General features: G+C 40.9%; 1 protein-coding gene across 3 annotated transcripts; it reads left to right on the top strand.

Annotated features, from left to right (window-relative positions):
* The first annotated feature begins 11,507 nt into the window (after positions 1-11,507).
* On the top strand, positions 11,508-79,385 carry ALDH1A2 (aldehyde dehydrogenase 1 family member A2). 3 transcript variants are annotated; one of them, XM_043493603.1, is made up of 13 exons: positions 11,508-11,526; positions 44,081-44,185; positions 44,407-44,547; positions 46,096-46,225; positions 52,597-52,658; positions 55,863-55,991; positions 56,119-56,232; positions 67,892-67,994; positions 71,003-71,187; positions 72,058-72,222; positions 72,667-72,824; positions 73,690-73,764; positions 78,561-79,385. In XM_043493603.1, the coding sequence occupies exons 3-13, from the start codon at positions 44,473-44,475 to the stop codon at positions 78,631-78,633; spliced, it is 1,269 nt and encodes a 422-aa protein (XP_043349538.1). In that variant the 5' UTR covers positions 11,508-11,526; positions 44,081-44,185; positions 44,407-44,472; the 3' UTR covers positions 78,634-79,385. The 3 variants fall into 3 exon arrangements, with proteins under 3 accessions (XP_043349538.1, XP_043349540.1, XP_038274963.2); XM_043493605.1 differs by lacking the exon at positions 11,508-11,526 and adding an exon at positions 11,537-11,608; XM_038419035.2 differs by lacking the exon at positions 11,508-11,526 and adding an exon at positions 12,684-13,712.
* The last annotated feature ends 64,794 nt before the right edge of the window (positions 79,386-144,179 follow it).

The raw sequence follows: 144,179 nt of genomic DNA on the forward strand, positions 1-144,179 counted from the left end.
CTTGGGTTCATTTTGCATGGGGGAATCTATCAGATGCTAGAATGAGGGCAAAGACCAGAAAATTGTCCAATTCACGCTGTACAGAAACGTTAGATTGCATGTGCACTGTGCTCTTAGCACTCAGGTTTGTTTAATTGAAAAAAATTGCTCTGAGATTCATAGCATGTTCTTTACAGGATATATAGGTAGGAACACTCCGACACAGCAATCTGCTGTTGCCCCAGTGCTGTATCCATATTCATTAAGGTATAATGAATCTATTAATTGAATATGTAAGTTCAGTTAATTAGATATAAGACTTATTCCTTTAGTTTAAAGGGTAATAATAAAAAATTTAAACTGGCAAACCAGATGGAGCATTTAGAGATGATAAATGTGAACTGGAAAGTGCAATATGCCAATATGAATTCGTTAATTGCATCCGTTCATTAGGTGAGATACGTTAGCAGAAAGGTCAGTCCATTTGAGGCTTGATGTGTTTTTCAAATAGTAAATTCAAAAAAGCAAATTGAAGAGACATTCAAAGTAGGAAGGCTCAGCATAGAGTATGTGGAACCAAAAGCACACCTGGCGTAACTCCATAGATGTTAGCACACACTTTATAGAGCACTGACCCAAGCCATTGCACATTGTCCCCATCCCTACATGAGTTTTACTGATGCTCAGTTGACAACAGTGGGACAGACTGTGTATGTGGCTCTTCTCCTGCTAAGCAGACAGAGGACACCCACACGGATGACGATGGTCTCTCAGGCAGATCTCAGGAGACCTTCAGATTCTGAAGCTACTCCTCGTGCACATTCCATAGGGGGCAACGTCAGCCCCCTACAGACCATTATAGTCTGAGAACATTGTTTAAATCATAGACTTAAAAAGATAAAACCAAAGTTTGTAACTGACTCCTGTTTCTAGTATAGGCCAAACCAAAACTACAAAGCCTAACCCCTGTAGACTCTTTCTGCTTGCACCCATGTATGGGTTTATAGGTAACTAAATAACTTGTGGCTTGACTAAAATCCTGACTTTAGGCTTAGGATCAGATGAACTGCAGCAGCGAGGAATAGATCTGTGCAACGTGAAATGGACACTATCACAGGTTTGAAAGCTGATCCATTGGTCTCATTTGCAGTAAACAGTATATCAAATCTAATTTTCGTCACTGGTAGTTTCTGGACTTCCAATAATCAGGAATCATTGCTGATGATTGACGTCACCATCTATTTTCGATTCTATATTGAAACCATTAGTGTAAAAGGTAAATCAAAATATAAGTATGGTTTTGGTAGCATTTGTAGAACTTACGACAGATCCAAAAATCCTCATTAAGCAATTACGACTATGATGTGTAATATTCAGACAGTGGATCCTTTTTGCTATGTAGAATATTTTTACAGTGAATTAATATTTCTCTATAAAATCCCTGTAGTAAGTTTGGATGCTATTTTACAGGAACTACTTCAAACAGGTGCCCCTTAGTAATCTTATTTAGGAGAGTATTAGGATTGTACTTTTATCTGGAGTAAGTATTGAGATCATTTTGCATGCGACTCCAGGTATAATTCTTAAAATATTTCAAACAATAAACCTCTCTCAAATCATCAGGCTTGAAGACATTTAAAGAAGTGATTCAATTAACTTGGGGGGAGGGGGAAGTGCTATAATGTGTGATTTATTTTTGCAGATAAATTACAATACCAGTATCTGTGGAAGAGCATTTGCTGCCATCATGGCCAGTAATGAAAATATCAGGCAATTACTATGAGACACTTGAGGTTGAAGCATTGACTGCATGAAGTTTAAATTTTAAAGTGGAAATTTGATCAGAAAAGTAACTTAGTGGAAGTGGCTTTTTGGTCCTTATTTATTCTCCAATTCTAATTCCGAAGCATATTTGATCAATTTTCCAAGTAAATTGTTTTTAAACTGCCAAAACTGTAAACTGAAACTGATCAGCCTGTATTTTTTCTAACTTTGCAAGTACATCAGCACCAAGCATTACCTACAACTAACAGTCTGAAATTAGAGTTTTGCTGGCAATTTGGTTGATGAGTTTGTTTTGCTCTTATGCAGCTGTACTGAATCAGTGCAAGGGTAAGAAAAAAAGTAAAATTATTTTTTCGGAAAACAAAGTGCAGCACTGTACAACATTGTTTTTTATAGTGTTTTTATACAAACTGAATCCCCAAAAAGCTTTATGGAGTTAAATGATATAATTACAAAGTTAATGGTGGGGGAGCAGGTGAGAAATATGAAGAGATGAGATGTTGCAGATAAGATTTGAAATGAGAGAGATTTAATGAGGCAGGTTATTCAAGATGGCAAAAGCTGCAGAGGAAAAGGCTCTCACACCCACAATGGTGACATTGTATGGAGGGCAAGAGACACCGGAGTGGAGGAAGTCCATAAAAGAGGCTTATATCAATCTATGGAGGGCTTTGAAAACAATGTCTGTTTTCAACTGGGTCCTGAAACGAATGGGGAGCCAGTAGAGTTGTAGGGTTTTTATCGTTCTTTTTACTGATTTTTATAAAGAAACAGACAATGTAAAGTACAAAAAGGTATAGACGCTCTCCGACTTATGCAATCGTTCCATTTCGGAACGCCTTGCGTAACTCAAATTTTGCATAAGTCGGAAATATAAACCCAACCATTACGCCAAAAAACAAACAAACAAAAAACACCTCCTATTTCTAGCTTATGGAACTTTTTCCGTAAGTGTGGATTTGTGTAAGTCGGGTCTTGCGTAACCTGGGGAGTGTCTGTAAATGACTTACACCTTGTATATGTTTACCAATACCAAGCAGAGTTGTTTGAGTAGCAGAGTGATGTGATCAGACTCTTTTGTGTGATAAACAGTCTAGAGCTGCTAGGGGAGTCTAGGAATTGGGAATAGAAATAGTCCAGGATCAAGGAGATGAAGGCATAGAGGAGAATCTCAACAGCCATGGAGGTGAAGCAGTGCCTATAAATGTCAGTGATGGGTAAGCATTTACGTACCCTATGTTATTTTCTAATGATAGTGGAATACTATTACACATTTCTGTATAAAATACTTAGTGGGCTTTAAGTGAACAAAATCTAAGATGATCAGGAGTTCAAGTGGATAATGATATTAATGAAACTCCTGTCAGAATAATGCCCAACTACAAATCCACCTCATTGCCTAAAATTTCGTAGGATCGCTTAGCTATTCTCTGTATGAGCTAGACTCTCAGGACATATGAGTAGGGCCCTACCAAATTCATGGTCTATTTTGGTCAATTTCACGGTCACAGGATTTTAAAAATTATAAATTTCATGATTTCAGCTTTTTAAATCTAAAATTTCACTGTGTTGTAATTGTAGGGGTCCTGACCCAAAAAAGGAATTGTGGAGGGGGGGGTCTTAAAGTTATTGGAGGGGGGTGAAGTTCCGCTACTCTTACTTCAGCGCTACTGCTGGCGGCAGCGCTGCCTTCAGAGCTGGGCAACTGGAGAGTGGCAGCTACTGGCTGGGATTCCAGCTCCGCAGGCAGAGCCCCAGCAGCAGCAGTGCAGAAGTAAGGGTAGCGTGGTATGGTATGGTATTGCCATCCTTACTTCTGCACTGCTGCTGGCAGGGCGCCGCCTTCAGAGCTGGGTGCCTGGCCAACAGCTGCCACTCTACAGCTGCCCAGCTCTGAAGGAAGCACAGAAGTAAGGGTGGCAATATCATGACCTCCCTAAAATAAATTTGCAACCCCATTACAACTCCCTTTGGGATCAGGACACCCAATTTGAGAAATGCTGTTCTCCCTTGTGAAATTTGTATAATATAGGGTAAAAGCACACAAAAGATCAGATTTCACAGTCTGTGATGCATTTTTCATGGCCACGAATTTGGTAGGGTCCTACATATGAGCGATGGTCAGCATGAGATCATAGATGATTCTCTGCTACCCTGGTCCTGAAGACAACCTGGTGCTGATTTGGCCCCTTTGGGGCTGCTTTGCCAGCCCAGGATTTTTGCAGCACAGATTACTCTAGCCACACCTCCTCCCAGCCCTAACATTCCCTGGGAGTGGGGGAGTAGGTGGTGCAGAGCTGCTATGCTGGCATTATGCCTGGGATTTCTTTACATGAGCGATCATCAGAGGCCCAGTTAGGGAAGCATTCCAGTTGCTTTCTGGACCACTGATGGCCACCTACACCTTTTGAGTAGTTTTACTTTCTAATGATTCCCACTTACTGACAGTAATTTGCGCTGTTGTTGCTTCTGGTGCAGCACAGGTCTAAGGCCCTGTCTACACTGGCAAGTTTGTGCGCAGTAAAGCAGCTTTGAGCACTGTAACTCCCGAGGTGTACACACTGCCAAGCCACTTAGTGCGCAGATGCAGCGCTGTAAAAAAACCACCCCAGCGAGAAGCGAAGAGCTTTCTGCGCCGAGGCCACAGTGCTGTTTTGCCAGTGTAGACAGCATGGTGATTACAGCGCTACAACTGGCCTCTGGGAGGTGTTCTACAATGCCTGTTCTCACCCTTCTGGTCATCAGTTTGAACTCTACTGCCCTGCCCTCAGGTGACCAACCGTCAGCCCCACCCCGTACATTCCTTTGCAGATTTGAAAGTCCCCTTCCTATTTGCTCGGTGGTGCTCAGTGCATCTTTCCAGGTCACCATGCCTGCTCTACACACCAGGCGGTCCCCCACTTGGAGCAATGCCAAGCTGCTGGACCTCATCGGCATTTGGGGAGAGGAGGCAGTGCAGTCCGAGCTGTGCTCCAGCCATTGGAATTATACCTATGGACAGATTTCTAGATGCATGATAGAAAGGGGCCATGACCGGGACACATTGCAATGCAGGGTCAAAGTGAAGGAGCTGTGGAACGCCTACCACAAGGCATGGGAGGCAAATCACCATTCCTGTGCTGTGCCCGTGAGCTGCTGGTTCTACAAAGAGCCGGATGTGAAACTCAGTGGCGACCCCACCTCCACTATGAAGGATCCTGTGGATACTTCATTGGCTTGCGTGCCAGTCAAGAGTGGACCGAGCCAGGAGGAGGCAATCTTGGATGAAGAGGGGGAGTGAGACCCAGAGGCAAAGGATGACTCGGAGGCCAGAGATGCATGCAGTCAGGAGCTCTTTTCTACCCCGGAGGAGCCTAGCCAGTCACAGCAGTTGGAGCTTGGCGAAGTGCAAACAGGAGAGGAAGCCTCTGATTTTGGAAATTGCTGAAGTGAGTTGTTGGGGACAGGAGGGATGCAGAAAGCAGGCTTGTCTACCATCTCATGCCTAGCCTGAGTGGTGGAACAGGCTGTTGATACACTCCCTCACTTCATGGGAATCTCCCTCAGAGATCTCCAGGAAACTCGTGGAGATACTGGGCAATCCACTGCCACAGGTTGCTCGGCAGAGCTGCTTTGTTTCTTGACCCATTAACGGTAACTTTCCCACGCCACTTTGCCATGACAGATGAGGGGACCATAGCTGCACATAGGCTAGCTGCATAGGCACCAGGGCAGAAACCACAGGCTTGGAGAAAACTCTCCCTTGATTCCCTGCTCACCCTCAGCAGCGAGATATGTTTGATAATGATCACCTCCTGTGGGGACAGGAATGATTATCAGGCCCACCCTACAGTGCTGGCTCTCCTCAAGTGCCCAAGAGCCACATGCTTAGTGTACAGCAGGGTCTTGGAACAGTGATTTACCTTGGCCCTGCGGCTACTCACCATTTTTGGGATCTTGTGGCTCATGTGTGCTTGCCTGGGTTCAGCCAGTTAGCTAGAGGTGTGTGAGTACTGGCTTGTGTTAAAGCACTGAAACAGTGTTGTCTGTGTTGCAAACAATACTGCTTCTGTAAAATGTTGCGTTTAAACTTCACAGAGATGACCTTGGGAGCACAGCCTTCCTCTTTGTTATCGGTGGCAGAACGGCTGCGCAGAATTAGAAAGCGTCCAAGAAGAAGTAAGGAGGACTTTATGCATGAGGTTCATGATGCACTCCACCGCCAATAAAAAAGAATTGAAGGAGTGGCGAGACAGCGAGAAGAGGGACTGAAAGGAGAACGCGGCACACCAGAAAGAAGCCACAGAGTGGCTCTTAACAGTTATGGAGGGCCGAGCGGACACGCTCCAGACGATACTAGTTCTTCAAACCGAGCAGCTCCGTGCCCACCCTCCCCTGCAGCCACTGTCACAAAACTCTTTCCTGTGGACCCCCCAACACCACCAACACACTCTTATCAACCTTCTGGCTCCACTCTCTACCCGCAGCATTCCACTCCTCCCTCCTCCCAGTCCAGCAGTGTTGACTCTCTCTACTCACTGCACTCAACACCGATCCCTCTGCAGTTTGGCCCTGCTGAAGTCCAGCACCTGCTGCATCGTACTCCAAAGGAGAAGGTTGGGTATGATCCTTGGACATGCATAGATCTCTAGCCATCCTGGGACCCCTCCTCCTCTTGATACCTTCCTTTCCCCCATCATCCTCCCTGCTGATGATATTTTTCATTTGACTCTCTCCTCTGGTTGTTGTCCTTCAATAAAAGAATTGCTTTCAAACAAACAATCTTTATTCTATTAAGTGAAAGCAAAAAGAACACTGCAAAGTTAAGGTTATGTTAGGGTCCCTTCTTGCATCATGTGCACCAGCCACTGTCTAGCATTACAAGCACTGCAATCCTGAGCATAGCAACAACTATTAGTGGCTTTCATCTTCAAATTGCTGCCTCAAAGCATCCCTGATCCTTATGGCCCCACACTGTGCCCCTCTAATAGCCCTGGTTTCTGGCTGTTCAAACTCAGCGTCCAGATGCTGAGCCTCTGCAGTCCAGCCCTGAGTGAAGCTTTCACCCTTCCCTTCACAAATATTATGGAGCGTACAGCATGCGGCTATAAGCATAGGAATATTGTCATCAGCCATGTCCAGCTTCCCATACAAGCATCACCAGCGGGCTTTTAAATGGCCAAATGCACGCTCTACAGTCATTCTGCACTTGCTCAGCCTGTTGTTTAAACCACTCCTTGCTGCTGTCAAGTTGCCCCATGTATGGCTTCATGAATCATGGCATTAAGGGGTAGGGGGTCTCTCCTAGGATGACAGTGGGCATTTCAACTTTCCCTATGGTGATCTTCTGGTCAGGGAAGAAAGTCCCTGCTTGCAGCTTCTTGAACAGGCCAGTGTTCTGAAAGATGCATGCATCATGCACCTTTCCAGATCAGCTTGCGTTAATGTCTTGAAACGCCCATGGTAATCCACAAACACCTGGAGAACCATTGAGAAATACCCCTTGCAATTAATGTACTTTATGGCTAGGTGGTCTGGTGCCAGAATTGGAATTTGCATGCCATCGATCGCCCCTCCACAGTTAGGGAAGCCCATTTGTGCAAAGCCATCTACAATGTCACGAACATTGCCCAGAGTCACGGTCTTTCAGAGCAGGATGTGATTAATGGACCTGCACACTTCCATCAACACAACGCAACCGTTGACTTTCCCACTCCGAACTGGTTAGCGACTAATCAGTAGCAGTCTGGAGTAGCCGGCTTCCACAGTGCAATCGCCACGTGCTTCTCCAGTGGCAGGGCAGCTCTCATTTTCGTGTCCTTGTGCCGCAGGGCTGGGGCAAGCTCATCAAACAGTCCCATGAATGTGGCTTTCCTCTTGTGAAAGTTCTGCAGCCACAGCTCGTTATCCCAGACATGCATCATGATGTGATCCCACCACTCAGTGCTTGTTTTCCAAGCCCCAAAGCGGCGTTCCACTGTGGTCAGCACCTCTGTGAATGCCACAAGCAATCTCGTGTCATAACTACTATGTGTGGCGAGATCAACATTGCACTCCTCTTGACTTTGTAGTTTAAGGAATGACTCCACTGCCAGTTGTGACATGTTGGTTAGTGCGAGCAACATACTGGTCAGCAGCTCACGATCCAATCCTGCAGCCCGAAAGAGGTAGGACAGGGTGCATAATAAACAAACCATTGAAAGATGGTGCCAAATTCGGACAGAAGCACAGGGAATGCTAGGATGCGAAGAAATGCATCATGGGGCATTGGGACAGAACTCAGGATGCCCCGTGACCCTTTCTGCCTTCCCACAAGACTTAGCGACAAAAGAGAAAGAGGTGCTCTGTGGGCTAGCTGCCCAGAGTGCACTGCTCCAAATAGCACTGCAAGTGTGAACATGCTACTGCGCAGGCAGCTGTCAGTGTGAACACATAATAGTGGTTTCTCTTCGGGCGCTCTCTGAGTGGTGCTGTAACTGCTGGCACCGTAACTTTGCAAGTGTAGATTGCCCTAATACCTAATCCTTGGAGGGGTGAGCCCATTATACTGCAATGGCCAAACCTGGAAGGTGCTGAGTGGGAATGCAATAGGTAAGAAGGGTAGGATCCACAAAAGTATTTAAGCACATAAACCCCAGACTTAGGTGCCTAAGTCCCTGTTTTAGGTACCTAGAGCCTAGTTTTGGCTCCACCGTGACCCATCAAACTCCTGCCAGAGCCTGTAAGCACCTAAACTCACTCTGTGCCTTAAGTTTTTCAGGGTAAAAGTTCCCTAAGCACCTAAGTTTCTGCCTCTGGGCATGCATGCTGCTACATCTCTATAGCCGACCAGATACCTGCCTCCAATCCCAGAGCAATCCATGAATCAGGGGTCCACAGGCGTTTAGTCGCATAAATCGTGTGTGAGGCCCATCTGGATCTCGTAGGTGTGCTCAGAGGGCACCTACTGGATTGGGTCCCATTCAAAATCTGGCTGGAGGAGGTGGTGCTGGTGCCCATCTTATAACTTTTTGCTTGGTAGTTAGAGCATTCACCTGGGATGGGGAAGACCCAGTTTCAATTCCCCCCTCTGCCTGATGGGGAGAAAAGAATAGAACAGAGGTCTCCCAACTCTAGGAAAGTGCTCTAACCACTGAGTTATGGGATATTCTGATGTGAGGGACCCTCAGTCTCTCCTGTTCCACTGTGAATAAATGATGATAGTGTGGTTGGAGCAGGGGGACTGGACCCAGGCTCTCCCACCTCCCGGGTGGGAGGGGTACCCTAACCACTGGACTACAGAGTCATTCCAATCCTCTTTCTCTCACCCAATGACTGTATTTATCCACAGTGGAACAGTCCTTGGGCCAGAGAGAGAGGCAGAGTAGGGAACTGAAGCTGGATCTCCCCATCCCAGGTGAGTGCTCTAAGCACTCTGCTAAAAATTACATGGTGGGCACCATCGCCTCCTCCTGTTTCTTATGGAGCAAGGCAGGTGCCTAAGTCATTCCTACAAGAAACACCTCCGGTGCCTAACGTGTCTAACTCCAGGCAGTGGGTTTCTGTTTGTGGATGGCTGGGCATGGATAGGCATCTCCCTGCAGCCTGGCCTTGAAAGAGGGGCAGGCTTAGCATGCAGCCCTCTGGGCAGCATCTCCTATTGGCTAGTTTAGGTAGCTCCCTGCTAGCATGATGGTTTTTGTGGCTCGCATTCTTCCATGCCTCTCGCCTCATACTTTGTATGGGGAGCCTAGGAGCCTTGGCTTTGTGGATCCCGGTGGTGTTGCTGGATTTTCTTTGTGTCATGATGCTCAGTGTTGCAATGCCTAAGTCCCTTCCTCGATGCCACCCTAAGACACTAGGCAGTAAAAGTCCCCACTTGCTAATGTAAAGGATGTTTGTGAAGTTTGATTTACTAGATGTAACAGGAGCCATTGCATTCTGGGAATACTGACCTCTGCCATGTGACCAGGGACCTTTTGTAACTCTAATCCATGTCAGGTGAGTGGGGCTACAAGCTAAAGACTAGCCTTTTATCATGACTCCTGGCTGTCACACCTTTATTACATTTGGGTCAGGAAATATACTGCTTCCCATGCCACAGCACTGGCTCCTGTCCCCTGTGCCCTATCAAACACTTTATTTCTGAGCTTTGGCAGTTGGTGTTTATATAAGTGATGCTACTTATTTGACTATGAACAGCATAATTTGAAAGTGGGGCCATTAAAGTTTGGAAATGGAGTCCAATTTTTTTCTAAATGTTACCTACCTTTTAGATCCACATGAGCAGAACCGATAATAAAGAAGAATTGTGACAATTACAGAATGAATTTGTTATTGGCTAGATACTAACTGAAATCCTTCCCTTGAAAATAATGGAGAAAATTACTCAGGTCTTTCTCCATTTTGCCGATGATTATTTCTTTACAAAGTGTGGAAGAACAGTAATATCTTTGTCATTACAACCTGACACAGAACAAATTTGTTTCCAGATTAAGTGATTTGAAGTTGCTGTCTAAATAGGTGTTTAATTAAAACCCATTCACATGGAAGAAAGTAAAACAGACTGATTTAATTACCAGTTTACTTAACACTCCCACTCAGAAAAAGAATAGAAGTTGCAAGAGTTCAGTAAAATATTGTCATTTGTGGAACTCCTCAGGTTTAAACACAGATGGTGTTTTCTTCCTTTTCCATGCAATGTAGTTTTTATTGGAATTATTTTGTTCTCCCATGAGAAAGCAAATCAAGTTTAGTTTTATATTCATTTCTACTTATTTATTGTGATAGCACCCAAAATATGGTGGGTACAGACACATAGGGAGACTGAGTCCCTGCCCTGAAAGATTACATTCAAGAAGAAATATTTGTATTCCCTTAGTGGGGGCTGAACAACCTATGGTATTATAATCAAGCACTCATAGTATTGAGTTATGCTTGCAACGTTGTTGTTATGTCCAGTGTAGAATTTTGTATTCTAGACCTTGCTATTACTCCCATTTGGCCAAGCTGCCATTGACTTCAATGAGAGAACAATCACATTCTGTTTTAGGCCCGAATAGTTGCCTTTGCAGACCCCTGGCTCGTAGGAAGAGTGAACGCCGGTCTTTCCCACCTCTTGTCTTGGGATCCCTATTCAACAATCTGTTCACAGACAGTGGGCTCAGGCGGACTAGGGTGGTGCCAGTCATCATTTTGAAATCTCATTCATTCAAATTGTCACAGTCCTTCCTATCCTATAAAAACCACAAAATTATGAAGCCATCTTCACTGGGAGGAGAATAAAGAAAAGAAGGAAGTTAGACAAATATATTTGGACCTTACTTTTTTGTTACTCAGCTGGAACCACTACTGTGGGTGAATTCACAGATCAGCGCTGTGGCCTATACACCACTAAACACTAAACATTTAGCCCTAACATGACATATATCTTTTGTTGGCTCTCTGCGGAGGGGTGAAGTTCGCCCTGTGTCCTTACATAACCCGTATTGACACGCTATATTTGTATTTGCAAGTTGTCCATGAACTGTGGCCATGTTTGTACAACAAAGAGCAACAAGGATTTGTGGACTCTGCAAAGGGTCCATCTAACAAAACCAGAGGGTCCCCAGATTCTATTGTTTATTCTTGGCTAGTTCAAGAAAAAGAATAACCTGCTATGTTCCTGGTTGCTTTGATGTGCATTCTTTGTCTTCACTTCCAACAGACGGCGATAGTTCTGCTGCGGGACCGGACTATGGATATGAGCCACGTGGCCCAGCAGAGGGCAGCAGGCTAACAGAAGATGCTGCTGCCTGTAACCAGGTATCTGCTGCCGGCCGCTTTCTTTGGAGGATATTTGGTTTGCATTTATCACTGTCACACCCTGAGATCCAGCCTCTTTGATGTAAGTAGCCGCAAAAAAGCGAGGCGATTTTGAGAAAATCGGTACATGCTGAGAATAAAGCTGGGAGAGATATAGAAGGGGAAAAACACCAGGACCTGTTTAAAAACTCTGGTTCCCAAATTGCAGCATCCTGTGAGACCAGTGCAAGAAAAGGCAGGGTCCCTGTTCTACAAAAGTAGATGAAGGGGGAGTGGAGATCCGTTTGGTTAGATCGCTTGAAGGGGAGGGAGGGAGGAAGGAGGGTAAATAAAATAACTGGCAGATGAGAACAAGAGGCTGGGTTGTGCAAGGAAACCCCTTTCCTGTAGTGGGATGTGATGCAGGTAGGGCAAGGGGAGCAGACCCCCATCTAGAAGCAGACCAGGAGGGAGGCCAGTTCTAAAGAAACTTTGGGAGTGTGCCCTGTTGTTGTGCCTCTAATATCCTGCCACCCAACATGGCTATAAAGTGGGTGAGGTAGTATCTTCTTCTTGGTCCAACTCCTGTTGGCCAGAGACAAAAGCTTTCCAGCTTACACAGAAGGAAGAGCTCTGTGTAAGCTCCAAGCCTCTCTCTCTCTCCCCAACAGCAGTTGGACTAGTAAAAGTTATTACCTCACCCCCACCTTGTGTCTTTGATTGGGAGTGGAAGGGTTGCCCATCTTTGCTCAGGGCAGGGCAGTGTGGGAAGAGGGGGCTGTTTCCTAGCAAAGAGGCAGGACTACCAGCATCTTCACTGGTATCAATTGCCCTATTTTCTCCTAAGGTGGAAACAAAACGTGTGTCGGCATGCGTCTGTGCTGTGCCCCTCGGGGTGTACTTTTGTGTCTGTGTGTGCATACATACATCTGTCAGTGTATGTCTCTGGGTCTGTGTGTGTACCTCCGTGTATGAGTATATCTGTGTGTCTGTCGGGGTGTATTTCTGGGTATGAGTGTGTGTGTGTGTGTCTGTATATCTGTCGGTGTCTATCTGTGCGTACATCCGTGTCTCTCCGTGTGGGTCTGTCTGGCGGAGTGCATCTCTGGCTGTGAGTATCTGTGTGTGTGTGTGTAGCTGTGTCTCTCTGTCTGCCGGGGTGTCTCTCTGCATGCGGTTCTGTCGGGGTGTGTGTATCTCCCGCAGCCTGGCTGGCTGTAGCTCCGTCTCTCCGTGTGTGTCCGTGTGTCCGGCTGGCTCTCCCTGCCCTACCCCGGCGGAGGGCAAGCAGGGAACTGAGCCGCTGCTCGGCGCTCTGCCCGGGGGACCGTGGGCTGGGAGGGAGGGAAGCTGCTGCTGGCACAGGGCTGAGCCTGTCCCGCGGAGCCGGAGCCGGCCCCGGGCTGGGGGCCGCTCCGTGCCCGGGAGCGCGGGGTTCCCTGCACTTGCGGGTCCGCTCCGGGAGGGTCGCCCCTGGCGCGGGGTGTCCGCTGAGCCGGGCCTCCCCGGGAGGGGCTGCCCCGCTGGGGCCGGGCTCGCAGCGCTCTGTCCGCCCCCCCTTGGCAGAGCGGCTCTAATGAGGTTCCCAAGTGCCCCCCCTGCGGCCGAGAGCCTGTGCGCCCCTCGGAAAGCCGCTTTGATTTCCGCCGGGCTGCACCTCGCACCCGGCTGCTGATTCCCCTGCCCTTCTTGCAGGGAAATCCTCGGGAATTGCCCCCCGCAGCCGCGGCACCAGAGCGCGCTTCGCGTGGGGGGCCCAGCTGCTGGCTACCCGGCCGATCGGGCTCCAGCCTGGGCCGAGGGAAGAGACCTGTTGCGGGCTGGTCTCCTGCAGTCTCTGCCAGACTGGGCTGATGGAAAGAGAGAGCATTTTAATTCTCTCAGCCTAGGTAGGATGGACCTGCCCCCCTGCCTCTGCCCTCATGGCCAATAAGAAGAGACCCGGCTTGACACCTGCCTATATACAGAGGAGGAGAGCAAAATCTTCAGCACTGATCTGTGCAAGGGGGGGTGGGGGGAGGAAAAAAAGGGGGGGGGGAAGCCCAGGTCAGATAAGGGGGAACGTTTGTACTATAAAACCCCCAAAGACTATGACTTCCAGTAAAATTGAGATGCCAGGAGAGGTGAAGGCAGACCCTGCAGCTCTGATGGCATCTCTGCATCTGCTGCCTTCTCCCACTCTCAACCTTGAAATCAAATACACCAAGGTAAGTTGTGTTCATTTATTCTGGCAGGGAGCTCACAGCTTTCCCTCCAGAAGAGGGATTTTGCTTAACATCGGTTCTAATCTGCCCTAACCGACTTCAGTGCAGAGATGAAAAAAACTGCCTTGAAACACTAATAAAGGAAACGGATTGTTGTAGCCCTGTAACCATCTGGAAAGCCAAAGGATAATAGAAAAGCAAATGAGATTTGCTGAGGTTGGCTGTACCATTTCTGTGCTTCTTTAAATGTTCTTTTCCACAAAACTGATCAGTTTTATTTTCAGTGTAGCAGTCAGTGCTTCCCTTATACATTTCAGTTGCTCCTGATGGAAATCAGAGGAGGTTATACATACTTCTACTTCTCAATCAGAAAATAAAAATGTTTTCTTTCGTGAAATGGTCCATGTACCCCTGGGACTTTTTTTTACAATTCCTGGAGGGCTCTTAATCCTACCAGGTTGTTACAGAGCCTTGAAACAGGTCTCTTGACTAACTTCCTCAATATCTGAGTATGCCCTTGAAATGACATTGTTTAGAGGTTTCAGAGTACATCCGATGAAGTGAGCTGTAGCTCAGGAAAGCTTATGCTCAAATAAATTTGTTAGTCTCTAAGGTGCCACAAGTACTCCTTTTCTTATTGTTTAGAGGGCAAATTATCTTAACATTTAAGACATATAGTGTCATATTATATTTTCATTAAGGCATGGTTAAGAATTATCCAGTTGAGTCACTGTAGATACATACTCAGGATTTCTAATTACATTATAGAACTGAACAGTTTCCAGAGGCTAAAACAGGCTTTTAGACCAGTTGTTTGTAAATGCAAGTTCAATTTTTAAATTTGTTTTTATGTTTTTAATCTTTACTCCTTTAGTACATTGAACTGAAGTATGTTTTCATTTGTGCTGGAGAAATATCAAATGCATTGTATAAATAGATTCCAATGTTTAAGATTTTATTCCTAATTACTGAGTAACTTAATAGGAAAAGAAAACACATTAACATTAGAAAAAGGTGATAACATTTTAATCTACTGGAAATACACCTTCAGGTGTCTTAGCACTGATAGGAAACCCATGTTGGCCAATCCATTGTAATATTTTCTTTCCAATTATCACTTTAAAAGCTTTTTGTCTTTCTTTTTTTAAGCTAGTGCCAAAACGAATTTGTTCTCTGATTTGTTAGTTATTCCATGTTTTAGAAGTATGTTTGAGGGAAAACTCAATGACTTTAGGCTTCATAACATTTAATGAGAAACGAGATATACAAATTAAGAGTGTGTATATTTGTTTGCTTATAATTTTCCAGAAGGTAATTTAAATGAAAATAAAAAAAGTATATGGGTGTTTGAGGGTGATCGCTGTGTCATTGTAAGGACGATGATATTGAGCAAATATTTTTCATGAATTTTATTTAAAGCTTAAAGTTATTAGTTCTTGTATTATAAAATGTGTGTCAGGTATTATGAGTACTCTTTGAATGATGTTGTGGTTATCCAAGTCAGTTTGTATAGTAATTGTGTATACATTTCTCAACTTTATGCAACTGGGAAGTTGGATTAAACATCTTTCTAAAGTATAATGCAAACTTGTGAGTGGCCATGTGCCTCTTTTTTGTTTGAAAATATTACCAAGGAATATAAACTCTAATCATTTAGAATGCAAATGTCATAATCTCAGAAGTGTGAGAGTTCTGACAGATTTTAGCCTAATGGTTGAAGTAAGAGAGTTCATTTTTCAGTATTAAAGCAACAACAAAAATGTTTCACCAGAATCTGAAATATCAGGTAACTCATGATTGCCCTTGAAGAAAGAAGTTTGGTATAGAAAAGGTATCTTTAGTATTTTATTTGGCATGTTGTCTGTGTCTGTTTTTCTGTCTGTCTCTATCTCTTTCTCCTCCCCCCTCCCTTTTCTTTCTCTCTGCAGGAAAGACAAGTGATTTATAGATAATTGGAGTCTTCAATTTGGAGTCTTGTCTTGGGCAGGACTTTTATCCAGGATCCACTTTCCCACCTATTACAAAGAAAAACAATCAGAAATGAAATAATGGATTGAAACTTGATTCTTTCATTTGGGGGAGGGGTCACTTCATGTCTTAAGTGACAAACAACTTCCATAAACAATAAATAATGCTAGACTAACGCACTTTACAAAAAACTTGTAAAATCAGACATCTGTGAGCATTTCCAGCAGCCTCTCTCCTCCTGCTTGTTAGCTGAGACCTTTAAACACACAAGCAGCGCTCAGAATTCTTGAACTTCTTATTACAGTTCTCTCTGAATGTAAAGTCTTAACCATTTGGGAGTTAATTCTTTACATAAAATAAAGGTACACATGGTAATACAGAAAAATTAAAGTTATTTGAAAATGTTTTTTCTAGTTAAGGGTTGCATTTCTGCTGTGTTTTAAATTCTAAATTTGAAAAATGCTGAGGAAATTTTGTTAAGTCTAAAAGCTATTAGACTTCCAGGGAGCCTTAAGTCAGAATCAATATAGATTTAAAAAATGTGCATTGAAAGAAAGTATTACTTTTTTACCCAGAAATCTTTAAAATAGTAGGACATATATTATTTTCCTAGGAAAATACCACACTGTTAAGGACCATTGAGTGACATACATAAAATAAAAAGAACAGGAGGACTTGTGGCACCTTAGCGACTAACAAATTTATTTGAGCATAAGCTTTTGTGAGCTACAGCTCACTTCATAGGATGCAGACTAACATGGCTGCTACTCTGAAACCTGTCATCATACATAAAATAAACACTGCTTGTGTTTGTGCGTTTGAAGTTGGGTGTATTTCCACTAGTTAGCAATCAAATATCATAAAATTGTTTCTTAAAATTATTAAATGCTAGATATAGTGAAATGAATGAGCAGAGAATGTTTGCGTTCTATCGCATATGCTTTTGCTCCATGTTTTGGAACATGCACACTGTACATTTCTTCACTTATCAGGAAAAAAAAATATTTGCGATGACTGTCAGTTTCCTGATGCACAAATGCAGTTTTCTTTTAATGTATGCTGTAGTTTACTCTGCATTCCATCCTCAGAAGGAAATGTAGTCTTCTTTTTAAAAACTAGTCATAGAAATATATCCCCCTAGATCGGGCACTATAGAAAATGACTAATTTAATATGTAAATAATAGGAAAATGCTGGAAGAGAAACAGCCAGATTCTGTCCAAACTTAAACAAGATTAATGTCCACATTTAGGTAGGCTTACAGATTTAGGGTAAAATATCTCCCCTTCTGATGACACCAACTGGAACTGCTATGTGCAAGACACTTAAGATTTTCAATATAATTATTATTATTTAAACCTGTTCTTCATTTCTGAGCCCCATATAAATATGTGGGGAGGGATCATTCCCCCAGGCTCACCAGAGAGGAGGGTCTTCCCCTCTTGCATAGAAGCAAAGTCATTCTGCAGTTCTGTTTTTCTGCCTTCCTCATCCCCCTGCTCCAAACCTGTGGAGACCTCTGTCAGTCCAGGGATCCATGTGTAGGGAAGGGGCAGGCAGGACGGAATGCCAGGCTGATACACACCCTCTCCCTGGCAACAAGCAATCAATCCAATTGTGCCATCTCCATGCTGGGAACTCCTCTAAAATGAGGTGTTCCAGGAGCATCAGATGTTGAGGGAAGCCACAGCAGTGAAGCTGCAGTGAAGCCATGCCGTCTGGGCGTTCTGAGCATGTAGTGGAACCCTGGAGATCTGTGTGTATCTATGAGGACTCTGTGGGCTCCAGAGTCTGAACCCCCTTATCATTTGATCTGTTCTTCTATCTAGATATTTATATGGCTTCGCCAACACAATAATATCTGAGCAACTCTTCAGTGTTTAAAAATAGATATGGAATTATTCCAATGGAACTATTTCCCCTTGCAGAGTTTTCCTCCCCTAAGGCCACCTCTGATGGGTTTTTTTGCAGGAATTCTTGATCTCTTGCTGTTGTGTAATCAACCTTGTTTTATAGATAGGACTTCTGATAGGTTTTAACCAATAAAACATCCCCAATTTGAAAAAAAATGTAGGTGTTTATCCAATAAACACTGGAAAAATATCAGAAATGATTACCCAATTTATGTTGACTTCACCCCTTTCCCATTGCAGTTTGTTATTATATGGGCACAATTGCTGGTCCCTGGCTTGTATCTACATGGAGTAGTAATGGGGATGTGATTTCTAAAGTGTACTAATGTGTTGCACATTAATTGATCTGTGTAGTCCCTGTTGGTGGGCACTAAAGGTTCCTTACTGCACTTTAACATAAATAGAACCTCAGAATTACGAACACCAGAATTACGAACTGACCCATCAACCATACACCTCATTTGGAACCGAAAGTACGCAATCAGGCAGCAGCAGAGACTGAAAAAAAAAAGGGCAAATATAGTACAGTACCGTATTAAACGTAAACCACTAAAAAGGGGGAGAGTTTAAAAAAGAAAGATTTGACAAGGTAAGGAAACTGTTTCTCTGCTTGTTTTGTTTAAATTAAAATGGTTAAAAGCAGAATTTTTCTTCTGCATAACAAAGCTGTATTAAGAATGTTGAATTGTAAACTTTTAAAACAACCATAATGTTTTGTTCAGTGTTCCAAACATTTCAGAGTTACGAACAACCTCTATTCCCAAAGCGTATGTAACTCTGAGGTTCTACTGTAGTGCCATTTGAAACAGTTCTATGTTAAAGGTCAGTAGGGAACAAATGCACTGAATGCTAAACCAACGGTTCAATAACAAGGATAAAGCTTAAACTAACATGTAAGTCATTTTTATACATATAATAAAAATTAAAGTAGATCCTGTTTAGTCAAGAATTTTGGGAATTATCTCCACAAAAAAATCTTCATTACAGTATTAAAGAGAGAATCCCCAAAACCTGATTTTTGAACATCTACACAGAACTCAAAAATTGCTAAAAATAAACCCTGAAAAATAAAATTAATACATCCTGTTAAATAGAAGCCCTATGTGCAGAGCACTGTCATAGTGATTTTAATAAGTCACATTGACGAGAAAGGACAGGGTGGGGTAGAGTGCTGTGAGCTGGAATAAAGAGCCAAGACTCCTGGGTTCTTTCCCCAGCTCTGCCACTGTCTTGCATAACTTTGAGTGTACAGCTTCTCCCTCTCTGTGTTTCACTTTACCTCTGTATAATGGGGATGATAATACTCAAGTTGATGTTGAGTTCTAATTCTTGTTTGCATGGCATTTTTAGCTTGATCTTGAGCTTGAGTAAGAGTAAGAGTAAGAGTTGCTAAATTAGGTCTCTTGAGATCCTTTGATAAAAAGACTGTAACAGGATAAAGTTGCTTTATTATGAAAGGAGTGAGTATATAGTTCTATTAATGGCTCTTTGTTCAGAAAGAATTATACATTAGGATTAGGTGAATAGACTGATGGCCATATTAAACCTGTAACAGGGATCGTCTTCCACTCCTAAACTATAAACTAAATATAGACCAGGTACAGTTCAGACAATTTAGCCAAACTGTAAGCCCAGCCCTAAAGTAAAGCAGTAAAATTACAGAGTTTGTAATAGGGATGGGCAAGCGACTTCTGGTGAAATAAGAACTGAACAGAAACATTTGAGCTTCCAAAAAAGTAAGTGTTTGGGTTTTTTATTGGTTACTACTAAATTCTCTTGCCCATCTCCACTCTGTGACATTGCCTAGAACCCTTTTCCTGCAGGTTTTCTTCCCTGCTGGAGATTCTCAGAGTAATTTCTTGACCAAAATTCAGATTGGGGTGGCAGGGAAGATGATTTATTTAGAATGTGTTGAAGTGAAGCAGAAGATTTGAAAAAATTCAGGTGAGTAGAGTTCTCCCTAGCTATCTTTATCCTTTGTGGTAGTAGATCCTCTTTGGGTTGAAGAGTCTTGTTTCATATAAAAAAAATCATTCTATCCGTGTAACAGGTCATTATTAGCTGGCTAATTTCTTGTAGATTTATTGGTAGAAGTTGCTCCCAGGGAAGCATTTGAATGGGAAGGGGTTAGTGGCCTTGTGGGTCAGCTCAGCTGGAAGATTCCAGGACTAGGGTGTACCTGGAGGAAAGATAACCAGAGATGAGATCGGCAAAGTGGACAAATAGAACCCCTCAGTTCCTCTGTCCAGAGGGTTCAGGTTGCGGAGATGCTGCACTCTGTGATGCTTTTCTCTGTGCCAGCCTGGGTGGGGGTTTGGCTACATCTCTGCCAGTCTGCCCTCTGTGCCAGCATGGACTGGCAACTGTAGCTATTGGATTTGATGCTATGTGGATCCACAGGCCTAATCTCTCTGCATTAGGAGTATGCTGGAACTGATCAGTGGACCAACTGGTATGTAACAGTCTCCCATTGTGACCGGTCTAGATGTTTCAGAGAAAGGTGCACTGAACTGTGCAAAACTATATTGTGGTCTAAAGGGGAAATTTCTTCCTGACCCCTGATGCTTTGAAGCTTGAGTATAGATAATATCATTGAAAATGCTACTATTTTCATATAAATATCTTTATCTGTTCTTAGACTCATAGAAGTTGGAGACTGAAAAGGCCTGTTAAGTTAGTCAGCTAATCCATATGCCTGGCAATGCAGAATTGCCCTCCCCACTCCTTAATCAGATCCTATACATGTTGTTATCTTCAATAAACTGAATGTAGTATTCCAGGCGAACACATTAATTCCACTGTATGTATCTTCCTCTGTTCACTTCTTTGTGCTGCACATTAAGAGATGTCTTCAATGAACTGTCCAGAGTAATGCCTAAATCTTTCTCCAGAGGTTACAACTAATTCAGATTCCATTAATTTGTACTTGTAATTTAAATTCTTCCTTTCAATGTACACTGCTTTGCATTAACCTATGATGAATTTAATCTGTTGTATTGTTGTCCAATTACCCAGTTAGATTAGATCCTGATGGAATTTCTCACAATCCCTTCAAGTCTCTTGATTACTTTTGAATATTTTTCATCTGCAGCCGATGCACCTCACTGTTAATGATCTAGTGAACAAAGATATTGATTGCCACTAGTCATAGTAATGATCCTGGGGCACCTTTCTATTAACCTCTTTCCACAGTGAGAATTGTCCATTTATTTCCACTCTTAGCTTCTTTTCTCTTAACCAGTTTTTAATCCATGAACAGGACTTTATCTCTCACCATGTGGTTACTAACTTTCCTTAATAGCTTCTTGCGAAGGACTTTATGATGAAAAGCCTTTTTAAAGTCTAAATAAATTATAATCACTGATTCTTCTCTGCCCATCATTTGGATAATTCTTTTCAAATAACTCTTTAACGGGTTACAGAGGCACAGTGGTACAATCTATATCAGTTTGCTCAATGGTTCATAAAATATCACTTGTTTTTTATGATTTTTCTCAACTATTTTTCCTAGTACTGAAACAAGACATTTTGCAATTTAATTTTTCATCATCTCATTTTTTAAAAATGACTGTTTTTCATTAGTTTGTTTTAGTTTTTCCAGTATAAGACTACCACTTCCTCCCTGAAGCAAACAAAACTAAAAGCACAGATGCAGAGACAAAGGTACAAAGCTCAAGAAAATGAAAGATTGCACCGGCCAATGTGACTAATTCATTATTATAAATCAACATGGATGCATCAAAATTCAACCTGGCTGAAAGAGATGCATTGTGACAGCCAAATCGTGTATTTATAGAGAAGTACTACTATAATGGGACTATGTAAAGACAAGGTATTTTTATTTATTATCAAAGAAAGTCAATTTCTTCAGCAAATTAAAGCTCTTGAGCACTTTCATGCTGTTTGCATATAAATCTCCCTCTACCTTCTCCTTTGGAGAGGCATCCTCAGTCAAGTGATGTGGGTACCTAGGAACAAACACAAATAAGTGGCTAAATTGGCTACTTAAAGACTTTTAAACATTATTTGTATTTTATATAATATATTAAAATGATGTAGTCTAAAAAGTGATGGCTTTTTAAGGACCTAATCCTGCATTATTTGCACACTCATTATTAGTGAAGGGCTGGCTGCTGTAATTGTATATGAGCAGCTTGTTTCACCCAAAACACAAGAACTTCCATGCTTTGGAATCTGTCAAAAATCATAACACCCCTGGCCAGTGTTTTCTATTATTTTTAATAATGATCTACACTATGTGTAGATAAGTGTGACATTTATTTAAATTAAAACAATGTGATCAAATTTTTAGTGCACAAACAATTCATTACTTACATATGCAGTACAAATCGCCACATAAAAGATGAAACAAAATCAACAACAAAAACAGAATTCCTCCCCCTTCAGTAGCAATCCGAACGCTGCCCAGAAGGTGCCTGGTGAACTAGATTTTGCAACATGACCTGAAAATCAATGCATTCAGGTGTTGCTGGACTGAAGTAGGAGTAATTTTCAGAGGGGAAGGCCCTCCAGTGAAAATTCCCTGACACCCCACCTGATCTCAACTTTCACAATAAAATACAAGGAGAGAGGTGATCTCTAGAATACACAGGATTTACTCCATAAAGCAATTAGTAGGTCACAGTCAACACTCTAAATTGCACTTAGAACCTAAGTGGAAGCCAGTGTGACCTATTGAGCAAAGGTGTAATGCAGTCCCTGTACACAGTATCACTAAGTTTGTACTGAGCCACATTTTAATCTAGTTGCAGTTTCCATGTGGTCTTCAGGCATAGCCCATAGTAGAGTAACTCAGTTGCAGTAATCCATGCTGGAGGTGGCAGGGGCATGGAGAATTGTAGTGAAGTCCATCTCTGAATGAAAAGGTTGCCACCTTTTTGCCAACCTCAGATGAAAAAAAAAGCACTTTGGGTCAATACCACTCTTTGCTGTTCTCTGGACATCCAGTAGCAGGCAATGACTGAACAATCCCAAAATTGCAAATGTGGGTAATAAAAGGTGCCTTTCAACACAAAGGATCTCCAAACACACTTCTCTCTGTAAAATACTTTACCCATCATTGAAGTGAATCCACTTCTGGGGTGCAACACATTAGCTGCGTAACAATGCAGAGCAACACAAGGCTGAACAGTTTGAGACAGGAAGTGAAGAATACTAATGTCAACTGAACTTGGAGAGGATTTTAGGAAGGTGAAATGTAATGACCCAAACTAAAATGTGACCATAATACAAAGGCTAACAACCCTATCATCCCTGGGTGAAAAATGCCACAGGATTTTAAATGACAGTGTTTGGTCAGGACCTCAATTCTTCATTTCATCTGAAATATGACATCCCTAGCAGCACCATGCTGGGGCATTGTTTCAGTACTGGCTCAGTGGGAAGTATGCCACATACTAAATCACCAACTCCACTTTTAGCAGCACCCTGGGATTTCTGAGGAGATTTCTCATGGAATTACTGGCCAGGCCTCACCTTGATTAGGTTGTGAGATTTGAGATAGGTTAGCATTCGGGGCTGCTTGTAAGATCTCAGAATTAATCTCTTTACAACATATATGAAACGGTGGCACCCTTGACTGATAGGTTGTTGTTTAAATAGAGAAGTAAAGAGCAGTCCCTAGGACAGGTATTTCCCCATTCTCTTCTGTGGTGAAGACTTATGACCCCCCCCTCCTCCACATCCCTGTTCTTTAACTTAGGCCCTGACTGCCTAGAAAGTCTCCTAGCTTTGTGTGCTTCCAGATATGGGTATTATTATTATTATTATAATATGGTCAACTTGAGACACACAAAATCAGGGGCCAGTTCTGAAAATGTCAGTCTTAGCCTGCGGCCTCCTTTATTCTGCCCTTCACAGCCAGGTTGTCTTGTGATCCCGCTGATTCTTGCAAAGCTGCTTTAAAAAAAAAAAAGGCTACACTTTATGAATTTTTAATTTGCCTTTACATCTCTAGTATTTTCTCATCAAATATCTCAAAGCAGTTTTTTAATTTCCATTTTATATCTTGCTGCCTCTACATTTTATGTTCTCTTCTATTAGCATCACTTAGGCAGGATTGCTTTTGCTTTTGCTTTTATAAAAGATATTTTTTGGCCTGCATAAACCCTTGTATCTTTCTGCTTAACCATCCCATTTATTTTCTTGTCTCTTTGCTTCCTTTTTTTGGCCTTGGGAATGCAGATCTTCTGTGACTCATATACATTCATAAGCCTCCATGCTGATTCTATGGATTTTAATTTCCTAACTTCAATTAGGAGGTTTCTAACTTCCTTCCTTTTTTTAAAAAAAAATAAAAAATCCCCTTCTTGAAGTTTTAGTATCCCAGAGAGTAGTGCTGCTTCATGTGATCCTGTCCTGCAATGATGTTGAAATTATTTATGTGATAACTGTTACTCAATGGTCCAACTACAATTACTTCTTAAACCAACTCCTGTGTGACAGGACTAAGTCAAGTGTGGGTTAGAATATAGAGAATTATTTTTCTTACACTCTCTTTCACAGCATAATATTCAATTGGGTAATATGTGGTGATTATTCTAATAGCTTTTATTGCCTCCCTGTTCTTTTTCAAATTTAACTTCACGATTATTGTTCTGATCCAGAGGTCAGGACTATGCCCCTGCTATTGTGTTTGTATTTTATGACCACAGGTTTTTATCCAAAGCTGAGTCTACCACAGGGTCCTCTCTACCCAGACATTTTCGTTCAATAGAATTCATGGAATTCTTTACGTATGGGGCTACTCCCCCCATCTTTGCAGCCTAACCTGTCCTCCCTATGAAGTTTATAGCTAAAAATTATGGTATGCCACTGATTATTCTCACCCCACCATGTTTCAAACATGCCAGGGTTTTTTTCTTGCAGTGAGACAGTCCAGATCACCCATTTTTCTCTTAAGCTTTTTGCATTGGTTTATAGGCACTTGTACTTTTATAACTGTAAGATGACTTGGATGAAAGCTGCAGGCTGACCAGTTGAAAAGCCTACAAAGCCTCTTCAACTAGATCACTATGGCATTTCCCGAGACATAGGACCTACTTCTCATTTCCCACCCTGGCAGTGAAAAGGGTCTTAAAAAGGAAGTAAGTTACATTTACAGCCACTTTAAGCCTCCTTTATGCTAGCACAGTGATGTAGTGGGGCTTGGTGTAAATGAGAATCAGAGCTCATGGACCTGAAAAGAGCCATTTTATTTTGCATTTTGAAATCTAACGAGAGTTTGTCATCACTGCTCTTTCTGACCCATTTTAGAAGTGCCTTCCTTGGATCCCAGCACTTGCCACTGTACATCTCCACCAAGAACCAATTTACCTTATCATACGAAATCTCTATTTCCTCCTAATAGCTTTGAATACTAATCAACATTAAGCCATCTGTATAGGTTAACTTAATGGAGTGGGTAGAAACAAACAGTTCAATGGGCTGTTCACCTGTTCAGGTCAAGGAAAAAGGAGAGCTGCCTTTAATGGTTACTGCTTCTTTCAGGCTGGAAAGTGTGGTTCTAGCAATTCCTGTACTGGGGCACCCTGAAAGCTCTGACAAGAACTTACAGCTCCTGTAGCTAACAAAGGGGCTGATCCAAAGCCGCTGCAAGTGAGCAAGTCTTCCCACTTGAGTACAGAGGGGTAAGCCCAAATAGGAGCCAATAACTGAACCCAGGATCATCCTGATCAGAGACCTACAATAGTCTTCACTTGTTTAACATTGTTTTTATTTAATTGTAATTTTTGCAAACTTAAAATACCTGATTCAGCTGTTTTTCTTCCTAGATGCCCGAGGTGCTGAGGCTACCATTACACTGTGTCTGTGACAGATCTTAATAAGATTTCAGCCCTGACTTCTCCATCACCCATGAGGCTTTCTTGGTCTTTCTTTCCTTCTCTTTACCATAATTCCCCAGCCACTTCTACTAAGGGTCTGATCCAAAGCCCATTGAAGTCAATGGAACTCTCTCCATTGACTTCACTGAACTGGCGCAGGCCCTAACTCTGCACCTGTACTTTTTAGGCAAGCAGTCCAGGTCTCCAGAGCAACATGTCTGTGCTATACTAACCTGGTCCTACTGGTCTGAGCCCTTTGATAATCATTTTAAAACCATTTGTTATTTTGGTAAAGACATTTTTACCTAAAGTCATTCCAGTGCAATAAATAATACTCAGCACTTTCCCTCCAAGGATCTCAAAGCTTCTAACAAACATCAATTACTTCAGCCTCCCACCATCCCTGGGAGACTGGTGAGTGTTAGGTCTTTTTTACAGATAGGGAAGCTTAGGCCTGAAGGTGGTCATGGTGACCAGCACAAGGTTATACAAGTCAGTGTTAGAGTCAGGACTCGAATCCAGATCTCCTGACTTCCCCATCCTTCACTGCATCAATTAGGCCATGTGCTTCCCTTGTCTTTGAACAGAGAAATGGCATATTTTAAATAGTCCAAGCGGTGAGTTCTCTAAATTATTCCCTCTGCAGAGATGCATGAGTATCAAAGACCTCAGGTTTCAGAGTAGCAGCCGTGTTAGTCTGTATTCGCAAAAAGAAAAGGAGTACTTGTGGCACCTTAGAGACTAACAAATTTATTAGAGCATAAGCTTTCGTGAGCTACAGCTCACTTAACTTAGGCTTGAAGACTTCAGGGACGGTCATAACACTGGAGACAAATTAACAGGATGAGAGCCCTGGACAATACAATGCACTTTTGGAATTGGGCTGCTTCCTCAAATGCTCAGAAGGCTGAACTTAGTGTATTATATATTGTGTGTACACACACACACACACACATACACACTCTTACATTTGCTTTCTGCTCTTTGCTGCTTCTTGATGTAGCATGAAGATGGACTCAGTGTTTGTGAGTTTTGCTGCTGCTATTCATTAGAGATATTAGGTTCAGATTTTGATGGGAGATCTGAATAATGAGGTCACATGAGGCTGTACCCTGAAATGCAACCCCCCTTTTTATTTTTCTATGAGTATCAGAATTGTTTGGGATGACAGGGTGTGGAGAAGAAGACCTGCAGCTAAGGTCATTCCCACTTGTGACATCGCTATTCAGGTCTTCCAAAGATCTTAATAAGGTCCTCCTTTTTTTTTTTTTTAAAGGGGTGTGGGGAGGTGAGGCCCTGATATTTAATATGAAAAGTATCCCAACCCCACAGGCAGAGACATCCAGCAACTGGAACAGCTCATTGTCCCCCACTCCCATCTACCCAGCTGGGCCAGGTTGCATAGAGCTTTTGGGGCCAGATTCTCAGCTGGTATAAATGGACATAACTCCATCTAGTCCCTGATATTTTTTTTAGCTCAGAGTCTCTAATAGTCTCTGTATCTCTCGCTGCTTTTTTTAATCGACTCATTTTGAAAGAAAGCTGTTTTTATGGCAGCCTGACTTTCCCTCTGGTTACACATGAAGCAAGAACAAATTGCTTTTCTTTTTTGGGTTGTCTCTCTAAATACAAGTGTGGGTGTGCACACACACACACGCAGAGTACTTGATAAAGGCTTCTGACCAGGAAATCAGTTACCTGTTTTCACAAAGTGGCTCTCTGTGACTGAGAGCCTTTGTAGTCAGCTCTTCCATCTGTTTGCCTAAATGGTCTTTAGGGAGACTAAAAGCAGTGAACCTGGAATAACAACATTTGACTTCAACTAGGCCCCCTGAGAGTTCAGTTATTACTTAATGGATTGAATTGGCGACATATCCTATACCAGATAACAGCCAAGGGTTGTATTAAATTAACCTTCACAAATGGGTATTTATTGGTGTGCTCTTTAGAGAAGGTTAGTTATTGGGCTACATGTGCTAGCTGTAATTAATATGGCTCTTCATGCTTCTACATGCTGATAGGTATTTGCACTGTCTGGGTGAAAAATTTCTCAGAGTAAAGCCTTGATGGTGGTTCTAGCCATTTAGTGATCAAGTGTCACTGTGTTCACCACATTGAGCATAAATCCTGTCTTGTAAACAGCAGGGAGACTAATGAGCTTTGCCCACATTCTGGTATCATTACAAGGGGTTCCAGCAGAGTAAAAGGGGAGTCGTTTGGAAAGAGGAAGAGAAACAGTGATTTGAAAGTAAATGGAAAAATTCTCAGGATTAGATAAATGAACATGTGTGTGTAGGGAAGGCGTTGTACTTACAAGACTTATAACCCATTCTGGTCATTTAGGGAAATCTCTGGTTTGTGGGGTTTTGGTTTTGCCTTAGTCCATATTGTAAAAGCTGTTTGTTTGGCAAAACGTGAGGCTTATGTTTTTAATTTACACACCTAAAATTATTGGTCTGCTTCTATTTAGAGGTAAATAAAAGAGCTCATTTTTCATGCAGACCATAATGAATAGCTCACAATTATAAAAAGACTAGTGTTAAACACCATTAAATATTGGCATTATTTTGTTATACCCCTAAGTGTTTTATTTGCTCAGCACTGTAATCAACTCCTGCAAGAACTCTTCACATCCAATTTTCGTCTTAACACCACAGTGTACCTTGGGGTGTAAATCTGTCAGATATCCAAACACAGTGGGATACTTTTGACAACTTAATCCCAGCCTTCCCCAATCAGCCTATGGATAATAGAAAGTAAGTCGAATGGACTGTTGCAATTTTCTATTTGTGGACTCAATGGCTAATTGACTGAAATAACTGAAGGAGGAATCAAAATTGAACTCTGAGGCAAGGGACTCTAACTAAAGTTTTATTTCCTTCAAGAGAGAAACCATGTTTAAAATAAACAAATCAAAAAACCCCAAACTCCTTTGTTGGAAAGAAAACCCCTGTTCATCTGTGTCTGTGAGCAAAGAGATTCCACTGTCATTTTGGAGAAGAGGAGCGATGATGTGTTCTATATCTTTTTGAAGAGCAATTGACGAAAGAGTTTCCAAATTAGTCTTTTGGGAATTACTTCACGCCTGCATCTACCAAACACAACAACTTGTTTTAAAGGCTTTCACCAAGGATGTCACGGGTTGTATTCCCTACGGTGTAAGTGGTAAATAATGTGACGTAACTTAATGCTGATGATGCCAAGCTATTCTCTTTCTGAAGCCCATTAATAATGTCCCATTTTCAGGAAGGTTAATGTTCCTGTATAGTATCCTAGAGACAAGTGACAGTTTAACCTCTATCAAACCCAGAACTGAGCCCCAGGAATAAGGGCCTCCAGATCTTTGGGAAAGTTCAAATTTAGATCTAGACTTTGTGGCTTGGGGTCTTCAGTTATAACCAGTCTGGGAAGTCAAATAATCACCTGCACATATCTTATTAGATGTATTAGTCAATATCATGATTACTAGATATATCAGTGAATGCACTTTGGATAGAACAGTGTTAGTGTAAACTTTAAAATGTATAGATGTTCCACAGAAATCCAATCAGGCTGATAAATAGTCAGCTTGATTTTATATATCCCTGAAGTACTGACTATTAGAACAGTTAATCCAAGGTTATATTCCTAAATGCTTTTTGGGCTGTCTGGTTTTTCACTTTTAGGTAATTTTTGCATTGCAGGACCTACAATAAAAGGAAGTTTCATCGGTATCATTTAGCAAATACGTTCAAAATGCTCTAACAGAAATATTTGCAAACATTAAGTAGGTTAGTGGAATACCAGTCGGGGCAAATTTTCCAGAAGCCATGACTGTTCACTTGGGTCTAATATAGACTTAGCACTTTGCAGGTCAGTGGCTCTGCTATTTGTCTCTGACCTAACAGATCTGGAGTTCTTCACATCAAAACCAAGTCTTGCTGAGCTGAGATCAAACGTGCTAAGGTAAGGATTCTGCCAGTGATTTATCATGCCAGGGAGAGTGATCAGGCCATATGGGGCCACTGCAAATGAAGTTGACATTCCAGCAATTTCTCATATGTGGTTATAAAGTGATTTTCTCATATGGGACTTTCAAGTTAAACTGAACTCTTCCGTGACATTTTTCTGAGGGCAGAGTTGTCTGTAATGTTCAAGATCTTAGCAGAAGAAATACTTATGTAGAGCAGCTAAAATGTGGCCTAATTTGTAAGCAATACCCTGCACTTTGGTAGTGAACATGTGAAATAGCAAATAATTAACTACAAACAATTTTGAAGACTAACGTTGCCATCTTCATTTAAATATTAGAAACATTCTCCCATGCAAAAATGAGCACATAATTCTGTTTTGTATTCTTATTTAACTACCAAATCCATGCAAAACAACAAGCATGGCACACAAGCACCTATGCATGATTCAGGGAAAACAATGTCCAATTTTAGATTCATTTCTAAAAAAAAATCCTTATCTGAATAGTCCTTATGCCCACTGCCTAAAATAGCAGTCCTTGTGTAAGGATACTGGTGAAAGGAAGGGTTTCCAGGATTGGTTTCTTAATTGCCACAATTCATTAAAGTGCACTAACAGCTCAATAATTCATTTTCAAAACAAATACCTCCTCCCTCCCCCCAATTCCTGACAATGAATTTTTAGAAATCTCGCATTGTTTACTTTTTAGGTCTCAGTAAATGCAATCAACCAGATGGACTGTGTGACCTAAACATAATTTTTCCCCTCACATGTAACCAAATTTGTAGTTACTTGTTCACGAATGGCTTTTCTTTTCTCTAAATGGCAGATCCAGTGCCTAATAAATGTTTCAGGAATCCTAGTTTCCAACAAAACCCTTTCTGATGCAGGGCAGATTAAGACAGCGGAGAGTTTCACCAGAAATTAAAGAGAGCCCCACTACTGAAAGCATGACTGAAAGTTTTGTTAGGATTACATGAAATATTAGCTGGACTAGGGCAAGTGTAATTGTCCCTGTATTGTGCTACTATCAGCAGATAAATTCTTCATTAAATGAAAAGGTGCAAATTACTTTGAGAAAAGCAATTACTTCCAGTTCTGTGTGTAAAATTGTGTTTATAGGCTGCAATAATACAACCAAAACTAATAAGATGTTTCTGATCTGTTACAAGGACAGTGTAACAAACAATTCACTTTGATATATTTTTTCCCTCCTAGAGTAATTTGCTGGAAGAACCAAACGCAAAATTAATCCCTTTAGTGTGACTGAATTAAAATAACGGCAGCTTCAACAGCATGAGCCACAGTGAGAAACTCGAATAGAAAAGGATATAATCGCTGTTTGGCAGACAAGGTTTTATGCAGGAAATACTTGTGAAGGAAACAAGTTAAGTAAGAATGCTACTACTGCATGTTGTTAAGACATACTTAATCTCCTCAACTAATTACCCAAACCTCCTAATTCAAAATCATACAAACAAAAACATTTAGATAAGCTGGATGTTTCTTCAAATAGGTGTCCCCTATGGCTTAGAAAATAAACACGACAGGTCTCCCCTTGTCTGATGTGCTGCCATTTGCAAAAGAGCAGACTCAACTCTCAGAAAGACAGAAGACTAATTAAGCCAGGGAGATAGGCAGATCAAACATTTGGTGCGAGGATTTTGTTTCATAGGGAGAAGAAAAATCATGTTACATTCCACTTGCACAACTGATTTGACAGGAGGTTGTCAAACCCCGTCAGTGTTTTCCGCTACTACTCAGGAGTTGAATTTCCCACAGAACTTCTCCTCAGGCCACAGCCACTTCCGGCTGTACCAATTTAACTCAATGGACATTGCAATGGAGTGACTCCTGATTTACACTGGTATAAGTAAGAGCAGGATCTGGCCCTGAAACTCTGTTCTCAAGATATTGATGTACTTTACTATTTTAAAAACTTAAATCCTGATCCAGACCCCAGTGCAGTGAATGGAAAGACCGTCGTTGACTTCAATGGATTTTGGATCAAGTCCTCGTTGTTTGAGGATTATATCCAGAAAAGCTATAGGCCCCAATCAGAGCTATCCAGACACACAGCACTTGGGATAAGCCTCAAAGGGGTGGTAAAGGTGACTCTACTCCATTTCAATCCATCCCAATCCATGGAACTGCTGCAGGCAGTTCAGCTCTCAGCATAAGTTAGCGGAGCCTCTGTGGCCATTGCGGCACTCAAAGATCATGAGTCTGGCCATATGCTTCCTGCCCCTAATGCGCCCCCTACACTGGAGGGATCCCCAGCTGGTCACCTAGACCAACTTAGACTTATTTGTTTCACCATTATGGTGCAAAGCACCTGATTAGGGCTGAGGATTTGGCTCAGAGATGGAATGACTTGATCCTGAATTTACTAGCCTGCATAGCTTTCTGCAAGACACATCTTGTCTGACTCCGTAAGGCTTTCCCTGGGCCCAGTCCTTGTCCTTGCTCATGGTCTCTTTGGGAGAAATCTTGACCCTACTGAAGTCAAGGAAAGTTTTGCCTTCATTGACTTCAGTGGGGCCAGAACTTCACCCACTGACTTTATCTGGGACTTATTGGCTGAATAAAAGCTGCAGTATGAGGCTTCTTTTGATGGATTGGAACACTATAGAGAGAGAGAAGCTGTTTGTCCCATCAGTTGTGTATAGTTTAATGTCCCACTTGCTTTTAATTAAAATAAAATCTCTGAGACTTGAATGAGATTAAAATGGAATCACTCTTACATGGGGGGGGGGGACTGTCTTTGTCAGTAGGAAACTAGATTCTTCTCTTTGAAGTATGACTTAAAGGACAATGTTAAAAATAGTGGGCCAAATCCTTTCCCAGTCTAACGAAGCTAATGAAGTTACAGTAGGATTAAATTGTCCCAGTATAGTTCATAAAGATCTTATCTGTTGTGCACAACATTTTAGATTATTCAAAAGAGAAATTAAAAAAAATAGTTTACTTTTCACCTCAAGTGTTTTGCATTTCAGCCAGTAGTGACAATGAAACTTGGCTTTCACTGTGTCAGTTTCTAGGCAATTCCCCTTTCTGATTCTTATACTTTAGTCCCTAGTTGTAAATGTTCTAAATTTCCCACTTTGATACATTTTGGATTTTAGATATTTTGTATCTTGTGTTTTTTAATAAAACCTAAATTTGAGTTAACGAATGAAAACCCCATTCTATGGCAGTGTTTCCTTAAGGGCCACGACAACTTGTTCCTGGCTCTACATCCAAATTAGAGCTGGGAAAAATCCCACCTGGTAAAAAAAAAGAATGCTCTTCTTCCTTTAGAAATCTCTTCTTATTTGGGAGGTCAGGCAGAGCTGAATAAAAGTCAACAGACAGGCAGCCAAGAAGGAAAATCAACATGTGTGGGGTTCACAGTCTTTCTGGCTGGTTTCAGTCTCCAGTAAAGCAATGGAACCTCCCAATACAAACATCTCCCTACTGGCTGCTTGCATAGCTACCTTTTCATCACATAGGGGCCTGCTCCTGCTCCCTTTGAAGTCAGTTAGAGTTTTTCTATTTACTTCAGTGCAAATGGGATTGGTCCCCTCATGATGGAACAGCAGTTCATTGGCAGTCCTGGCTTGCTTGCCAGAGTTTAAATCTTGTTCACAGTTCATTGTCACTCTAATTAAAATGATTACAAACAGTCCCCATTTGAAAGACACCTTATTATGAAAACAAATGCTGGACAACTTCAGTGGGAGCCACACTGTTCCCTCAGCATTGCTTTAGTGAACAACAGAATAGCCACTGGCAGTTTATACCATTAATCTGTATATCCTGCCTCTAGCTGTGATTCTTCTATCCATCTATTGATTCAGGTTGAAAAGTGGTCCCATCACTGGCACAGCCCAAACATTGGACCATATCATGCCACTGGCTTTATAAACAGAACTCCACATTGCTTAAAAGTGCATAGCCCATATAATTTGTTTAGTGGCCACTGCAAAGCATTGTGTACTCTGTTCATTCACTGCACTACCCCTTATTTTATTTATATTTAGTTTGTTGACCAATCACCAAGTTCTCCACCGACATGCCAAGATTGTATTTTGCCGTCATGATGCCAGTTTATAAAATATGGATTTTCCCGGATTCTGTAGCCACCTGTCGATTCCCAGGCAATCACAAAAATGCTCTGTGACACACTGTCTAGAATGCTGGAGGCTTGTTGTATCAAGGCACCCATAAAAGTGAAGGAAAACAAAGCCTGAGAAAATAAACAAGCTGCACCTCTGATTGGCAATCCCGTCTAGTTCATTCCCTTCCCAATGACTAACTGTTAGAACTCCTGAAATGTGTCCAAAGGAGAGGAAATGAAGTTGCTGAGATGGGAAAGGATATGAAATTTCCTGACCAGACTAAGGTACAGGTGCCCAGTATCTGTGATGTTATGAAACATTTACCAAGGGAATGATGCTGAATTTTTTGCATGCCTCTAAAATTGTGCCTCCCCCCACCCCCACCCCCAAAAAGTGCTATTATGTATTTCTTAATTCCTCCAGCTATGAGAAGATGCTGGGGGCCAAACAGCTGTGATTTCTTCATAAAGTACTTTGGCATCTGATGCCCCCCTCCCCCTCTCTTGTAGCCCTGGCGTTGAAGGCTCTCCAAGGAAAAAAGCCACATATGAAAAAGGGATCACTTTGATAGAACGAAACTATAACCAGCTACTAAATCAATTGAGTTAGGAAATTCCCATTCATTCCTGCATTCATCCAGAACCATATCTCCTGTGGGAAGCCATTATTATTTGGATGTTAAAATCCTTTTCCTGTACCAAAAAAACATTTTTGGATCAGCAAAAGTACAAAAACATTGTTTATTAAATCCATGGGAAAATAATTCTATCTCAAAGGAGCTGAAAGCTAGGCCACTGTCTGTCCACTGGCAGAGGTTCTTACTTCTGCACCTGGGGATCTTATAGAAAAAGTCTGATGACATCATCACTAAGCAATATTGAATTAGGAATGTAAATCATCATTTCACTAGCACATCATCTGAGAACATTTTAAAAAAAGGAAATGAAAAGTTACATTGTTGCCACCTGTGTTGATTGCTCTGCTGAATTAAAACAACCCCAATGCTATTGTTCCTGCATATTTTTAGAGAAGACAGTAAACATGAGAGGCAATGAACATGCAGGAATCCCTGGTGGATTTAAAAATCAGTTCCGCTTCCCAAAGCCAGAGTTAGCCCCAGGGTAAACATCAGAAGGAATTTGTAATTCAACAAAAACAAATTTCTTTCGATTAAGAGCAGCACAGAAGATATTCGCTCTGTGGCATACTTGTGTGTGTGTGGGGCGGGGGAAGCGGGAGGTGTCACTTAATAGGAGTTTGTAAACATAAATTTGCATACTGATCATGTTCTAGAGATGAATTACAGCAATGTTTTGAGGTGAACATTGTTACTAATAATGATCAAGCCTCAACTGGGACAGACTACTAGTTAACTGGGCTATTATAATGGTTTCTTCATGAAGCTTAGACTGCTTTGTGTTAGGCTAAAACAGCTGATACTACTACTACCCTGATCTTTCAGAAATGATGAACATCCACAAATCCTACTAATGCCAGTGCTCAGTAGCTTTAAAATTCAGGCCATATATACCATAATGCATGATCCAAAATAAAAAACAGGACAGAGATTATATGTCTGCAGTATCTCCGGGTGACACCGAGAAATCCATTGCTTGTTTTCTATAATATTCAGGATGATACCACAGGTTTCATTTTTCTAGGTATCCCATCGTGTTTGGAACAGCCATGTGTCCTAATCAATGGGCCAGTGCTTTCCTTGGTTACAACGCCCAGTGAAGTCAATGGGATTTGTACATGATTAACCAAGGCCCTACTAATGACGTGATTCCACATGCAAAAACTGGGGCAACCATTAGGAAGTCAAAGCTCTGGATTAGAAACTGTCTGTGTGTGTGTGTGCATGAGGGTGAGTGAGAATATTAATCACAAAACCCTGGCCTGGCGAGAGAAATATGGGGACCCACTCTCTCCCATTTCATTTTACTTAGATGTTACAGATGATTTTGGGGGTGGAAGGACCTGAGCTCAGGGCTCCAGTTCAATTCCCCCCCTTTTTCCTCCCCTCTCTTCATCTCTGATGGCAGCAGGAATATCCCTACTCTTTTGGGAAAGTGTCATGAGCCCGTCACAAGAGCTGGGCAAGAGGGCCCTCTTGTCGATGCCCCTTGTGAATAGATGGCACTTTGAACAATGAATAACAACCTCCCCCACCTGTTACATTATGGCATCAGCACCGATGCATTATGATTGGTCAGTTCATTGTACTGGATAGATTTGTGGGCTATTTGACAAGGAACATGAATAAAATGGGAGAGTTTCTATTCTCTCTTACTGGTCTGACATGGCTGAAGTACTCACTTAAATGAGGGTAGATGGCAAACTTAATGCTCACTGCATTGCTTCCAAAATCTCTCCACTGTTTTCCCCCTCATTTGGCACAGTTTCATTGACAACACCCAGTGGGCTAGATTACTTAACTACTCACATTGCCACATAGCTAATACATGACATACTGTATACTTATTCTTTTCCCTATTGCAAACCACAAAAGTGAACACTAGGATTCAAACAAAAACAAATTACTTCAGCAACTCCTGGAAAACTCAAGTGGTTAATCAGTTACCTTTTATTTAAATATATATGCTTAATGCTGAATTAAGTTGTAAAAACCAAGGGCTGATTTATGGCCTCACTCAGCCTTAATTAACATTGATTCCAGGGGAATAGTAAATGTGAATAGCTTTCACAATTGAGGTTGAACAATGAGCTTGCTGGGTGTTGTCCAATTTGTAGCATGATTTACATGGAAGCAAGCCCTTCTTTTCCTAGGGTTATCCCTTTTTTCATCTGGTGTTTAGGATGGGTTATATATAATCCATAGATAGGAACATTTGCTGTCAAATATTTTCCCTGATTTAGAGTGAGCTACTACAATGGTCACTATAAATAAGGAAGAAAAAAAACCCAATTTGAGGCTTTGCAGGGATTCCTTGTTCTTGCAATGTGTCATCACTTGTCCATTCCATGGCATTTTTACGAAGTGGCCATAATGAAAGTCAGATTAAATGTACAGGATATATACATTTAATCAACAGCCATTGGAGTCAGTAGTGCTGGAAGAGTTATAAAAGCTCTAGTGAATGCAAATTTATTGCAAAAGAATCTGGGTCTTGGTGGTATGAATGTCTGCTGAATGGTACTACCTGACACAGAACACCTAAAACTTTCAAAAGTGAGTTATTTAAGTGTAACGTTTTGCTTGTAAAGCCGCCAGCTGCTGGATTTCAAGACTTGAAACTGTTCCAAAACATTGGACGAGGTACTTTATATGTGCACTAGAGTAAATACTCTGATTTTACTGCCAATTTAAATGTGCTCAGTTTACAGTAATGAGCTTGTATAGGCATTACCTTGTTTATAGAAAGTGGAACAGGAAGAAACTAACATTAACCATTAACAGTAGCAATTTCTTTTGCCTTCTACCTCAACATTATGCCAAATAGATCTTTCCCGTGCCCTATCTAAGAATCTTTGCTGGTGCTGCTTTTTAAACACTATGGGGATAAATGGGGCATTGAACAAAAATATTACATCAGATAGGTCAAGTTAGTTTTGTGACTTCTGTGTTGCTATATCCAGTCCCTGCTTTGAAATGCATTTTAACAATATATACAATACATGTCCTACATACTGGTGAACTTGATGATTGTTGTTGGTCCCAGCAGAACATATTGTGGCATTTGTTAAGCTCTTTACAAAACCAGAGCAATTCCATCCGGGAAGAAAACCAAACTGCTGTTCCCGCCCCATGTTCTCCTTCCCTCCCATCTCAACTTCTTTTATTCAGTCCAAATGTTTTATTATTTCAAGACAGAGAAAAATTAAGTAAGAAGCTTCATGTCTCTGTGCACTCTGCAACCTTGGACAAACATCCTTGCCACCTCCCTGGCCATCTGCTTCTGGAGAGCCTCCTCCCTTCCCCCCCTCCCCCCCCGGTATGAGCCTAATGTAAAGTCGATTAAAGTCAGTGGAAAGGCTGCCAGCAAAATCCTTGTTCTACACAGGTCATAGCCAGCTCTTTGTTTGTAATATCAACTCTGGTTTAAAATATATGCTAAGAAGTGACAATAACATGCCAGATGAATCCAGTATATGGTGTTACTACAGATGTTGAGTTTTTATTATTTCTGTTGGGTTAGCAACATAGTGTCCCAGTTGGGAGCAAAGCCCCATTTTTTAGGTGTTGTACAAACCAGTAGGACAACACAGTCCTTCGTCTAAAGAGCTTACAGTCAATACCCCTGCCAGACCAAGGGTGGATGCAACGTCCAAACAAAATTATATCTGGCAAATGCCATGTTAGGACCAAGCTTATTTATACTGTGAAGGTGAAGCTGGTGGAGGGGGTGAATTTTTTAGAACTATGGGAGCAGAAGGAAGAAAGGAAAGATGAGGGGACACTGCAGTAGGATAGAGAGGAGCAGGGCAAAGAGAGTGAGGCTGAAGGCAAAGGGAATATGAAGGAAAGCAGTGTGAGGAGGTTGCAGCTAGCAACCAATTAGCAGTGAGGAAAGGATGTCCAGAGTCCAGGGGTTCTGAAAGTGCCTTGCCCCTCTACCCTGCTGCTGACACTGCCTACAGAGCTCCCATCGGGGATGCGGTCTCCTTTGCTCATAGGGCTGGCCTTGTCTGGGAAAAGGAAAAGGAGGCAGGGTGGGTCTTGGTTAGTGGAGGTGTCCCCAGATGGGTTCAATGGTGGGTGCAGGGAAGGGACCAGTTGGGGCGCAATCCCTCTCTGCTATGGGCCACTGTGAATACAGAACACACATCCATAATCTCTACAATATTTTCACATCAAGTCATTCAGAATTAGTTACCTTCCAGTGGCCCAGTCCATAAAAACCCAGAAAGCTGAGATCCACCAAATCCATGTACATGCAGATCCATCTTGCTCTTGTAATTGCCCATTGGTGTGCACAATTAAATTGTGTGTGTGTTTGTCTCTCTCTCTCTCTCTCTCTCTCTCCAGGTCCAAGTCTCACCCTTGACGTTAAAAAAAAAAATCAAATCCACAACACTGTCCTTCACATTTCTCTCTCGGTTTATAGGCCTTTATTTATTTCTGTATGACGATGCCTCCTCTGTAGGTTCCTGAGTGAGTTTTCTAAAATAGCAATAATTTATAATTCTCCAGTTTATTTTTCGAAGAGTATCCTTTTGTCTTTCCTTTCTCATTAGGAATTTCCTTGTATCTGGTTTCTCCTTTTCTCTTTACTATCTTTCTCACTCCCTCACTTCCCAGGAGACAGACTACAGCCTTATATGATCTTTCTCACTAGTCAATGATTCAATGTTACAAAGATCTCTAAGGCTGGTGCTTTTTTCAAGGTCTGAGTAAGTTATAACATTGGCTAGTTAACCCTTGTTACCCCGGAGAGGCAGGCAAGTGTTACTAGCCCTGCATTACAGACAGGGAAATTAAGATAGAAGGCAAAGTGACTTGCCGAAGGCGACAGTGGAAGACATTGTGAAAGCCATTATTGGAATGGAGGAGTTCCTGGCTCCAAGCCATGTGTACAGACTTTTAGATCTTGGTCTTTCTAGTAGAAGCCAGCTCAGCAACAGTTCTAATCTTATATGTTCTTTGCACAGTGAAAAATAGAATTATGGATCAATTTGTAGTCACATGACTTTCACCAAAATTCAAACCCCCATGGAATTATGTGATACGTAACATAATCATCAAACACACACAATCAACTGAGGAGTATTGTGCCAGCCAGAGTGATTACAATGGATGGTGTCACACTAGGTATTGTGTATGGAAGTGCCCAGATCTGGCTCAATCCTGCAAATTCACAAATCTTTGAGGTGTCTTTGCAGGCAGTGCCAGGCAGGGTAAGGTGTGCAAAACTTTGCACATTGCTGAATAGTTTGAGAGCATAGTGTGCTGGTATTCCTGGTATCGTGGCCAAAAAGCATGCAACACCACTTTGGAATATAATGAGCTGTTGAAGGAAGATCAGATCTCTGCAAGATTATGACATTTTGCATAAAGTCAAATCACTTTATTCTCAGAATTCGATGATGACAGTGCATATGGAATGCCTCTAGATGCTCTGTGTCTGCCTGTAAGTGGGTCCAGGTTTCTGACCCATACAGCAATACGGGTAGTACACAGGTTTGATAGAGTCTGAACTTTGTCTTAGGGCAAAGACGTTTTTTCCATACATAAGTTAGACACAGACTTCATGCAAAAGACAGTGAGACCTAATTGTTGAAAAAAGTCCAGTTTGGTGTGACTGTTTGACTCTGCTGGCAGTCTAGGAAGATAAACTAGTCAACACTCAACCCCACCTGCACCAAGGGTTCTGTTGGCCCAGATCTGAGGTTCTGAACCTTGGCCTTCTGTCATGAGATGCTTCCACAGTACAGGTAGTGTCTTGGAGACTGGGGATTGAAATTCTCTGGCTTCTTCACAAGTACCGCACCATCGCTGGCATAATCTTGGTCAGTGAACACTTCTTGACCAATCTTGATTCCAACATGTGGAGTGGCAAGTGCTAATATCTACTTGATAGTTTGACAGACTAGGGCCAGGGTGAGAATGCATCCCTGCCATGCAGCTGAGGTTGGGTAGAAGCTGTAAAAGCTGGGAACAAATGCGCACTTTTACACTGGGACTGATGTGACGGTCACGCACCAGATTTAGCAAAACATCTGGAACACCAATTCTTTTCAGTGTGAGCCAAAATCCTGATCTGCCAACTGAATCAAAAACCACACTGATATTGATAAATGCCACATGAAGCAGAAATGCAGCTCAGCCAGAAGGTAAAGTCATCATCCATTATGGACCACCCAATGGTGAAATCTGATTGCGTGGATGACAATGTCTGTTAAGGAGCAGCTGCATCCTGCCAAGCCGAATGCAAGTGAAGACCTTTCCAGGGACTTATGATAATGAGATTGGCCTGCAGTTGCTACATTCGGTGTGAGATGCTTTGCCCTAGTACAGGGACACTATGATGCCATCTTTCCCTTCTGCTGATGCTCACACTTAAGAACAGCTGATGCAGGCCAATGCTCACTGGTTCCAAAGCATCTTTGAGTAGCTAGGGTAGGTCCATCAGCATGTCCATTCTGTAACTTTTGGATGACCTTTCATACTTCCTTGGGTGATGAAGGATCAGTGTGCATCTCTGGCTCTGCAGCTATGTGGTGTGCCAGGTCACATAGCTCTGGACAGTCATTAGCATGTGTGTGGTTCAGCACATTTTTGTAATGTATTTTCCATCTGTCCAGGACCTCGTCCGTTGATGAGCAGGGAGAGCTGTCTGGTTTTGTGATGGGGGTATTAGAAGGCTGTTTATGGCTGCCAGCCAGGTGCATGATGGCTCTGTGCCAAGGCAGCACTGTATCACCAGATAGCAGCAAAAATCCAGTCAACTCCACCATATGACACACTGCTAGTTCTTGGAGATTTTAGTGCCGTGACTGGCTGTGATCAAACTCGGTATGATAATGTGACAGCTTTGGTTAAGATTCCCCAAATCATGACACCACCACCCAGCTTTTGACGTGTGCTGCAAAGGGCTTGTCTTGTATGGGTTCCTGGTTTACTTTAGGCACCTTAAAAACCACCGCAGTAACTAGATTTCAAACAATGGATGTGCCATGAAGGAAACTGACCACATCCTCATCAGAAATTGCTCCATAGTAAGATCTTATGAGGCCTTTGGCGGTGCAGAAACACCAGCAAACTCAGACCAAGACTAGCTTCCCTCAGATCTCACTGCATTTCCCAACTCCTCAAAAGCCAAATGTCCACTAACAGTCAATGTCCAGTGTCTCCAATGTTCGAGGATCCTGTTGAAGCCCTGAAATACACACAGGCAGTTGATGATCACATATGTAAACTTCAGATTCTCTAGGACGAAGGGGTGATCGCCTAAAGTGGTATACATAATGCTATGTCACATGCCATTGCTGGAACAATTTGTTTCAGATGGTCATGCAACAACTTTCTGAAGAGGACTTTGATATATTAGTGAAAAAGGCAGAAGCATATAAGCAGGGAAATGTTTGAGAACATAAATGGCAGAAAGGCATTTTCAAGACCAATGCAAAATGTGACCATGAGATCTAAATCAACTCCCTGGCCGATGAAGCAGAGGAACTGAAAGTTGCAAAGTATAACAATCTGCCTCCTGCCTACAGGAAAATCCTGCCCATGATAAATAAGGCCATGGGTTTGTCTCACCAGATTTTTCTCTAAATTTTCTTTTATCTGTTTGTGCGGCTCCATCATCCAGGTAGGGAAGTCAGGCTCTTGGCCATCTCTCTTAACCATGTTCTGTGGGTGGATGTCCAGAGCACAGCTTCAGAGGCACATTTGTCAGTATGACAGTGATCCCTTCACGTGATTTCCAGGTATAGAAGTCAGAGTACAGACTCCTGCAATGGCAGTAACAGCAAGCAAAAGGGGTGACAAAGTCATGACTTTTGTCTAGACAAGTCTATGATGTTTAGGTTACTTAAATAGGAAGTACCATTTTTGTCTGAACAGGCTCAGCAGTGAGGGTTAACTGATCTGTGAGTAAGCAAGAAGGGTATGAAATCTGTGTCATGAAGTCATCTCCTGTCATGTAGCTACGGACTCAAAAGTGGGCCAGTTGTTGCCAAATGCACGTATTTTTCCAGTGAAAATGGGCTAAGTTTCATGAAGAATTTCATGGAGGGATGTGGATTTTCTTAGTGAAAATGGGTTGTTTTCAAGTGAAGAAGGGTTCACACTGAAAACTCGTGGAAACTTATGGCTTTCACCCAACGTCAGTGCCCAAGTCACCATTGAATTTTTGTATTTTGGGTCGTGAGAACAGCACTAACAGAGACAGCCACATTCTAGTCTACCAGTAGCAAACTATCATGACCCACGTATTTTGAATTCTGCAGATTTCTACATAAAAACAAATGTTCAGATATTCTCTAAGTAACATAAATCTTTCCTGTTGTTATGAATGAAGGGTCCAATCATGAGTGCCTTACTCATGGTTAGCATGTACAGGGTGCATACAACCCTGAGTAAGCTGCGAAATGTGCTCACACCATACCTGGGGTGCTCAGACAGAAATCCTATCTTCAGCAGTGCAACATACTCCCATCTGCCTGGCTTTCCTGCTCTGTGGGCTAGCACACATGGGAGAGCATGGTTCAATGTTCTCCACATCCCCTTTTGGGGTGGTCTGGACCCAGAGCCAGAGGAAGGAAGCAATTCTGATTAGCTCTTTATATGGGATGAGAAGCTCCCTGTGCCACTGCGTAATGGCCACCCATATTGTGGTCTACCAGCATACCAGAAAAATCAGTTGTCATTAAAAAATCTTAACAGAAATCATCAACAGTTGAGTAGTGATGTCTACCATTTAGAGACAGCTCTGTACAGCATATGCCTCATCGGTCATGGTGTCAAAGGCCTCCTGGAGAAGTGGACGGATGTTCAACACTTTGCAGGATTGGTCCCTTCACTGTGTGCAGTGAAGGATTGATGCTGAGCCTCCTCACTCCCATTGACTCAAAGGGTCACTCAGCTTCTTGCAAGATCAAAGGGCCCAGAAGGGGCTTTCTGTGCTGTAACCGAAGAAAGGGGTTTACCCTATAAACACAATTTAAACTGCCTTGCAGAAAATGGGCTATGAACTTTAATCCTGTCGCTCCAGTCTAAGGTGGAACTCCTGCCCCCACTGAAGTCAATGACAAAACTTCCATTGACTTCACTGAGGCCAGGACTTCCCCCTTGAGTGAATTATTGTAAGGGGGCATTTCATATTTGCTAATAAAAATTTGTATTGTTTTTTCCAAAGTCATGCCGTAGAAATTTGGACCCCCTACTATGTAGTTACCAACACAAAGCCCCGCAGTAATGAACGTTTGCCAAAATAGCAACTGATCGGCAGAATTAAAATCTGCATTTGATTTGTCCATGACAATTAAGATGATATCGTTACTAACAGGACTTAACAGTAATTTCCATTGTTCTGTGCAGATATTTAATTCTGTGCTGTGACTTTTCCATTTGGTCATAATCAACTGACTATCTCTTGGAGAATTGTGATGTTTGAGATTACTTAATATTGTCTGGGTTATTTCAGTAACTAAACATTTACTTGCTGAGATGGGGATTTGAGTGATTAATCCACCATCTTGCCTTAGTCCTGGTAGTTTCAAGGTTTTGCTCCCATAAATCGGTGATATGTGATTGTTTTTGTACAGTGGGTGACCCAAATTTCAATTTCAACCATGCTACTTAAGCCTAGATCCTCCCAGGTATTTAAGCTCCTAACTTCCAATTAAATCAGCGGAAGGTAGGAGCCTACCTATCTTTTGAGGATCTAGGCCTTAGGGCCCCTGACTTCAGTGACAGTAGGATCAGGCCCTTCATCTTAACTTTTGAACATTGTAAAGCAGAAATGAGTTCAGCACTTTGGTGCCAGAGTCTGCAGACCTTTATTGATGGTTTTAATGTGACTTCAATGAGGTTCTCATATGAGTAAAATGCTACTTGCTAAATGACTGGTACTATACAATGATTCAAAGCTTTAAAGTGCCTTTTCTTCTTCTTTTTCCCCTTTTTAGATTTTCATAAATAATGAATGGCAAAATTCTGAGAGTGGGAACATATTCCCAGTATATAATCCATCAACAGGAGAGCAAATCTGTGAGATCCAGGAAGCTGACAAGGTAAAGTATCCCTGTGAAATGGTTACAAATGTACACTAAACCAAAACCCACACCTCTGACTAATCCACTCCAGAATCCTCACTGATGATAGACCAATCTTTTATTAACCCCTGCCCCCCATAGTATGATTATGGTATATTGTCCACTCGGAAATTTCAGATACCAACTAATACTCTGTTAGTGTTTACCCAAAAGCTTTATTGTTCCTTCCTCCTCAACAGGTTGATACGGACAAAGCAGTGAGGGCAGCTCGCCTTGCTTTCTCTCTAGGCTCGGTGTGGAGGAGAATGGATGCATCGGAAAGAGGCCGTCTCTTGGATAAACTAGCGGACTTGGTTGAAAGAGACAGGGCAATTCTTGCTGTAAGTGGTGTAGGGGGAAATCAAAAGTTGTTTCATATATGAGCTTTACATTCTGAGAGCAAATAAGTTCATAGATGTGTAAATGAGCATGACATTGGTGTCAGATTGGCTGGTATGTCTAAATAGGTTTTCCATTGACTCGAATGGGCTTTGGATCAGGCTCTGTGTGTGTGTGTGTGTGTGTGTGTGTGTGTATTTGTAACTTGGTTTTATGTTCTAATATTAAAAAATGGATACCTGTATAAAGCCAATTGTGCGGTACTACTTAATAAAATGATAGATGAAATGCTGTGCACTGAACCAATAATGCACAGTTTAGAAATTATGCTATTTAGCACATACATTAAGCTTATAAACTGAAGCATTGTTAATGTCATTTTCTGCATGTCAAGTGCTTTGGAACTAAGCTGGTGAACATCTTAATTCCAGCTTTGTCAACACTTAAATCATGTCACCACCAATGTATGCTGTAAAATCACCATGGGGAGAAGGAAGTGGACAACAAACCAAGCTCATTATGCCTGTCATTTGATTTGTATGTCTAGAGCCAAATTCTTTGCTGAATTGCGTCACAGGCAATGCCACTGACTTCAGTTTGGGATGTAAGTCAGTGCAGAATTAGGCTGCTACTCTTCTGTATACAAATTACATTTATGGTCTGTATCTAGTCATGTGTTATACCTGCTATCTTATCTCCACTGTGCCCATTCATAACAATTTTTATTAGATAATGCTAACTGTTGAAAGTTAGTTAAGCTACTCAACATCTAAGGACATTTTATTATATTCTTTTCACTAAACAATCTTAGGGACTCTTAAGAGGATGCCTAATAAGATACTGTTGTCAATAGAAAAATTGAATTAAAAATGAGGCCCTTAGCTTGTTAAATTATGAGCTTCCCTAGAGAAGAGCTTGTGTATTTGATGGTACTAAATAAGCTGGCTGTACACTATAGATATCTCAGACCTCAATGGGGGTTTTGGCAGCCATTTATAGAAAATGTTATATTCCCATCAATTATATAAAGAGGAATACGTCCATTCTTCTATGAATTCAGATAGTTAATGTAGGGTTACAAAGAGTCCCTTCTCAGCTGTTATCATGAACATAGCATTTTTATCTTGGCTCCTGATTAAAGAAATGCTGTGTTTATGTATTTGAACTAAACACAGTGACTATTAGGTGTGTACACACACACACTTAAAATCATAGGGATTTTAGGGACTTTTAAAATTACTAGAATTTTTCAAGAAAAATTCTGTATGTTTCAGATCAGCTGAAATATTCAACAAAAGTTTCACCATGCAACTCTTGAGAAGTCTTTGTTCCTAGTATTATAGCACTCCTCCCCCCACACAAATACAGTAGCAGTAAAATGGGTTCTTAATCGCTATTGTGAAGTTCCTGACGTTGGGGGAAGCCTAGTTTGACCCTCATTTCTACTTGTCTGTCATTAATGTCATTACACAAGCAGTTGGAGTATTTCAGTCTGCAGAGCCTGATGTGCTAATTTGCTCATATTCTCTTCACTTTCTCTTGTCCTCCAGACCATGGAATCGCTGAATAATGGCAAACCCTTTCTGCAGGCTTTCTATGTAGATCTTCAGGGAGTCATCAAAACTCTGAGGTATTATGCAGGTTGGGCAGACAAGATTCATGGAATGACCATTCCTGTGGGTAAGTAGAATTCACAGAAGCAGCAGATTCTACTTACAATATAATGATTCTTTGGAATTTTGTTTAAATATCTACACAAACACACTTGGGCCAAATGGAACACCCAGGAGACCTATTAGATTATGGAATAGCCTCTCATAGAAGGTGGAGGAAGTTCTACAATTGGATTGCTTAAAATCATATTGGAAAAATTACTAGATAGTATGCTGTTGGGTACAATATTAAACTGGCACTGGAATGGACTAGATAACTAGATCACTTACTGTGATTAAAGTCAATGGAAAGCTTCACATGACCATTCACGGGAATATTTGGACCCTTATGTATGTGTACCATGAAGTAAACTACAGATAGCTTTTGATAGCTATATTTAAATATAAATATAATTGTCAAGATGAATATTATTTACCCTGATTCATTTGAAAATATAGGCATGATTTGGGCAAATTCTGTGCAAAATCCTTCATGTAGCTCTCCTACTGAAGCTACTCCTTACTTTTCACCCCTATTGCCCCTGCTTTTCCCACCTTATAGCCTTAGTTGTGCTCATTTGTGTGGTTTAAAATGGGGATTAGTAATACCCAGCATGCACCAGGATGTGACTGTCCAACTCATTTAACTTGTCTTTCAAACTGGATCCAAATTCACAGATACTTGGAGAGAGTTTGTAATTTCATTAGAGAGAAACTTCCATAAATACAAGAGACTTTTTTTATGGTATCTGCTTCTTTCTGATGTACAGTGGGATCAGTAGTTAATAATATGTGTGGGAGAAAAGCTGGGGCATAAGTGGTGGAGAGAAGTTATTCTGCTCTTCTATTTTAGTAAAGAGGTAAGAAAATGAAGCTGAGTTTTCTTAGCTTTCATTTTTAGCTGACAACCTACTCCCCTTCCATTTTCTATTGAAAGCATACTAATCTATGGTCTGCGATGAGATTGCCTACAGTGGCATATGGCCCATCCATGACTGTGATTAGCAAATATTTCCAGTAGCTGCAGATGGGACATTAGGTGTGGAGGGCTCTGAGTTACTAAAGAGAATACTTTCCCAGCTGTCTGGCTGGTGGGTCTCACCGACATGTTCAGAGTCTATCTGATCACCATATTTGGAGTCAGGAAGGAATTTTCTCTAAAATCAGATTAACAGGGATCCTGGGGGTTTTCACCTTCTTCTGCAGCATGGGGCATGAGTCACTTGCTGGTTTGAACTAGAGTAAATGGTGGAATCTTTTAAATCACAATTTGAGGGCATCAGTAACTCAGCCAGAGGCTATGGATCTGTGACAGGAGTAGGTGGGTTAGGTTCTGAGGCTTGCAATGTGTAGGAGGCCAGACTAGATGATCCATGACAGTCTCTTGTGGCCTTAAAGTCTATGAGTCAGTGTATTTTCACTAAAGACATGGCACTGTAACATTGCGTAAAAGCTCTTATGTGAGGACTAAAGAAAATATTACCATCAAATTCTCTGTGTTCTGCTTTCACTTTAAATTGACACAAGCAATAGTGCAGAGCACACCATAAATTCATATATTCAGCAAATTTCCTGCTCCGTAATCCCTTCTTCCCTTGTCAGTGAATGCCTCCTTCTCACTTATGAGCCCAGCAGGATTACAGAAGTTAAGTCGGTGAGTAAGAGGCATTGGCAACTCGGGAGAACAAATACTCTGTTTATTCCAGTCCTTAAAAATGCAAACAACCAACACACTGCAGGGAAGCAGCTGCAAAACTGAGTTTGTTAGTGAAGTGGTCTGAGTTCCTGGGGCTGCATTTTCAGCAAGCCTCCCTAAATGCAAACCACAATGGCCTGCACAGTTACTGGTATCCATATCCTTGTGCAAATGCGGGATTTTCCAGACAGAAATGGGTGAAATCTCAATTTCTGAGGGTGCAATTTGGCCCTTTTTAACTAGCAAGGATTTTCTCCCTGAGTCTGATTCACCACTATGTTACTCTAGTAAACTCATGGCAGTCAGTAGAGTTACACCGGTGTAAAGTTAGTTATACCAACTTAAAGTTAGTCTTACCCAGGGATGAGTGTTTTTTCATAGTTACAGTCAACTTGTTAAAGGAAATCAGCCATGACAATAAAACCACAAAAAAAACACTATTAAATTTCTTCCCCCATCCCGCCTGTTAAATGTGATCAGGAATTAGATACCCTACAGTCCTCTGATGTTTATTTTTGACAAGTTTTTTATTCTCTAAAACAACTACAGTCCAAGGAGAGACAGGGAGGAAGGCACTGGATACAGGGGTGGCTAAGAAGGAAGAGTGTTTGTTACAGAAGTGAGCTGTAGCTCACGAAAGCTTATGCTCAAATAAATTTGTTAGTCTCTAAGGTGCCACAAGTACTCCTTTTCTATTTGTTCTGGTCTCAGTGTTAGGGCTCCACCCTGCCCTTTTCTCCCTATTGCAAAACCCTGTTGATGTCAAGGACAGCAGAATCAGTCCCTGACTAGAAATGGTTAGATTAATAAAGCTATGACAGTCCAAAGTGTAGCTGTAGCTAGCGCAATGTCATATCACAAGTTATAGGACCAATTCTGCCCTGGTTATATACAGGCTATCACACAGTGTGTTTCCAATGTTTCCTGAATCTCCCATCTCTATCTCCTATGTGCCCCGTAGAAGCCATATGGTTACATATTAGACCTCCCACATTACCAGATATGTGAAAACTAAATACCTAGGACATGGTCTGATTCCTGTGAGAGATCTGGTCTAATACCCCTATGGAAGGTGTTCCAATACCAAAGAAGAGATCCCTGAATATAACCAGGATTTTTTAATTGGGAAATAATAATAATAAAAAATCTTTGGGCCAGATCCTCAGCTGCTGTGAATTGGTGGCTCTATTAACGTCAGTGAGCTAGGCCAATTTACACCAGGTGAGGATATATTTTTTAAAAAATAACATATGCTCTTTTCTTTAAACCTGTTTTAATACAATTTGAAAAAGAGACAAATTAGGTTTTTTTCTGCATTTACCTTAATGATTCAATAGAAAAAAATAGGAGAGGTGTCAGATTAGCAGCCTGGCTGAAGTCCCCTACCTACCAAATGGCTACAGTATGTACTGCAACAGTGCAAGCTTCACACATTGTCCTGCCATACGCCTCCACCCTGACCGGGAGGTACCAACTCTAAGGGGCCTGCATTCCCTGCTTACTCCATGTGCTATCCTTATTCGTGCTGGTGAACTTGCACTCCTGCAAGATGTCCCATTTGAAACCAAGGCGATGACTCATGTAGGTGTTCGCTAGCATGAGTAAATGGGCGCACAGTTGGGCTCTCAGTCACCAGACCCATTTGATCTCCAGTTTCTTTGCTTACTGCCTACAAAGTTGATTGATAATGAATGAGGTGGTGAACTTTGTGATACAGACCTAGAGGACCTCAGCTGAGACCTAGAGGGTAACCTACTTCAGCTCTCAAAAGACATGAGGCAGTGACAACTTCCATTTACTATTAATCTGGACTGGATTTGAATCAGTGGCCTTAGATGTGGAATGGCATATCATGTTGCCATTCCCTCAAGCCACTCATGATAACTTTCTGAAGTATTTTTCAACACAATAATTTTTTTAGAAGTCACGAAATTGGTTAACAGGGCTGATCCTTTTGGATTTCACAGCTGTCCCTGGAGTCTGCTAGGATCTGCTTTCTCACCAAACCTAAATCTGTGTGTTTTCTGCTGAGTAATGGGCTAATAATGCACACAAAGATGTCTAATAACAGCCACAGTACAACATACCAGAGCCTAGTCTACCAGGGCTAATTCACCAGGGCTAATTTAGCTGATTTAAGGAGATCCCAGTGGGAAGCTTGTCCTTCAGGAGGGATGGCCAGAGCTAGTGGACAGCCAGTTTGCCCTCCCATGGGGATTCAGAGTAAGCTGTCTCAAGTGACAACAGCTCACACTCCTGAAGCAGTTGCAGAAAGGTTCAGGTGCTGCAGAGATTAAAGTCAAGACCTTTATGGCCTGGGATAGATGGATCTTCTTTCAGTCATCTCGGTGTGGGTGTCAGGTATACAGACTTCACTCTGGTAGTCTCCTGCCTGCTGACAGCTAGGAGAGCACTTAGGAGAGTGAATGAGAATTAGCACTTTTCACACCAGCTTAAAGTAGCAGTGTTTTCATTACTGCTAGTTTTATAAGTTTATATTAAAACTGTAAAAGTTTCATTGTTGCCTGTGTAGTTTCTGAGCACATGGGATTCAGGCAATTTAACTATCATTGTTTAGTTAAAATGACTCACTTCATCAAACTTAGTTATTCTGCCATTGCAAAAACTTGTTTTATGGTATGCACCAGGCAGCCTACAGATACACCTTTGGCATTTCCAACTTCACCTTCATCCTCTGGATAATTTGAAATCTGCAGTGATGGCTGAAGGAAATGTTATTAAACATCCCCAAAAATTTCACCAGAATTGTGAGGTCTGTGGATGACCAACATTTAAAGTAGGTGTTGAAAAAGGGCAGTTATTCTGGAGTCTGGCAGAAGCTGTGCAAGCATCGGAGGTAACACTATGAAAACAACTCTGAGTGAGGAAAGAACATGCCTTTTATGTTCAATCAAATTAACCATGATTTGGCTGACTTCGCAACCCATGTTTGGGTTCACTGCAGCTTTACCTCAGGGGGCATGAAGTAGTGCAGTAATGATGATACAGGGATGGCCTGTTACTGTGTCATTGTCTGAGGTTTTCTGCCTAGGAACCATTTATCTTGGTGTTACCGAGCATAGGCTGGAATTTTCACCTCACACTTCTATGATTCTTTTAAAAATATGCTCTAAATAAAGCATTTTGATCATTTGAAATATAACCCGGTCTCTATAGTTCCTCCTATTCTTTTCCTTCTGTCTAGGCCGAGCAGACCAAATTGATTCATCAACCATCTTTCTTCTTCCTTCCCCTGTGTTACACTCTGTTTCTCTCTCTCTTATTCTATTAATCTTTCTTTCTCTCTCTCGCTCTCTCTGACCGTTTTCCTCTTTTGTCTCCCTCTGCTGCACATAGCCCGCTGATAACTGTTTTATAGCTAATATTCAGTTTCTGGTCTCTTGAAAACTTTGAAGCCAAATCCCAGCTGATTAATGTACAGTAGTGCTTTATGGGTATGTTTCCCCTACACAAAATGAAATAGACTTACAGAAATAAGTAAACCTAAAAAAGTTTGTTTTTAATCAAAGCCAAGCTGAAGTCCATATTTAAAACCAGGAAACTTTCTGGATTAACCCATTTATTGTTACCAGATGTACGGGGCCAAAGTTTGCTGCAGGTTCCCAAAAGCACTCCAAGCTCTAATTTTTGCCCTTTCTCCTGAGATTGAGCCTAGGTACACTTCTCACCAGTCTTACCCATATTTAGCTGAGGTGATTCGAGTGCATAAACAGATGCCTACATTTGTAAATACTGTGTGTTCCTATAGACACAGGCCCGCTCAGAGACCAACAGCTCAGAGACAATGTGAAACGTTGGCACAGAGGAAAGATCAGACCCCAAATCAGGGAGCTTTCAGGTTTCTGTTTACTTCTTGAAATGAGTCAGCTCACCCCCTTCACTGTAGGTTAGCTCTGGAGTCTGCCCCCCACTAAATGAAACCTCCAGGCTGGGCATAAGTCTTGTTTTAAAGCCTGGTACCTACCACATTTGTTTTTTGCCATCTTGGTTTTCAAGGCTCTAAAAATAATTGTCAGAGAGACAAGGTAGGTGAGGTAATATCTTTTATTGGACCAACTTCTGTTGGGGGAGAGAGAGGCAAGCTCTCAAGCCACACAGAGCTCTTCCTCAGTGATTCAGAAGGTTACTTTTTTCTTCTCTTCTTCAAGCATGGAAGCTGAGGAGGCAAGTAAGTGGCTTCCTTTGAGGTCACTGCCAAAACCTCTGTAGGTATGTCTACGCTGCAATTAAAAACCCGTGGGTGCCAGTGCCAGCTGACTCGAGCTCCAGTGAAGGGGCTGTTTATTTGCAGTGTAGACATTCAGGTTTGGGCTGGAGCCAGGCTATCGTATCCTGCAAGGTGGGAGGGTCCCAGAACTCGTGCTGGAGTGAACAGCCCTTTAGCCCAAGCCCCACAAGCCTGAGTCCGCTGGCACAGGTCAGCCAAAGGTGTCTAATTGCAGTGTCGACGTACCCTTTGTGCACAGATTGTCCTCTTTCTCAAGGAACCAAGCCTGTCACCTTTGCATGTGGTGCAAACAATTGGGTTGCTCCAGATTTCCCACGCTGGCTCACGAAAGATATTTCAGTAACTATTTTTTACTGCCATCAAAGGCTGATTCTTAAAGATCTCCCCCCCTCCCCTTTTTTTGGTTCTGCCAAGTCAAACTGCTCTTGAGAGTAACCATTCTCATCTGTTTCAGATGGAGATTATTTTACGTTTACAAGACATGAACCCATCGGAGTGTGTGGACAGATCATCCCTGTGAGTATCTCTGCTAGTGCCTTGTATTTATTTTCATTTGAACCAGTTCTCTTTAAAAGACACATAAAACATGGACCTCAGCTATGTGTGTTTTCCATTACGAAAAAAAGCTGAGCTCATATTGTTGACATATCTTTAACAGTCTCCCTGCAAATGCTTATTTGAACACGCTAATAGGGTTTTAGCTCTGGTATTAGGAGTTAAGTTCTCAAGTCATAGAATTCTCATGATTAAAACAAGCAAAGCAAAACACAGTGTTAATATGCTGTCATTGGTTATGGATGTTCACACAACTTATGGAAAATTGATGCTTTGCTGTGGCAGTCATTTTTTATTTAGTTAGTTTTTACTGCAATTTAACAGACGCCTCCAAGTTCCTGGGACAATGTTATATATTTTAATTCTGTTCTTTCCTGGTATTTCTTTTTATAAAGCTTTTAGAAAAGAAGAAACTCCAGAAGACACGTCATTACAATTAACTTTGTGCGGCTTATTAAAAACATGAAGGGTTTATTGTATTTGTTGCAAGAGAGGAGGACACTTATTATTTCATTAAAATTAATACTCTTTCCTTCCTCCTTCTTCCCCCCCTCCCCCCCGTATGCACCCTCGGCAAACTCCTGTGATACTTTGCATGGGAACTCCATTGAACAAGCATTCTTTTCAAAAGTACTGGTTAATGGTTTCTGGGAGAAATTTCAATGGGAGGCTCATGTAGAGCTATTAAAATATGGTGCGGAAGCTTTTCCTTTACAAAGCATTGGGGAACTAATCAAGAATTTTTTGTTGATGTTGGTTTTTGTTTTATTCATGTCTACCGCAAGCCCCTGAGTGGCTAGGGTGTGTTTGTAATACGCAGCAATTTCAATAAAAAGGAGCAACCCAAAAAAGATGATTTTTAACAGTGTCAAGGCCTTTTTTCTCTTACTATTTATTATTATATTTCTTTCTAACAGGTGACTCTTGTGGCTGGCACTCTATATGAACACCATGGAAGAGAGCTCACAGTCTAAGCCCCATCCTGCAAACACCTACACATGTTCTTAACTTCTAGTCATATGAGCAGCTCTGTGGAATGAATGACTTCAATGGCAATAGACTTGTGTAAAGTTAAGTATATGTGTAGGTGATTGCAGGATCAGAACCTTAATGCCCATTCCTAAGGCACTGGGCATTTCCTGGGAGCTGCTCAGTGCCCTCAATGGACACGTTCTGCTGAAGTCACTGGGTGCTGCGGATACTGAACACTCTGCTGGAGGTGCCCAAAATCCTGAAGAATATAGGATTTATTTACTTGATTTAGATTTGTACAAAAGTATAAAGGGGAACCTTATCCAAGGCTTTAGCCACCCCTACAATGTACTACAAAAATAAAACTAAATAGCCTGCACTACACAAAACACCCCTCCCTGCTCCACATCTAACCCCCATCAAAACCTACCCTCCACTGTAGCCTTGAATCCTGCAGCATACCCTGAAGGTTAACAAACCCGGGCCATTTGGGGCCAGGGGTGCGAAGCTTCTCTCAGACCTGAGATTCCCCTCATGGAGAACACTCTATTGCTGAGCTCTTCTCTTTTAAATGGAGGGGGATCCAGCTCAGGTGCCTCTGCTGATCACAGCTGTGGCATCCTGACATAAGGAAAGAGGAGATCCAGTAGGTAGATAGGTCCTAGGCCAGGATCCAGCTGTAAATTAGGCACTAACAGGACAGTCCAAACACATAATCCATTACATATGTTTTGTGCTGAAGAGATGTAGGTTGAAGCTGTATTTATTTTGATTTTTAGTGTCTTACGTAGCGAAACCTTCCTGGAGAAGAACGAGGAAAGACCTTGCAAGGTTCCTAACTAGGAATGCCTATTTTCACCCTGCCACATTTTGCTCTATACAACTCTTCAGAGCCTTACTGCAAGAGGCGACAGAAGTGCAGGCTGTCAACATACTGTTGGCCCAATGTCTCCACTCCCAGGCTTATATATGGTGATGGAATTAAAACATCACTCTGTCTCCAAACTTTATAAACAACTTAGGGGGGAAAAAATTGGGTGTTCGGTGAAGGAAAGACATTTGTGTATTTTTTCAAGCTTGCCAGGGTCTAGCGAGAGGTCTATGAGAGTGGCAGCTGATGTGCATCAGGCAGTAACACCTTTTAGCTAGTGGCTGACTCTTCATGACTCTTCTATTTTCTTCCAAGTGAGATAATTATAGTTACATCTATGAGTTCAATGCTGCAACCGCAGATATGAATAACTTTACTCACATGAAATCAATGGGACTGCTCATGTGAATAAAATAACGTACATGCATAAGTGTTTGCAGGATCAGGCCCAAATGCAGAAGGCCCGATACATTTGATGATTGCTACCAGATGGAACTACCTAACCATTTGTGCAGCAAATAAATATAATGGGCCAAATTTTCTGCTGCAGTAAATTGGCATCCTTCAGTTGAAGTCAATGGAGTCGCACAAATTTACACCAGCAGATAATTTGTCTGGATCAATTTATTGTCTCTCTTTTTCTTGCGTGTTTCATACTAATTGTTCAAAAAAGAACTTGTAATGAAAATGACACAGATAGTTGACTGCCTTGTCGTCTCTATTTCCATGACAATGATCTGTAAACATGTTAAAACTTCCTTGGTAAATAAATAGATAATACAGAGTGCTGATACTGTAGAGATATTGGGGGAGGAGTTATTTCTTATAATCTCATCAGTTAATTATGTATGGGTTTGCCTAGAAATGCTCTGGAGTTCTTAAAAAGCATTCGAGGATTAGAAATTTATCAATATATATAATATAAAAATCTGGCACTGATGCAAAATAGTTCTTTCTGAATACCACAGAGCCAGCAGCTATTTGTCCTGAATGGGGGGAAAAAATAAAAGAGGTGCCAATTGCAAAATAGTCAATGAAATTAAAAGCTCTGATTAAAAAAATTGACGTCTAACCCAAAATTCTTTTTGAGAAGATGGGGGGGCGGAGGTTATAATTCTTTGAGCAGAGGAGAAAGAAGAATTGAAAGGTCACTGTTGCCTCTTTCTTAATGGTGGTAATTAAAAAAAAACCCTTGCTTTGTGCTGGGAAAGATTTATGTGGAGGATAAGCCTGAGAAATCAGTGCGGTAGCAGCTTGACATCTTGAAAACAAAGCACCACTGCAATATTTTTCCATCTATCAACTTTTATTTTTTCCTACAGTGGAACTTCCCCCTGCTGATGTTTGCATGGAAGATTGCCCCAGCTCTGTGCTGTGGCAATACAGTAGTTATTAAACCAGCAGAGCAAACACCACTCAGCGCGCTTTATATGGGAGCCCTCGTCAAGGAGGTAAGAATAATTGACAGGAATAATGTCTCCTGCTCTCCTGGCAGCTAAGGAACTACCACAGCACGTCTAGTTTAATTTGCTTGGTCAATTTTCACAAACCATGTTTCCTCTAATTCTGTTTTGCTAGGCTGGCTTTCCACCGGGAGTAGTCAATATTTTGCCAGGATTTGGTCCAACTGCAGGCGCAGCAATAGCTTCTCACGTTGGCATAGATAAAATTGCTTTTACTGGATCTACTGAGGTAAGTGTATTCTAAAATATACTGTAAGATATCAATCCAGAAAATATTTAGGGAACAATAGCCAAGCTCTTGACTGAAGTTCCTCCGGGTCATCCAGCAGAAAGGATATACTCACACCAGAATGGTCTGTCCTTCCCAGCTAAATCACACTACCAAAGCAGAGGTATCAGTTTCCCCTTAACACCTGCTGTACCAAATACCATGGCACAAGAAGCACATGTGGAAAAATATTTCTAGGATTTCCTATGGGCTTGTGAGGACATGAATTAGGACACATGGGTAGATAGACTGTGTAGTATAAGCCATAGGGTGCACAAGTCCCTCTTTGGTGTCCATAATCTGTGTGACCTAGAAGCTATTGAAGAGGTTAACTCTGAAGAGAATGGTTTTAATCTACATAAAGGGGGATGAACCAACCAGAACAGTGACTTTGCCTAATTCTCAAATATGTACAAAGACTGCTGTTATCATTCAGGAGTTGGGGATAACAGAGGTGCTACAGGCTGATGCCACCAGAGAAGGGTCCTTATCTCTCAATCTGTGGAGAGGAAAAAAGGAAACCAGAAGGAGAGGAATCTCAATGGGAGTTTCAGGATTGGTAGTATTTAGAGTGCTAATAACAGGCTCTGTTCCATTGAGACTTTGACAAACTATTGTATGGATGGATCCTACAATTCCAGGGGTGTGTTCCCTCCTTGATATGTGTACATGACTCCCACTAGGCTCAATGGACATTTTGTGTGCATCAATGGTAGACTACACTCCATAGTGAGATAGATTTACTCTTGGTGTGAGATTATAACCTGATCCTTCCGTCCTTATGTGCATGCATGGTAACGCTCACTGAAGTCACTGGGAAACTTGTACGTGCAATGACTGCGGGATCAAGCTAATCTATTACTTTCAATACTTTCTGGTACAATAAAATCTATAATGAATCGTAGGTACCACGGTGTATGGGCCTAAATTGTCAGTATCATGTGGATGCAATTGTGTGCCTAGTTTACACACACAATTACCTTGTAGAAAATTTACCATGTGTAATTATGTGTGGATTTTTATGAAAATGTAGGTTATAATATGTAAAAAGTAACAAAATCAATTGCAACAAACATCAGATTTCAGATTACTTCGAGAAATTGCAACAATTTCATTACAACTCCTGTTCTGTTAGCGATTTACATTAACATCATAGAATATTGGAAATCTTAATATGAGCTCTGTCTCTCCCTCCCACCCCCCAATAAATTAAGTTGAAACAATTGTTTTCACAAAGGTATGTGGTCTGTGTTTAAGATAAATATCCTATTATACAGGATGTTGCGCTGTTTGGAGGAGAAATAATACAGATGGGTTAGGTTTCAAAGTTGTCTTTTGTAGCCAAAATAAATTTTTATTGTAGTTCAAGACAGCTTTAGTTTTAATAGGCGCTTAAAACTCAAAAGCTGTGGGTTTTATACTAACTCAGTGCCTACCTTTAAAAGCCTTACTAATAGGAAGTGAAAAGCATTACTGAGATGAAAAAGTAATTCTCTAAGAACCTAAAGCAAGAACAGATGGAACATTTTAATGCAGAGTTAGTGTAAACTGTTCCATATTGTTTCTGATTTCCTGTAACACTGAATTCTTGTAACAGCAAGTCAACATTGTAACATTTTAGACATGGTCCGGTAATATCAATGGTTATACAGAGGATCAGACTTCTCAAAACAGTTTTCACATTTTTTAATGAAATAAAAATGGAAATATTTTGTGTGTGTACTCTTATCTACAGCAGGTCAGTTGTATATTCCAGTGATGTGGTTTCTTACAGCTATCAGATATACCCAGAGCCAGAATATTCCAGTCCTACAGCTCTTCCAGGTGCTAGCACAGGCAGTTAATATTTTAGCTCCAACAAGTTAATGATAAAACCTATCAGAAGAAAAGCAAAGTTATTCAAGTTTAAATGCCTGTAGCATGGGTTTTTCTCAAGTCTCCACCACTAGAACCTCTTGCTTATACAGTAAACAATCAATATTTTCCTGTAAAAGCTAATTAAGCTTCCCAACTGCCTGCAAAAAAATCTTGTGTTTGCAGAATCAGAATTAATTGGGTTTTATTGTCTCTTTTTCAGCAACATTCCTTTAGGGAGGGTGGGGGGAAGAGGTCATTCTTGGTACAATTTCATAAATAATAAAAATTCAACAAACAAAAGAAATAAGACTAAGAGAGACCAAGTGCATTTGACTGTGACTCCATGCTAGAGTCCATTGTGAGGGCTCAAGTCTAGATCTATACAAAGATGACAAGTTTTTTCTCATATTTTGACTTCAATCTCTAACTCATTTAGGCCCTGCTTCAGGGAAGCACTGAAGAACGTACTTTATATCCATGCCTGTTCAAGACAACATGTCAGAACATGCTTAACTTTAAGCATATGCTTAAGTTCTGTCATGAATAGAGATGCTTTTCTCAGTCACGGCTATAAACTGCATCTCTCATTTCCCTCTCCTAAACTGAGAGAGACAATATGATCCCAATTGATGGAGTGATAAAAGGCTTCTATTCTTTCAGTAAACAAGTGTAATTCATGATAATGGCAATGGAATGTCCATTGAATCCAGAGGAATATAACCCCACCCCCTGCCAAGAACTTGGCAGAATCTGGTGGTTGAGCCAAACTCACTTTTCAGTTCACCTAGTTCACCACTCACTCCCTTCTGCAGCACAGCATGAAGGGGAGTAAAATAGGGTTGCTAACCCTTCAGGATTGTCCTGGAGTCTCCAGGAATTAAAGGTTAGTCTTTAAATAAAGATTATATCATGTGATGAAATCTCCAGGAATACGTCCAACCAAATTGGCAACCCTAGTTCAGTAAAACCAAATTAATCACATGGAAAAGGAGTCGGGGTATACATCCGGGTCAGGTGGCCACATGCTATGTCTTCTTCCACTGTAAAGCCACCAGCATGCCATATTACACAAGCTCTTCTCTGTGCAAGTTGGAGTGCATGGTTTGACTTGCCAGCAGGGGACAGAGTGAGTTTATATTTCAAATTGCCACATGAATTATTGATGTACTCAGCAGCATTGACTGCATCTCCATAATCTTCAGTCAAGCAAGTAATGCCTAGCCATAGTGGAAGAGCCAATGGATAGCTGGCCTCCATAAGTCCCTCATCCTATCCATTTGAAGGTCTGCATGCCCATTGGCTTCACCTCATAGAACCAAGGAACCATGAGGCAGACATTTTTGCAAGTGTGCCTTTCATGGGTCTTTAAGTGGAAAGGGGGACATTTGTCTCTATCAGGGAGTTTAATTCAGAATAGAGAGGAGAAGAATCCATGCAGAACTTGCTATAGCACTTGAATCAATCAAAATATGAACTAGTCACTTTCTGATGGCTCAGGTGTTAGGTTTGTGACTGTTTTGTTGATCAGTTTGTACTCTCCAGCTCTTTTCTATTTCTGTCTCAGACTCTTGGGCTCTTTGAGAATTGTTTTAAAATGTCATGTGTGTGCAAAGTCCATCTTCCCTTCATGGGCATAGTTTGGGGAGACCAGGGAGTTTTGCCCCTCCCCAAACAGAAAGCCTTGGACTGGTGCAGAATTTGCCTCCCCCATGCATGGCCCCATTGGCCTGACTGGAGCTGTCCCCCTCCACCCCCAAATAAAGTCAAAGTATGCCTATGCTTCCCTTTCATCTTCCCATCCCATGAATAATGTTTTCCCTGATACTATCACTATTCCCTTCCCCCATCCCCTTTCCTTCATAGTTCATCTCATGCACAAAACAATGGTTCTTCATCTCTTTCATCTCACACACCACTTTATAAGAGAAACATCCCTCCATGCATCACCTCCTCTCCTAATCCCCCAATGCATGGTTCTCAATGGCTCATTAGGAAAAGTTCTCCAGACTATTGGTCTGGTGTATGAACCACACTTTGAGAACCAATGCACTGAAGAGGAAAAAAATCATACTGCGCACAAGATCCAGATTTTGAACATTTTGCCATGGTCCCTTTAGGTTTCAGCAGCGGTGTTGGCTTCTCTGCTTGCACTGGTTGATACTCTTCAACAGCTTGCTTGATGGAGGGATTTCTAACAAGATTGGTTGTTTCTATTGGGTGCTTTTTAATGAACAAGGCCTCGATCGTGTCCCTTCTCAATTATTGCAACCTTCTCTTCTCTGACCTCATTGACACCCTTTTTCTCCCTCCACCCCATCGGTCAAACTTTAGCTGCCAAATGGGACCTTCCTCACCAATTGAGCTGACCATGTCACCACCTATTTGTATTCCCTCAAGGGCTTCCACTACTTTGAGTTTACAGGGCTCCTCCTCGCTTTCACAGCTCTTCATGACTCCGCTCTTGCCACCTACCTCATGGGTTTGGTTTTCTGTCATATTTCCCTCACCCTCTCTGCCCAACCATTGGTGCCAGTCCAGGATGAAATCCTTGCCCTGTTGAAGCCAATGGAAGCTTTGCCATTGACTTCAGTTGGGCCAGGATTTTACCCCTGTTGCCTTGTTTCCCATAGCCATCTGCATGCATTTTTTCTATGCTGCCCTCTGTTTGATTTCCTCACCACAAGGAGTGATTATGTTAAAGTTACATACAATCAAATGATCTTTTAAAAAGCTAAGTTATCCCAAGCTCTGGATTTCCCAGTGTGTCCCTATACTTGCCTTTGGACTGCTACTTCTTTAGGGCAGGAGATAGCTTCATTTTTATCACTTTACAGATCTCTGTAGGTTGTCAACACTAGATAATGCAATATTAACGGTGGACAGAAGTGAGAACTGAAGACTGCTCCAAAAGCACCTTAAACATTTTTTTCACTGTATGGAATGAGGTCATATATTAATTGAGCCATTATTTTCTCTTTCCCTGTAGTAAAACGAATGGCTGCAGCCATTGTTTACAACAACATAAATTCTTGTGAGGGGGCAGCAATTTACACATATCTCAAGCGGTAGTTCTTCCTCTTCCTAAGATCTTTTCATTCTTTAAAGACAGGTTCTCTAAATAGTGAGGGGGAAAGGGCTCAGAAAGGCAGAAAAGCCGTTATTGTAGTTGCCAGCCAAATTCTGCAGCCACCAAAAATGCCTGTGTAAGTGTTTTGCATGCAGTACTTGGACAGCCAGCTAAGTTACCATGGACGAGGCCAGTAAGTGGAACATTGTAAAAATAGCATTGTCCATGTTTTAAACCACCACCTGATTTTAAAATGTTTGTAAAAGCCAATAAATATCTGAAGCACACAGTGTTCAAACTTTGCACATGATTTGCAGAGGCAGCAGCTTCTTATTCGCTTACCCTAAATTAAAAAAAAATCGTGATTGGCTTAAACACATTAGATACATTTGGGATTCTTTTTATGTAGCTTTGTGGGTTTGAGCCTTCAGGGGGTCATGTTTTCAAGTTTTTCTCTACAGCCAGGAGGACTCGAAACTTATTTCATTTAAAAAAAAGGAAAGCTATGATTCTCACCTAATCCCGTGGCTCAAGGTCCTGGGCCTTTAAAAAAAAAACCAAAAAAAAAAAAAAACCCAAACCAAGAGACTCATGATATAGTCATAAGCATTTGGCAACAGTCCATGAGATCACTGGACACATAGGACTATCTAGTTCTCTCTGGTCTTCTATCTACACTCAACAATACACTCAACAAAGCTTATATTGCCTATTCTAACCAGCTAGTCCCAGCCTGTACTTCACAGTCCTGAGAGGGAGGCATTATTGAATGCACTAAAATATTAACTTCATATTTACAACCATAACACACTGTTCGTTCAAAAATGGAGGGAGTTGAGGCCAGGTTGAGAATCAGGCCTTTTATGTTACATTTACTAAACTAGTAATAGTGTTATCATCATAAGATACTAACACAATTAATCCAATGTCTATGTGTATACAAAGCATGAGTTCTTGTAAGGACATATAGGACTAATAATAATATCTAATGACTCAAGCAAAACATATAGTACTGTAGTTGGTAAGTATATAGTCAATACAATGGATGAAAATAAGACAATATAGATTAAAAATGTATTGACAAGGGGAAGGTTTTAATATAAATTTGCATGTTGCTACATATTACCCAGCAGTTTGCTCAGCAAATGCTTAAAGTGTATCAATAACTTCTGTTCAAAAACAAATGTGTTTCCTCCAAATCTGAACTGGTTTGCAACTCCATCCAGTTTTTACATGCTCTCAAGATGATAGGAATCACAGATAACATGCTAAACATTTGAAGCGCTGGCCAACAAGAAATGTATTTTAGGTGGCTGGTTTCCATGTTGTTCAAGCTAAATCCCATTAAAAAGCAGACAGAGTAACTCAGATTAAAGATATGATTCAGTTCCATGTTCATGCAGTTATGTGCATAAATCAAATAAATATTCAATAAATGGGTTTGGATGCCTATGTAAACACAAGGTCCATAAACAACTTCAATAAAACCCAACAAAGCGGTCTGCATTTTGCTTGGCAGAGTGTTTTCTTTATGCAGTTAGATTAACAAACCATGATCTCATCATTAGTCAACAAGAGACTAGCGAGACCATCAAAGCAAGCTACAGGAGAGTCAAGATTGATTCATGCCAAACAAATGTTTGTAGCTAACAGCTGTATTACCATTTATTCTAATTTACTCAGCAGGATTCTCCTTTCATTTCCTAAGTGAGATGAATGTCATGTTGCATGATATAGACAGCATGTCTACCTACTGCATGAGTAATGAGTTGTGGCAGCTCTCTTCTATCATAAAATCTTTCCTTGTTTTTGGATCTTCTTGAAGGATTACGTCCTGGTTTTTCTTCCACTAACAATAAAATTCTTAAAGGCTGTGTGTTCCATTTCCAAAAGTCTGTCAGTTAATCTACTACTGAAATGCCCAATACAGGAGGCTTTGAGAAGGATATATTATAACTCATTCATAATTTCAGCTTAAGCCCTCTTGATAAGTTTTGTCACTCATTCTGCTGGGCAACTTTTGCTTCCTGAATAACTAGGATACCTGAAATAAAACCATTCTTTTTTCTTTCCTTATTGCATTTGGTAGAGAGCTAGGAAATTGTCCTTCCTCCAGGAAAAGGCTACATACCAAAAGCTACTCTTGTTCACTTCAGGATTGTGAAGTTCACTAATCTTTGCTGGCCTGGGGACAGTCCCCAAGGTCACTTTAGAAGCAGAGTACCTCATGTGGTCAAATAGGGTTATAATGAGTGCTCTGGAGACAATCTGGAATCAAAGTTCACACAAAGCAAGCAACATCTCAGCTTTAAAGGTTTTGTCGAAAAATCCCACTGAATTCTTTTACCTCAGAAGTTTAACGGGCTAAACTGACCCAGCTGTGTGAATCCAAGGATTAGGTAGTGCTTATTTGATTCTTATACCACTAAACAGCCTCAAAACATTGGGAGCTTCAGGTCAGAGAAGTACCTGAACATTCAAATGCACTATTCAGGACTGGAGTGGAAACCTCACAGGACTAGGGCTTTGTTTTGGTTTCTGTGGTGGGGGAAAGAGGTTTTGAGATTTCCAGGGCTTTGGTAAGATTAGAAATTACAGCTTCTCTTGTATGATTTTGGCACTTCCACTTCTGTCTGGAATCAGAAAGCACAGAGGCACATGAAAATAAAAGTTAATGGGTGCAACAGCTTAGCCGAAACCCAACCCTCTAAAAGAATTTGGGTAAAGTTTTGGGTCTCATCCCAAACTGGTTTGCACACTCCTATTTAATATGTGACTAGATGAGTCTCTTCTGATAAGGAAGATTGATCATTCAAAAACAAAAAACAAAGCAAACTATTGAGTGCTCCTGTCAATTATTGAATTAATACAAAGAAAACAGCCATCAGTTTAATAATTGAACACTTTTAGGGACTGCGATTCAAGTAGCTGTTTTGAACAGAGGTGTCCTGTACAGCTGGGTGTCCTGTTCCCCTCCCCCTCCAACCAACCAACCACCACCACCCCTCACCCCACATAACAGATTGTTTTCTTTGAGATGAGCCAAATTACATCTACCCACACCCTCCATGCAGTTTACAGGGTTATGGTACTTCACAACTTATCCAGGGATACTCCTGATATCTATCTTGCAGCCTATTCAAAACAAGGATGGGGAGTTGAGGTTTTCTGTGCCAACATTCCTGCTGATTAATCAGCTCAGCTCCATTATCTGTGGGGGAGTCCTCGTTTCCAAAGTTCCCTCGCTACGCTGCATTGCCTGTTGGAAGTTCACAGATAGAGCTAAGAGACACCACAGGGAGCAGGAACTAAAAGACTACAGGGACTGAAACGCTATCACTTATCCCTTGGTAACTCTCGCTGTGGATGAAGAGAGAAATGAAAAAGGCTCCTTTTCTCAATAAATAATCACAGCCTCAGTACTCTCCTTAAGGCTCCCCTCATGCCATGAGTGCACAGAGCCCTGTACTGACTGAACAAAATGCCAGTGCTTACTCGGGAGCATGCCCCATAGTAAGCTGCTTTGTGCCCTACCACCCATAAATGTGCTTTTATTCCCAGTGTTAAGGCTGAAGTAAGACTCTCTGTTAAGCTTATTCTTGCAACGTTGACAACCTCTGTATATTAAAGACAACACATTTCCAAATTAGGACCATGGTCTCCAGCCCCTTTGGTCCTATAACATTTGGCAACCAAGGCCAGATTTCCAATTAGGCACAATAGGCCCGTGCCGAGGGGCACCGGCATTCTCGGGGTTCCTTAAAGTTAAAAGAGGGTTAAAAATTTCATTTTTACAGCACACACTAAGGTCAGCTGTAGGTGGGGGCAGGGGAGGGAGGAGTGCTGAAGATGCTGTGCCTAGGGGCACGTAAGGTGTAAATCCGGCCCTGTTGGCAACCACGTGTTTTGCCAGGCGTTTCAATCTTTTTTTTAACTTGGTCACACATCTTGTGACATTGAAGTGGAAATGGTGGGGTGGCAGGAAAGATAAATTTTGTCCTCCTTAACATGTTCTGCTTTCTGTTTGTATTGTGATTTTGGGGTGGAACTGGTTAATTATTGGTCTTTCGAAGAGGGAGGCTGAAGCCATAAGGCTGCAGAGTGCCATTGGCTAGAGCACTGACTATAATGGCCAGGCTCTAGCTGATTTTCAAACGTACATTTCATAACTGTTTGGGAGATGTTGGAATTTCTAAGGGATGTGTTAAACATATTCAGTGTGGCCTGGGCTGTCAGTTAAACATAGTGGTAAAATCAGCTCCAATTAAGGGGATATGTAAGGAATTTCATGATAATGTCAGCACTCCGTTTCATCAATATAGAGGTAAAGAAAAGATGATGAAGTTAATTTATTTTTAAAAAATCCACATTCAAACTTGATAGTGGTATTGCCAGATACACAGTTAATCACTGAGTTACATGGAATGGTTGACAATTCCCTAATTATCCTCTGGGCTTTTTTCTTTGTTTTTTTGGTGGGGGCCCTGGGTTCTATTTCATTTGCTTTATGATTACTCCAGTGCTGACTTAACTTTCTCCAGCAGAGTGACTTTAATTCTGTAGGTCAGCTTCTCTCCCATTAACCCCTTAATGCTGGCAGTCACAGTCACCTGGCCCTGTGTATAGAAGATTAATATTGAGAAATATCAACAGCTAGGTCCTGCAGCACAGTCAAAGTGTAGATGAAAGTTCAGCTGCCGATGGGATTTTTGCACAAGGAAAGACTGATTTCTAATGGCTAGAGAGAAGGATTGGGAATCAAAATGCATGTATACGTGTGTCAGCCAGCTACTGACTTGCGGTGTGATCTTGGGCATGTAATTTAGACCCAGATTCTCATAGGCTTTTAGGCATCTAACTCTTTAGTTGCCTAAATACCTTTGAGGATCTGAGCCTTAGGCCCTGATTCAACAAAGCACTTAAGAACATGCTTAAGTCCATCCCTTTTCAGCAAAGCACTGAACCCCATACTCATGTTTTACTATATCAGGGCCTTACTCTCCCTGTTTCCCAAACCTACAAAATGGGCATAATAATACAGTTCATACAATGGAAACCAAGCAGAAATCTAATTAAACTGGTCATTGGGGATTTCCCCAGCACAGGGGAATCTCTAGGGAACATAGAGCAGGTGTTACCAGCTCCGGCTCCATGCTACACATCCCTTCTGACACTGGCATAGGTGGCATGTCATAGGTATGGCTAGCAGAAGGTGGGGGTGGCCAGACTGGTGCTGAACTTTGTTGATCCTCACCTGAAGAATCATCTCTTAGGGCTGCTCCAAACTACACCAGGGGCTGCATTTGCCTCCAATGGCCCCTAGCATTGAGAAGGTGCAAAGGGATCTCAAAACCACCTTTGACTCCCACCCTTATTACCTGTTCTAGCTGTGATGCAGCTTAGTATCTGGCCTGGTATGTGTGCGCTGTATTTTGCCTCTGCAATCCTTCTGTAACTACTGTACGCTGTTAATCCTATATATATAATGCAGCTAATTTTAAGATGAGGTGATATTCTCTGGTTTATAATTTCACTCTTCAAATTAGTTTAATTCTTTGGGGACTAAAAATTGAATGTTTGAGAGGGGGTGTGTGTGTGTGTGTATATATATACATATATGTACACACACACACATTCCTCAGAACTTATTTGGCTAACAATCTGGAAAATGTCAGTGTTCGGAGTGGATTGCAATAAATTACAATACAATTAAAGTGATCGTATTACTAACTGCTGTACTGTATAAAAGAAGCACGATGGTGCTTATTACTAAAGAAGAACTTAATGCATAAATTCTAGTATAAGTGACCTTTTTTCAGTAGCAACAGAAAGCGGTCAGCCCAAACCTCTTGTTAAGGGTATGGAAAACCCTTTGCACTTACTCCATATATAATTAAAATAACTGGCTTGTGTAAGAAGTCATTCCAGTTACACAGATTTCAGCTTAATTCTCCTATTGATCCTGGCAATAAAAAGACTAGAAGAAAACGATCACTGAGCCCGGCTTTTCCCCAGCTCCAAAATGTATGCTGCCAGGCCCGATCTCTTGCAAGGAGGTCTATTTTCTTAAGAGAAGCCAACAGCCGAACACAAAAACAGTCTTTTAACTCACTCCTTAGCCTTAGGCTTCAGGGCTACCCCCCGCCTCTTACCCCGAGGGGTTCCTGGTGCTCTTGGCAGTTTCCCAGTTTCAGTCAACTCTGCTCCCTCCTGGAGCAGCAGCCCCAAGCCACCTGGCCCCTTGCTCTAGGGACCCAGCACTCAAGTGAGCTCTACTCCACGTAACTTCTTTGCCCCTGCCCATCGCTGCCACCATCCAAACTGCCCACTAGAAGCCCTTTATGGGCCCAGTTGTAGCCCAGACCTCTTTAATTGGTTGGATTGGACTCACCTGCTGTGCTCCAGAGGCACTAGGCTTAGTCTATCCCCAGGGACTATTAACCCTGTGACAAGAACCCAAACCCATTTCAACACAGCTATTGAAGAGGCATGCCTATTGCCAGGTTTGTCCCATGTCTTGGCCACCCTCCAGTTCTGGGAAAGGCCTGGGAAGTTGTCTCTTTATTACGTGAATCTGTGGATTTGAAGAACCTGCTGGATTATTTAATAGCTGTGTCCCACTGATATCCAGAGCTTGCTAGTGCAGTTAACTGTATGACTGCATTGTGTGTAAAATGTTTCTCCATTTCCTTTCAGGTTGGGAAGCTGATCCAAGAAGCAGCTGGAAGGAGTAATTTGAAGAGAGTAACTCTGGAGCTGGGAGGGAAGAGCCCCAACATCATTTTTGCAGATGCTGATTGTAAGTCAGCACTTACGCATTCTCCTTAAATCTGACAATGATAATACAATCCGTGCAGTATTCCTTTTGCTATGTGATTTGATTGTACATTTTACACTCCACCTAAATTTCTAGATTTGCAATGTGCTGCAGAATTGTGCATTGACAAAGCATAACTGCCTTCGTCAGAGCCTTAGAGGGTAGCTGGAGGTTTGGCAGCTAGGTAAGGTGTGTACAGCTGAGAGTTAGAACATAAGAATGGCCACACTGGGTCAGACCAAAGTTCCACCTCTCTTCTGACGGTAACCAGTGCCAGGTGCCCCAGAGGGAATGAACAGAACAGGCAATCATCAAGTGATCCAGCCCCTCTTGCCCATTCTGGTGCACACATACCAGGCCAGATACTTAGGATTTTTGGCACCTTAGAAGTTGCAGGCAGCATTTTAGGATTGTGGGATAAGCACATTAGCTGGAAGTTTCTGCTAAAATGATCAGCAATTAAGTAGTTAAAGTGTTGACATTTAAATTGTTCAGCAGGAGGTTTTGAAGTTAACACCTTATTACGATGAATGGGTCAGTTCACACCTTGCTTTGAGCTATTGTTTCAGGCTGCTGTTCAGACACACTGCACTCATTAAATGCATCCGATGAAGTGAGCTATAGCTCACGAAAGCTTATGCTTATGCATAGTGTGAACAGCGCTTTATCTGCAGGAGCGCTCTCCTGATGACAAAGCTACCGCCACTCCTTGGGGTGGAAGTTTTTTGTCGGCGGGAGAGTTCTTTCCCACTGACAAACAGTGGCTACCCTGCACGTCTTTGAGCGGCACACCTATAGCGGCACAGCCGTGTCGCTAAAAGGTATGTAGTGTAGACAAAGCCTTTGCAACCACAGGGGCTAGAAATTTAGGGTTTTTAACTAAACACATGCAGAGCAACAGAAGGATACAACCCTACATCCACTTTCAAAGCCTTCAGATAGGCTCTGCAAGATTAGGATAAAGTCAAAGAGCTCTCAACTACCGAGAGCTGGTTGGTATGGGAAAAAGTTAGCAGTTCTACTGATATACAGTAGTGATACAACTACAGTTATCCTTGTATAATTCCTGTGTGGACACACTTATTCAGATAAAAGAGTGGCTTTTATCAGGTTAAAAACCTTCCCAAGTGACATAAACTATAGTGGCATAAGGGCATCCACACAAAGGGTTTACCATGTAACTATAACTCTGCCTTAAGTATAAATCTCCCCACTGTATTTTCCACTGAATGCATCCAATGAAGTGAGCTGTAGCTCACAAAAGCTTATGCTCAAATAAATTTGTTAGTCTCTAAGGTGCCACAAGTACTCCTTTTCTTTTTGCGAATACAGACTAACACAGCTGCTACTCTGAAATCTGCCTTAATTCACACCTTAGATTATACCCCCAAAAAAGTTCCCATGCAGACAAGGCCTCAAGTCTTGCTACACACAGACTTGCACTGATTTAACTCAACCAGTGCAAACCCATTTATGGATACCCTTATTTTGGCTTAAGAGGTTTATTCTGAATTATTTAAAGCTATTTCTAATAAAAAGCTAAATTAAAATAAGTGATTCAAACTGAAATTGTCCACATGATTTTTACAACCAGTTTAACTAACGTGGCTGAAATCACATCTTAAATTGAAGCAGGTGCCACTAGGCATGTATACAAAACCTGACAGTATTCTACTGGATTGGGACAAATTGTTCTGCCTAAAGCTTTGTGATTTTAGGTAACCTGAAACAAGCAGCCAAAATATTAATTAATCCATCTCTACAATTAACACCCTTCAACAGTTGTCCAGTTCTTGCCCAAAGCTCAGTTATCACGGACAATTGACAGGCAACAACTTGTTCTCCCTCCAAGCACTTATTACAGATCCCATATGCCATAAATGTTTCAAGAGCTTCTTTCCCCAACCTATATTCTGCTTGTCCTACAGAAAAATTTAAATTTAAATTACAGTTATGTTCACAGTGTATCATACTAAACAAAGGATCAATAGCAGGTTTTGGCCTCCTTGCAAATATACTACTAGCACCCAACCTGAGATTCTAAGCCACTAGTTAAACATTGAAGAGTTTTTGCTGGCTGTTACAAAGGAACTGTTTAATCTGTTTACAGAACAACGTGTGTGAAAGTTTGCTGATAGTGTGGCAAAGCCATAGAAACTATACTTTCTTTGAAAAGCCACAAGAGGATGGTTACAGCCCTTCGGAGTGCAAAAGTATGTTAAGAAAAGAAAAAGGAAATCAGTTAACCAGTTCTAAATGCTATTGTTCTCAATCTTTGTGGATTCTTCTTGAGAGATTTTGAATGAGTTTCAGGAAACAGGCTGAATTACTTTTTCAAGATGATGGTGAAAAGGAAACACGTTTGACATGTTTCTTAGACAGAGTTTTCTAGAATGTTCTGAAAATAAAGCATTGTTGTTGTTTTTAAAATCCCCGAATTGATCTTATTCTACTCCAAACTCCAAAGTGCTGCAACTGACAGTGGGGTAATGGCTACCCTGTTGGACATTACTGCTTAATAAGGTGGTATTTTTAATCTTTATAAAGGCACATGAAATACCATGAAGGACAAATTCTGTTCTAGGCATCTGTTGCACCCAAATAACCAAGGGTAGAATTTTTGTCCCTCCGTACCTGATTTTCCTCCCATTGGTGTCCAGGAGTAACTCCACTGAAATCACCAGCATTTCAGTAATGTCAAACCTCATGTAAATGAGACAAAAATCATGCCCTAATAGTCTACAGCATTTGAGCTCTTAAACTTAAAACACACATTGTGTACCATGTTTTCACAGGGATTGTTACATAAAATGAATCCTCGTGTAAGGACCATACCACAATAATGTGTTTTTAAATTTTTTTTTAACCAAATCCTGTAATTCTGCTATGAAGTTATAAAAACTCAACACTAAATAATATGTCTGATGCTGGCACCGTAGCAGTGTGTGAATTACTTCTCACAGCAATGTGTGGCTGTCTTGGTTTTGTAGTGGACTGTGCTGTGGAACAAGCTCACCAGGGGGTCTTCTTCAATCAAGGACAATGTTGCACTGCAGGCTCACGGATTTACGTGGAAGAATCGATCTACGAGGAGTTTGTTAGAAGAAGTGTCGAACGTGCCAAGAGGAGAGTAGTGGGGAGTCCTTTTGACCCAACTACGGAACAAGGTCCCCAGGTAAAGAATAATGTGCCAGCTCTTCATGACACATGGGCCGGCTGCATAGAGATATGGTGGTGCCTGTTTAGCACTGTGGTTCTCATTCAAACCACAGCATGTTTTGTGGCTAATGAATGCATGCCTTGTTGTGGTACCCAGGGATTGAAATAACAAGCATTTTAAAAATTAGAGTTCCAAAGGGGCCAACCTTATCTGCTGCAGTGCAGAAGTAGGTCTCTCCCCCTTCATGAAAAGTCACTCTCGCGTTATCTGAGCATACTGGCAAATTCTACAAAGTTTGCTTCATATAATTAAAGGTAGATTCTGTCCTTAAATCTACACTGTGCACCTCCAAGCTGTGCAATGAGCACATGCAATGGAGAGGCAGACTCCCAGAAGTCTCTGCTCTAGGCTGTCATCCTTTAAAAAGTTCATAATGCCATAATTGTGATCGTTGATCTCCAAAAGGGGTGAGTTTTGAACAAAATTAGGTAGATTTGGAAAAATACTAATTTGCACTAAAAAATACTAAAATACCTAATTGTAACTAAACCCCCTGATTGGGACATTTGTAAGGCATCAGGACCTAAAGGCATGACCTGACTACCGACTGAACAAAAGTCTCAGCTTCATTAGATGGAAGGCAGTAGCAGACTCATTAGCCGCTATATGTGGGCCAGCCACTATAGCAGGACAAAGACCATACAGGGTTAATGTGGGTTACACTATTCTTTGAGATGGGGAAGTCAACAGGTAGTGGCAGGTATTTAGTACCTCTCAAGTTTGAGCCAAAGTGAGTGTTTGTGAACATGCTCTCAGACTCATTCTGGTTTGTAGTCAAGAGTACTATCAAGCAGTAGAACTAACACAGCTTCTTCAACCTTTAAGATTGATAAGAAACAGTATAACAAGATCCTGGAACTTATCCAAAGTGGCATTACAGAAGGTGCAAAACTCGAATGTGGAGGTAAAGGACTAGGAAGAAAGGGTTTCTTCATTGAACCTACAGTGTTTTCCAATGTAACAGATGACATGCGGATTGCCAAGGAAGAGGTATCCACAAATTTCCTCTCGGGGGCATAATCAACATAAATTTCTGTCTAAACAGGATTTAATTTATTTTATTCATTTTAGGAGATAAAAGTTTTAGAGTTGGAATTTACTGCTGTAAATGGAATATGGGTCTTGCTGGAAAATGGTGTGCATCTCAATACCCTTTAGGGGTAGAGAAGCTCTCAGCATCTGTTTGGGTAAAGAATCTGTCTCGCCAACTTCCAGAGCTGAGAAAAGGAAGTGGATGGGATTCATTGAGTGGCTTTTCTTCCTAGGGCTCTGCTTTGGGAAAGCTCAGACAGTTTTGCAGGGAGCTGGTGCCGCTAATAAATATTCCTTTTGTAATTGGTAAAGAGTAAAACAGGAAAAGGGAGACAGCTGGAAAAAAATGGGGATTTTTATCCCAAGGCTGTTTTACAAATTAACCGTTAATCTCTGTTGCAGATCTTTGGGCCTGTTCAAGAAATACTGAGATTTAAAACCATGGATGAAGTTATAGAGAGAGCCAACAATTCAGATTTTGGACTCGTAGCTGCTGTCTTTACAAATGACATAAACAAGGCCCTGACAGTCTCATCAGCAATGCAAGCTGGGACAGTCTGGTAAGGCAGCAATCACCATGCATTCCTGCTGTTGGAGATAAGGGGTTTGACTCACCATTGTTCCACCCTAGTTTTCCACCCTTTCCCAGGCCCAGTCTAGATATCTACTAACTGTAGAGGTAAAAGTATTTTGTCATCATCCCGCCCACTTTACTTGTATATTGTGCCCCTTCCCCCATCTTCTTTAGATTGTAAACTCAGCCACTGGCATGCTGGTAGGAACTGCTGAAAACAAATAATAGGAAATAATAATCAACATCCTAATAAAATAATAATAATAAGGTCCCGTGTTGTTTTCAGAATGGGGGAACTCTGTTAGATTTTTCTGATGAATGCACCAATAATAATGCAGTTGCTGATGTTAAAGTACATGCATCAAGAAAACAACAGGCACCCATTGTCCTTAATCCTTAGGGACTGATAAACTCCATTTCTGAGGGTTAACAAAAGCATGTAATTTGATATGTCAGGACTGGATAAACTAAAGAGCCCAGAGGAAATCAGGTGGAAAAAGACAATTTCAAATCTAATAGCAAAGTGTTACAAGATGGCATCGAGGTTTGTTAACAAATTAACAGTTCGTTACTGAAGCTGAATTCAAGCTACTTAACTTTTTCCGTCAGCATCCAAGGGGCTGACCCTGTTCCCTTTTGAAGACAACTGGAATTATGTCATTGTCTGCATTGGGAGTAGGATTATGCTCTTAAAAGAAAAACTGCTTATGTTTCTTTTAATATGTTTGAAATTACTTAGTTACTACAAATAGTTGGCTAGTATCCTTATTTCTATGAGTTTAGTCCTCTCAACTGGATTCCCAAATACATAACTGACAATGCACCCAGATTAGCTCCTTTTCTTTTGACAGGATAAATTGTTACAATGCCTTAAATGCCCAGAGTCCTTTTGGAGGGTTCAAAATGTCTGGCAATGGGAGAGAAATGTAAGTATCTTATAATTGCCTTCTAAACTTTGCTCAGATATACAGGTAAGGAAATATTAGTGAATTTTTAGAATGAAAACGATAGAGATACTCATGTACCACACTGATGAGCGTGGTATGAGAAGACAGGGATACTCGTGTCTTGGTTGTATATACATTTGGCTTGTATGGCACTAGTATTTTTCCCTTGGAGATTTTGGAACAGCAAGGTGACTTAGGGGGACTGTCTTCCTTCTCATTATTAAAAAGAATAGAAGTTTCCAAATATCTCCCTGATCCAGGAGATTTTTCTTTGGACATATTAACTGACAATTTTCTGGGAAGATTCCTATATTGTCGTTCTTCTGCCATATTGCTTGCCTCGCTAGCTGCAACTCTTTGTATTCTTTTTTTCCGTCTTCACTGTTGTTTGCCACAGTTCCCAATACTGGACCACCTGCATGTAATTAAAGTGCTATTTATCTCTTCCAGATTTAACAAGGTTAAATGAAATCAGGTCTACACTAAGGCGACTCTATTAACACTTCCTAAAAAAATATTCCCCTTCTGTTATGGAATATCTGTCTTCTTTCCTATTCCAGTTGAAAGTAAATGGCAGATCTCTTGGAATGGAATCCCACTCTTAATCCTCTTCCTTCCATACCTAGTTTAACGTCCTACCAATATTAAACACTCATGGAAATAGCAAGATATTTTATCAATTGTGTATGCAGCACATTTGATTATGTATTTGTTAATATATATGCATAACAGGCAAATTCCCATGCAGAGGGCACATGAACCACTTAAATCCCATTTAACCCCTGAAAATAGCTTTTGGCTGACTACTCATTCAGCAGTAAAATCAAAATAAGGTCAAACTCTTTCAAACTAAATCTGGTGAAGTAGATCCTGATCCATAAAATGGGTTCCATGCACACAGATATATCTTCCCTTGTTAAGAACCACTTAGCAGAACTCATTCATGAGTCAGTCATACTGTTCTCAGGATATCTATGTCTACATTGGAAATGTTGCAGCTGGGCCACAGAAGCACTGAAGTGTAGACAGGGGTTCTTCCATCACCATAATAAATCTCACCTCTCAACCCCCCTTAGGTTGGCTTAATTACATCACACAGGGTGTGAAAATTTTCAAAGCTCTGAATAGTTAAGCCAACTTGATTCCCATTTGTGCCTTTGAAAATATTTCCCACAGAAAATAATGTTAAGGTCTGATATAATATTTGTCTCCCCCATGAAAAGACACCTGTTGTTAACTCTGCTGTGAGTTATCATTCTAGGCATTTAAGAATCCCTTTGACCAGGGTCCATTGTGTGTACACACACACACACATTTTACTGCAATGTCAAGGTTTCTGTTAAAATCACAAAGTCAGAGAATGAAAACAGTGAATGTTCTAACAATGTTAATTTGCTATGTTGTGCATTCATATGTTTGATGGGACATATTTTACTGCATAAACAGTAGTAAGCTACACATTTAATTAGAAAAATAGGACTAGAAAACCATAGACTAGAAAAACAGACCATATAATGTGTGCATCACAACTGAGTTAACATTATATTAGAGTCAGGTAATAACCGTGCCACCTTAATGTTGCATTAGCAAGGTTTGATTTGGGTTTTGCATTTCATTTCCTAGATTTTTCTGCTATTTTTTCATAGGTAGGAAAGCGTGAAAATCAATACTTAAGGTCTACTACACCAGTTTTACACTCACTTTGTACAGGTGTACCTGATGACACAAAGTAAAAAGCTGTGAGGAACCAGACCTTATATACATATGAGATTCAGGTGTATTGTCTACTAAGACTGCCCCTTTACAATGCTCTGGAAGTGTAAAAAGGCCTTAAAGTGGTCTTAAGTTACAGTTACATTCCCATTAAGGCCCCTTTACACTGCCACAGTGCTGTGAAGGTGACTTCTTGTAAATGAGAATCAGGCCCATCATATTTAGTATGGCCATATTAAATTAAAAATGACTCAAAGAAAGACTTTCTGATTTCAGTCCAAACTTTCCCAAAGGAAGTTCATTGTTTATCATTGAGTTAATCCGTAAGATCTAGAAGATTGAGGTTTTCAACTTGGTCCTGCGTAGGGGGCAATGCCTAGCTGCACTGCTCAGAAGGAGCCAAGAAGGAATATCCCTAGTTAAGTCAAGGCACTTAACTTGACTTAAGTTAAGTCAAGGCACTGTTCCTTCCCTGGTCGTCTCTTGTTCCTGGGGGGAGGGAGAGAGGGAGCATACATTATTTCACGCATTTTTGGAGTGCAGCTTACTTCTCCCCTCAAACCTGACCAGCTGACAGAGGGGAATGGAATGATGGCTCTGACCACTCCCTGCCCATTGACTCTTCCATTTTCCCTCTGCAAGCATTGCAACATCAGCTCTCTCCTTGCTCCTAGAACTATGATCTGGTTAGGCCTGCATATGGCCATGCACTGGGGCTTTCTTCCTGCTCTGTACTCTTCTGTATGGCTATATTAGAGGTAGGGACAATCATGATAAGCTTATAAAGGGGCATCAACTACCCAGTAGCTCTAGTTTCAGAGTAGCAGCCGTGTTAGTCTGTATTCGCAAAAAGAAAAGCAGTAATTGTGGCACCTTAGAGACTAACAAATTTATTAGAGCATAAGCTTTCGTGAGCTACAGCTCACTTCATCGGATGCATTAGATGAACAATGCATCCGATGAAGTGAGCTGTAGCTCACGAAAGCTTATGCTCTAATAAATTTGTTAGTCTCTAAGGTGCCACAAGTACTCCTTTTCTTTTTACATTGGCTGGGTTAACTATTGACTCCAAAATGTGTCTAAGGGGTGTTTGGAGCCAAGTTTCAGCCTTTCTGAATCAAGCAGAAATTTTCACACAGAGTAACTTATTAGCATTAGTTCTTCAGCTCTCTGTGACAGCCTCTACTGAGCCATTGGGGAACGGCTCTGTGGCTCAGCTAAGTTTGATAAATGGTTTGGTCATTTTGCGGAAGACAAATCTGGGGACTCTCTGTTGCAAGTTGTGGGGGTTTGTCCAATTGAATGTGAGACTTAATTGTGAAGAATTCTCATTAGTTCATTTCCCTTCTTGTACTTAGTTTCTACTAATTCATACAATGCTGACTGAAACATCAGTCTGACCAAGTTAAATATCAACTGGCTAAGTCAAGTGTAAACTTTACTGTGACAACAGGCACGTTGGAAGGGTTTCAAAACTGCAGGTGGGGTGGAATGACCTGATAAATATCAACATCTCTGCACAAATGAATTAACACTCCAAAGGGAGGTCAGAAGAGTCTACCCCCGGGGAAACATTTGTGTGTAAAAATGTACACTTTGGAAGTAAATTCAGAACAGGCTATGCAACATCAGGAGCATACCCAGGGGTTTTATAGTGGACAGCCTCCGAATAATAACCCCCTCCCTGTTTTGAAAGCAACATTTACTAAAAGGGGGGTTCAGGAGAGTCCCCCTGGAATTTTCTTAATGGTGCAATTTAGGATTACATTCTGCACTGTTGCATGAGGAAGAAGGGAAGCTCCAAATGCCAAACAAACTCACATGAAGTGCAGTTACAGGAATTCTTTAGGTTTTATTCTTACAAATAAGGAAACTAAACTCAGTGCAGCCTCTTGCAGGGAGACATGACCCTACGCCTGTGGCATCTGTGTGAGCCTCCTAGTACGAAGCCAGGCCGAAAAGATGCTCAACTCATATACTTAGATTGTAAACTCTCAGGGGCAGAGCCTATTTTTTGTCTCAACAAAAGGGCCTCAATTCCTGATTAGACCCTATAGGCATGACTGCAATGCCAATACCAAATAATGACTTCTCAGTCACCCCAAATGTATGGAGAGAAAAGGAAACGAGCTGTTCCTGAGGGAGAAAAGGATTAGAGTCATGCAGTATGCACGCCAGAGACTTAGCAGAATTGCCCAAGAGAGGAGCTGGGTCAGAGCCGGTTACAGAAAAATCTATTCAGTAACCAAGACACACCATATTTCCATATTCCATATTTCCACCACACTCCATATTTCCCAAGTAGTTGATGTATCCAGCAGTATCCAGTCCCAGGTGGATAAGAATAACTAACCTTTCAGAGCTTATAGGCTCACTTAAGTGGCACAGTGCCAGGGCTAAAAGGGTTTCTGGCTATTGGAAGTCTGGGTAGGTTGAACTCTGCAGTGGAGTATGTGCCAATGCCCTAAGTCTCTGCTGCTAGGTATTTCCTCAGTCACAGCCTCTGTAACTGCTGCTATCTACCCTCTCCACTCACTGACGGGAACCAGCAGGGATAGAAGACAGGCTGGTCAGGGCTGAGCACAGCTTTAGTTTAGGGATATGAGTAGTTCTGTTTTCCTGCCATTCAGTCCTTGGCTTCTCTTTGTAGAGTGTTAACACAGGTGCAAGTTGTGCTGTTCATTCTTGGCACGTGGCTATTTTTCCTCCAGGACATGGAAGGGATGGAGACCATCAATTAGTTTTGCATGGCTCCATCAATGGACAGTGAGTGCTTCTAGTCACTACTATCCTGGACAGGATTTATAGCGGCTCCACACCTCGTTACCAAACCCTGGAGCCATCCATACTCCTCCTGTCCCAAACTGGGACTTGACAGTCAATGGTTTTAGAAAGATAAAATGAACTTTAATCCAGTGTTAAATACACAATATAGTGATGCAACTGTGCTTTGGTGTTCAGGTTATATCATGACTTCATTAAATAACCTTCTGCTATGTATTATGGCTGGATAAGGAACTAATGAATTGACAAGAGTTGATAGGCTGCAATTTGTTTTCTAGGGGTGAATGTGGCTTGAGAGAATATTCCGAAGTTAAAACTGTGACAATAAAGATTCCTCAAAAGAATTCCTAAGAAGATGAAGGTGCATGTTGTGCAGAACAACATGTGATGCCACCCTCAATATTCCTTATGGGACCAGCACTCAGGAATAAAAAGTGTTGTTACGCAGTGTATATTTAAGATATTAAGTTACAACATATATACCAGGCACATAATTGCATACAAAATGCAAACTGACTCTGCATTATTTCATAGCGCTCCACTGGGAACTCCCCCCACCCCACCCTTATTTTTAAACCAAACCATGCAGCAAGAGTTAAAATTGCAATTGGATACTATTTAATAACTGCACCACTATACATCTATTAGTTACACACACAGCAATCCTTCGCATACATATGCAAAAAAGGTAGGTTGTTTTAAAATCATCTTCTCAAACAAGGCTGGATTGGGCTGATATTCTTATACGGTGCTTTGCGACAGATCTCATTTGGAGGACACCGTTTTAGCCATACACAACTGACCAAGTATCACTGATATTCTTTAATAACCAAAAGTGAACTGTTTTGAATTGGAGCCAGCCAATATGGTACACTGGCAACTTTGCAATCAGCACAATGTTTTGAAGTGGTTAGACTGGGGGGACTAATTTATTGCATGGATTACTAAATTTGGAAATATTCTAGTTAGAATTGAGGTTTGGTTTCCATGAACACACAGAGATGGTCTGATATTCATAGTGCATCTTAACAGTTATTTTATGTCTTATAAGTGAGTTGGTACCTATAATAAGATTTTTAAAAGGTTTTACCATCCTCCCACAAGTGCATGGCTGGCTGGGAAGGAGATCCCAAAGGCTTTACAGAACTATTTCAGCTTTCATTATTTGCTGAGCGTCCCTCCCTCCTCCCCCCCCCCCCCGCCATGAAATATCTGCATAGACTGACACTGCAGGCTCCTTGGCCAGCAAGCTACTTGTGATTATAGCAGATGTTTCAAGTTTGGAACGTTGGGAAATTGTGATGTTTTCATTAGAGTTGGAAAAACCCACCCAACAAGCTTGATTTTACAAAAAGATGGCTTGTCGTCCTCACCCTGCTGGTGAGCCCCAGAAGAGCTTAATTGCTGCGATTGGACTTTTCATTGATTCCACTTTTGTTTTGACACAGCACCAGAATAAGAGCAGGCCCATGTAAAAGTGAGACGTTTACAGTACACTGCTACACCCGATGGTTCCGGAATCCCTCCTAATTCCCAGTTAACAAACTGAACATAAACTCACGAGTCTTTTGTCTTTTTCTTCTTTCCAGCTGCAGAATAACACTCAAGCGCCAGTTGGGGGGAGGAGGGGTGTTTTATAACAACATTTATTTAAAAGTACAGTAAATATCCTACTGTAGCTACATTATGTGGAGGGTAAGAACAGAATTATAGCCTCATGTGTTTAACAGTCTGTTTTCTAACCATAGGCCAAGGTGCTGAGCGCTCTGGGCCCAATCCAGCAAATCATTTAGGCACTTGTTTAATTTTTACGAATTGATTTCAGAGGGATACTCCTGTGCGTGAAGTTAAGCCTGTCCTTAAATGCTTTGGTGCATCAGGACCCAAGTGCCCAGCACCTTCCGGCATTGAGCCCCAAAAGCATTTTGTATTTATAACTCATGCCATTTCCTGTATGTGTTTTTAAGTACTATGTAACATGCTGTTATTCACAAGTGACAGTACATTCACAAACAGAGCTGAAACCCAGTATTCCTGAGTTGTTACATGTGAATGTCATGCACTCCTACTGTAGTGTATACCAGAGTAAAATAAACATACAGCAAATAACAAATTAGTTATCTTTTTAACTGCAGTATAAAATGTGAGAAGGGAGGTTTTATTTCTTTTCTGCTATTTACTTAAAAACAAAACAAAAAAAAAAAGAAAAGAAACCTGTGCTAGCAATAAGCATTTATATTGTGTATTCTTCTGTATTATTTGTGTGTTTTGTATGTCTCCGTGTTATTTCAATTAAATTCAGGTAAATAATATACAGCTGACATTTTCCCCCCAGCTTTTGTCACTGTTGCTACAATTAATGTACATGAGTTTGTGAAAATCTTTTTTTGAACAATGTACCATATGCATGTAGTCAACAAAACATTTTTTCCAATCCCTACCAGTCTTTGTTACAGTTTATCATGTATATAGTTATGTTATTAAAAAAAGTAAAAGGATATGAAATATTTTCTATGAAGTTTTCCATTAAAAAGGTTTCGAGAAAGATTTTGCAGCCTGCGAGAGTTTTTTGTTGTTGATGGAGCCGGGGGGAAAAAAGCATTACATTAGTGAAGGGGCTGCTCTCACAGTAGCTTTATTTTCATTTGCAAAAGTGAATGAAGTAAATGGCCAATTATGTTTTTTTGGAATATTATTGCAGCTGTATGGAAAAAAAACCCTGTGAATTGTGGATCCAGGTCACCGCCAAAGTTCATCCTCGCCCTCTGTGCTCATAAAGTTTAGCTATCGGTGACGGGCTGAAATCATTTGAAGCAGTGGGGCATCCTTGCAAACTGTTGCATCTCAGCTTGAGTTTTGGATAAAGTTTTAAACAAAAAAGATGATGACTTTACTTTCCCCACCAATGAGTCACAGATACAAATAAATTAACACGACGATCACTTATGGACTGATATTACACTGGCCTTTAGTCTCTCAAGCCAAAAGGGGCAGTTTGAATGTCAAGGCACTTCACAAGCAGTAGAATTTGCATTCTATGGTATGTACAACTCCCACACAAACGATTGGACAATCCCTTAAATTCCATACATATTTTCATGTCCCAGAGCATTGCTCATCGTTCGAAAAATTGCCTATTTGATAAGATAAAATAGATACGGTTACATCACTATTTCCTATCACTTGGCTTGGTAGAATTCAATTTTTTAAAAAAAATAATTTTGATGGACAATATCAATGTTTAAACTTTTTAATCAATTTAAATTTTCACAGTTGTGGGAAATTCCAGGGAGGAGGTCAGACAATAAATACTTACTCTCACAATAGATATTGAGATTCAATAAGTTAAAACTTTAACTGGTAAAACACAAATAGTCAACCTCACATATCAACAGCTATCCTTAACTCAAATGCTAATAAGTTTGCAAGCAGCATTTTCTTTCTCTACCTAGCTGTAAATTTTTATTATGATCAATGGAAATATTTTTTTCAGTTTGTGTGTGTACGGTGAAACTGACGTTTCCTGACACTAAGCAATAAAAATCTAAGCCTCCCATGCCTAACAATTGAGAGTACCTAGACTAAACAGAAAATACTGGGGTAATGTGATTTATTTAAACACATTTTTAAGGGTGACCACTATACATAGGGAACCTCTAATAGGATAGGAAAAGAGGGACCATTTGGTGGGGAAGGGGAAGAAGTGGGTTTTTTTACCCACAAAAGCTTATGCCCAAATAAATCTGTTAGTCTTTAAGGTGCCACTGGAATCCTTGTTGTTTTTGTGGATACAGACTAACACGGCTATCCCCTGATACTTTATTGGACTAGCAATTAACTTGCAATACAAGAGAAAAGGACGCAGTTATTGACAAATCCTGGGAATCAGGAATGTTTTTAAATATTTCAGGCCTTCATTTCTACTTGCTTCAGTAGGTAACAGGCAATAATTCCCCATGGACATACATCTGGACAATCAACACTTCCCAGTGTATCTCAGTATTGATGTGTGTTCTGTTAAACTAACTACAGCAGCATTCTGACTGCACTGTGCAGCCACAAATTGCTCACACAAGCAATAGAAAGTCTGTGTAAAGAAAAATAGAGTAGAGCCCAATGCTGTACCACTGACACCAATGGAAGTTTTGCCATTCACCATCACTGTGTGATGAATCCAGTCCATGTATCCCTTAATTAAAACAAGCTAAACTACAAATGCTAAATGAGCACCGATGCCTGCCAGAACAGTGAGAGTAAACACATTGTCACACATAGTATACTGCAGAAATGCTTAGTTTTAAAAGATGCGCAGTCAGAGTTTGGCAATGATTTTGGCATTTCCATGCACAGATCTTTGGGAGGAGGCTAGAAGATGAGGCACGCATACTGCCCCCGTGGGGCTTCCACACACACTAACTGGGTGGTGATAATATTTTAATGGAACTGACACTTTTAATAGTGCACTGTTAGTACTAGATACAGTCTATTTACATACGAAGACAGTCCCTGTTCCAAAGAGCTTAAATAGGTAAAGGGGAAATGGTGGCACAGCAAGATGAAGTGACTGCCCTAAGGGCAACGCAGCAGATCAGTGGCCAAGTTGGGAACAGGTCTCCTGAGCGATGAGGGGGGGCATTAGAGAGGGGAAAAAACATATGGAGAAAGTTTTTTTTTTAGAAAAGCTAAATACGTTTCGCGTGACAGACATAAAACCATGAACTAATACTTGAAGGATGTAATCACTGTAAAGGGAGAGGGAGTGGAACTACATGGTGCACATGGGGGGGGGGTCTATGTAGGAATGATTTCATGTGACTACCAGCACTTTGGACTTACAGCTGAATACAGCCATTGAAGTCACTGATGTAAAGTTGGCCTGAGAGAAGAACCGGGACCACTATTTACAGCATCTTTGTATCTGGGATTTATATTTATATTTGTAGGGTTATGTAACATGTCAATCAAAAGTTAAGTGATCCAAAAATACCCTGTGCATTATATTATGATCAGCTTCTCCCATGTGAGGCTGTAACTTGGGCGCTGCCAAGCAACAAGCAAAAGAAAAATACTTGTCCACATTTCAGCGGCTGTTTCCAAACACATTGTTTCTGTTATGCTGGGGCCTTAGTTGTGACACTGGCTGTAATGCCCCAGGGTTCTTGCTGGAGAAATTCTGGGTGGGTAAAGGACAAATGAAGTTTGTATTATTAATATAGTTCCCAGAATGTTGTTGTAACTTTCCTGTTTGCTAATTCATTAAAAATACTATTGAGAATTTTGCTATTTTGAGGATGGGTTTCATGTGCACAGCCTCCCTAATGGGGCCTGCTAAATAAACCTGGGTTTTGCAAAGACAACCTCACCAGGCAGGAGTTGCTGAAGAGGCTGTGCTTGTCGCCTGCTGCAGTGTTCCAAAAGAGTGTTTGTGCTGCTGGCAGGCAGTGTGTTGCCAGGATAGCTCACACATCATGCATTTGCACATCAAATGAAGCTGGCCTGCTCTAAGAGCATGGGAAAGGCCTGTGTGGAACGGCATGTGTCCTACTTCCTAAACATGTATATTTTACACTTTTCACTTGGTTACTGGCCAGATTTAAAGTACTGCAAGTTCCGCTAAGCTTGTCATTTTTGCCTTTGAAGTGGAACTGTTTGGATAATGTTTCCTTTGGCCATTTATCTATGTAGCAAAGCTGGAACCAAAAACCTAGCTGTAGTGGCCACTTTAAATTTAAATGCGAGATCCTTTTAAAGTATCAAGAAAACACACACACTCAAAATTTGACCATTTTTAAAGACCTTGCTTAGCCACTGTCCTTTACCCCTGCCAATAGCCTGGCATTATTGCCAAACATGCTTACAGCAACTTATTTCTTATGTGGCTTTTCCTGCTGTTTGGAAAAGTGAACAGCTGTGTTCAGATTTCAGACAGCAATGGAAACCAGAAAGACAGTTGTGTGCAGCACGACAAATCCGCTGCTCTACAAAACTAAAACAAAACGGATTCCAGTGAATCGCCCAACAAATGGAAAAGGTGGCAGTGGGTGCGCCTCCCCATATTTTGTTTGATCCAATTGAGTCTACGAGATGGGGCTGAAATTCTCATGAGAGCAGGATTTCTCATAAGGTTTCTGCTACTTCCTGCTTTGAGAAAAGGAGGACTTGTGGCACCTTAGAGACTAACAAATTTATCTGAGCATAAGCTTTTGTGAGCTACAGTTCACTTCATCGGATGCATTCAGTGGAAAATACAGTGCAGAGTGTTCTCTATGTATATAAATCTCCCCACTGTATTTTCCACTGAATGCATCCGATGAAGTGAGCTGTAGCTCACGAAAGCTTATGCTCAAATAACTTTATTAGTCTCTAAGGTGCCACAAGTACTCCTTTTCTTTTTGCGAATACAGACTAACACGGCTGCTACTCTGAAACCTGTCATTCCTGCTTTGAGTTGGACCAAAATATCACAGACACACGCTCTCTCACTCTTTTGGCAGTTTTGTTCCATTCCCAAATGTAACCCAGCACTACATAGTGTGGCAAATAATAATCAAGAATACATAAAAAGTTAGCCATGGTTATTTGAACCTCACAAAGGTTCAGTGTAAGTTTTAGATGAAGAGAGAATGGCAGGGAATTGTAAAACAAACATTTTACTTTCAGGAAATTACATATTGAGGACTATGACCGGAGCATTTGCATTGTATCTGTTGGGCCAGACACTGAACTGGGGCACACAGTTAAAATGCTGCTCTTTTCTGCTTACTGCATGCAAAGAGCTTTTAGGCATAGTTTGATAATAAACTGATGTACAAAAAACCCAGGCCATGACAGCTGGCGGAATAATCACGTTGCCAATTATGTCTATTCTCAGACACTAAAGACACACAAAGGTCTAGCAGAGACACCACTTAGCCTTCAGCCATATTTCTCTACAATCATCAGTAATTATGTCCAAATACTGTTTATATCTAGTCGTGCAATCTAATTTGGGAGCAATGTATAGCACTCTCCACAAAAGGTTAACAGTCTCTCCATTCACAGAGTTATGCTTCTAATATCATCCACATGATCATCATCTACCAGTATTGCATGGAACCTACTACTCCAGGAGTGGCGTCTGCCCCAATGTCATATTAATAACTCTCTCCATGACAGGTCACTGTCTGACTTTGGCTCTCCACAGGTCCTGCCCTCACTGCAGTCATCTTCCAAGGAGAAATCTCTTTTGCCAAGCAAGCCTCCATTTTGAGAAAAGCAGCAGGAGTGCCACTGGTACCAGAGGATTTATGGGAATTTGATCTCTTCTCCCCTTGGGCTCTCAGAAGGCCTTTCCAAATCTCCCAAGTGCCCCCTGCTTCAGAATGTTGTACTGGGAACTCTGCAGCTGGAACCCAGCCCTCCCTCCCCTCGTCAGAAAGACAGGTCCTGAACCATATTCTTAAGCATGCCACCTTCTGACTCCACGCCAATCAGTATGGGCTGTGGCTTGAAATCTAACATTGTGGGTCAAATGTTTTAAGATAATTTCCTATTCAGGTACACTAGATGTCACACCTTAATACAGACAGGCTGGTTTAGGGTTGCCAGGCATCTGGTTTTCATCTGGAATGCCCTGTCGAGAAGGACCAAGCCACTAAAAGTCCAGTCGGCAGTGCAGCTGGGGTAAGGCAGGTGGTGCCTGCAGGGACGGCGCCTACAGTCACGGGCAGCGCACAGAGCCCCTTAGCCCCTCTGGACATGCTTCAGCCGCCTGAGGTAAGCGCTGCCCAGCCAGAGACCGCACCCTGAACTCCCTCATGCACCCCAACCCCTTGCCTAGGTCAAAACCCCCTCACACACCCTAATGCCTTCTCAGAGTCCACACCCCCTGCCCCAGTGCTGAGCTCCTTCCTGCACTCCGAACCCCTTGGCTCCAGCCCAGAGTCCCCTTCTGCACCCAAAACCCCTCATCGCCAGCCTCACCCTGGAGCATGCACCCGGAGCCCTCACTCCCCTCCGCCCCGCACCCCAACTCTCTGCCCCAGCCCAGTGAAAATGAGTGAGGGTGGGGGAGAGCGACCAACACAGGGACGGGAATGGAGTGAGCAGGGAGTGGGCCCTCGGAGAAGCTGTGGGGCAGAGGTGGGGTCTCGGGGAAGCACAGGCAGGGGGTATGACAAGGGTGTTCGGTTTTGTGCGATTAGAAAGTTGGCAACCCTAGGCTGGGTACTAGCTATGATAAAAGGCTGGGCTTGTGGGTGGTTTAAGTTTTAAAACAGAACATCCTGAGCTCTTCCTCAGGGTTTTTGGCACTGAGGATCTCTCAATTTTGCTCCTCGGTAGAACAGCAACAAATTGCGGCATGCTCTGTTTTTACAATGTCCATTCTGGGAAGAGTAATTACCAGTTAGCCTTATAATGTGCAGCTTCAAACATTCAGGGCCCCATCCTTATTCAGGCAGAACTCCTATTAAGGACTGTAGACCCTAGCCCCAAATGCTTGATGGGGACATTATGTTGCAAGTTACTAGCATCTTGGAGATTCTACCAGGTTCAAGAGCCTTCACTGTGCTTGTATTTTTTACAAATGAGAATAAAACAAATATATTTACCCTTAATGTTACTTGTTTCCTTTTTGTGTGTGTAATGCAGCATAGCAGCAATAAAACAATGTCATCTCAAACGCTGTAATCTCAGCATTTTGTAAACACAGCACAAAACTATTACTTCATCAATAGCATCAATTATTTTTAAGCAACTTTTTGACACGGTATTAAGTAACACAAACACTAATGCAGCCAGTCTGCATGCTATGATCTGAATGGTGTGCCTAGACAGCCGGCTACTCACAAAGAAAAACAAACTGATGGCTGGTTTCCCAGTACCTTGTTTTCATGGTTTCTGGAAGAAAATGGATTTTTTTCCCCCTTTTTTCCTAATGTTCATTTTTAAAGATTATTTTTCTCTGTTCTGTTCAACAATTTCTTCTTCTTGTGCTCAACAGATACTTGCTCAGAGCCATGTTCAGTAACTATTTTAGCTTGTTTACATATTGCAACAGCACATACAAAGTTGTGCTAGCCTGGAGGCCCCAGTTTTGCAAAGCGCCTAGGTGCATGCTTAATCTGAAGCATGATTAAATCCATCCCTACTCAGCAAAGAATTTTAGCAGATACTTAACTCCAGAGTGCAGACTGTCACCGCTAGCATCTTTTTCTGCCTGTTAGCCTTAGGCAAAGTGGTGAGTAGAGCTGGTTGGGAATTTTTGATGAAAAGTTTTTGAAGAAAAGTGTTGATTTGTCAAGACTGAAGCTGTTGACAAACCAGGGCTGTGGTTTTGACGAATTTCCCAATTAAAACAATAATGTTGAGAATTTTTTTTTCAAAGTTATCCAAAGTTTTTTATTCTGACTTTTTTCAAAGTGAAAACATTCAATTTTTCTGGTTCTAAATGACTGTATGTTTTGAAATTTAAGCTAATGGGCCTTTAAAAAGTTGAAAAAAACTCATCAACATTGAAACAAAATATTTTTAAATTACTGAAACTAAACACTTCATTTTTTCAGTTCATGAGTATGTTCACGATAGCCTTTCCATCCAAGTTCAAAATGGGAAAAACTTTCAAACTCTCAAACTCTCAAAAGTATTTCTGGGTAAGGAAAACCATTTCCTGCCCAGCTCTAGTGTTGAGCACCCTCCTTGGCCAGTCAACTTTGGGCAAACTGGTCAACTGCTACTCTTTGCACTCACTTCATCGGATGCATCCGATGAAGTGAGCTGTAGCTCACGAAAGCTTATGCTCAAATAAATTTGTTAGTCTGTAAGGTGCCACAAGTACTCCTTTTCTTTTTACGAATACAGACTAACATGGTTGCTACTCTGAAACCTGTCTTTGCACTCTGGGTTTGGGGAATTTGGAACTCAGTGAACAGACAGAACAAGGCTGGGGAACATAACAGCTTCCATGAAGAGCGTTTCAGTTTACCAGAGTTCAGTAAACCATGGTTTTGCTCCACTAAAAATTCACACGTTAATACACTGGAAATGACTCTTCCAGCTTGCCATTTTTTTCCAGTTATAGCTATCAAGGGTCAGACGTTGTCATCTATCCTTGCCAGGAAATTAGACAGTGGTGAAGGTGTTACTATCACAACACATTGTTCAAAAATATTGTTGTAACCTTTAAAAATCACCATCCAAAAGACGGGCAAGATTTCCACATACAATCCAACTTTTCCCGGTGTTTGAAGCTGATTAAAGTTCTGGAAGACATGTTTGTTTACATTACCTTGAGTCACACACCATCTCTCTACTGATGTTATTAGCTGAGCAAATGTGCAGATGCTGCTGATTCAGTGAAGAACCTGATAAACCAAATTCAACCTGAAGACTATTGATGAAAACATTTCCTTTTATATTAGAACCCAAGCTGCACAACCTAGATCTAGGTCCAAAATTTCCACAGTTTGAGAGTGTTCAGAACTGGGGATTTGGTTCAGCCAACTATCTGTGTAAGGGCCATTCATGAAGTCCAGATCTGGATTGGAACTTTTCCCAGTATTCGAGGGTGTGCAGATCCTGAACTGGGCACTTCTCTAGCTAGTGTGGCCTGTGATTCCACAAATATTTTTATCACTGTCCAGAAAGAGAAGTAACGGAACTAATTAACCAAATTTACTAGCACAGAAGCAGTCAACACTATGAAACTAATGGTTGTTTCAAAACAGTTCTAATTAAATGGAATTAATTCACCTACAATTTATCTGAATGAATGACTTTTTTTCTCTCTTTTGCAGTATCTCTATGTTTTATGCTCTCATGTCCTTCAGAGCATACAAAATACATGAATTAGCTATGGTATTATTTGTATTAGGATAGTACCTAAAGGTCCACCAAAGACTGGGCCCCATTGTGCTAGGTTCTCTAAAACACAATAGAAATAGTCCATGCATCAAAGAGCATATAAGCTAAATAGGCAAGCCAGAAAAAGGGTAGGAAAAAGGAAATATTATTACCCCCATTTTACAGATGGGAAACTAAGGCCCAGCTCCTCAAAGGTATTTAGGCACCTAACTCCCATTGAAATCCATAGAAGTTAGGGCAGGTCTACACTACACAATTAGGTAGACAGTTAGTTAGGGTGACACAATGTATGCATCCGATGAAGTGAGCTGTAGCTCACGAAAGCTTATGCTCTAATAAATTTGTTAGTCTCTAAGGTGCAACAAGTACTCCTTTTCTTTTTGTGTAGACACTGTGATCCTTATATTGGCTGTTGGCTGTCTTGTCAGTTTCACAGCAGGAGCTGGACCCCATTCCCTACTGGGTGAGAAGCTCTGGGTGGCTTCCCCCTGCTCCTGGTGGGGAATGGGCAGATGAGCAGCCCCGGTGGCTTCCCCCCATTCCTGGTTGGGAACAGGAACCGGAATGGGGGAGCAGCCTGTCAGGAGCCGCCAATGGAGTTGAGAGACTGAGCTCTCAGCTCCCCAAACTTGGGTTGGTGAAAGCACTCCTGGTGAGGACACACACCACCTACCCAAGGAGGTAGTGTAGACTGTGGAGACAGTGAGTCAGCCTAATATAGGAAGACTTACCTTTCTAATGTAACCCTTCGTCACCTAAATATCTTTGAGGATCTGGGCCAGAGAGACTAAATAATTTACCCCAGGTTACAAAGGGAGTCTATGGCAAAACCAGGAGCTGAACCCAGCTCCCGATTCCTCAGTCAGTGCGTGCACCACAAGATCAGTCCTCCTCTCCGACAGTACCAACTGCACAGACTGCTGTGTTAAGTCTATTTTAAGACAAAGTGTATCCAATACAAACGCATGCTTACATACACCCCCCTGCTCCTGCAGCCATTGCACCTAGAAATACTATAGACATAAGTGGGAATTTCATGTGCCTGAAGAACTGCAAGAGCAAACTGTAAAAAGTTTTCATTTTTGACAATCCAAATGGGGAAAAAACCCTTGTAACACTTCAAGACTAAAGACTATTTAAGATATTGTGTTTGATACTCAAGTAATGGCCTGAAAACAAATCCCCTACTAGTAGCCACAGCAGCTATTCATTTCTACATATTAATACTCAATACAGGATCTCTTAGCTAATAAATAATACCCTGAAGCTTCACCAGAGCCTGGTTTTGGACAAATTATCTTTTCAGCACTTGTATCAATTTACTGCAGTTTAGTTCAGTTGTTTCCTGTTTCTCAGAAGCCAATTGGTTTGTTCCTTAGTTGGAAGTGACAGCAATTTAAAAATAACACATTTTGATTTTGTTTCACACATATACACCCTATTGTGGCCACAATTTTAAACCTGAGTGCATAAAATTAGGTACCAATCCCTCATTTACACACCTAAATCAGTGGCTTGATTTTCAGAGGCATGGGGCATCGTCAGCCCCAAATTGATTTCAGTGGGAACTGCAGATGTTCAACACCTCTGAGTCAAACCACTTATTTGGATGCCTAAATAGTGGCTAAGGACCTCAATGCAAGAAAGCACTTAAGCATGTGCTTAACTTTAAGCACATGCTTAAATCCCATTGATTTTAAATAGGGATGCTTTTCTGAAATGGGTCCTAAGTGCCTGACTTTAGGCACCCTATTGTGTAAATTTTGGCTTTAGGCTAGATTCATTCCGATTACTTACAATGCTTCGCATCTTTGGTCAGGAGCATTTTATCATAGCAATTTTCAAATAACAGTTTGCTACAGCTTCCTGCATCATTCTAAAGTACAACTGATCTAGTCTTATTACTACTCCCGTGTGAATCTTGAGGCATTTCAGGAAAGCCACAAGATTCCAATTTTATGATGGCCCCAGGACAGAGGCATAGGCAGAACTAAATGTAGGACTATGCACCCTCTTTATTATGTTTGTAATGGTTAATCTAACAAACTGCATGCTTTTAAAGGAAAAAGAACCATTGATGTTCTACACAATATATCTGTTATAGACTGAAAAGGTACATATCTCTCTACATATGCAAACTTCTGTTGCTGAAAGATAACACAGCCTATCCAATTTATACAATTAGTCTCCAAAAATGTGCAGAATAACTTTATTTAAAAAACCTTGTTGAAATACTGGTTGGCTGCTTTGGTGGATTAGGCCCACATTAACAGAGCACTAAGGCTCCCCTGCAAATACTCCATTTGCACACAGTCTTTGGCACTTAGACACTGCAGTGCTGAGCATTGCAACGCTTAACTCCTAGGCACCCTATTGCCCAATGGAACTCACAGCCCCGAGTTAGGCACCCAGTCTCCCCACGCATTGTATGGAGAGAGTTAGGTGCCTGAGTAAGGGATTCACAGAAGACAGCAAGCTGAGCAGAGAGCTGCCTAAGTTAGGCAGAGGTGATATGCAGAGGCAAGAGGTGGGGCTTAGGGCAGAGCTCCTCAAAGGTAGGCAAGATGCTTAACTCCCTGGGTCTTAGGTACCTGCCTGACAGGCCGGAGGCATGCACCTATCTCTGTTTAAGATTCTCAGCTGTGAACCCTCTCCTGGAGTTTGGCACCTAAGACAAGTCACCCTTTCTCATGAAAACCGGAGAGAGTGAGAGAAAGACTCCTACTCTGGTACAGGTAATAGCCCTTTCATTTACATACCTGTATTTGCTGCCTCCTTGTTTTGTACTGACTGAGCAGCCTCTTGGAGCTCCATAACTCTGCACTGCAAACCCCAAAGGTTCTTGTACTTATGAGACTGCTCCAGAACCAACAATGATTTTAAAATCAATAGATGCAAATGATTTTTTTAACTTACAGTACTTGTAATATATACAGATAAAGGCAGCAAGGAAGATGGTGCAAGGGCTATTGTGGAAACTTTTCCTTTGTCCCATAAGACCTAAGAGGTACTGAATATATCATGGAAGAGCTTAACTTCTATGGGGACTTTTAGGGAAACTGAGCAAGACACGATATTTTTCATGCCCCGTTTTATTCTTTATAACCTTTGTACTGTCCCTTTCCATACCCCCCCACACCTCACTTCTATCTAACTTGAAGGCCACCCAGTCAACAGGAGCCTCTATAGTGATGACAGGCAATGCTACCTGGCTATTAATGGAAAGCGTTATGTGGCTGTAGCTAATCAGAGCTAGCAATATTTGGTAGTTTTGCTGTATAACTGTTTACACTTAAAAGTAGAAAAAAGTCACACTAGTCAGGCAAATGCCTATTTCCACATAAAATATTATTCATAAGAGACCGTATATAATATTTCTCTGATTAGCCTGGCAAATGACATCAGAAAGTTTAAATAGTGGCATCCATACTCAAGCATTTAATATAGAACGAATAATGTGTTCATGGAGTATGAAAATAAAGCTATAATTTTATAAAGATATATAGAGCAAACACGTACACCCGGATTGTCTGTGTGTCTCTTTAAAGCCTGGACATTCACTGTCCCCCGCATCTGACAGCGCTCAGACCAAAGCCCATATGAATAAACTTCTATGTGAAATTTCTCTGTTATATCCATTCTATTCCTAGTGACAGGTGAGTTTGTGATTTCATCAAAGAATTGTTTATGATTCATTCTTTCTAAGCTCTTGCTGCTTATTCCTTTTGGTTCCCTGATCACCTGGGTACCGGCAGTGAAATTCACCCTATTCACACAAAGGATGCAGGGTGTATGTGCCTGAAATGCAGGTGGTGAAATGAAGAACTCCAACCCAGGATCATAACAAGAGGCTGCTGCTTAGCCTACTTCCTCACAGCTATGGACAGGAATAGCAGACGCAATTCCTCCTTGCTGGTTTTGTGAGGTATTGGGGCCACAAGATCCACACAGATGGGGAGATCTGTAGCCTCTCCCCATGACCTTCCATACTGGCCCCACATAGGTTGGCATGGAGACAATTTCCATGGCAATGCAAGGATCCCCCAACCCCCATCTGGCCAACCCCTGACCTCGTACAGTAACTCATTCTAATATACGGCTGCCTTTTATGCTTATCGCTGTGCTCCTTCTCTATTTCTAGAGCCAATCCTTTTTCACTCTCAAATATGAAGCAAACTCCATGAAGCCACATTAGATGGTTCTAGTTCCTTGCATTTTCTTTCTTCAGCACAATTTTTATCTGCTGCAGTTGGTACCTTTTAAGATGATCCAGACTCCTCCACAACGGCAATGACATGCTTCAGCCAGCCATTGTAAGATGCAAACAAGTGATGAAATACAAGCTGTACGCTTCCCCACAGCAGAGGGCATCCCCTCAGCCATGCTTCCTATCCTTCTCTGACCAAGGAGAACAATTCATAAGGTCACTCTTGAACCCTTCTTTCCCATGAGGCAAAACATAATTCATTCCATAGACCAAATCAATTTCCTATTTTTTCTAGTGTTTATATTAATATCAAAACAGAGTCTACTCACTACTAGCCAAAGAAATAATTCTATATTTTAACACATTAACTAGCTGCAATATCATTTGCAAGAGCTAAAAAGCTCTTATGAATAGCTTTAAAAGATATATGCTTAACATTAAAATAGCTTGGCTTTATTCAAAGGATTTGCAATTGTTACTATATAGTTCACCAGAGCTAAACTCATGTGTGATTTTCCAAATGAATCAATCTCAATTGCTTTCTAATTATTTCCAGAGAACATTTTGGCAGCTCCCAACCAAATCTATACCTCCAAATTTGTTTTAACTATAAGAGAAATGACCACCCAAGGACAAATTTTATCTCAGAGTTTTGACCCTTGAAAACTTTGTTGAAAGCAAAAGCATACTCTTTTTTGGGAGGGAGGAGGGAGACTGATTTTAGTAATAGCATTCCAAAGGGTTTGTGCAATAATGGTGCTTTAAAGTAATCTGTAACAAATCAGGTTTCCTTACGTGATCATTGCCTGACCATTAATATCTGGATGTGGGCTTTTTAAATTATACACATATTATTCTTTTGATTGGGGATCAAAGAACCAAAATAATAATCTGTGAATTAGCCTCTCGGTGTGATTTGGACTCATAGTAGTGCATTATAAAAGGGCCAGGGATTATTTTTTCATAAACAGAAGCACAGGTATTAGAATGCAAAGGATATTTCACAAGCACAAATAGCCATCATTAGTGGGTAATGCACTGGCAACAGTGGGAAGTATGAAATGAGGCTGACGGAATCTGAAAACACCCCATGAATGCAGTGATGTGCAGAAAGCCACTAGAACCTGTGAACAGACTATTTTGATTTACTAATTCTGATCTCCGAATACCAGTCTTGGATCAACTAACTGACAAATACCTGTCAGGGATGGTCTAGATAATACTTAGTCCTGTCATGAGTGCAGGGGGCTGGATTAGAAAACCTCTCAAGGTCCCTTCCAGTCCTACAATTCTGTGATTCTATGAACTTTGCAGTAGAAATTATGGTATATCAACATTAGGAATGGGGTGTCCAAATCTTAGAAATTATGAACCAACCTGAACTTCTGCTCAAAGCTTGAACTACACTCAAACCTTATTTAAGGTCTTAATAGAATCAGCCCATTCCTTCAAAATCACTTCCTAGTTTAAAGCAGAGCAGGGAGCAGAATTATTAAAATGGTAGGATAAAGGACATTTGTGATAGTTAGTCCAAACAACCAGAAACCTTGCGAGGAAAGTCTAAGCCCATTCTCCAGACCAAAGAGGATGGATAAGCATCCAAACTTTTCAAAGCTTACCCCAACCTAGCTTACCCCCAACCTAATTTAGCCCAATGTCTGAGCTTTTGGGACTTCACTTATCATTAATCAGAAGGCAAGATTTAAAATCACAACCTGTTGTAATCAGATCAGGACACTTGCCTAATGAACTCCCACAGGAATTTAGGAGCATCATAACCCTCACCACCTTCTGTGCTAAGTGCAAGGCACATTTCTTTCACCTTGCCCTCTATACATACATAAAGCAATGTGTGTATAGAAAATAAAACAAAAATTCCAAAATAAAAACACTCCACTGCACACACTTTTTCCTCTGGGGAGAGCATCAGAAAACAAACACAACACAGATGTTCAGTTACCTTGCTTAACGCATTAGTGGAAGGTGCTCAGATACTACAGTGATGAGAATGGTATAAGAACCTGTACAGAACAGTTTGCAAGATGTCTTTTTACAACAACAAAACCAAGGTATCTGCGGCTGCTGTTGTAAGAATGTGTAGCACACTTCAAAGCAGGACCACAAACATCTGCAAAGTTGAAGAGGAGCTTTTTGCAATATCGTGGACTGGGCTGTATCTGAATTGTGCCTCTACTGTACACAAAATACAGCACATCAGTTTGTCTGGTAAATGATGTAGCTATTTCACTGTGTGATTTGACATACAGACATTTTATCAGTTTGTTCTTTTTCCACGTCATTCCACATCCACATCCAATTCTGCTGGAATTAAGTACACTAAGACAGAACCACCAGTAGATAACACTCATATTTCTAGAGATCTATTCCACAACAAATGAGTCTATTGACATTTAGGAAAGCAGACAATATTGGTAAAATAACATTCAAAAATTCTTGTGGGGGCGGGAGAAGACACGGGGGGAAAAACCCTTCAATTTTTCTGAGCTGGGCAGAACAAATGTTTGACTGAAAAGCCTCAAGTCCAGCTGGGAGAAGGCCAAGACTAATTTAACCTTTGGTCAAATGGTTGGGAGTTAGCTAGTTTCCTTTTTCCTCTTACATCACTCCCAGAGATTTAGACAAAAATAATATGGCCCTGATTACATGACATTACAGGCTCCCAAAATGCACCAGGGAGGATAGTGCTGAAACCCCTTGGAGACAAATTAATCCCAGCAAAGCAACAGCTGTAAGATTGATATAAACAGGGAAAACAACTACAATATCTACAGCAGGTACTTATAGGATTTTAGTACAAATTATAAAAGGTGCTAAGCAAAAAGGGCATTTTGTAACAATTCCAACAGTCTTGAAACATCATTTTAAAATAATCTGTTAACACAGAGGCAATGTTATGTGTAATTGCTGTTAAGCATTATAATAACTCAGTACACGCTTTTAAAAAGTTAAAGTACACTCGAGTGTAAATTGATTTATCTCAATTTAAGAAAACCTTGGTAATCAGCGAATATATAATCTGCAGTTTTTTAAGTGCCCTGGAACTGATCACCACGTCTGTCATTGTCTGCCTCGTACACCCAGTATGACAGATCAGGTGTCATGCACCTGTTTACGCTGTGTAATATAACTGACTTTGAATACCCTATTGGAGAGAAACAGTGTTACCGTGTTTCAAGAAACTGCAGTCAGGAGCCCTCAAGGGGCCTGTTGTAGAACTTTTATGCATCATTTACAGTTGAAAACAATCAAAATGTTTCCTATTCAGGGAAAATAGAATCCTCCCTTCCCTTGTTTTTCATTCACTTTATAAATATGAATCTCTGTCCTAACGCTCTCGTTATACTAATATGGGTTCGAACTCATGCAATTCTCTCTCACTATAATATTATATTTGTTACACCCAAACATCTTATTTCAGGAAGATATGAATTGACATGAGTCACTCCACTTACACACTACACTCTATTCATTTTACCCCATTATGCCTCATCTTTGTGTTTCTTGGGTTCTCATTTCAGTGATATGCCATAGTGTGGGTTCTCAGGATCACCTTCCTAAAAGGTGGCCAAAAAACTAACGGCAAAATAGAGCCAATTACTCTGACTGACGGAGACGGCTGAATCATCCCTGAGCAATAACATTCTTGCACAGCCACACTACTTTGGTGTCAGCTCACTCTTATGGTGGGAAGTCACTGACACTGGAAATAAAGAATCATTGCACTGAGGTTGCAGTTATTTCCACTGAAGGGGTGAATCCCACAGCATTCCTCCATTACTTTTTTTGATGCCCCTCATTTTAGGTCTTTGTCATATACCATGTCCCACCTTTGGGAATTGGTAGGTGAGAGGTATGTTGGTAGATGTGTATGGTTGCTGTAACCAGAAAGTTAAGACAAAGGTGAAAATCCTGTCTCTATTCAAGTCAGTGACAAAACTCACATTGAGTTGAGTAGGATTTGGATTTCACTCAAGATCTCTGCCCCAAAGAGCTAACAATCTAAATTGTACACAGCGTGAAGGGACCCTGGGAACCCAAAAAGAGAGGTACAGAGGAAAGGAAGGAGGACTACCCAGAATGAGTTGACAGGATTATTTAGGTGGCACAGTAATGCAGCATATTAATTCTTTTGAAAATGCAGGTTTTACTTTATTTTGCTTTAGAAAGGGCAGTAGAGAACAGCTGTAGAAAAAGATAGGTTTTTGAGGTAGGATTTGAAGGAAATATACCTAAAGATGTGAAACAGATATCCAACAGCTACACAGATCAATACAAGAGAAAGACAAAAAGGCCTGGATCAGTCCATGAGCAGCAATGTGATACAGTTCTAGCACATTTTCCCAGTGCAGGCAGGGTTTTTAATCTAAATACTGTTTTCAGCCATGTTATAAAACTACCCTAACCTCTACAGTCACGCTGTACCACAGTTTGGCCAGCATGGTTCTCAGGGAAAAAAAAAGCAACTATCCAAATTGATTATGGAAACCAGGCTATTAACACATTAGCAATAACGACAAGTAATATGGCTATAGCTAGCATGGTTCTGATCCCAGTGCAGAGGTTGTGCGCTTCATTACATTTAATTACTTCTGGATTTAACTCAAGGGCTGCTTTAAAGCAAGAATGGCTCCTACTAAATAAAATTACTTTTCCCCTGAAGCTTGTGTGGAAAAGTACGGTGCTCAGTGAGGATGGCTACTAAATCAGGATGGATGGCATCCATTAAAAGCTGTATGGTAAAGGTGCTGCTGCTAACTAGCAGTGATTACTAACTGAGAGCAGGTTGTAAATTAAGCTATATGGTATCTGGCATTATATGTTCTAATGGAAAGATCCTCATGAACTGCTCAAGTCCCTTCTCCTTTCTTTCATCTCAATATTTTCTGGTTGGGTGGAATGTTATGAAAAGGCCCTTCCCTTTGCAGAAGTTGTACTCAGGCAGACATTTATTTTTTCCTGTGGGTTTTCCCCCATGGCAGGCTGGGTGTGGGGAAGTGAACATGTGGTATTCAGCAAAAAGAGCCTTTTTCAGAGCAGTGCGCCCTGAGACATAGGCAGGGTTTGCGTGACTATATCTAACATAAATGATGGAAGAAACCCTCTCCTGCAAAGGTCATAGTATATATATCCTGAATATACCCAGACTACAGACATGATTGCTCTGATTAAGCAGAAAAACCACCACAGAAATTACCCTTCATAAAACACAGCATTGTATCAAAACTAGTAAATCATTTGATTTTGGGCAAATCAACTTCCCAGTAGAAGAGCTGATGTATCAGAATCAGAGATAGGTGACTTAGAGAAGATAACATAAGAACTGACCAAAAATTTGCCCAAACCTTCCTATAGGTTTTCTAATCTTTGTTGTGTTTCTGGCTCTCAGTCATATTCAGCATCTGCTCTCTATGTTTGACCACTATCCAAATATTTGTTCTGTGCACTTAATTTCATTTACTTTTATTTCACAATCTGTACTGATTCATTTTTTCATTCTTTGATGCCTCCTCACTAGGTTTTTATCTCTCTATTTTTTTTTTGTCTCCTGCTTATTTCTCTCTCTCTCCTTACTGTCTCACCCTATATTTCCCTTCCCCCTTTCCCACTTGCCTTCCTGTCATCATTTGTTTGCTATCACCCTGCTTTTCTGCTGGCTGACACTGGAAATATTTCAGGAATTTTTAATTGAGAATACCATGAGAACTGTTATCGTAGCATTTTCACTAGTGAGAGTGCGCTCCTTGGTTTGATGACGATGACAGACCAAGCTTGGAACTTGATGGGTTAGAACTCTTCCCTGAGCCCACTGGCCAACTGTGAATCCAGAGTGGTAAGCTGCAGTGTGGAATGTGAGAAAGGAAGTGGGGCCCATGGGGAATATGGGGGGGGGATGTGTACTGAGAAACCTAAAATTCTGCTAAATAAAAATGAGTAAAGGAGAAACTGAAATTTGAGAGAAAGCCAGGATGAAGACCCAGCTGAAAGATGACAGAGGGGGTGAGGAAAAGGGAAAAAAAACCATACACCCAGCAAACCATCCCACCAACTCCATGCATGCTCATTTTTCTCTGTAAAAAGCCCTGCACAGGTGCAAAACAACAAAAATATCAGCCCCTCTTATTATTCACTTGCTCTGAGTAGTAATAAAAAAAACAACAACCCTCAGTCACCTTATATAGATATTAGAAGCTCATTTGTCCTCTGTGTTGTCGCCCCCAAACTAACCATTATTTTATTCGTTGGATTAATGGGTCATCTTTAAATCAACCCCCGTTAACCTATGATTACCAAGTGATGGGGAAAAGATTGAGAAGGGCAGTTACCGAAGGGAACAAAGTGATGTCACTATATACCAAAGCAAATTCATTACAGGCACAAGAGAGACAGATCAAAATAAATAAATGACCACATGCCTTTTTTCAGGGGCCTCGAGATGACTCTGTCAAAGAGCATCTAAGCCAGGGATCTCAAACTCAAATCACCATGAGGGCCACATGAGGACTAGTACATTGGCCCGAAGGCCACATCACTGAAACCATTTCATACTATGATACAAAAGTATAGTCAAAAATGAAAAAAATGAAGAGTAATATAGTATGCTATTAAAAGTCAATGTATTAACTTTTTTAAAACTGTAATGCAAAGAGGGGTTTTAATAAAATATAAACACTCAGTAATGCACCTCACTCAAATGACAAAACATGCATTTACTTTTAGAATTAATTCAGTTAAAGCCCCCCTCTACCCCTGCCCCGCCCCTCCATGAGGCCCCGCCCCTGCCCCGCCTCTTCCCACCCTTCCCCACCCCCATTCCAACCCCTTCCCCAAAGTTCCTGCACCAACTCCACCCCCTCCCTGCCCCTATTCCAACCCCTTCCCCAAATCCCGCTCCGGCCCCACATCATCTCCGTCTCCTTTCCTGAGCGCGCCACGTCCCTGCTCCTCTCCCCTCCCTCCTGGAAAGTCCTAAGCACCGCCAAACAGCTGTTTTGTGGCGGGAAGCGCTGGGAGGTAGGCGGAGGAGTGGGGACGTAATGCACTCGGGGCATGGAGGATGTGAGCTTGGCTGCCGGTGAAGTCGGCGTCTATGCAGGAAATAACTCCGTGGGCCGCATGTTTGAGACTCCTAATCTAAGACGACTGTACAAACACACAGTAAGAGACAACCCCCGGCTTGAAGAGCTTGCAATCTAGACGGACAAAGGGTTGGAGGAGAAACAGGTAAAGAGAAGTGGAGTGACTTGCCCTGAGTCACACAGCAGGTCAGTGGCAGAACTGGGACTAGAAGGCAGGACTCTGATTCTCTACTTTACAGCTGCAGTGATTTGAATGAAAGGGAAGGATCTGGCATAATGGCAGCCCTTACCCCAATGGTGGGAAAGTGAGGTGTCCCACAGTGATTGGTCTCTTCTGTGCTCCTGCAGATGGCCTTCATCCATATACTATGTTGTCTCATTACAGTTCATAAATGACATGCCCCATTCTCTACGTGCCTCATGATACATAGATAATGAGCAAGATCAGGCTCTTTTCCTGGACTCTGCTCAGCTGATCTAGAATACAGAATATTTCTGATTGCCCTAATTCTTTTTTCCCCTTTTACTTTCAATTTCTCCACTGGCTTTAATTAAGTTTGTGTGGTCTGAAGAGCCAGAATTGTCAGACTGTTATAGAAGAAGGTGACCTTGATTACCAAGTAAGCTCCCCAGAGCTCTCTCAGCCCTGAGCATATCACAACAATTTCTGCGTCACATTCCCTACAAATTACTGCAACCTGTTTGCTAAAATACCCCATTCAAGTACATACAACCTTGTTATCTCATTATCAAGCTACTAGCCATAATTGTTTGGGGGAAAATGATTTATGCCTAGAGATGCAACTTTATTAACCACTTCCCAGTGCAGAAGTATAAACAGTGACTGTGCACCTGGAATTCATATGTAAAGCAGGGTAACTGTGCTTGACATTGGTAGGAGCTTGCATAACACAACAGCACACACACTGCTGAACAGCAATAGAATAAAATCATTCTAAAAATGAATAATGGTTAAAATCATATTTAAACCCTATTGCCTGCCGACTTAAGATTGATGGTGGTATCTCTAAGTGCTGGATAGCATCTGAGCACAAATACACATCAGGATGAGGCTCATGGAGGAAGCCTTGAATATAGCCACCACCTACATTGCTAAAGGACATTAAAAATCAGTATTATGAACTTAAAGTCATTCTGGCAGTTTATAGGCAACCATTCCAAAGAATGGAGAGTGGGTATAAAATGATCACAGCTCACAATCACAAAGGCTAGTGGTAATGTTGCAAGGATTTCACAAGATAAGTAAGGGTGCAGTCTGTACAACTGGGAAACACACACTGATACAATGTCTGACAGATGGTCTTGTGTGGAAAGAGCATGGTCAAAAGCAGTGACAAACTTCTCAGAATGATTCACTACAACCAAACCCCCACATTAAAGAAGACATGAAGGAAGCATTAGAATCTTCATCATGAAAAACTTTATTTGCTAGAAAGGCTACTGTTTCCCAGGATTGAGGATGAAGTAGTGCTGAGATGTTCAGCAGGCAACATCAAGCTTTCCTCTGGTAGCATGCAGGTTCTACTGAGCAAGAGTTACACAAGTGTGTATTATCAGAGTACTCATAAGACTTGAAGGTAAAGAAGTGATTTCAGCTGGTGGCCTCATAGATTAATTGAACAACATTGGATCTTTGAGGAGCACTGAAGTTCAGATCCTTTCGTGATATATATAATATTCCTTCACCACTGATTGACTCCTGTCTTCAAGGTATGAAGTTCAATAGCATCAAAATCTACAAAAAGAGGTCCACCATGATGAAGATGGCCAACAGGCTCTTATCTAACACTAAAATGGTATCTTTTAAACACTGTGAAGAATGGTCACAATTTCTGGGAACCATGTCAAACGCAACCAAGGGGAGGCACTCCATCAAAAGCCTGCATCTCTTTCAGTCACACATTTCAGAGAGTCTATGCCAAAGCTGTTCATCCTTACGCACAAAGAATGCTACAAAACTCATGGCAGCAATCTACTGAAGATACAACTAGAGTCCAACAGCCTACGTTAACTGGACTGTGTCAAGAGTTCAGATGGCTGATTCTTTACAGTGTCTACAACCCCTGGGTTTCAATCATACCTCTTCAAACATGCCAAAATAAAGTCCTCATATTGAAGATAATCAAATTCAAGGCAGCTTAAATATCCTTCTCCTCTCCATTCCTCCTCTCAATTGCTTTAACTTCCACTGATGACCATTAAATCTTGGTGACCACAGGGCACAAGAAACAGATTGGAATGGTGAAAGATACTAAAGAATCTCTTTGAACAGCTGATAATACCCACGCTGGGAAAGGAGTTAGATGTGACTCAAAATCAATAGTGAGACCACAAAACCATTTCATTATTAGCGTCTGAGTCTTTGAAGTAATGGATGAACGCTGGTGTAGTTATAAAAGTTGAACAGCTCCTGCAGATACCTTAGAAAATACTTGGCAAACACAATTTAGCGAATAAGGCAAATGTGGACAGGTCAGCCAAATGGAAACAGATTTGCTAAGAATAGTTTCCATTGTAACTGTTCAACCACAGTCTGTACTGGCAATAAACTTTTTAGGACACATCTCACACAGAGAAACAAACTTTCTCTATTTCAATGCATTATTTGAACATATTTTTCAAATTAAATTGGCTGAAGGACAGAGTATGTCCCTGTCCATACTGAGAGCAGAACAGTACTAAAGTTATGTGTCTCCTCTCCCCAACCCCTGCCTCCTCTCCATAGAGGATATGGGTCTGTCACAGGTCTCACCTCGAGTCTGGCTCTATAGCTCAAGCTGTAGAGACTCATCTTTCTAACTCAGTAGGGTCCCTAGCTCAGTCAGTGTCAGCCAGCATGGTGGCCATCACGTAAGTGGGGGCTCAGCCTGAATTCATACTGCTGTTGGCCTCAGATGCTTAGAAAGAGCTTCTTCTGTTTAAAGGAAGCATGTAACCAATTGCAGAAAGGAGGCAAGTCTGTTACTGCTTCAAGCTGTGGAGCCTGGCCTTTTAGCTCAAGCTGAAGAAACATGCTTTCCACTCTGGAGGTTCCTGGTGTGCTAACCAAGATGGCAACTGTCTCACTAGCTACAAGTAACACAGTGGTTCCTGGCAGCACTCTCTAGCACAGTTTCTCAGAAATAGGCTCACCAAACCATCCTAAAACCTCACCAACCCATGGTTCCATAGTGTGGTTCTCAGACAGACAATATCTGCCTACACTGAACAGGGAAGCCTTGCTAGAACCCTGCTAAACAACAATCATATTTAAACATACATGTTGCCAGCAGTTTTGCTTCCGTCATGGGCACAATCTCTTTTCCACTAATCTGGAGTCAAAAGAGTACAGAGGGAATTTACCAGGGCTTGAGGAAAAATTCTGAGTTTGAAAAACAGAAAACCAATTCCATAGCCACAACCAGACTATACTTAGAAATGTCCTCTACTCATGAATCTTATTCAGAGAGCTCAAGTAGAAGTCCCTGGACAATTGATACAGATTTGAAGCAACAAGGCCAGCTCAGCGCTATGTCAGGTAAGTCATCTTTTCATTTTGCCTGGTGCCTTTATCTTGACTCTATCTGTGTGTGGGACTGGGGAGGGTTAGGCTCTTCCCTCAAGGATTACATGCAGAGACAAGTAAAGGAGGTTGACAGGATTTTTCAGCTAAACATTCTCGATTATCTCCTAGTGTTAGGTTCCAAACATTATCTTCCTTGTGCAACACGTCAATATGTTTGACATCTGTAACAAAAATATGGTCAGACCTATGTAGATTACATTTCAAAAAGTCATTTTTTAAAACATCTGTTTAGAAGTGTTAAGGCCCTGCTGAAAAACCTCACACAGAAATGGGCAGCATGCCATATTCCAAACAATGGAATCTACAAACATCCTCTCAGGACATCCTTAAGTAAAATTCCCAAAGAGGAATGAATCAACTGCACTTACCTAAACGCATGTTGGTAGCGGCAGGTATGATAAGAAATTCAGTGTTTGGCCACATGTTTCTGGTGAGCAGCGGCAAGTTCATCTTGTGGCAAGAGTCACCTTCCAATAAATTGCAGTTATTGGCAATTCCACCCTTGCCCTGTGATACGTAATTCTATTCACACCATGTTGTAAGATGTTCTATAAAATGCCTCACTACCAGTCCCATCATGTCAGGTGAAGGGGGGGAAAGAAGAAATCATGGGTGATAGAGCAGTATATTTTTTTCTTCTATTCCCTTTCTCTGCTGAATTTTTTCCAGATTCCCTCACTCTATCCATGTTTTTCTCTAGTTCTCCTTTTCACTCCTTCTTCTTTTCAGCATCTCTGCTCATTATTTATTCCTATTAACTACCTGGAATTGTAAATACCAATGACATGTTCCTCACATCTCTAGCAAACATGTGGTCCTCAATGGCCATCTTTAATAACTTATGGATGTGAAATGTTGTTTCTCTCTCATAGTGCTTCCTTCCACATGACCTGAAGGGTTTTTCCCAGTGTAATGGCATAATAATTTGCCACTAGTTGGTATTACATAATTGACAGTAACTAAGTTCAAGTTAAAAAAAAAGAAAGAGAGAGACCACATTTAAAAAATCACACACAAAACCCCCAACCAAGTGTAATATGGCTCTGTTCTTATATGCTATCAAATTGTAAGCCCCCTACTTAGGATTTCTGGATTCTTGCTATGGAATGGGTCTATCGTGACCCTCAGTACACACACTGACATCCCCCTGCTAATTCGTAGGGACGAATTTAAAAAGACATGACTTAGGAAATGACTAGCATACACGTCTTGGATGGGATTTTCAAAAGCACTTATCATTGTCATAATTCTGCTCCTATTGAAATCAATTGGCATTATACCCCTGATTTCAATGGGAGCACAGTTAAGCCATCACAGAGCACTTTTTAAAAGGCTCCTCAGGTTAACATTAGCTGTGACGTTAGCTTTTCTGTCTAGTAAGTAGGACAGCAGGATTTTCTAGGCATATTTTAAGAATTCCCAATAAAATTGTTAGGTAAAGGCTGTTCCAGTTTTCAGACCTGTATTTGAGGTAAATGTGATTCCCATGGGATGGAAGACAGATGTTGCTCTCCCACACATCCCCAACATGCAAGTTTATTTTGTATTGCCTCTTTCCACAGCTCTGTTTTAAAGAATTAAACATTACAGTGAAACATTACTGTGAAAAAGCTGAAATAAGAACTGTAAGCTAAGCGAGAGTGAGAAATTATGAGACAAAGGAGAGACAATGGGGCAAATTCTTAGCTGTTGTAAATGAGCATAGCTATATTGACACCAGTGTTGAGAATCTTAGCCGACCATTTGAAAATAGATGGAAAATCTACGAGGCAGAGAAATACAGAAGGATCTTTGAGATGGCAGGAGTTGTGGAAACCAAGTGTCCAAGATTGGGAGAGTAGAGAGGGGAACCGAGGGAGGCAAGGAGATGAGGAGCAGTCTATGCAGCAGGCTGGAACAAGGAATGCCATTTTGAACTTGTTCATGAGTTGAATGGGGAGCCATTTAAGGACATGGGAGATGTGCTGGTACTTGTATGTTTTGGTGAGACTCTGGCCAACACCATTCTGCACATGCTGGAGTCTGGAGAACTGCAAATTGGGGAAACCAAGTAGAAAGGACTTGCATTAGCAAAGGTGGGAAGACATGAAAGCAACCACAGATGAGGCTTTTGGCAGAAGTGAGTCAAGACATTGGTATACATAAACAATGTGATGGAGGGAGTGACAGACATAGATGAACTACATTTCAAGTTCAAAGAGGAGGCCAAATTTATAGGGAGTGGCGGCAATTGGGAGATTTGAGCAGAGAAGGGAGATTGAGGAGATGGGGTTATAGCGAGGGTGTTCCTCTGGCCTGAGAAATATTTAGATGGTGTATACTGAAAGATATTTATTAAAAATTTGAAATGAGATTTACAGTTGAACTGATCAGTATACAAGTGGCCCTTAAGAATAAGGATGGGGATGAGATGATGAAGAGGAAGAAGGTAGTTAAACAAGGCAGGGAGATGAATCTGGTGGGATTGCATAAAGGAATGCATCTTAGCACAGAGGATTGCCATCAGATACAGAGACAGAGCCATTTGACAGAGATGTATGAAACCTTAACAAGGGGTAACCAGAGATGAAAGTGGTCCAGGAGGAGGGACTGGCCCACGTCAAAGAATTCCATTTGAAAAGCATGCTAAGTGCTCCCATTATGTTTCAAAGACTCTTCACTAAAAAATGGCCAAACTGGTATAAAAATGTATATGTATCTGAGATACAAACATTTTGGAGGGCCATGATTTGATGTGAGGGGTTATAACCAACTGTCCTGGCAGATCAAGATCTTTGAACCTTTGGACAATTTCATTCTGAAAAGATAGGTTTCAGAGTAGCAGCCGTGTTAGTCTGTATTCGCAAAAAGAAAAGGAGTACTTGTGGCACCTTAGAGACTAACAAATTTATTAGACCAGTGAGCTGTAGCTCACGAAAGCTTATGCTCTAATAAATTTGTTAGTCTCTAAGGTGCCACAAGTATTCTGAAAAGAGTCATTTTTGAAAGTAATGCCCCCGGTTCACAGCAATCACAGGTGGGTTATTGCTGATTGGAGATGCTGTGATGTCACTCCTGAAAATGATACTTTCTAGGCATAGCACTTCAAGGAGCAATAGAAAATCAAGCTTCTCCCAGCATATAATTTGCTCTTCCTACTAATCCTTCAATCAGCAAGGACACCCATGCATAATCAGGGTACTGTATTGTATCAGGGTATTGTATTGAACAAGCTGCCTGTGTCTTATGGATACTGTTATTACAAAATAAATAAATGCAGGGAAAACAGTTGAGCTACAAGTGGGAAACAAGGAAACCATAATGTCAGAAGGAAACTAGCACACCTGCTTAGCCATGCCTGACTGATAAAATGGTGTGAACACATTTGTAAATGAGCTAAAACGCCTCCAGGATTTCACATTTTGGTGACATATCTGCTTCCTTGTTCACTTTGGCAAAGTAACAGTCTCTCACATTTCAAAAATACCATCATAAAGAGACAGGAAGCACATGCAGTGAGTGAGGCTTCATTCCTCTTTCCATTCAGAATTTGGTAAATCGTTTTTGCTGTTCCCCTCTCTATTTCCAGTCCCCTTCCATACGTTTATATTGTAAATGCTGGAAGGACTCTATGGGCTTGTCTCAAGCCGGCTTCTGTTTCTGCATGCCCATTTGTTTGTGCATAACAAAGCATGAGCAAAAAAATGGGCATGCACCTGCTTGTATGGGCAAACACTCATTACCATGTGCAAACTGGAAGGTGTGGACTTCTTACTTCCAATTTTCATGCGGAAAGAAAAAATGAAAGACAGAATTATTTTGAAGGATTGCAAACAGGACTCAATTCTCCTTTGTCTGGCTGAAGTCAATAGAGGTTTTACAACAGACGTCAGTGGGAACAGCATTGGGCTATATTACTGCTCTATTACACATGCAAAAGAACCAGTCACTTTGCTTAATGTGCCAGACAAGTCTCTTGTGTCTCCCTTCTCAGCCAGCAAAAAAAATTCCATAGGCTATTTGCTACTTGAAAAAAGACCAAGAAGTCGACATCTTTACTTTTCTGTCCCAGATGACAAGAGTTGCATTGACAAGCTTTACTCTTCAGCAAGGTTTATTAATGCTGCCTCAATTATAGTTGATGATGATGATATAATTAACAAAGATCTATTATGTTTTATTGATGTTAAGCATATGTCGATTATAAATGGGACAGGATGTATTTACTTGAGCTTCACTCTTCTAGGAGGGTTGTGAAATCGGAGTCCAATCCTGGACTGAGAATAAACACTGCACCTTTTATAATTGTAATAGTATCCAGATGTTTCTCTGTAACATGAATGCAGGTGATGAAAGCAGTTAACTGGTACTGAGCGCACATGCTCTTAGCACAGGTGGGACTCACTCCCAGTTCCCAGTGCTACAGCCAATTGTGCATTAGCTGATATAACGAAAGAAGGGTCCAGATGATGTAAAAGCTAAAAATGTGTAGATTTGGGTGATATTTCCTGATTGTCACGTTTTCAGGTAAATCAAGCAAACAGAACAAATGCAGAATATTATTTAAAAAATTAAAACAAGTATAAATCCACCGGGTCAGATCCTACCTATGCACCACCTATGCACATCTGAGCATGTTCAACTCCAGCAGCAGCAAAGGGTGCTTAATACCTTATCAGGAATGCGTATCAGTTGTAGAGAGTGATAATTTTGTCCTGTACTACCACATAAATAATCCCTAACATCTTCTTGTTTTGACCACGTATCTAATTATTGAAACAAATGACTGAGATTTATGCTTTCTTTACAATCCCTGTTGTGGTAGATTAGGAAAGAATGATTTGACAGGGTCAGTAAGTTGTGCCAACCAACCCGATTTCTATTAACTTTTCAAAAGTATCTAAATAAATCCAGTTGATCTGAGTTGCCATATAATACAGCCTGCCTCTGTAATAATGCATGAAGTGTGGATGGTAGATTATGACATTCTGCACTTGCTCCCAATGGCCTCCTCAACAGGTAAATGGGCTCCTCAACAGGTAAAATTCAATTTGCATTCTTCTCGTAAATCCAGACTTTTCAAGTTTAGTTAATTATTCATAGATTCATAGATACTAAGGTCAGAAGGGACCATTCTGATCATCTAGTCCGACCTCCTGCACAGCGCAGGCCACAGAATCTCACCCACCCACTCCTATGAAAAACCTCACCCATGTCTGAGCTATTGAAGTCCTTAAATCATGGTTTAAAGACTTCAAGGAGCAGAGAACCCTCCCTCAAGTCAACCATGCCCCATGCTACAGAGGAAGGCGAAAAACCTCCAGGGCCTCTCCAATCTGCCCTGGAGGAAAATTCCTTCCCAACCCCAAATAAACCCTGAGTATATAGGCAAGATTCACCAACCAGATACCCAGGAAAGAATTTTCTATAGTAACTCAGATCCCATCCATCTAATATCCCATCTCAGGGGATTTGGCCTATTTACCCTGAATATTTAAAGATCAATTACTTACCAAAATCCCATTATCCCATCATACCATCTCCTCCATAAACTTATCGAGTAGAATCTTAAAACCAGATAGATCTTTTGCCCCCATTGCTTCCCTTGGAAGGCTATTCCAAAACTTCACTCCTCTGATGGTTAAAAACCTTCGTCTGATTTCAAGTCTAAACTTCCTGGTGGCCAGTTTATACCCATTTGTTCTTGTGTCCACATTGGTGCTGAGCTTAAATAATTCCTCTCCCTCTCCTGAATTTATCCCTCTGATATAATTATAGAGAGCAATCATATCTCCCCTCAACCTTCTTTTAGTTAGGCTAAACAAGCCCAGCTCCTTAAGTCTCCTTTCATAAGACCAGTTTTCCATTCCTCGGATCATCCTAGTAGCCCTTCTCTGTACCTGCTCCAGTTTGAATTCATCCTTTTTAAACATGGGAGACCAGAACTGCACACAGTATTCTAGGTGAGGTCTCACCAGTGCCTTGTATAATGCTACTAAAACCTCCTTATCCCTACTGGAAATGCCTCTCCTGATGCATCCCAAAACCGCATTAGCTTTTTTCACAGCCATATCACATTGGCAGCTCATAGTCATCCTATGATCAACCAATACTCCAAGGTCCTTCTCCTCTTCCGTTACTTCTAATTGATGCGTCCCCAACTTATAGCTAAAATTCTTGTTATTAATCCCTAAATGCATAACCTTACACTTCTCACTATTAAATTTCATCCTATTACTATTACTCCAGTTTACAAGGTCATCCAGATCCTCCTGTATAATATCCCGATCCTTCTCCGAATTGGCAATACCTCCCAGCTTTGTATCATCTGCAAACTTTATTAGCACACTCCCACTTTTTGTGCAAGGTCAGTAATGAAAAGATTAAATAAGATTGGTCCCAAAACCGATCCCTGAGGAACTCCACTGGTAACCTCCCTCCAACCTGACAGTTCGCCTTTCAGTAGGACCCGTTGCAGTCTCCCCCTTTAACCAATTCCTTATCCACCTTTTGATGTTCATATTGATCCCCATCTTCTCCAATTTAACTAATAATTCTCCATGTGGCACGGTATCAAATGCCTTACTGAAATCTAGGTAAATTAGATCCACTGCATTTCCTTTATCTAAAAAATCTGTTACCTTTTCAAAAAAGGAGATTAGGTTGGTTTGGCACGATCTACCTTTTGTAAAACCATGTTGTATTTTGTCCCATTTACCATTGACTTCAATGTCCTTAACTAATTTCTCCTTCAAAATTTTTTCCAGGACCTTGCATACTACAGATATCAAACTAACTGGCCTGTAGTTACCCGGATCACTTTTTTTTCCTTTCTTAAAAATAGGAACTATATTAGCAATTCTCCAATCATTCGGTACTATTCCTGAGTTTACAGATTCATTAAAAATTCTTGCTAATGGACTTGCAATTTCAGGTGCCAATTCCTTTAATATTCTTGGATGAAGATTATCTGGGCCCCCCGATTTAGTCCCATTAAGCTGTTTCAGTTTTGCTTCTACCTCTGATATGGTAATATCTACCTCTATATCCTCCTTCCCATTTGTCATGCTACCATTATCCCCAAGATCCTCTTTAGCCTTATTAAAGACTGAGGCAAAGTATTTGTTTAGATATTGGGCCATGCCTAGATTATCTTTAACCTCCACTCCATCCTCAGTGTTAAGCGGCCCCACTTCTTCCTTCTTAGTTTTCTTCTTATTTATATGGCTATAGAACCTTTCACTACTGATTTGAATTCCCTTTGCAAGGTCCAACTCTACTCGACTTTTAGCCTGTCTCACTTTATCCCTACATGTTCTGACCTCAATTTGGTAGCTTTCCTTGCTGATCCCTCCCATCTTCCACTCCCTGTATGCTTTCTGCTTCTTCTTAATCACCTCTCTAAGATGCTTGCTCATCCAGCTTGGTCTACAACTCCTTCCTATGAATTTTTTCCCCTTTCTTGGGATACAGGCTTCCGATAGCTTCTGCAGTTTTGATTTAAAGTAATCCCAGGCCTCCTCTACCTTTAGATCCATAAGTTCTTCAGTCCAATCCACTTCCCTAACTAATTTCCTTAATTTTTGAAAGTCAGCCCTTTTGAAATCAAAAACCCTAGTTGCAGATTTATTTTTGTTAATCCTTCCATTTAGTTTGAACTGAATTAGCTCATGATCACTTGAGCCAAGATTGTCCCCTACAACCATTTCTTCTTCTTCTTCCTTGCTACTCACCAAAATTAAATCTAAAATGGCATCCCCTCTAGTCGGTTCAGCAACTACTTGATGAAGGAATCCATCAGCTATCGCATCTAGGAAAATCTGAGCCCTATTATTATTACTAGCACTGGTCCTCCAGTCTATATCTGGGAAGTTAAAGTCTCCCATGATCATGCAGTTTCCATTAGTATTTACTTTATTAAAGACATTAAAAAGGGCTCTATCCATATCCAAATTAGATCCCGGAGGTCTATAGCACACCCCAAGCACTATCGTAGGAGAGGCTTTACTAGTTTTCTTCCCCAATGTAATTTTTGCCCAGACGGACTCTGTCTTATCCATTGCATCGCTTCTTATTTCTTTACATTCTACCTCATCATTGATATACAATGCTACTCCACCCCATTACCTTTGTTATTATTATTATTATTATTAATTATTGTTATTTGTATTACAGTTGGTGCCTATAAACACCCGTCAAGGGTTAGGTGATGGATAGTCATATAATAAAGAAGATGGTCCCTGCCCAGAGAATTCACAGGCTATATGATAAATATCTTTGCTATTTTGAATCATATCAGGTTGAACTTTGCTATTCACATTTGGAGTCCCACTGAGAAAAGAGGTTGTTTTTGAGGACTACCCGAAGACTACAGCCACTCAGCTAGTTATGCAATCAAATTATAAACTATATTAGTGTGCTCAGCAACTAAGCATTCTCTAGCTCATCTAAATAGATCATGACAATAACATTTACTGTTTCTTTTGTCTACTCTACCCCGTTTATATCAGTAGGCAAATATTTGTCCTCTTTTTAATCATATGTGGACATGAGGTTATTCTAATAATCAAACTGTGAAGGACTGTGAGCTTCTATGTAATAATCTAAGAATATTGATATGTAATAATTTTATGAATACTGCATGTGACCTGGTCAGTGAGGTAAAGTTACTGTATAGTTACACTGGTGATCACCCAGACTTTACCAGAACTCTAGATCTGCAAAACCAGGTTGTAAATCACACTACCATAAGTTATGGTACATCCAGCTCCTGATGGTGCTGCAAAAGTCATAGGAAACGGCCTTTCTGGTACTATTTTGACACTTCTAAATCCAGTGCCAGCCAGAACCAGAAAGTGCAGATGCATATGTAATTAAGTAATACCACTGGGTAAAAGCTCTTCACAGTTTACTGAAGACACAAAAGGGTTTCTGCTCAGGTTTGGTTTGCCTTTGAGCAACAGTCTGATTTACCATCCAAAGCATAAAACACTTTTTCAAGAACATTACTGTGTCAGATACTCAGCTGGTGTAAACTGGCATGGATCCACTGAAGTCAAAGAGTTAGGCTAAAGTTTGTAATTACAAGAACCTTAGCTGAAAAGCAGTTTTATGATGCAGGCCCATTGGGTTGTTCTGATAAAAGTTGTTTTTGGGGGGGGGGAGTTAAAATTAATATGAATGTAAATATTGCTGTTCTGAGATTAAACCCACGATCCATTTAAGATCACTAGACATACTGATCATAGCAAGCATTATTGCTGGCAGCAGGATTATATATTAAGGCTGCCCCTGTTCCAAGACAGATTTTTAAATTTTTAAACATTGTAGACACATTACAAAGAGTCACCAAATCAAATTTTTAAAGTGAACCTTTGTGTTTATTAAAAGGAGCCCCGAACCAATACATTTCTATTCCCCCCCCACACACACACACTTGTTTAAAGGCATCAGGATAATAGAAATAAGAACCATTCTCCTCTTATGCCAATAACTTTCAAAGGTCAAGTGTAAATTTGTACATTTGAGATATTACTGCTATTGATAGAAACAAACACAAATGCAGTTTCAACCGTCTTGATGCAAAAGGAAAGTTATAGGCATTTCATATCCCTTGCTATGTCATACACTTAACTGTTCTCTGAAATAAGTCCAGCAAGATGAACAGTGCATCCTGGGTCTGATCTTTCCATGTGCATCAGGGAAAATTCATCTGAAACAAATGAATGTTGCAGTAATTTTAGAAGCTCTGCTGTTGCCTCATTTCAGAGCTGCATTCCAGAATGAGTTGGGTTATGTTTATACTTCATAGCCAAAGTCTGAGGCAGTGTCTGTTGTCCTCTCTGGAAGATGAAGTTTTTGTGCTTTTGCACCTGTTGAAAGGGACTGGGGGCTTTTTACACTTAATTGGCTCCAAGCCAACGATACTTAATGAAGTCTTAGAGAGCTGGAAGAAGGATGCTTAGACAAAGACTAGGGTGAAAGCTGAGAACACATAGTGGGATGCTGCTAGGATAGAGGCATTTCCTCCAATTGTTCCAATGCCGGCTCTTTAGTGTTGCCACCTATCCCTCTTCTCGTCATTTCTCTCTCATAAGAGCTTTTTCCAGTTACGTTGTGTTCCTTCCTATCAAAGGTGCATCAATAAAGCTGAAATGCCAAACCCCTGCGCTCTCCTGACTGACATTCATTTAGCAGAACGTAAACAGCTGGAGTTTCAAACTTTAGGACCCAGATTATATGGGGATGGGAGCGGAAATAACCATATAACCTCAGTTTACTCTTTAACTGCTTACATAAAGGAATTTAGGAAGATGACTAAAATGGTCTTAATCTTGGTCTGCACATTGTGCTATATCCAACTATTATTGAGAAAAGGTCATACTCACAGATTCAAGTAATCATACAGCATCAAACCATCAGTATTATCAAAATGGCCTATATAAGGGGCAAACTTCATTCCTGGTGTAAATCAGTGCAACCTTATTTAAACAGTTTACATCAGGGATACATTCAATCAAAAGTGTATTACCATCTATGGTCATCACTTACGAGGAAACCAAGGGATCTTTAGAACATCTTTTAAAATAAGGATTCTCAGTATTTTATCCCATCCTGAAATGGGATCAAGATATGAGTTTCTATCACTAGAGCACAAATTGCAAAATATTCAAACTGTTAGGCCTTAGATTTTTCTTTACTACAATATGTATTGGCCTTCTTCTTTCTTTTTGATGCTAGTTAAAGGAAGAAGGGAGACTTTCAGACATGGTTTCTGTACTGACAATCTGCTGTCTTGGGGAAATTTTTTATGGATAGGTATCTCTGGCACCAGAACAGAATGGCAGAAATTACAAACTGAATCACACATGTTTCTGTGTTTCCATTGTCTGCAGTTTCAAACAATATAACTAAGCTTGTGCAGGAGAGGGGCAGGAGTGGAGACATAATAATTCGGCACAGAGAGAAACCCTCTTGCCAGCCCCCAATGTAATAAAACAGGTTCTTTTATTTTGGGTTTTCACACTGTTTTTGTTGTTGTTTTAATATTTTACTTTCACAAATATTACATATTTATACCATAATATATTAAAAAGCTGATTACCATGAACACCTGCAATGATCACTAATATTAACTTCCCAACTACTTTAGAGAGCTAAATAATCTTAACTCACTATTTCCATTATTCTTGTTATTTTCTGTAGTAATAATAGTGATGTACAGAAAACAGGGCACACTCTGAAATTACCTGGTCTTGTTACTTAAAGCAAAATTGACAGGTTTGAATTGTGTCCACTGTACTCAGACATAGCTCTAATGCAAATATTCAATATCAGTTAAAAAACAAACTAATTATCCCTCTCCAGAAATACAGACCAATTCTTGACGTTCTTCCTGCCCACCACTCAGTAGGAATGGGGTATCGTCTAGAACCATTAGATCACACTCTCTTGGGCTCACTCCTGCCCCCCAGAAGTACATCGAGGCCTGATTCTTCATTTCATCTAGCATTTGATGAGTATTGTGGAATGATGGCAATAACCAGCAAAGAAAGGCAATGAAGAATCCGATCCCCCTGGTGTTGGGTCAGTGACTTCACTTGGGTCAGGCCAAGGATCTTGGTAGCTCTTTGAGTTGCGATTAATTTAAACTACCCAGAAGATATAAACTGTTTCAACTCTGCCAAACACAAATAAATGAGGAGTTGGGGGAGACAACATGTCAGGATTCTTGTGTCCTACTCCCACCTCTGCCACAGACAAGTTGTATGGCCTTAGGCAAGGCTCTGAAATTCTCTGTGTCACAATATCTCCTCCTGTAATTGATATATTTACCTACTTCACAGGAGCATTTTGAAGCTTAATACATTGGTGCCTAAATAAAAAGAAAGCTGTGAAAGCCTTAGCTAGAGGGCACTACAGAAAGTAAATGTACAGTATTCAAAGGGGCTGGGTTTTTGGTGCTCAAAAGGTTGTGTGTGTTTCTGTTTAAAGCCCTGATGAGTTTAAGACTGTTCTGTGGCCAGGGTTAGCTTAGGTTGTATAATTGTAAGAATTGTATTTTACTAAATGTTAACATGCTGAGAGGCCAGATCATTCACTCCTGTGACCAAATCCATGGATAGGGTGCACTGTTCCCCCTAAGCTGTGTGTGCATGTGCGCACGCACAGATCCTAAACCCCATGCACACAGTGAAACACCACATGCACAAAAATTTGCACAGAAGCACAATTTGCACAGAAGAAATTTTTTGCACACACAACCTGTCAAAAATTAGAGAGAACATTGATAGGGTGTGATGGGAAGAAAAGATCTGGGAGGCTTCCCTTGCGGAGTTTTTTGCAGGCAGATAACTGTTCAGGGGCCTTGTCTTCTTCCCTGTAGGATAAGCAAAGAGGTTCAATTCATGGAATCCTGAGATCTCAAGGATCTGCCAGGGGCCAAGGCCTTCACACACAAATCTCTCTGCCTCCATGATCGCTTCTGGACCCTTCACTTCCTGTCCAAAAAAAATTAAAGGGCTCTATATTTATCCATGGATCCCTAGGCAGTCACTCTTTGTTACAGTGTCCTGCATAAGGATGCCACCATGTTGCTGTCCAATCCCAAGTGTGCTGTAATCCCTTTAATTTACAAATCCACAGCAATACTTTTCAAAGTTCGTTCCAATTCTGTCTCTCAGACTTCTGTGCTTTCCTGTCTGTTAGCTTCAATATTTCATTTAACCCATTCCTTTTCAATAACAAAATTTTTATTCAGATCTAACCAATTCCTCTGCCCTTGGATTGCTCCCTTAAACCATCTTCTGACATCACATAGATTCATCAATTCTAAGGCCAGAAGGGACCATTGTGATCATCTAGTCTGACCTCCTGAAGAGCACAGGCCATAGAATTTCCCCAAAATAATTCCTAAAGCATATAAAAAGATATTTCCTGCTTCTTCACTTTGTCCCTCTTCTTCTCCCCAGGTGATTTGTGACCATCACCTACCTTTATCTTCTCTAAATCCAGAGCCTCAAACTAGCACTCTTACCCTCAGCACTTGTTTCACAGTCCATTCACCCAGGCTGGAGACCTCCAGCTCCACTCTCTCTGACTCTCAAAGCCAAAAGCAGCTTTGCCCAGCAGATATGTAAGGGGCATGTCCCTGGTTGTTATCTTGCCTTCAACAAAGTAGGATGGTGGTGGGGCAGCAATCTCCTCTATTTTCTTGAAGCCCCTTGGGTCTTTGTTGGGGCATTGGCTGGTCACTAATCCTATCATCCATGTCAGGGGAAGACGGGTGGTTTTATCAAGGAGAGTTGATCCAACAGGTTTTCTGGCAACACCAAGCAGCAGCACACACAGGCGAGGAGGAGGGGAAGGATAGTAGGAGAGAAAAATCATGCTATTTGTGTATGAATGGCACTCCCTAAATTTCTTTAATTTTTTTTAAAAGCATGACCTTGCAACATCATTAAATATGAAAAATATCTGGGGAGTCAGAGCAGGAAGAATTGGATTTTTTTTTTTAAGGACCATAAATTACATTGTTCTTTTTTTTAAATTGTAGACCATCAATATCTATGAAAAGTCAATCAGCTGTTAGGTTCTTACTGTTGCTTATTATTTCCTTGCTCCGAAAGAATACTTAATGTTTTTTATAATAATCTGTCACTTGCAAATCAGACAGAAAAAATATTTTCATTAAATATACCTGGGCAGAAATATTTGTATAAGTTCAGCAATTACAGAATGTCATAAGGCTATAAGAAAGTATATTTCCTTTTAGGATCAAAGACTTGAATTAGATAAAATAAATCTGTCCTCTTTCTCTGGAAATTTTCAAGACATTGTGTCATAAAAAATATTAGGATTGTATCTCATATGTGAACTAGGTATATTATAGGAAGAAAACAGTAGCAAAGCCCATGCCAAGAACACCATAACTTTCAAAGTTAGCTGCTGACCAAGCCTATCTCAAACCTAGTGGATTAGAAAAATACATATGCCAGAGCATGCCTCTGCATAAGTCTCATGTTTTTTTTTCCCTTCCTAGACTATTTGTGGAAACACAGGGGAGAATTTTTTGTGTTTCAGTGGGATGGTATGGTATTGTGGATCTGTTTTTTTCTTTTCCGGCAACCCCTCTGTAAATTGGCTTTTTACCTCTAACATTTGTATATTTAAACATATCATCCACACATAACATTTCTTATAAGAGCAAATGGATAAGGGTATATTTTTTTAAAACAAGTATACACACAGCTTTTTAAAGCAGATGAACATAGTTTATTCACCTTTGGCCTGAGACAGAACACTGAAAATTTCAAGTCAGGCATAGGTCCCAAATCAGGAAAGCACTTAAGCAGATGCTTAAGTCCTATTGATTTTTAGTGAGGCTTAAGCACATGCTTAAGTGCTCTTCCTGGTGGGGAGTCATAATTTGTTCTGTTCTACCGATAAAGGGAAATTGAAACTGAACTTCAACTAGAGGGCGTGCTACTACCTCCACTATAATATTGTGTTAATTATTCAGAGGCCTAATAAATGATTTATTACTATTATATACAAAATTAATTCACAACACTTTTTATTAAAAGACTCAAAGCATTTTCATAATTTTTGTAGCCTCAGAAATGCGACTTTTTGGGAAAATGCATTGTAGACGTTTCTGTGAAGGTTTGCAGCAGCATAAGTGATAAAGACATTACCAGCAGCCAAGTTTCCTTCCAACCTTTCATTTCTGAGTAATTTCTGCAATGAAGAGTGAAGTGTAATAGACATGAAGGAATGTGGCAATCCATTTGTTTTATTTCTATTAAATTATTGCTGATTGCAGGTTTGGGGGATGTGTAGGTGAAATTGGCTGATTTATTTCAGTTTGGTCAGGAATGCTTTTTGAAAACACCTTTAACCTTTTTCTTCCAAACAGTTAATTTGGGTCACTACTTTTGCACTGAAGTTTTGATTGTTAGAGGAAATACTTCTGCATACTTTTGCTCTGTTGTAACAAAGGCAATATGTTGTGGGCCACATGCCAACAGATTTTAACCACAGACTAAGAGAAGAGAGACAGATTAGTCTGTGGTGGTCCTATAATCATAGTTTCTCAGTATTATTTTTCTAATTGCTCAGCGCAAGTATTCACCATTAAAGCAGTTTACAGCATATACAGGGTGTACCCATACTAGTAATGGAAGACAGCAAACCCTTTCAGCTGCATTCCTCTGTTCTCTGGCAAGTGTTCTGTAACAAATGTTATCATAAACTAAAAACCACTGTAAAATATCCAGCCAAATAATGTAGTTTTAGTTCTTCAGCAAGTTCTGTACTTTACTACTCAGCTGCTATCAAATAAATCTGGTCAAGATAGAGATGAACTGAACAGCGAGAGGTGGACGTAGTTGGGGATGGGAAAAACAAACTCACTCCAAAGCACATTAAGGACGTAGCTTCTATTGCTTGTCCACAGCTTTTGGATGAGAGGAAGAAGGTCTTCTTCCTGCCAGAGTAGGATTGTTCCCATCCATTTTCTAGTGGTTTGTGCAGTCTGGTTTTAAAAGCCTCAGACAAAGGAGCCTCCTCCAATTCCCTTGGGAAACTATTCCATATCCTAATAAATCTCACTGCTAGGAAGAAGAAAAGGAGTACCCGTGGCACCTTAGAGACTAACAAATTTATTAGAGCATAAGCTTTCGTGAGCTACAGCTCACTTCATCGGATGCATTTGGTGGAAAAAAAGTTTTTCCACCAAATGCATCCGATGAAGTGAGCTGTAGCTCACGAAAGCTTATGCTCTAATAAATTTGTTAGTCTCTAAGGTGCCACGGGTACTCCTTTTCTTTTTGCGAATACAGACTAACACGGCTGCTACTCTGAAAACTGCTAGGAAGGTTTTCCTGATATTCTAGATAATTTTTTCCTTTCTTAATGGCATTCAGTGCAACAGAGAAAGGGACACAGACACTGAGCATATTTGTGCTGTAGGGGTATTTGCCTAGTAGGTGTCCCTTACTCCTCAATAGCTGCCATTACAGGAAAAAGATCAGCCAACATGGGAGTGTTACTCACCCCTCCTGCTCTGCCCGCCTTAGCAGCCCGAGTGGCATGAGAAATTAAAGTCCCTCCCCACTGGATGCTCTTGTCATTCATTGTCGTTGCCAGTCTCTTGCTCCTATCAAAGCTCCACCACGAATGACAAACTTGGAACGTTTCCGAGTGGGTGTTCGCTGACTGGAGTTAGCTGTGCTGGGTGTGGAAATCACTCCTCCCTACAATCCATCTCATTTTGTCCTGCACTTTTCAAAGCACCTGAAAGGTTTGTTTCCCCCCATACACATTTTCAGCATGCCCTCTATTTGTTACATTCCTTTCCAGTCCCTTTCTCTACCCTTTATAAATTGATATGTTTGTACTTCGGTGATATTTCATTGTTCCGCATTTTATTTGATTCTGCAGCGTAGCATTCTCTAAACTGTTCTTATTCCAGTCACCTGTTGCCTACTCAGAGCCCCTACAGGTGGAGGAAGGTGGAATTTGATAGTGAAGAGTTGGATGCTAAGAGATTCACAGCTTCCTCCTTTTGGGGCACCAAAGAACAATAACTTTAGGTGTAAAAAGAGTTAGCATTTACAGGAGCCAAATTACTTCTGCCTCTGCTTCACGTGCCTGGGCCAAATTCAAAGGGGACTGGCTGGGACTGGTGAAATTTGCTCAACCAGGGTGCGTTTTGTTTCTCTATGGAATGGAGGGTTTGGTATCCCTAGTAACTTGATCAGCTTAACACCTGAAAGACAACCTCTGCTCATGATTCCAGTTCCCGTGTGAAAACTGGCCTAGTAAGACTAGGACATGAAACAAGAGGACTGGCGAGGTTTGGGCTGTAGATTAAGCAATTTGCTACCGACTTCATAAATTCAAAGGTTATGAGAGGAGCAGAGACTCTAGGTGATGGGGAAAGAAATTTCCCTCACCAAAGCAGCCTACGTCAGCATTTCAGAGTATGACATTTTGGGCAATAGCTTCATTTCCCTACCTTTTAAAGATTCTCCCATCCCGGATTCCCGCTGTGATCCTGATCTGCAACACATGCCCATACTGCTGATTTGATTTTCATGCAGAATTTACTTGGAAAGGTGCACACACACACCTCAGAGAAGTGAAAGTGTTTCATATAACCTACCAAACATGCAAACCTAATCAGGCTCCCGCTCCCACTGACTCAGACAGTGGTAACATCATGGCTATTGTCGTCATCTGGGGGAGTGGGGTTAGCTGATACAGACACTGTTTGTTTAGAGTTTATAAACTACAGATGGGTTCCAGGGGGACCTATTTGAGAAGCCTACAACCACAATAGACAGACAGAGACATCATTGCTTGATTCCACCTGCTGCTCCAACTAACACCCTCTTACCAAATTTGATAAGGTCCTGATTCAGGACAGAATTTAAGCATGTGTATAATCCCAGATTTAAGTGCTGCCCTGCATTAGGATGCTGATCTGATTGGGGCCTGAATATGCTGTGTACAACTACTGCCTGAATTTCCTCCATGATGTTCGCAAGAAACTGGCCAACCAGCCACAGTTAAGTTGAGGAGCAGTGGCTATGTCTTTTTTAATTAAAAGACACACCAATATGTACAAACAGATGAATACAAATGGCTTTGATTGCAAGCGTCTCTTTCTTCTGCTTCCTAATGTTGTTTGTCTAAGCACGTTAGTCCATGGACAGTGACTTCCTATGTGTATAGGCAGCGCCTTGCACAATATAGAGGCTAAGAAAATACAAACAAATAGTAAAATAAACATGCTTGATACAGAAAGCATCAGCTATATATTATGGGTGGAACAAGTAGCAATGTCTCCAGTTAAGGTGACCGGACACTTCCCATTATAAGTGCTGATTTCAATTCCTTTATAACTGGGTTTGGCAGAAATCTGTTTTTATTTTTTATATTTTGATGGATAATATCTATGTTTAGTCTTAATTTTATTTTTTTAATTTTAATTTTTATCTATTTAAATGTTCATATTTGCAGAAAATTCGGGGGGAGGGTCGTACAATTATTAAATGAGAGTAGATGTTGAGATTCAAAAAGTTAAAGCTTTATAAACCATTAAAACACAAATTTTCAACATCGTGTCAAAATATACAAAGTAAATATCCTTAAATCAGACCTCACTGGTTTTTGCTATTCATTCACTAGTCCATTTGTAACAAGCCTAATTCATAACTGGTTGGAAAACCATTCCCAGAGAGTGATCAATGATTTAGATAATGGCATAGAGAGTACAATTATAAAGTTTGCGGACAATATCAAGCAGGCTGCAAGTGCTTTGGAGGATAGGATTATAATTCAAAATGATCTGGACAAACTGGAGAAATGGTCTGAAGTAAATAGGATGAAATTCAATAAAGACGAATGCAAAGTACTCCACTTAGAAAGGAACAATCAGTTGCACACAAACAAAATGGGAAATGACTGCCTAGGAAGGAGTACTGCAGAAAGGGATCTGGGGGTCATAGTGGACTACACGCTAAATATGAGTCAACAGTGTAACACCTTTGCAAAAAAAAGCAAACATAATTCTGGGATGTATTAGCAGAAGTATTGTAAGCAAGACATGAGAAATAATTCTTCTGCTCTACTCCACACTGATTAGGCCTCAACTGGAGTATTGTGTCTAGTTCTGGGAGCCACATTTCAGGAAAGATGTGGACAAATTGGAGAAAGTCCAGAGAAGAGCAACAAAAATGATTAAACATCTAGAAAACATGACCTAAGAGGGAAGATTGAAACAATTGGGTTTGTTTAGCCTGGAGAAGAGAAGACTGAGAGGGGACACGATAACAGTTTTCAAGTATATAAAAAGTTGTTACAAGGAGGAGGGAGAAAAATTGTTGTCCTTAACCTCTGAGGATAGGACAAGAAGCAATGGGCTTAAATTGAAGCAAGGGAGGTTTAGCTTGGACATTAGGAAAAACTTCCTAACTGCCAGGGTGGTTAAGCACTGGAATAAATTGCCTAGGTAGGTTGTGGAATCTCCATCATTGGAGATTTTTAAGAGCAAGTTAGACAAACACCTGTCAGGGATGGTCTAGATAATATTTAGTCCTGCAATGAGTGCAGGGGATTAGACCAGATGATCTATCAAGGTCCCTTCCAGTCTTATGATTCTATGAGAAGACTAGATCACTGGATTTTTATTCTAATGCGGTCCCAAGCAGCATTTTTTCTTACTTCCTTTACCTGTAAAATTTGATTATTATCATTGGAAATATTTTTGTTGGTTTGTGTGTGCGCAATGGAATAGACATTGACCAACATTTTTGGATAGAAAACAGAAACCTTCCAAGCTTATTTATAACCTTGCAAAACTTTAACCATGTGTCTGAAATTGAACATTCCAGGTGTCTCAGGTTAGGGGAAAATACATTGTTTTGCCTTGGTTAAACCATTTCTTTGAGAAGCTCTTGCACCTCCATGTTTGTAACAGGGCTTGTTTTTGTGTCAGGGATGTGCTTTTTGCTATTCCTGTGAAAAAAAATGCTCAACTTTGGCAAATTTAAAAGCCCTTGACAAATCTCAGTTTGCACATGCTCAGTAGACGTTTGTTAGAGTTCGACAGCTAAATTCCCTGAAGATTATCGCTGAACTGAGTATATTCCAGCCCTGGGATAAAGGAACCAAGCAGGACTTTTTCTGCATTTGTAGTTCCAAGCCACTGTGGCACCTAGCACAGGAAGAGAGAGCAGGGAAACTGTCTCTCCTGTGCACTCAGTTCTCCCCCTGCTGGTGTGCCGGCAGCATGGAGGAAGAAGCTGCCTGATTCACATACAGAAGGGAGAAGAGCTGGGATTTTATCCAGTTCTCCTACATTAAAAAACTCAGTTTGAATCCATACTTGTCACTGAGATATCTTTCTTAAAGCTACATCTGAGGTGATCAGGCTCAAGTGTAGAGGGAGTGGGTTAGGGTGCACCATAACTACAAAGTACACAATTATAAATCAGACCATATACATATTCTAAGACAAACTAACACATGCACATTACCTTCTACATTGTATCACATACTTTCTGATTGGCTAACTAATTTTGTGAACCAATCCCTGTATAGATCATGAGCTAGTCATGCACTACAAGCGTGCTAGTAAGCAAAGATGCAACTGCACATTGAAGGGTATGCTTGTGTTCATTTTAAACAAAATGTGATTTAGAAGGTACATATGTATAAAGAAGCATGCTGTGGCTCACAACCCAAGGAACATTCTATAAAAGGCCAAGGGGAGGGGGGTGAGCTCAACATGTGGAGTGGAGAAGTATAAGCATGTGATGAACAAATCCATATATGGAAAGGTTAAATATAATTTGGCTAGAAGTTTGTGTTATGTAACTTGTTATGTAACTGCCATGTGCTATAAAACAGCAATTGAAGGGGCTTCTTGCTGGAGGGACTCTGGCTGATTTTTGTACCAGGGGCTTTCCTTTTGTGCACATTGAATAAAGTCTTATTGAATTGAATAAAGTATCGAAGACCCTTGGTTCTGCCCGGCATCTGACTCATTTGGTTATTATTGGGAACCACAAAATCCCAACAGTTTCTTGGCGCAGCGAGCAGGGTGAGAAATATCCTTCAGGATCCGAACCTACAATCCAATTAGAGGGTGAGTTTGTTCATTTTTTATTTGGTTGTGTGTCTCTGACCTGACTGGTGACTCTCATACCTTTTGTAGTAAGCAAGTCTTGGTGTTGGGGAATTCAAGGGGTTTGTTGCAGTTCTGAAACATTTAGGTCACAGTCTTAAGACGTTGTACTTAGTGTGGGGGCTGGTTAAGCTGTAAGTTCCTCTGACTAAGTGTTGCTGAAGTGGGAAATCAAAGACGCCATAAGGACCAACAGTTAGTGTAGGGCAGGTACAGCCATAAGTACCTCTAGTTACTGTGTTGGCTGGCCCAGATCTCCTAATTGAAAATTGTAATTGTGCAGATCAAATAAATTGGAAAACGGGGTATTTGATTTGAATAAATTGTTATTAGTCTGTAAACAGAATTGTATTTAAAAATTTGGAGATTGGAGGATATTTAGGTTAAAAAAAAAGGGAAAGATCTAGGGATATAGTGATCCACAATATGAAGAGTGTATAATTAGTGCTTTTATAACTATTGTAGCAGTAAGTTTATTAGTTTTCTTGTTGAGATATTTTGACTGTATGACTGAAATAAAGAAGGATGACCACCTCCCATTGCAGGTGGGCAACACTGATTTTGTGCATAAACCACAATATTTATTAGAGGAAGACTATGTCCTCAGTGTAGATGTAAGGTTGCTGGCTGTAAAATCTGCCCTGTCTCAGTATGATAAGGCATTGAAACAAGGAAACAACACATGATGATTACCCAACTAAACATCCATATTATATTACCTGTTGGTGTATGGGGTTAAAAATCAGCAAAGAGAAGGACAAAATGGCCGGTATGTGTTTAATTGTTGATTATGAACAGCTGGTCAGAAAGTGTGATTGCTAAAAGAAAGGGTAGGAGAGTTAGAAGCAGAGGTAGAAAAACTGCGAGCAGAAGCAAAAAAATATAAAGAAGCAGACTTGCAAGGAAAGAGATCTTGTCCCTCAGCACCTTTGGACCCTCCATGTGGAACATGAGGATATCAGTCTAGTTTCATGGCTCTGGTGAGAGTGCACACTGTCCCTAATCCTAATCAAGGGGAAGGAGAACCTGCTACTGTTAGTCGCTTAGAGCACACTCCTATGAGTCCATCTGACTTGCGGAGATGTTAAAAGAATTGCCATCTTTGCAGCTTAATAACCCAAACCTACCCTTCTGGGAAAAGGTACAGGAGTGGATGGTAGTGGGAGGCCTTACATGCTTTAGATGTTTTCACCATGGTAAAAGCAAAATGTCCTGGCACAGCCTGGAATAGGATTGCTGGTAGCTTTAATAACTCTGCATGGGCAACTGCTATTTTTGCCTCTTCAGCTGATATGGAAACCGCAGTTGCGGAATTTCCGACAGGCTGTAATGGTGGCTTAGGGGCCAGGTACTAATTTGTACTCATTATATACTAACCGAAAACAGCATCCAAACGAGCCATTTGAAAAATATGTGGAAGACAAGTTTGAATTATATCAACGGTATCGGGGCAACAGAATGCTACTCATGAACATACTGTATTCACAGAGGGGGTACTTGACAGGGTATGTGACCTCTATAAGGCAGCCCTGAAAACTGGCTTTCAGCCTCCAGATTATGCTAAATTATTAACATGGGCTTCAAACATTAGCAAACACAATTAGGGTACAGGAGAAAAGGTGCACAGAATGCAAACCCGAGGACAGAAAGGAAAAGGAAAACTGAACATGAGTTTGGAAGATAGCTTTGTTGCTGCAGTTAAAGCAGCAAATGTAGGCGGTGGTAATTGTAGTAACTGTGGAGTGTTGGGCCATAACGAAAAATGTTATAAGAAAGGGGGTGGAAGAGCTGATCAGGGTATGAAATGTGCCCAGAGAGGGAATTGGTCCAAGAATTGCCCAAGTAACAAGGGTAAAGACTCTCTTGAGATTACGTCTTGGGACCAATTAATACAAATCCTCAACTCCATGAACAAATCCTCTGATTAGGGGCTTTCAGCCCCCATTGCAGTGAGCCAGTATGGCTCATCTGCATGTCCGTATCTAAATGCTAGGGTTGGGGGCATGTCGTGTAAAATTCTTATAGCTACGGGAGCTTCAGTATCCATCACTGATATTCGAGGATTACCTTTGACTTCTAAATTTACTACTTTAGCAGGGTTGGGGGGAGAAGTATGAAAGCATATCTGACAAAGCCCCATTTAATTGAGACAGAAGAACATTTTTGGATGGGGTGATTTTATTATGCACCAAAACAAGCCAAAGGTACAATAATGGGAATTGCCATGTTATGAAAATTGGGGTGTCATTTAAATTTGGGTGAGTCACCTTCGTTGCAAATACCATCTCAAAAGTCTAGTGCTAATGTGCCTCTGATCCATTCTTCTCCAGGTGAGTGTGTGTGTGCGTTGTGCGGTTGTTCCCTGAGCTGCCAGGACCAGAGGGAGTGTGGGCAGCTAAAAACTCGACTGTGGTTTGATGAATGTCCCACCAGTGGTGATTACAGGAAATCCTCCCCCTCCCGCACATCCCTATCCAATTAAGCCAGAGGCCCTGACAGAGGCAGAAAGTACAGTCAAAGAGTTGATAAAGAAGGGAGTTGTAAAAGAAATACAGTCAAAATGTAATTCACCTGTCTGGCCTGTTAAGAAGCCAGATGGATCGTGGCGGCTTACCATTGATTATTGAAATATCACATTCATGCAGACAGATTCAACCCCCTAGTCGCTGACCCAGTACAATTCTTTTTACTGTACCTAATGATCACTTAGTGTTTTCAGCCTTGGACATTAGCAATGACTTTTGGTCTGTTCCCGTGCACCCTGACAATCAATTTTGGTTTGCATTTACTGATAAAGGGAAGCAATATACCTTTATTCGCCTAAGCCAGGGTTTTCATAACTCACCTACTTTGTTTCATAAAGTGTTAGCTGATGTGCTGGCAAAGCTGCCAGACATGGCTTCTTATGTTATACAGTATGTTGATGATCTTCTTATCTCCCCACCAGATCGCCAAAAGCACATGAAAGATTTAGCAGTGACCCTGCAGCGCTTGGCAGACAGTGCGGAAAAATGTAATGCTAGAAAGGCTCAGACCGCAAAGGAGGAAGTATCATATCTGGGTGTCTAATATTCAAAGGGTACAAGCGTTTAACTGTTGAACACATTGAGGCTATTAATACATGCCCACAACCAATTACAGTCAGGGGAGTTAGCAAAGTGTTGGGGCTATTCAATTTCTGCCAAACTCAAATCCCAAATCATTCAAGGATTGTCCAGCCCCTTAATAATCTCCTGAAGGGTGCTGGTGGACCACATGATGCAACTGAATGGACACTTGAATGTGAACAGGTATTTATCATATTGAAAGAGAGGCTAAGTACTGCCCCAGGGTTGGGACTTCCTAATCCATTAATGCCTTTTATATTGTACACGCATGTCAGTGAGGGACATATGGCAGCGGTGTTAACGCAAAAACATGGGGACAAACAGCACCCAGTAGTGTACTACTCTTCTAAACTAGATGCTGTCGCTCAAGTAATGCCACCATGCCTCCAGGCAGTGGAAGGAGTTTCTATGGCTCTAAGTCAGGCCTCAACACTTATTGGCGCACAGGATGTAAATATTGTCGTGCCTCATATTGTCCTTGCTATTTTATCATGCATGATTATGTGAGGAGGTATGTAACATGTGCTCAATGGAATTCTGCTCCCACAGTGAAAGTGAAAATGCGACATTAGCCAAGACCAACACAGCCCTTCATGCAGTTACAAATAGATTTCATTGGGCCCCTGCCAAGGTGCAGAGGGAATGAATATGTTCTGGTGATTGTGGATCACTTTAATTAGTGGGTAAAAGCTTTCCCAGTGGCCAAGGCTGCTGCGTCTGATGTAGCTAAAATACTGATGACCGAAATAATTCCCCAATGGGGACTTCTAAGCTTCATTGATAGTGACCAAGGTACCCATTTTACAGGGAAGGTGATGAAAACTGTATGCATGGCACTGGGGATCAAACAGAAATTCCATTGTCCCTACCATCCGCAGAGTTTGGGATTAGTAGAAAGAGCTAACCGAACCATTAAAAACAAACTAACCAAACAGATGTTTTCTGTTACAGGGAAAGACTAGGTCACCAACCTACAAGTGATTCTCATGTCTAAGAGAGCCAGTCCTACTAATCCACATTCCTTATCTCCTTTTGAAATGCTGACAGGGCAGGCAATGAGGACGCCAGGAACTCTGTGCATGAGGCCGGGGGTGGAGGGGGGGGAGGGGAACTGTATGTCATGGGTGACCAGCTTGCTGAATATTGCAAATTGTTATCTCAGTGTGTCTCACAGGACCCCCGAACTGAACCAGACCCAAAGGTCGGCGAAGAAGACACGCATGAGGTACAGCCCAGTCATCAGGTGCTGGTGAAAGTCTATAGAAAACGAATCTTTGAACCAGCCTGGACTGGACCTCACATGGTTCTCTTGGTAACTTCTTCAGCAGCCCAGGTCACTGGAATTCCAGTTTGGGTGCACATGTCACAAGTAAAAGTATACAAGGGTGAGACTCAACATGGGGCACAATAATCCCTATTTACCCTATGGACTCCTGGAGAGCCATTCTCAATATTGTTAAGTGTTTTCATTTGATATTCCCAGTTTAAAATTGATGAAGGAATTTTTTGTGGTCTATTAATTGTTTTGAGTGGTTTCTGAGACTTGGAAGTACTTTTAGAGGTCTCATCTTAATAATGCTGCAATGGCTTTCAGTGTTTTATGAATGTAATCACCTGGGGAGGAGCCACTGGATCAGTTGTAAATGCCATTACTCAAGCTGTGAAATCTAATAATAGGGACTTGGTTGAAAATTTGTTAGTAGCAGGGATGACTGTTTGTTGTGGTGAGAGTAGGGCTCATGTCTAATCAAGTTAGATATCACCTTATCTCAGCAACACACTTGGTCAGGTCCTCACTGTTATACTCAGCCATTTATTAAAAACTACTAAAATGTATGTGCAAGCATTGGTCTAGGCATGTGAAAGAATTGTGTTATCATCCTAGCATGGTGTTCAACATGAAAGTTGCAGCCCTGATAGGAGACTTGCTTGTGTCACGGTACTCTGTTGGGTGAGAGCTGCAGTTCTCAAAGACTGAATGTCTTCACCTTGGATGATGGCAGGGGAGTGGTCTCTATCAATACCAGGGGGCATGTTGAGATGGTCATTCCATCCTTGGAGGGGTTAATTCCTGTGGGTTGGAGGCTCAGCCCATCCACCCACTCCCATTCTCATGTCACAGACACCTGTGTAGCATCAAGAATTCTGGGTATGTAATAAGGGGCAGAGATAACTATTTAGCTTTCCCATGGGACCAATGTTCCATCCTGGGAGGATGGGTTTTGTGTATAGGAAACCTGGAGTCAGGACAAACCTTATTTCAAAGGGTGGGACCTGACTTAATGGTGCATGTAATGTTTAATTTAATGGATGATATAACAGTGAGGAAGGACTCCACTACCTGGTGTGGATTTGGGTGATTAACTTTGGCAGGCAAGCCTTGCTTAAACATCTCGTTCTTCCTATTGTGTTAAGCCTATTAGAAGATATTATGAAAGAAGTGGTAGGGAAATTATAGTGATTCAGTGGATAGAAGGGTTTGCTTTTGTGGGAACAGAGATTCCATGGGGATGGATTTGGGTTGTGTTCTCACAATGGATTTGGGGACTTATTATTAATTATTTTATTGTAGATATCATTATGTATTATTTAATTTTGTTACCAAAATTGCAGTTAATTAAGTGTTGATAAGGTCAATTATTCCTCCTAATAAATACAAGGAAGTGGTGTTAGTGGGGTCTAAGAATAGTTCTTAGCCCCAAAACCAAATGGGGGAGCTGAAGGATATGCTTGTGTTCATTTTAAACAAAATATGATTTAGAAGGTACATATGTATAAAGCAGCATGCTGTGGCTCACCACCCTAGGAACATTCTAGAAAAGGCCAAGGGGAGGGGGGTGAGCTCAACACGTGGAGTGGAGAAGTATAAGCATGTGATGAACAAATCCATATATGGAAAGGTTAAATATGATTGGCTAGAGGTTTGTGTTATATAACTTGTTATGTAACTGCCATGTGCTATAAAATAGCAATGGGAGGGGCTCCTTACTGGAGGGACTCTGGCTGATTTTTGTACCAGGGTCTTTCCCTTTGTGAATGTTGAATAAAGTCTTGTTGAATTGAATTGAATAAAGTAACGAAGATCCTTGGTTCTGCCCGGCATCTGACTCATTTGGTTATTATTGGGAACCACAAAATCCCATCAACATTTATCACACATTAAACATTTCTTCTATTTCTTTATCTATGAACTATACGTTGTTTATAAGGCCACTTGTGAATTCATGCTTTGTCCACTGTTAACCTCTGTTCCCTTACTTCTGTTTTCTTTCATTGTTCATGCAAGGCCTACAGTGTGAAAAGGGAATAAACTGGGACAAAGAGTATGGGGGCCTGCAGACTGTTTAATAACACATACACACAAGGGGGCCAACAGTCTTTTAACATAGTTTTTTGGATCCATGTGTGTATGTTATATGTATTACTTCTGTACTATATATATCCATGCAGATTCTGCACCATAGCTATAATAGCTAAACTTACAGAAGTTACACAGAATATGGTGAGCCTTTGGTAGGTTGTTTGTTTCCATTCAACAGCCAAGAATACGTTGGCATTGTGTTAAGAATGCTCATTCTAAGTATATTCCAGAGCTACTTTCTTTAAAACAGTACTGATCCTCCTTCCTCGTGCCCTAAAGCAATGACTATACACAACCAGAGCAAAAACTGTGTCTGAAGCCATTGCAAATGAAAGGCACCTCAAAGAATATGCAAGTACAATAGGTCCCCCAGCATAAAACTTTTTGTACCCCTGTAATCACTTTTTGCTCCCTACTTCAGTTCTCCTAGAACTGCATCCAACCTCAGTTCATCTCCCTAGAGAATGCTTGTTTGTTCCTCTACCCATTCTAGTTTTACAATCCTGTGTGGATCATTTGATGAGCATGTGCCACCTTATTGGTATATTGGATACATCAGCTCTGTGCCTATGGATTTACTTCCATTTGGACAAGGGATAATGGTGGGAGGTACCAAAATGTAATTTTACTGTCTGAAAGTGCTGCAAGACTCAGACTGAAATCCCATGCCCACATGCTGGCAAAAGATTACACCTTTCACTGCTCCACCACTTTGTGTTTTTAGGCACAATGCCATAAATTGTGGGAAACTTGAAAAAGCCTGCACAGTTTTCCATAATATCACTTTCCCCTCCATATAAGAGCTATTGCATAACTATGCAGGTTTGGTAAACCGCACAGAACAAGGGCTGATTATGAAAAATAATTCAGTGGCATAAAAGAAGAGTGGATTCATTTTATCCTGTTCCAAGGCAAAGCAAGTTTAGCCTCTTTTTCAGTGCAAATGTTGAGAGCATTGCCAATGGACCTTCACATATGATCTTCCCTGCTGTATTGTGGTAGTGTCATTTGGGATTGTCAATGTGAATAGGTTTTTCTTCAGGCTTTTCCTCTTAGATTCCCCTCCCGTAAAGAGCTATGTATATTTCATTAGTTACCTATCTCTACCACATCTTAGGTGAATTTTTCCCCTGGACAAAGTTTGGAATATTGTTGTGGACAAATGGTGTCTTTCCAGACCTCTGCTGGAGCACAACCTCCTCACAGGCTAGCCTAGTGAGCGCATTTTGCTAACAGTGTTAAGAGCATAATCATTAACTTGTTTTCAGATAAAAGCTGTGAAGCAGAAGATGCTTATCTCTGCTTTGCCTCTTATCAGCAGGCGGCTCAGCAGTTATTCCTCACCTCCAGACTACATGCTGAATGGAGGTGTGGGGCCAAGTTGTCCACAAATGCTAACAGCTGTGCCTGGATGTACCAGGCATACCAAAGACCTTGTCTTCTCCAAACCCTGCCCTCTGGATGTGCTATTTTCTCTCCCCTACTGTGTCTTCAAGGGAAACTTTCATAGGGGGAGAAACTAAACCATGTCACACCAGAGAGAAGAAGCTTATGGGAAAAGCTGTACACAAAAGCATAGAAAATGATAACTTCTCTCTAGGTTATTATTTCCCCCAACCATACTGTAGATTAGAATTTAATATAGAATTATAGCCCTTCTACAGATCTCTAGAAGATAGTTTAAATAAAGCAAACAGGACTTATAATTCTCTATTAAAAGTACAGGTTTTAGAGTAATTTTTATAAAAGCCTGTAAGTTTCAGCCCATTACAGTCTATGGGACTTTTCTGTAAGGAGATCTAGTGGCTGGCGTGTGATACAGGGCTAACTTAGGACTCCTCGTTTCACTTCTCTTTCTGCTTCTGACTGCCTTGTAGCACTGGGCAATTCACATATCAGATTTACCTATCTGTAAAAGGGAGACAACAACACTTACCTACATCTCGGGGCACTGGGATGTTTAGTGTTTGTAAAGCACATGAGAATCCTAATTATGAATAGTCACACTCAACGCTTGTGCACTGCTTTACATTTGCAAAGCACTGTTCTAACATCAGAGGCTTGACACACACAAATCAGGGAGATCCAGTGCTTTCATCAGCATAAGAGCAAAGCTGGATTGATCGGGGAACTATCAGAAGCCTGAGATGTGTGTGCATGCACAGTCAAAGCCACAGTGTGATGGGATGGATTATATACAGCTTTTCCTAAAATATGTTTGAATGTAAATCCTGTGAAAATCTCTCTCTGGATGTTTGGGTTTTTTTGTAGTTACACGTATTATCAACACACGGCTAGAGGAAGAAATGGTTGTAGCCATTCACACAATCACAGTTTGGTCTCTATGGAACGCTGCCTGGGATGGTGTGTTTGTGGGTGCAGGTGCCATCTGAGACAGATGGCTGTAGATATTTGGCAAGAAGTGTTTGAGGGTTTCTCTAAACCTTGAGGTGCATGGGGTTTCCTGCCACTTTTTAAAAATAAGCCAGACAAACAGTGGCCTAGGTATGAAAGAAATAAATGATAATTTCTTCACTGCTCACTGGATAAGAGATTTCTGCTATCAAAGTCACTCCACTGGAGTAAGACTCTTGAGCTAGGGATTTGGACAAAACACTTAAACAGATGCTTAACTTTAAGCACGAGCAGACCTACTACATTCAAAGCAACTGTCCTCTGTGCATTAGTTTTCCTCCCCAAAGTCACACTCCTAAGCTGTTTTCCTTCCCACTGGAATGGCTAGAAATCAGTGGAGGCTCTAACACTGGACACCTAGTGCTCTGCCCCGCTCAGAAAAATGTGACAATAAACCCACAGTAAGGTAAATTCACCTCCCTGCGTCCCAGTTCTGTGTGTCATTCCTACCCGGTGCTTCAAAACGTGGGCCTAGATTTTGTGCACATTCCCATAGGGGGCGCCAAAGCAGAAACAGGGCTTCATGAAAGAGCCTGTCAGCTACAACACTCCTTCCCCCACACACACATACACTCCGCCTTGCCTTTTGAACAGGCCATTCATTAACTAGCACACATAGAGCCCAGCCTCTGGCAAGTTACAGCAGCCACTTAAAATCCTGAACACATGATCACACTGAAAAGAAATAGGATGGGGAGCGAGTCCTGGAACTGGCATAAAACGAGGAAATTCTAGCCTTCGTGCACAGTTCTGACTTCAGCTGAAAACATTTCTCCTCTGTGGATTCACAGATAGCAAACTGAGGAGCTACCCCAGTAGTACTAAGTTCAGTCTACGTGCATGTTAATTTGGAAGTGAGATCTCTGTTCTCTGCCATTTGCTTGCTTTATGTTCAGAATAAAAATCTAAAAAGGCCTTTAGCAATCTAGAGTGGTAAAGATATACACAAGCAACTTACTGTCAGGGCCTGAAGCAATATTTTTAATAGAAATATTTACTAAGTCCCAATAAAGAACTGCTACTCCGTGACTTCTCCTCTTGCATTTTTTCACTAGGAAAATGCATCTGACGAAGTGAGCTGTAGCTCACGAAAGCTTATGCTCAAATAAATTTGTTAGTTTCTAAGGTGCCACAAGTACTCCTTTTCTTTTTGCTTTTTCTATGGTCACTGAAAATACTCAAGTTTAAAATATTCTTACAATAAGTTTGTGATCTGCAGTGCAGCCCTGAGTAGCACTGTCTTTAGTTAGTTGAGAGACTCACATCAATCATAGGCATATTAATTGCTGAATAGAAAACTCTCTCTCCTTCTGTGATAAATAAGAATGTATTGCACAAAGAGTTTAATCAAAGTAGGTGTAATTAGTCACATTTGACTGATGCAGAAATAGGGAAACAAAGCAGGTAAATGACTTCCTCATTTAGAGCAAGTCAGTGGGAGATTCCTAAACCAGGTTTCCCAAACCCCACTCCTCTGTGTAAAAACTGGGCAAGCTCTTTCTCTAACCCTTTTCTGTAATGCTATGTAAAGCTTTTAAAGCATTAGACCAATGGCACAACACTCTATGCATGGATTTATAGAGGAAACCATCTGCTCCCTTTGGTTTCATTAGCACAGAAAGCATGCCTACTTTGGGAAGGATAATTGCTGTTCAAGGGAAAGAGTATTTTATAAAATAAATTTGTGATTTTTAGATGTTTGTTTTATTGAAGTATTAAATATCCGTGCCCTAATTTGTGGTTTTAAGCTTTGTAAATGGCAAGATCCTCAAGAACTGCCATACATAACGCTTCTTGCCTTTGAGATGTGGAAATATTTACTGGTAGACATTTTTGCCCCTGATCCTGGCATACTGAAATTAGAATTTGTAAAAAAATAGGGAAATTATTGACTGTTCCTACAATATCTTGCAATTTAAAGTGAGAAAAAGAGCTGACAATAAGTAAGCCAATGTGCCCAGTACATCCTCTCTCTCTCTCTCTCTCTCTCGCCAGTGGGGAAATTACTGTTGTGAATGTATCCATGTTCTCGCTCACTTCTTACTCATTTCCATCAGCAATGCACACCACATTTTAAAAGGTGCAATTAACCAAACCAAGTGGCCCTCTCCCCCAGCAGAATGTTGTCCAAGGTTAGATTCAGATTGAAGTCAGAGGGTTTGCAGGCATGTACCTGAAAGTAGAATTTGGCCCAAAGTATCTAAACTTTCTTACAAATCAAAGAAATCACTAAAGATTCCCTAGGCACTCCTCCAATATAAACAAATAATGAATGAATAAAGTTGCAGGAGCCTGAACTGATGGTCATTACCACATAAATGTTTTATTAATCAATGTACTTTATTGTTCATATAAATAATCTTCTGATGTAATTCTTATTAGACATTAAGTTAATGAAACATCTGCATTTCATGAATTACTTGTAATTAATGCAAATCTTATGGAGCCTAGTTGAATTAAATAATGAGGAGGGGAATGACTGATGTCAGGATCATTTAGAATAACAGTTTGGCATGGTGACAGGTTTCAGAGTAGCAGCCGTGTTAGTCTGTATTCGCAAAAAGAAAAGGAGTACTTGTGGCACCTTAGAGACTAACAAATTTATTAGAGCATAAGCTTTCGTGAGCTACAGCATCCGATGAAGTGAGCTGTAGCTCACGAAAGCTTATGCTCTAATAAATGTGTTAATCTCTAAGGTGCCACAAGTACTCCTTTTCAGTTTGGCATGGGGAGTTAATAGAGTGGCTGTTGTAGCTTTTCTAACAGGAGGAGCTAGGCTAAGAGAGGGTCTGGCGTATGATCATTCCTCCAAAAATACACACAAGCCCTTTCAAGCTAGTATTTCATAGCTCCTTGAAAGATTAAGTTTTGAATGATTCATACTAGAGTCCCAAATTTCAATATCTGGATCCATTCAGACCTGACAGAACTGACACTGGAACTCTAGCTTCTACTATTGGTTCTAGCAAACGATATCTCAATGGTGAAGATTATGGCAATGGTGATAAGTGGCGACACACAAGAGAATGTATTACAGTAGATCCTGCACATTCTTACTCTGCAAGTCATCCTCTTGACTTCTCCTGACCTAGATGCCCTAGCATTGATTCTCCTACCCATGGTGAGGAGCACAGTTCAGCCTGCTCCAGGCATGAAAACATACAGGATGGAAGCTTCGAGTTGTTGTCATGAGTGTTCTTTTCGGTTTTAAAAGGAAGTAATGAAATGAAGCAGACAGCATCTATTTCAGAATGCTGGTCTTCAGTTCTTTCTTGACATGTTTGCATGTACCCAAATTAAGAATGTGTGCTGTAAATAAATCAGGGAACAAAAAGAAAACATGAGTTGATTTCTATCAACATAGTTCAAAAAGTATCAATTCAGGGACAAAACTCTGTATTTGTTTCATATGAGGATGTGATGCTGGATGGACAACTTGCTCTATTTCAAAGCCAGGACCAATTTAAGCAGCATGTAACATCAAAATCAGATACCACGGGAACAAGACCCAACTTGTGAATGATGCATATGCAGATGGTCAAGCACTTTAATTTCTCCCAGTGGAAGAAGTGTGATTTTTTACTTCATTAGAATAGTAAAGAACAGTTGTAATGTCAGATGTGACAATTTCTTTAGCTCAATGGCACTTGTAAGTTAACTCTTGGAAGAAATTTAGGCATAGTCAGTATTCTTAGAAAGAACATGAGAGAAATATCACCAGAGAGCCAGAAGTGTTCTAACTAAACATGTGCTTCAGAAGCTGACCATTTGTTTGAAGGCATATGTAACATTTGTTTAAATTCCCATGCTATTGAGATGATTAACAAATAGTTGATTTGTCTGATTTTCTCATTTTCTTCTAGTAGACAAAAAAGGATACTATAAATCCTCCAAGTGTATATTGAACTAAAGTTCACTGAGGTCTGTTGGATCCCAAAATTCATCATGAAGGTGATTTTGGTAAGATCAGATAAGCAGGAATTGTATCACATAATGGGGAGATCTAGGTTTAAGATGATTGCTTATTGTTCACCCATTTTGAAAACTACTCCACATAGTATTCTTCAACTTCCAAAATCCAAATGTCAAGATTCTGAAAAGTCAGTCTAATCCCTCTTCCAAAATTTAAGAATATATTCCTATGACTGATGAAGAAACATGTAAGTTGTCATGCAAACCCTGAGACACCGCACAAACATATAAAGAAAAAAAATATAAACACTTTTTTCCCCTTTGCTTAAAGTTCATCTCATGAGAGGTATATTATTTGGAAACACAGCACACACAAAATCTTTTTCCTTGTGCTGTTTCATTTTCTTACAAAATTAAGTAATTTGATTGAAAAAATTAAAAATACTGAAATCCATGGTGTTTTTCCATTCCACTGTTAGGTTACTGGCTTAGTAATATAATAAAAGTTGCCTATTATTATTATTTCATTAAAAAAAAAAAGAAGCCATCTAAATTCCAGCTGGTCTGTGTGATCAATTCTGCTACAGGCAAAACAGCAGTGTTTACTTATTCCTGTATTTGAATTTGCTTGTAAACCTGCACCTGCCTGAATTCTATCACCAAAATACCAAGTGCTTTCGATGAAATGTTTGTTTTTCTTTTGAATTCTCTGCATGAGCTGTCCATAAAAAAAAAATCTAGTACTATTAATTAGAAGCTGGATTAGGATTTCTGTACTATGAGCTGATTTTCTGGGCATCAATATTTGCAGAAACATGCCAGCTTTGGATGGGGTGGTGCTCTTTAAGCCACAGAAACCTTTAATCAAAAAACATCACAAGAAAACAGACTTGCAAATGACATAGATAGTTTACTTTTCATTTAATAAGGCTCATAGCTGGAATGTATGCATTATCTTCAGGAATTTAGAATGTACTAAAAATATTCTAAAACAGTTATGTCAGTCTGAGATTCCTCCAGTTTTTGAGATGTTCTGGTCAGATTTTTACAGTTATAGGCCAAAATTTTCAGGAGTAATTAGTGAAAAGGAGCCCAGTTCTTATAAAGTGTTGTGCACACATTCTCTGAAAATCAGATCCCTTTAAGGTTTCTCAAGTTGGACACTCAAAAATTGAGGTATCCAAAACCATTAGTCACTTATGAAAAGCTGAGCCACATATGTTATCATAATTGTTATGGTATGACGAGGGGAAATAAAGAGTACCTAGCCACCCAATCCAGTTACCCCAAATCTGGGTGGGAGTTCAAAAAGCATAAACAAACTTTAGAACAAAATCTACTCAAAATTATAAAGAGTTTTCACAACAAATTTTGAAAATTCCAAAGTAATTTGTCCCACAGATGTTGAAAGGGAACAAGTTTTTGTTTATTTGAAGATTTTATCAAATTTTTGGTTTCAGAAATATTTGGGCTTTTAGTTTTAGCCCCTCTCTCTCCTTTTTACTCTTCTTTTTTCCATTTTGCCACTGAGAAAGGGAGGAGAAGAAGAAGAGGGAAAAAAGAATATGAAAAAGATTTGGTTTAGGGTTTTGCAACTAAATATTTTTTAAAAATACAAAAAAATAACTATACTGTACTATGAAGTTTACTATATTAAAGGGCATTTTAGGATGAAAAAAATTCATTCAAAAAATTTCAGCCACTTCCATTACCTAAACCTTATAGATTTAGATAAGTATACAGAAGAGTAAGTTTCATAGACACTTGGGAAAGGAGAAAATAGCCCCAACTTCCCAGAATCCTCTGCTCCTTCATTAGTAAAAAACCTTGCACATCACCAATACCTCATGTCATTCTCCTTTCTCCTTAAAGTGAAGGTGGAATATTCTCATTATAAAATTGAATTTAGTATGCTCTTTTGTCTTTCTTACCTGCACTCTGCCCACTAATCCCTCACCACTAGAATTTTATTCCAAATTTTAATAACATCTAAGCATTATCAATGAACTTCTCTTTGTTTTTAAAACTTTTGAAAAATGTTTTGTTCTCCCCCCAAATTATACTGGCGCAAGGCTTCAGAACATAAGAATTGTCAGATTAAATCAGACCTGAGATCCATCTACGCCAGTATCCTGTTTCTGACAGCAGCAAGTATTACATGCTTCAGAGGAAGATGCACTAGGGAGATGTGGGATAATCTGCCCTCCACATTCGGTCTCATCCTGATCTCTAATACTCAGGGGTTGGTTTAAACCTTGAAGCATGAGATTTACTATCCCTTTTCACATTTTTATCATTAATTATGCTAACTCTGGTTATCCATATAAATGTCCAACCCCAGGAAAGCAATATTCAGTGCCTGAAAGGTGACAGGTATGATGTTTAATAACTGTCTGGGTTAGAAATAGGATAAGCATTGCTACCAGCCCTGGAACTTCATGAGATATGGGACTTTTACATCATAATGACAGATTTCAGAGTTGTAGTCGTGTTAGTCTGTATCAGCAAAAACAATGAGGAGTCCTTGTGGCACCTTAGAGACTAACAAATTTATTTGGGCATGCACAAAAGCTTATGCCCAAATAAATTTGTTAGTCTCTAAAGTGCCACAAGGACTCCTTGTTGTTTTTACTTCATGATGTTACTGACAATAGCAATGATATTTTGGGTAATATTTAGATGTTTCAGAAACTTTCACGGAGCATCCACACGAGCATTGCCCCCAAAGGACAGCTGTGTATATCTGCCACAATTTTACCCTTTAGGGGTAATTGTACCAACCAGCAGGGCTACAAGAAAAGAAGATTTTCTTTTTTTATTAACTCATTTGCTCATTCCTAATCTAGAACCTGATCCAGAAAGCCCTTCCTCACGCATGCAGACAACAGGCCAGATTCTGCCCATAGTTACACTGGTGACTTCAACAGGGCTGCTCCTGTGAGGAAGATTTTTCAAGACTCATAATTTTAATAATAAGCATCTTCACACTGAGAAATTAATTTCAGAATAGGATTGATGGCATTCACTTCCAAACCGAGTAGAGAGTTTAGCAATGAGTATTTTTGTAACGAGTATTTGAAGTTAGCTCTGCTTTCAGACCAAAAGTTAATTCGTAAGAGAAATGACAGACAGTGGGCCCCCTTTCTCACTGCTGAAATGGAGCACACCTTGTTAGATTATCAGATGTCAGATCTGGTTGCTGGGAAGAAGTTGAAGAACTCAGCTCCTGCATTACAGTCAAAGCCATTTGTTTTGTTAACTATCTGTGAATGTTACAAAGTGATAATCTAGTTGAGGATACATAGATTCACAGGCCTCTTGAATAAACACTGTACTTCCCTATCTTGAACTTCTAAAGGTACAGTTCAAAAGAAATAGCCAAGTTCATTTTCATATGCTGAAGCAGTCAGTAATTAACAACCCTTATTAAAACAGACAGGGCTTTGTTTCTAACCTAGCTGCTTACTTGGCAGAATATATTCAGGCACTTAGCTGACATGCTGATATGTTTGAGCACAGTTCTAAAACTGAAGCTCTACAACACACTACATCCTCAAAATCAGACCATGTGTAACTTGAAAGCAGTATATTCACTTTGTGCTGGCCATCTGTTCAGGTGCATGATGAATATTTTCCAAGGAATGCATCCGATGAAGTGAGCTGTAGCTCAAGAAAGCTTATTCTCAAATAAATAAATTTGTTAGTCTCTAAGGTGCCACAAGTACTCCTTTTCTTTTTGCGAATACAGATTAACACAGCTGCTACTCTGAAACCTGTCATTTTCCAAGGGATCATACAGAGAAAAAAAGGATCTCTTGGCCATCCAAGCACCTAGATACTGCTGAATTGCTGCAACATAGTATGCTACGGTTACACTCAGTATTCAGTTTGGAGCTATTGGACCCTTCTAAACATTTGGTCATTTTATACAATACCATCGTTCATTACTAAGGCCATGTCTGCGCTAGCGAGCTTCCAGAGGCACAGCTGTACCAATGCAGCTGCACCACTGTAAGATTACTCATGTGGCCACTCTATGCCGACAGGAGAGAGTTCTCCCGTCAACATCATAAAACCACCTCAATATGCGGGCGGGCAAAGCTCTCCCACCAACCTAGCGCTAGGCACACTACCACTTATACCAGCAAAACTTATGTCGGCGAGAGGCTGGGGAGTGTTTCTCACACCTCTGAGTAACGTAAGTTTTGCCAACGTAAGTGGTAGTGTAGAGATGGCCTAAGTCAGAGCCTTAAGGGATTGTTTCCCTATTATTCATTTTTTTAAAAAATAAATAGCATTACGCTACCAAACTCTCAGCAAACAATGCTGGCATAGAGCCTTTCACAGGCAAAGTTCAACCTCTTGACTGTCCTTCCCTAATCTTGTAACTGGTGGTCTCCTGGTGTTGGAACATTTGCCAAATTAAAATCTTTTTTCTTCATGCAAGTTTTCTCTGCTGTGTTTGGCATGGTGTGCATGTACTATACACTCCCAAAACATTTCTTTATGAGTCTGTTGCAATGCCCATTGAAGTCCATGGGAAAACTGATCAGGGCTAAGTCCCTGTCTCCAAAGTGCACATGTAGGCACATCTCTTCCAGTCAATGCAGATGTCGTGTAATGCAGTCCCAGTACAAATGGGCATGCTTCCTAGTTACAGAAAGGGTGACCTCAGCAAGTTTCATTTGGTGTTTCTCCAAACTAATATCTGAATAATCATTACTAAGGCAGAACTCTGAAGTAAGGAAATTCCCATTTCCCAGCAGAGATTGTACATTATTTATTATTCTTATTTACCAGAAGCGCTGAACTTCTGAATGTGATTGTATCTGTTTTACACTTGAAGAATCCCTGTTTGTTTCATTTATGGCATTTTTATGGATGCTTTTGACCAAGTGTAGTCTATGAATAAAATTTAGAGAGGACCATTTTTTTCGTCTTTTGCGGTTGAGATGGTTAAACTTTGTTCACATTTAACCAGACATTAAAGTCCACCTCCCTCCTAACTTTTACCTCCATTCCAGTTTCATGCGTTTCCTTAGTGTACACTGGTATCAAATTGATATTTTGGTTTTCTGCATAGTGAGACTTGTTAAATACCCTTCCAAGGAGTTGCGCTCTAGGCATTAAGGTTCATTTCTGCTCTCCGAAAAGAATGCAGTCGCAGGAATGTTTTAAACTAAGGATCAGAAAGGTTGTACTTTACTAAGGGGACCAGACATCCTGATATTATTGGGATTGATCCGATATTAGGAGCTTTGTTTTATGTACGCAACTATAGCTCTCCCAACACCCCCCCAAAAAGTGTCCTGATTTTTCACACTTGCTATCTGGTCACCCTATACTTTACTCCAATTGCCTCCAAAGGCATTTAGACTTCTCAACACGTTCATTGCTGGGCTGATGACAAGTTAGTCCTGCCTATCTATTGGAATATGGCCTAAGAAGCCAAAGCATAGCTAAGCATAAACAGCAGTAGCGAGAGTATCACACTCAAACAAGTCTCTTTGGACACACCCACTCTCTGCCTCCCTTTTTCCCTGAACACTTGCAGATAAGGAAGTGAGCCTTTGAGGGGCTGGAGACATACGACAACTCAGTGCTGATGACCATCCCTAATGCTTAATCTTGTGTGTGTCCACATGTAGCATCCATTTGCATTTATGATGGAGTGCAGCAATCTTCCACTCCCCGCTGGACATCTCATAAGGACTAACAGCATCAAGGCCTGTATCATGTTTTTCTTAGATGTAATGGAAAGTCTAAGTTATAACTTTATCAAATGTGGTGTCATCTCCTGGAACAAGATGCGTCACTGAGGACTTATCAGGAGCCACACCAGTTTAAATCAATGTACTTTGAATTCTACTAAGATCACAGTTTTAAGTAAAGAATCAATCACAACTTCATCCATCATAAAAAATGTTCTTCACAGCATTACATCCTGAGGAGCATTTTCTTTCCTGAACAATTATCATGACTAGGAACCCAATCTTGCATTTTTGTGCACTTCAGTTTGAACCTTGGATGCACTAAAAACAGCAAGATTAAGCCTTGCTCTGGACCTCATAGAATTCAGTTTTACACAAAGAGGCATTGAAAGATACTTGTATATAAGTGCCCATTCTGAAATTCTTTTCACACATATAGTCTTACTGAATTTACCAGTTTGACTATTTAGTCAATGGGAATATTTACGTAAAGGTAGCAGGCCTGGAGTACCCGTTTTTGTGGCAATAATCTTCAGCCTTTATAACACCACCGTATCCTGGGTACAGATGCAGAGCCAATCATCATTTCCTCTGTCCATGGTGACACTGATATTTGCAACTCCACATGAAAAAGTTACTTTCAAACTGACAGTATTTTATTAATCTGGTGGAAATGGAACTGGGTAGAGATTAAAATAGAAGACTCATCAAGGAAAGCAAAGACAAATCAAGTGAGTGTATGCAATGAATTCATCAGAGGAAGTAGATATGCTGACCAAAACAAGGGGAGGTTATGTCACATAATAGGCTATTGAAGGATATCAGAGGAATTATAATAGGAATCATCCAGAAAGAATCCTTAAATTGGTGTGGAACTTAAAAGAGATCAAAATTCCTTGACAGAAGAGGTGGGTTCTGATCTGAAGTACTGATATTTCCTTGAAAAACAGAGGAAAAGTTACCTCAAGGAGAGCATTCACCGGAA

This window comes from Dermochelys coriacea, chromosome 10, assembly GCF_009764565.3.
Source record: "Dermochelys coriacea isolate rDerCor1 chromosome 10, rDerCor1.pri.v4, whole genome shotgun sequence".
NCBI lineage: Eukaryota > Metazoa > Chordata > Testudines > Dermochelyidae > Dermochelys > Dermochelys coriacea.

Coding starts and splice junctions, on each gene's coding strand:
- ALDH1A2 (XM_038419035.2), top strand. CDS start 13,428: ATGGCCAATAAGAAGAGACCCGGCTTGACACCTGCCTATATACAGAGG. Junction 46,226..52,596: donor TGGAATGACCATTCCTGTGG/GTAAGTAGAATT, acceptor CATCTGTTTCAG/ATGGAGATTATTTTACGTTT. Junction 72,223..72,666: donor TGCGGATTGCCAAGGAAGAG/GTATCCACAAAT, acceptor TCTCTGTTGCAG/ATCTTTGGGCCTGTTCAAGA.